The sequence below is a fragment of the Patiria miniata genome, unplaced genomic scaffold, assembly GCF_015706575.1.
Source record: "Patiria miniata isolate m_02_andy unplaced genomic scaffold, ASM1570657v1 HiC_scaffold_29, whole genome shotgun sequence".
NCBI classification, from domain to species: domain Eukaryota; kingdom Metazoa; phylum Echinodermata; class Asteroidea; order Valvatida; family Asterinidae; genus Patiria; species Patiria miniata.
Window position 1 is genome coordinate 23,550,676 of NW_024037068.1, and position 144,179 is coordinate 23,694,854.

General features: G+C 40.1%; 7 protein-coding genes, 1 long non-coding RNA gene and 1 pseudogene across 8 annotated transcripts; 2 read left to right on the top strand and 7 right to left on the bottom strand.

The window, feature by feature from the left end:
* Window positions 1-1,202: 1,202 nt before the first annotated feature.
* On the bottom strand, window positions 1,203-7,766 carry LOC119735977 (2-hydroxyacylsphingosine 1-beta-galactosyltransferase-like). Its single transcript, XM_038209954.1, has 5 exons — window positions 6,642-7,766; window positions 6,212-6,527; window positions 5,505-5,733; window positions 4,346-4,565; window positions 1,203-2,290 (listed from the first exon to the last, which is right to left on the bottom strand). Exons 1-5 carry the CDS (start codon window positions 7,235-7,237, stop codon window positions 2,008-2,010), a joined length of 1,644 nt encoding a protein of 547 aa, XP_038065882.1. The 5' UTR covers window positions 7,238-7,766; the 3' UTR covers window positions 1,203-2,007.
* A 5,938-nt stretch (window positions 7,767-13,704) lies between these two features.
* LOC119736300 lies at window positions 13,705-20,271 on the bottom strand (annotated as a pseudogene).
* A 5,116-nt stretch (window positions 20,272-25,387) lies between these two features.
* LOC119735452 (2-hydroxyacylsphingosine 1-beta-galactosyltransferase-like) lies at window positions 25,388-37,028 on the bottom strand. The gene is made up of 6 exons (XM_038209151.1): window positions 36,918-37,028; window positions 32,992-33,628; window positions 32,560-32,875; window positions 29,504-29,732; window positions 27,832-28,051; window positions 25,388-26,314 (listed from the first exon to the last, which is right to left on the bottom strand). The coding sequence occupies exons 2-6, from the start codon at window positions 33,603-33,605 to the stop codon at window positions 26,032-26,034; spliced, it is 1,662 nt and encodes a 553-aa protein (XP_038065079.1). The 5' UTR covers window positions 33,606-33,628; window positions 36,918-37,028; the 3' UTR covers window positions 25,388-26,031.
* Window positions 37,029-39,188: 2,160 nt separating this feature from the next.
* LOC119735453 lies at window positions 39,189-40,659 on the top strand. Its single transcript, XR_005272175.1, has 2 exons — window positions 39,189-39,377; window positions 40,599-40,659. It is a non-coding gene; the product is annotated as an uncharacterized LOC119735453 (long non-coding RNA).
* A 4,486-nt stretch (window positions 40,660-45,145) lies between these two features.
* LOC119735280 (UDP-glucuronosyltransferase 1-6-like) lies at window positions 45,146-45,706 on the bottom strand. The gene has a single exon (XM_038208979.1). It carries the CDS (start codon window positions 45,704-45,706, stop codon window positions 45,146-45,148), a length of 561 nt encoding a protein of 186 aa, XP_038064907.1.
* A 2,824-nt stretch (window positions 45,707-48,530) lies between these two features.
* On the bottom strand, window positions 48,531-55,066 carry LOC119735455 (2-hydroxyacylsphingosine 1-beta-galactosyltransferase-like). Its single transcript, XM_038209154.1, has 5 exons — window positions 53,846-55,066; window positions 52,901-53,216; window positions 51,690-51,918; window positions 50,595-50,814; window positions 48,531-49,400 (listed from the first exon to the last, which is right to left on the bottom strand). Exons 1-5 carry the CDS (start codon window positions 54,436-54,438, stop codon window positions 49,118-49,120), a joined length of 1,641 nt encoding a protein of 546 aa, XP_038065082.1. The 5' UTR covers window positions 54,439-55,066; the 3' UTR covers window positions 48,531-49,117.
* A 333-nt stretch (window positions 55,067-55,399) lies between these two features.
* LOC119735454 (2-hydroxyacylsphingosine 1-beta-galactosyltransferase-like) lies at window positions 55,400-66,285 on the bottom strand. The gene is made up of 6 exons (XM_038209153.1): window positions 66,175-66,285; window positions 61,694-62,327; window positions 60,367-60,682; window positions 59,649-59,877; window positions 57,194-57,413; window positions 55,400-56,554 (listed from the first exon to the last, which is right to left on the bottom strand). Exons 2-6 carry the CDS (start codon window positions 62,302-62,304, stop codon window positions 56,272-56,274), a joined length of 1,659 nt encoding a protein of 552 aa, XP_038065081.1. The 5' UTR covers window positions 62,305-62,327; window positions 66,175-66,285; the 3' UTR covers window positions 55,400-56,271.
* Window positions 66,286-73,724: 7,439 nt separating this feature from the next.
* On the top strand, window positions 73,725-85,412 carry LOC119735779 (2-hydroxyacylsphingosine 1-beta-galactosyltransferase-like). The gene is made up of 6 exons (XM_038209707.1): window positions 73,725-73,944; window positions 79,239-79,870; window positions 81,034-81,349; window positions 82,117-82,345; window positions 83,120-83,339; window positions 84,186-85,412. Exons 2-6 carry the CDS (start codon window positions 79,257-79,259, stop codon window positions 84,469-84,471), a joined length of 1,665 nt encoding a protein of 554 aa, XP_038065635.1. The 5' UTR covers window positions 73,725-73,944; window positions 79,239-79,256; the 3' UTR covers window positions 84,472-85,412.
* Window positions 85,413-89,199: 3,787 nt separating this feature from the next.
* Window positions 89,200-93,579, bottom strand: LOC119735281 (tereporin-Ca1-like). Its single transcript, XM_038208980.1, has 3 exons — window positions 93,540-93,579; window positions 91,933-92,078; window positions 89,200-90,622 (listed from the first exon to the last, which is right to left on the bottom strand). Exons 1-3 carry the CDS (start codon window positions 93,577-93,579, stop codon window positions 90,191-90,193), a joined length of 618 nt encoding a protein of 205 aa, XP_038064908.1. The 3' UTR covers window positions 89,200-90,190.
* Window positions 93,580-144,179: the final 50,600 nt, after the last annotated feature.

The window sequence follows — 144,179 nt, forward strand, 5'->3', positions numbered from 1 at the left end:
AAATACAATGTAGTTGAATTTTGGTTTAAATAAATACCTACCTGGCATTGTGTTTGCTCGAAATGAACTGCTTAGATGTGTTGGTTAGTATATCGAATTACATGTAGTGTGCTAAATTGGTAACCAAAATGTGACAAGTGAAATGAATGATTTTCACAGCTGTGTGTGTTTTATTTATCGTTTGAAATGGTTAATTTTTGTCAGTACATGTATCTAACTAATTTGTAGGTATCTATTTTATGAGGGTAAGTGGTAGATACAAGATTTGGCAATGAAGGCGATACTTGTACAGAAAATACAAATAGCACAGTTAAAATGTGAAGGTTGGCACGGTAAGGATAGCAATAAGATAAATTCACCTTATTAAATACAACAGTATTGTTTCAAAAAATCGCAAAGGTACAAGTGCAACCATGGCTGTGCATATATTTGAATTTATATTTTTTATGAATTTATTTCCAGAGCATGCTACAATGTATCACTGCACATTCACAGGCCCCCTCCCATGGCGGAAGCGTATTGTCCCAGCTATTGTACAAAGCAACTGCCCCAAGAGGGATCACACAAGTACCTAAACACTAGCGGGCACAAATGCTTACACAATTGAAGGGGCTACATAGGCCTACAGTGATATCACGTTCAGACCTACACAAAAGTAAATAATTGCCATTGAAACTATTACTTGCACTATATGCACTTTTATGGTTTGGGAGTTCATACATGAACATGTGTAATACATTATGCTACCAAACGTATAGTCTTTGAAAGATAAATATGATAGTGAAATATTCATTTTTTGCGGAAACAAGGTACGCGTACGTTTTTCATGTAAGTATTGCAATTATTATTATTATAAATTTTTGACAGTCATGGGTTGTGGAAAGACTGAACAGCCCATCTTAAACCAATTCCCGTATAAAATACTATAAAAAATTAAAGTAATCATGTAAACTGTAAAACAAAAAGGATAATATTTGAAATTTAACGTATAAGAAGAAAAGAAAAAGTAAAATTAACATATTCAAATCTATGACCAACCAAAAAAAAACAAGGTCAAGATTAAATAGACGCGCGGACAAACGTTACACACAATAATAAAACGTTAAACAAAAGTACATATGAATTTAAAAGTGGGGAAAAAAACACCCACCCTCAAACCAACTGGCCAACAATGTCATTTAATGCTGGTTTTAAACACTTATGTGTATTGGTATAAAAGGTTGTCGGTATACCAAAACAAATTGTTGTAACCGAGTTCGTAATAACCGGAGTCTACTGTATTTTATAACCGTTTAATGTATGTAAACAAAATGCCATTCGTTCATCAATATTGGGTTTTACCCTTCAACGACGTAGAAACACCGTATACTCATTGTTACCTCCCGAGTAAAAGTTGGAAAAAATCACTCGGTGGGACTCGAACCCACGACCTCATGCTTTCTAATGCAGATGTCTTAAGACTCGGCCACCGAGCTTGTGGGATCGGTTGGCTGGTTCGAATCTGATGTACATGTAGCAGCGGGTACCGCAATGAAACTATAAGATGGAGTAAACATAAGATGGAGTTTATTCGTTGCAGTTAGTGAAAGTCATGCACTTGAACATGTTGAATGTGCTAGGTTAAATTTATTGGCTAGGGTGTAAAGCAACAACACAACTGAGTGTTACTACTTTTGTGATTTTGTTGAAATAAAATATTATTTATGAACTGTGAACAAAGCTATTGGTACAGTGTGGTGCAGGTTCGTCGTTTTCAAATTGCGTTTGAGTCGAAGGGTTGAGTCAGGGGTGTATTTGTGTATTAACATTAGAAAATTTGATTATTTCTTGACCAATTGGTTAAGGAAACTGAGAATTAAACAATACTTGACTGCCACCAATGATGTTTCAGGCCAACTAACAGATCAGCTAATTCTAGTTCACTTGTAACTATTTCTTGTTGCTGCAATTCTATCCTAATGTGCGTTAATTTAATAGCGTTGAATCGTTCTAGATTCATTCATTCCTCTAGTTAACTTTTATCTTCCGTTGCCTGCGGTTGCGACACGCCATCCACAGAATACCCTTGCAGCCTAGTAGCAACACACCAAGCACACCGAACAAAATGGCAGCCAGGAAGGCGTACACGTCCAGCAGGTGGTACTGGATCCAGCTGAGGTCGGCCGCACGAGGTCGCAAGTACTCCCCGCCGTACTTGCCCACGTGGGCGATCCAGTGAGCTGCCTTCTCGGACGGAATGACTGGATCGTCGCGGAGCAGGCGTGAGATGTGTTGCGCCCTCTCGCCATATCTACAGTCATAAGTCAAAAAGCGGTAATCTTTAGGAACTGTGAATTCCGTTTGCAACAACGCCATTATACTCTGAAAGACTTAGCATATATAAAGAACGTGTGAATGTCACTGCCAACGTGTGTTCTCACGCTCGGGCGCGTCCCTTACATGCAAATCAAGACGATATTAATTGTACACAGTATAAGTTGAAAAATTGCAATGAGCAATTTCACGCAAGTTAGCGCTCGCGATTACTTTCGCGTGCGTAACGTGTCCTAAACATGCAGGCCATCGTACATCTCATTTTCAATATAGCCAACGGGACCTACAACTCGTGCAGCCATATATGGTTGCGAACACAAAGCGTCATGCCGTTGTTAGGCAAAGCTAATCCGATTACATACTTAAACGCTATAACAGAGCAGTGAAATTCATGCACCCCCAAATACATGGCATTTGGAACGTTGTGTTTCTCAAAAAATATGCTCAGTATGATTGAAATGTTAAAATATAACGGAATTGAGAAGGAATTGTAAACTTCATGTCAGTGAAAAAAATCGCCGTCATCGATGCCGGAACGTCAATACTGGTTACTGGTAAAGCCGACCTTCAAATCTTAAAGAAATCGTTCGAAAACGTCCCCAAATCTATGTGTTTATATCAGTTTCTAGGAATTTACGGAAGTTGTTATTTCACGAATAGTTGAACACGCATGCCATCTAACTATATTCCGAATTTCAGCTTATCTGTTTTTGCTAACGCTTGTGTTACATATTGAATCATCTCTATGGAAAATTTCGGCGACGAATTTTAGCGACCAAACCCACGTGTATGGTTTTCCTTAGTAGGCGCTACGGTTGACCGATAAATATTTCGGCCCGGCCACACATGACAATGGACAATCGCATATTAGCATATTCATTAGCGTCATTCGGCGTGACTTGGCGTGGGTCTCGGTATCGACCAATGGAAGCCGGCAAAAAGGGTGATATTTATCAATTAATAACTCGTGAAAGAGGCTTTTACGCAAATGTTTACTGCACACCACAATGGATAGGAACCTCATTAATATGTGTGCGGCTTGAAAAGATTGACAGACATTGCTAACGTCAGTGTTACAGCTTTCAAATATGCACGTAGCCAGGCCTATTTTTCCAATTTCAACGGAAAAAAAGAACACATCACAACGATTTTTAGCACATAATTCGATCATTATAAGGGAAATAAACCCTGAAAGTATCATGAAGATACGGTCTTCCAAACGGGAGAAATTAATTTTCAAAGATTTCGACCGCCAACGTGAACACGTGCGTCACTGTACATGTAGTTTCATTCAAAATAAAGTGTTACGTAACCTTTACAAATCGCCCTTCGCAACCACATGGCTGCGTGGTTGAAAATTATTGCCAACCACGGGTCCGCAAACTATGGAAGGCCAAAGTCGCAAAAAAAGTTATTAATGTTTGAAGACATATAATTGAATTGTTTAAAATAGAAAACACCCATTAAATGATACCAAATACTTAATAAAACTGCCTCTTTCTTACATGGGCGTGTTAATATGCATTTTGGAGGAAAAAAAATCTGTTGCCAACCACGGCTAAAATTGATGCTCTTGTGACAGCCCATACAACATGGCGCCAAATGATTACAAACAAAAGAAAGGTTCAGATAGTATCTGTTGCAATGGAAACGAGGCGAAAACTGTCGCTTCGTGGAAGTCGTTGCTCACAAGTTATCTACTTGAGGGCGCTTTAAGGTATCCTTTTTAATTGTTTGGTTGTAATCTCTGACCGCCCCTATTTTGGGCTCCTGACCCCCCCCCCCCAAAAAAAAATATACCGTGAACCCGTCTGAAAATAAAATTTAAAAAAATACATTGAACGAAGGGGAGACAAAAAACAAAATTGTTGCAATACTGCAGGCTTTGTGTAATTTAAAAGCCATTGAAAATAATATCGCGAAGTACGGCGTATCGTATATCAACCATACAAAAAGGGACGCCCTTGAAACCGACGTGTTCCATAACCATGGCAGCTCACAGGAAATGATGAGTTTAAAGTTACACGCATACCTTGGATCTTCAATGACGCGGGTGACTGCGTCGCAAAGGGCGTCCTCTGTCAACGTGGCTATGTCCAACTGCAGAGCCATCCCCTTAGCGACTGCTCGCTCCATGTTGTCGAAGTGGTCACCGAAGAGGGGTATACCGACCATGGGGAGGCCGTACCAAGCCGCCTCGTACATGCCGTTCAGCCCGCCGTGACTCAACAGCGCCTTGGTGTTCCTATGAGCTGACAGTCCGAAAATAAAACGTTCTTAAGTCGGGTCCCAAGGTCTACATCTAAATCTACACCTACATCTATATCTACACATATATCTGCATCTACACCTATATCTACATCTACATCTTCATCCACGCCTACATCTACACCTACATATACTACTTCACCTACACCTAAGACTACATCTACACCTACACCTACATACACATACATCTACATCTATAGCTACATCTGGATCTACATCTGCATCCAATAACACCATTTTTTAACCTTGTCCACGGATAACATTGAAGGTACGTGATATTTCAGTAAAAATGAAACCATGTCGTATCCTGAAAATGATATCAGAATAATCCCATAAGTCTCTTGGGTAGCCAAGTAGAAGGCAGGGCACAACTACTCTTTACATTATAAAACATGTTATTTTAACATTGGAAGCAGCATCTAGGTTTTTACATAAATGTTACGATAGGTGCCCGTTATCATGGTTATGAGTCTGATCTGATGTGTTTTTTGATATGTGAATAGCTTTTGTTATGCTGAAATATCCCTAACCTTTATTGTGATCCGTGGACAAGCTTATATAAACAGTGTTAATGAACAAAATTCCATAACTGGAAAAGTACATGAGCGATTTCAATAATTTTTTCATTAAAAGAAACTCATTTGGCTTTTACATCCTAAATCTGCAAAAAAGCCCTACATGCAGAAATTCTTTTTAAAATAGGAGGCGCCGTTTGGGTTTCCTGGTTTTTTTTTACTCACCCTGGTGACAAAATTTCGTGACGTACAAATTTTAATTAATTGCATGCGCAACAGATACATACTTTTGTTACTTTTCGCTTACAAAGTGGCAACTCACAAAAGTCACCTAAAAACAGAGTTGGCCTCCTGAGTCCATCCATATACCTTCGGTTAAAGCTAAAGAGTGTGTTTTATCGAACTCACCCATTATCTCCTGCTGTGGCATCCATTGTACAACCTTCGTGTTGTTCCCGATATGCAAATGCGTAACACTGCCAGGGAAATGCCAGATGACGCGCTGCTTCAGCTTGGCCAATCCGTTGGCGAACATCTGAGCCTGCGCAGTTTCCACCTCCTTCACGTGACTACCCAGCGTGAACAGAACGACGCCTTCGTTGGCATCGTCCAGAAATTTCTGCTGTTCCACTGAAATCTGAGGAACAAAATGACCGGACGTTATAAGGCCAACAATCATGCATGTGTATACATACGTTTTCAACATGCGTATTACTTTTGCGCGTATTCTGAAAATCCACGTGCACGAATTTCTTTTCTTTGTACACTTGACCTAGTCTGAGTACAACCCATTGTAACCAACGACTGATATTATGTGAGCAATGCAAATTGTATGCCACTCTGCGCGCCAGCCAATCGCAGTCGACTTAAGAAATTTGTACGTCATATCGATCACAAATGTGGAAAAATTAAGCTGTTGATTGGTCAATTTAGCTGCCATGTTTTTTGTAATACAACAACGGGTTACCGAAGAACCGATAGATTTTGCGCCCGCAGAATCTCCAGGTCAAGACGCAGTCTTGTTTTACAACATTAAAAGCCGAATATGCTCGCAAATCACATATATATTTGCCAAGGGGATATTCCTTAGACCACACTTGACCGACGGGTCTCGCCTTTTCGTTGGAGGGAAGACCCAGCATGGGTGAGGCAAGCATCACAGTGTTGGGCTGCAAGGGTCGGGCGAACTCCAGCCCAAAGTCCCCGTAGAACAGCCAAAGCTGAGCCTGGGCCAGCATCTCCGGCATCCGCTTCTCCGGGCTCAGGTTGTACTTTCTCTGGAGATCCTCAAACCTCCAAAGCGCAGCTCGTCTGGCCAGACCGGTGACGAAATAGCGACAGGTGTTTAGGATGCGCTGTGGCAGGCTCATCATGTCGGTTAGACCAGCCTGGCGCTCGGGAATGTAGGCCGAGTGGTTTGGAATGCCATACCTGCAAAGAGGAATCGTAAAGTGACATACAGCATGGCAACACCTGCAGAAGAAGAAAAGTGCGGGCCCTTAATCAATTACATGTATGTCAAATATTAGAAGTCTGTGTACCAACCAGCTTCCCTTGGAAGGAAGGATACCCGTGCCGCTGACCAGGACAAATTTGATTCCCAGAATCTCTGCTAGCAGCGGCTGGCAATCAGACAAATCGTCCCCGATCAGCAGGTCGAAGCTCTCCTCTCTCAGCGCCCGGATCGTCGCGTTGTCCCCCAGCAAGGTGTCGCACTCGCTCCACAGGAAGTTGAACCACGCGCGGCGACCGTGACTATCCGCGGAGTACATCGACCTCAGGAGGAATTTCATCGCGTTTACCGCGCCTCTCAGCTCCCCACGCAGAGCAACACGAGACAGTCCTCGCTTATTCCGCTCCCGGTCCTCCGTCGTGTACAGCGATCGGTGCACGATGAACCTGAACTTGTCAGCCCCGCTGGCGTTCCGCCAATTTGTAAAGCTGTCGCTAAGGAGGAAGGTGACGTCTTGACCTTTCCTGACGAGAGCTTCGGCGATCTTGGTGTTGGTCAGGTGATGGCTGCCGTCGTCTGAGGCGGTGTAGTAGAGGAGCTTCAGTCGGTTCTGTTGGACCGTCGGTGTCGATTCGCTTTGCCAAGCGAAGAGAAACAGAACCAGCGGCATTGACATTCGAAGCAACATTTTGTCGTCAAAGCTTTGTGTAAAAAGCCGACGGCTTCGTTTTCGGTAACAATAATTTGCCTTAAGTTAGCCAAGTATAATAACAAAGCCTAATTTGGTTAGCTTGACCAGTTTTAGTTTTCCATTTTTCCAAATATGGAAATAATGAAAATATGAAATAAGTTCTTGTCCAAATATTTATGGACACGCGCTGGGTATTCGTGACGAAGACAAACTACGGATCCGATATAAAGAAGCTTTGCCAGACAATGTATTTCGTGGGCTAGATCTATCAGGATTGTCTTTCGGATATTGCAAGTTAGAGGCAGACTGCACTACATGTTCTTGTATGTGAACAAAAGTGAAGTAATTGCAATACAGTTAGCTTGTATACTATTTGACACGGATAGTTACAACGACAGTCCAAACAGAGAAAGTGGAAATGTTCATACCGTGTTGCAACCTCTATCGATCATTCCTAAGCCCACCGTAGTTTTTTTCTACTGAAAGACACGCCTTTATAATGCTTCAGGTGTCAACACAAATTGCGATCACTTCCTCTTGATGGCAGTATCAAATTGCGTGGCAAAAGAGTCGTAAACGCTAAGAAAACCAATGTCTTCCGCTCGTTCTGTTTGTCCACTCGTAAACTCTTTGGTGTATGATAACAAACCTCTCATTGAAACAAACAGAAATCAATACGGAAGGCAATGTTATAGCTACTATATAATTATAGTACCTCTACATTGACCTCCGTCATGATTTCTGTTTGTTTCAATATGGGTCTCGTAATTTGTGCTGGTCCCTGAAGGCCAACTTTAGGGCAGGGTTTGACCTTAATTTTTTTTTTGTTCACTAGCCAGCCGGGCTACTGAAACGGACTCTCAACTAGCCAGTGGGCATTTTCACTAGCCCGCATTTTTTTCTTATCTCAAATACAAAATGGCGTATTTTCAGGCTTAATTCTGAGGCAATTTTGTCAGGGTTTTTGATTAACAGATCTGATAATTTAACCCTTTAAAACAGTTGATAAAATTAGACACAAATTGATGGGGTTTTCTTTCTGAGTTTAATGATTTATTTCTTCCTGTACGTGCATCTTTGCCGCATCCCAATCATTTTTCACTCGCCAGCCGGGCTAATTAAGGAGTAGTTTGACTAGCCCGCCGCTGTTTTGACCAGCATTTGGCTAGCGGGCTACCGCTATTCCGAACCCTGTAAAAGTGTCGTCTTTATACCTTACTGACTGACTGTCTCATCACTGACTGGCTCACTAACTGTCGCTTGTGCACCTGAATAAACCTTAAAAAACAGCCATTCTTAATCAAATGAATAGATTACATCTAAAATATACTGACGTCATGCTTTGTTAACGCGTGCAATTTCTTATGGAAGGTAGATTGTTTTTATTCAGGAATACCTCAGACAGTTTACCCAATTCTATTGGTCGAGAGCCCGTCACGTGACCAGTCGTAAACGGTTGATAAAACAAACCGTTGGTTGGTATGAACTAAACACTTTTCTGGTGTCACATTTTGACTTCTATGATGTATGGTCCCTTTGACCCTTTTATTGGTAAAACATTCGCAATCTTCACCTATGTTATAGGCATACGTGCAATACTACAAATGAGTCCGCTAGACTGTGTCCTGCCCCCCCCCACCCCCACCCTACCCTAAATATATGGGGACGGGTAAATAGCGGTCATTGCCTTTGATTGGATCGCTTCTGCGCGCGCGCATTGCGACTGTTTATTTTTGAATCGCTGTTTCTCGCCCATGGACGACGGATATTGTACTCACGATCATCAAGAAACTCACGCTTGTCTCACCACAAAAAGATCACAAAATCACCAGTGTCTTAATGAAAGCAACTTTCAAGCATTTCAACTGCATAGGTTGTAAATATTGAACGGCAATATTTCTCTCGTTATTGACATTCGCGAGAGAAACTTTCAAATTCAGCAAAAATGGAAGCTCGTTACCTCCAAAAGTGCACATTCGTGGCCAGGCGTATTGCCATTTTTGCAACAGGCTTGCTCTGCGCGCGCAGACATTACCATTGTGATTCAGAATTCACGAGGCGAGGCGGGTTCCAGACCTACGTACCTTATTATGCATATAGTTAACATGCATATAGTTAACATACATTACCCGGAATTTCGGAATGTATGCCAGATTCAGCGCTAGTTACCGGACCAATTTTCGAAGCCCAAAGGACAATGGGGTCGGGGAACCAGACTATGAGTCCGTATTTCGAGAGTCCTAAATTTACACTACAGCCAACCTCGTCCCCAGGGTGTCGAGCAGTACGCGCCCACCACTACCTGCTCTCTCACCCTGGTATTGGATCATTTGTATGTGCAAGATTTTTTAACACGTATGAGGAATAGTTTAGTGCCTGCCTGTGCGTTACATTAGCGTTAGTTTTTGATTGCGGTGTCTGGGTAAAACAGCATCAATTCGTGGCGCCGTGAGTTATGAAAACACGATTTTTTTTTCGGAAGTTAAAATGTTACAATCTGGCCGGCCAATATGCAGTATCACATTTCATATTAATATAAGCAAACTGGAATAGAAATGAGTACACCGGAAGGCGTGGACGTTAAAATTACAATTAACGTGAAAACAAGTAATGCACGTTCGAAATAAAAACACCGACTACACGATATAAATCCCTTACTAGCAAATTGCGGTATCGAATCAGCATACAGGAAGAAAGTTTCCTATCCAGGGCTTACTATTGGAAACGAGGTTGGAAATAAAGCAAGCACTGGAGACGAGGTTCCACTGCACCGGCATCGATGCGTTCTGCGCCACATCTCGCAGTACGAGCCACGCGCATGCTAACCTCCTTATAAGGAGAAGTTTACGACTACTCGCGAGATGGATATACCATAACATAGCTTGAGGGGTGTTCGGAAAAAAAAAATAAAGTAAAACTGTTCAACAAAATCGTTGGAAAAATTTTAATTTTGGCATTGTTTTGACTTTTGGACCGAAATGTGTTGTCGCGGCGCGGGTCATTATCAGCTTCCAGACTCCAACCCGGCCCTCAAAATAAAAGTGTTTAAAACCGGCCAAGCACACATTTTATTCCCTTATTAATTGTACACCGTTTTTTTTCAAATCATCCTAAAATGTCAAGATCAAAATAGGGTGAACGATTGTACATGTGGCTAGAAGTGAAAGAGATTATGATTCTCAGATGAGCGAAGGGTGTTCAAGGAAGAGTATATCATTTGAAGCTATCCAAACAATAACTGACGGAAGTATTGTTGAAAAGCTTACTTGGTTTAAAACATAATAATGGCACTTTACTCCCGGTGAAATTATTCTTTCTTGCATGCTGTCACTTTGAAGTAAACAATAAAAGAAAGTCATTTCCAAATATGCGTCTAAAGATGCATTCGGGAAATTTCCCTTAGCAGTTCGTTCTAAATTCGGCGAAGCCGTGAATGGGCGCGCGCAAGCGTTGAGACGACGCACACGCGCGCGCGGTTGCTATAATTCGTTGTATCAGTGCGTGACATCGCAACCTCGTCCCCAGGGTGTCGAGCAGTACGCGTCCACCACTACCTGCTCTCTCACCCTGGTATTGGATCATTTGCATGTGCAAGATTTTTGAACACATATGCAAATGAGGAACAGTCTGGTGCCTGGATATGCGTTACACATTAGCGTTTGTTTTTGTATGCGGTGTCTGGGGTAAAAACAGAGTCAATTCGTAGCAGCACGAGCACAGCGTGAGTTACGAAAACACGATTTTTGAAATCAAACTGTTACGATCTTATCGAGACAACATGCAGTATCATATTTCATATTAATATGAGCAAATTGTAAAGGAAATTAGTATTTTGGAGAAGGCGTGGACGAATGATCGCGCAAAACTCATACTGCACGTTGTCAATAATAGCACCAAGTACACAGTAAAAATCCATTACTAGCCAATCTCGGTATCCAATCAGGATACAGGAAGAAAGTTTCCTATCCAGGGTTTACTATTGGAAACGCGGTTGGAAATAAAGTAAGCACTGGGGACGAGGTTGGTGACATCGCGTATATGCAATCGGCTGAATGGGAACGTGTCCCCGACGTTCATTTCGGGCGCGGTTCAAAACATGACTTGACAATTTTTGAATTGAAATCGAGATCCTAGAATATGCTTTTCTCGGCCAGAATATAAAACATTCCCAGAGCTAACTCTTCACCATATTAATTGTTAAGTACCCTTCGTTAAATGTTGAACACTTCTGTTGCTTCATTCCAAACGAGAAAAAAACCCACAAATTATATATTCTGCCTTTAACTCAACGTTTTTGGTTGCTGTGCTGTGGTCGCCATTAATAATTCCATTACATGATGATTTCGCAGCAACAAACAAAAGCACGAGAAAACGAAGTCCCGATATAAGCCCGCAGCTCCCACAACAACCGGAATGTTCAGAACGCCACAATGCGGAATTAATGACGACCGTTTATTTGTCGAGTTTCTAAGACTGTTGTTATTGTTCTTGTGTCAACTTAACCTTCCCCTTGACATTATTTATGTACCGACAAGCGCCATAAAGTAGGACTCTACAAAAAAAACCAACTTTTCATGGCAGTCATCCCATGGGGAGAAACATAGACTTGAAATCAAGTCGCCGGGTAATTGGCCACGGCGGCGTGGACAGATTCATCTTCCGTCTCAGGGTATACGAGTAGCGTGCGGTATATGGCACTTACGTGCGGGGAAGGTTCGTGCATCCTCGGCCTCAAAAGGCGTGTAGGCTGATTCCGTTTACCGACTTCAATCAGCTGTTCTGGGCTTTGTATAAAACGTATATGACTGTTGCTACCACAATTGTACTGCGCAGTCTGATTGATTAAGAATCAGGAGAATATGAATATTCATATTTATACATAAGTGGTTTTCCATGTGCACGGTACACAGTAAAATACTACGTGGAGTGAATCACATTCCTCGAGGGGTTAAATTCTAATGCTGGGCCGTTTTGTATTCCACCATTATTTTTTGTTACTCGGAAAACAATAATTTGATATTAGGCCATCAGCCTGGGGGTTTAGCCAGTATCAAATCAGGGCATAAATTATGATAGTGTGCATGCGTAAGGCAAACCGCCCTTAGAGTGGTCACAAGCATTTTGATGGACATTTTTTTTTTTTTAAAGGTGATAACACCCAAAATACTGCCACCGATGCAATACAATCACATATTTTCCAACTCTGGAGGTGTTTACCTACCCAAAAATCGCTATGACGATTATTCCCCTCATTTGATACCGGTGGCCAAAATTTTGGACAGAGGCTAATGGCCTATATATATATGTGCCTATTATATTTTCGACTTTCTTTGGTTATTCCACTGAGTGTAATGTTCTAATGAAAATGTTACGAAAAGAAAGAGAATTGTTATACCTCTGTCTTGAATACAGTTACTGTATTTTCATTGGCCTAGAACGATCACGTGTTTGTATAACGTCATGGCACACTCCTTGTAGGATATCACGTACGTACGGTACGTACGGTGTGAAACGCTTGTATCGTTGGTACCCACGCAATTTTCACCATGTTTTCACACTTGAGTGGGAGCAGCGAACTAGCAGACGATCTGCTGTTTCGAGCGCGCGACATGCTTGTGAGTTGACGTTCGATTGTCATGATTAATATTGTTGTGTTTACTGCTGTTTGTTTTCGAGATTTTTACATCAAAATCCGAAGAATCCAAGACAGAGGTATAACTTACAAAACAATTGTTGACTGCAGCTGCGTCCCTCTGGGCGCATAGCACCCCTCGGGTTTTCAAAACGTCATATCCCACATCACAGCAGTCAATAATTGTTAAACGTAAACCGATCAAGAAAACGACATCCCCCGAATGGAGGCTTCCTCAACGGTGCACATGCACAAGCAGCAGCTGAGCGCATAAATGAATATCCGTCCGAAATCATATTACTCAAGTCACTAGGCATGTCGAAGCCAGCAAATGATAATTTTAACATAATACACAGTGCCGTGCTTGTATAGTGCGGGCGACAATAGACAAATCACAACCGTCAGACTTGGCCTCAAGTCTAGGAGAAACATGTCACTCATACAGTAACATCAGTTATTTCAAGGCTTTTGTAGGGATCAATTCAATAACACAGGTTGTGTTTGTCTTTGAAGTTGTCGTGTTTTTAATTGCTCACTTACAATAACAGCGACGTATTCGTACAGACCCGCACTTTTGAAAGAAGGCCGTCCATAGTATACAGAATGCGAGACTAGTGTTAGGGAAAACTTTGTCAGATATCACTCACTTGATTCCGACGACCAGTTTAACCAGAAGTACGTGCCAAGAAATGAGGCAACCACGAAATAATTGCATTGAGATTTAGCACAATATCAGATTTTCCTCCCAACAGTAAATGGAAACAATTTTAATAGTTATAGGTATACACGATTTTTTCAAATTGAAACAATTAAGGATTTCACAATTATTTTCTTCCACAATTTAATAATGCAAGCAAGACTTTGCTTATTATAACATTTGATATTAAATAGCGTTTTACACACAAAGGAAAGAGTCAAAAAGGCATGCAGTTAGAACACAAAAAGACTTTTTATAACTAGAAAAAAAGACAAGGAAACTTTGTTTCTACGGTAAGGGATGTGAACCCCACTCACGGACTACCCATTACGGACCTCTACCGTTAAGATGTGGGAGATTCATTTAGTTTCGTAACATATAAAATATTCTCAATACATTCTAAAAACTTAATTACAGCTAAGAAAACTATCTGCACAGTTGGATTCATGATAACTATAATTTTTACATGAATCATAAATATTTGTTTTTTTAAACACTCAACGTTGCCAAACAAAACATATAACAAAAACGAAAACCACACTCAACAGCTAATTCCTCCGTACTTCATTTTAATTAGAATTACAAACTGTCATTATCTCCCAATCGCCATATAAGACAATTCTATCCCCATGTGCGTCAATTTAGTAGCTGTGAATTGTTCTACATGCATTAATTCCTCTAATTAATTTTGTTTTCTGTTGCCTATGGTTGTGGCACGCCAGCCATAGAATACCCTTGCAGCCTAGTAGCAACACACCAAGCACGCCGAACAAAATGGCGGCCAGGAAGGCGTACACATCCAGCAGGTGGTACTGGATCCAGCTAAGGTCGGCCGCGCGAGGGCGCAAGTACTCCCCGCCGTACTTGTCAACGTGGGCGATCCAGTGGGCTGCCTTCTCGGACGGGATGAGTGGATCGTCGCGGAGCAGGCGCGAGATGTGCTGCGCCCTCTCGCGATATCTATAGTCATAAGTCAAAAAGCGCTAATCTTTAGGAACTGTGAACTCCGTTTACAACTATACCATCATAATTTGAAAGACATAGCATATAGTACAGAACATGTGAATGTCACTGCCAACGTGCGCTCACACGCTCGGGCGCGTCCCTCACATGCGAATCAAGACAATAGTAATTGTACACAGTGTAAGTTGAAAAATTGCAATGAGCAAATTTCACGCACTAGCGCTCGCGATTACTTGGGCTTTTTCAATACAGCCAATGGACCTTTCGTTGCCAACCCGTTGCCAACTACGGGTTGGCAAACTATGGAAGGCCAGCGTCGCAAAAAGAGTTATTCATGACATATATTTGGATTGTTTAAAATACAAAATGTCCAAATGATGCCAAATACTTAATAAAACTGCCTCTTTTTTACATGAGCTGTTAATATGCATTTTTTGGGGGGGGGGAAATCTGTTGCTCTTGTGACAACCTATACAACATGGCGCCAAATGTTTACAAAAAAAACACGATTTCGGTAATATCTGATGGGATGGGGACGAGGCGAAAACAGTTTCTTCGTGGAAGTTGCTCAAAAATATCCATTTGAGGGCGCTTTAGGGTATCCTTTCTAATTGTTAGGTTGTAATTTCCGACCGCCCCTATTTTAGGCTCCTGACCCACTCCACCCCGCCCCCCCAAAAAAAAAAAATTACCGTGAACAAGTCTGAAAACATAATTTAAAAAATACATTGGACGAAGGGGAGACACAAACAAAATTGTTGCAAAACTGCAGGCTGTGTGTAATTTGAAAGCTAATGAAAATAATATCGCGAAGCACGGCGTATCGTATATCAATAGCAATGGAGTATAGCAATTCTATGGTTTACTTTTTATTTTATCAATATTAGGTTTTGCCCTTCACCGACGTATAAACACTGTATACTCAGTGTGTTACCTCCCGAGTGAAAGATGGAAAAAAAATCACTTGGGTGGGACTCAAACCCACGACCTCCTGCTTTCTAGTGCAGACGTCTTACCACTCGACCACTGAGATAATGGGATCGGTTGGCTGGTTCGAATCTGATGTACATAGCAGCGGGTACCGCATTTAACTATTCGTAAGGGATGTAACACACTGAGTATACATGCTAAATAACGCAACGTCCAAACCTTATGTTTGAAATGATTGATTCTTCAAAATCAAAACTTTATGCATTTTAAAGACCGGCAGGTAAAACAGATAAACTGCAGCCTAATTATAATGTGCCATATTTTGACACATTTAAATCACACAATTCCAGGGGTTGAGATCGCGCAAGGCATGATGGGAAACAACATGGCGCAGCAAGATCTCGTACCCGTGGGAACGAGGTTGACTTCAAGGCAAAAGAATATAAATACAATATATAGAAAGGGTCGACCTTATTACCAACCTGCTCCATAACCCGCTGTTTATTTTGCGGGTGTCTCTGGACCAGGTAGCTCACAGGAAATGATAAATTTAAAGTTACACGCATACCTTGGATCATCAATAATGCGGTTGACTGTGTCGCAAAGGGCGTCCTCTGTCAACGTGGCTATGTCCAACTGCAGAGCCATCCCCTTAGCGACTGCTCGCTCCATGTTGTCGAAGTGGTCACCGAAGAGGGGTATACCGACCATGGGTAGGCCGTACCAAGCCGCCTCGTACATGCCGTTCAGCCCACCGTGACTCAAGTCAACAGCGCCCTGGTGTTCCTATGAGCTGAGAGTCCAAGAATAAAACGTTCTTAAGTCTGGTCCCGCGTTCTACATCTAAATCTACACCTACATCTATATCAATATCTGCATCTATACACCTACATCAACATTTGCATCTGCATCCACACCTACATCTACACCTACACATACAACTACATCACACTAAAACTACATCTACACCTACATCCACATACACCTACATCTATATCTACACATATATCTGCCTCTACACCTACATCTACATCTACATCTACATCTTCACCCACACCTACATCTAAACCTACACATACAACTACACCTACACCTAAGACTTCATGTACACCTATATCCACATACATCTACATCTACATCTACATCTATATCTATATCTACATCTTCATACACACCTACATCCACATACACCTACATCTACATCTACATCTACATCTACATCTATATCTACATCTGCATTCAATAAGAAGAGTCTCATAAACCTGTTCAGCATCTAGATGCTGGACTGGAGTGCGGTGCTTCCAACAGTGGACACTTAATGGTTCTACATGTGCTTTATTTATACACGTGCAATTTTGATTATGGTGCGAATACAAATTGGCAATTAAAAAAAAATGCGGTTTAGGAACCATAAACAAATCATTCACGCCCTTTCTAAAAACTTTTTGAAGCTGCAGAACCCTTACAACAAGTTTCATAATATAAAAGTAAATCATTAAGTTCCATATTAATAACTATACAGGGTGAGTAAAAAATAAAATTAAAAGGAAGCCCAACTGGTACCCCTATTTTCAAAAGCAGTTCTGCGTGTAGCACTTTCCAGATCTAGGATATGAAAACCCAATTAATAAGCTGTCTGTTAGGTAAAGAATCATTCATATCGCTCTTGTACTATTCCAGCTAAGGAATTTTGAAGACGAACACCTTTTTTTAACCTTGTCCACGGATAAAATTGAAGGTACGTGATATTTCGGTAAAAATGAAACCATGTCGTATCCTAAAAATGATATCAGAATAATCCCATAAGTCTCTTGGGTAGCCAAGTAGAAGGCAGGGCACAACTACTCTTTACATTATAAAACATGTTATTTTAACATTGGAAGCAGCATCTAGGTTTTTACATAAATGTTACGATAGGTGCCCGTTATCATGGTTATGAGTCTGTTCTGATGTGTTTTTTGATATGTGAATAGTTTTTGTTGTGCTGAAATATCCCTAACCTTTATTGTGATCCGTGGACAAGCTTATATAAACGGTGTTAATGAACAAAATTCCATAACTGGAAAACTACATGAGCGATTTCAATATTATTTTTTCATTAAAAGAAACTCATTGGGCTTTCACATCCTAAATCTGCAAAAAAGCCCTACATGCAGATTTTTTTTAAAAATAGGAGGCGCCATTTGGGTTTCCTTGTTTTTTTTTTTCTCACCCTGTAGACAAAATTTCGTGACGTACAAATTTTAATAAATTGCATGCGCAACAGATACATACTTTTGTTCCTTTTCGCTTACAAAGTGGCAACTCACAAAAGTCACCTAAAAACAGAGTTGGCCTCCTGAGTACATCCATATACCTTCGGTTAAAGCTAAAGCGTGTGTTTCATCGAACTTACCCATTATCTCCTGCTGTGGCATCCATTGTACAACCTTCGTGTTGTTCCCGGTATGCAAATGCATAACGCTGCCAGGGAAATGCCAGATTACGCGCTGCTTCAGCTTGGCCAATCCGTTGGCGAACATCTGAGCCTGCGCAGTTTCCATCTCGTTCACGTGACTACCCAGCGTGAACAGAACGACGCCTTCCTTGGCATCGTCCAGAAATTTCTGCTGTTCCACTGAAATCTGAGGGGCAAAATGACCAGACGTTATAAGGCCAACAATCATGCATGTGTATACATACGTTTTCAACATGCGTATTACTTTTGCGCGTATTCTGAAAATCCACGTGCACGAATTTCTTTTCTTTGTACACTTGACCTAGTCTGAGTACAACCCATTGTAACCAACGACTGATATTATGTGATCAATGCAAATTGTATGCCACTCTGCGCGCCAGCCAATCGCAGTCGACTTAAGAAATTTGTACGTCATATCGATCACAAATGTGGACAAATATTAAGCCGTTGATTGGTCAATTTAGCTGCCATGTTTTTGTAATACAACAACGGGTTACCGAAGAACCGATAGACTTTGCGCCCGCAGAACCTGCAGGTCAAGTCGCCGTCTTGTTTTACAACATTAATAGCCGAATCTGCTCGCAAATCACATATATATTTGCCAAGGGGATATTCCATAGACCACACTTGACCGACGGGTCTCACCTTTTCGTTGGAGGGAAGACCCAGCATGGGTGAGGCAAGCATCACGGTGTTGGGCTGCAAGGGTCGGGCGAACTCCAGCCCAAAGTCACCGTAGAACAGCCAGAGCTGAGCCTGGGCCAGCATCTCCGGCATCCGCTTCTCCGGGCTCAAGTTGTACTTTCTCTGGAGATCCTCAAACCTCCAAAGCGCAGCTCGTCTGGCCAGACCGGTGACGAAATAGCGACAGGTGTTTAGGATGCGCTGTGGCAGGCTCATCGTGTCGGTTAGACCCGCCTGGCGCTCGGGAATGTAGGCCGAGTGGTTTGGAATGCCATACCTGCAAAGAGGAATCGTAAAGTGACATACAGCATGGAAACACCTGCAGAAGAAGAAAAGTGCGGGCCCTTAATCAATTACATGTATGTCAAATATTAGAAGTCTGTGTACCCACCAGCTTCCCTTGGAAGGAAGGATACCCGTGCCGCTGACCAGGACAAATTTGATTCCCAGAATCTCTGCCAGCAGCGGCTGGCAATTAGACAAATCGTCCCCGATCAGCAGGTCGAAGCTCTCCTCTCTCAGCGCCCGGATCGTCGCGTTGTCCCCCAGCAAGGTGTCGCACTCGCTCCACAGGAAGTTGAACCACGCGCGGCGACCGTGACTATCCGCGGAGTACATCGACCTCAGTAGGAATTTCATCGCGTTTACCGCGCCTCTCAGCTCCCCACGCAGAGCAACTCGAGACAGTCCTCGCTTATTCCGCTCCCGGTCCTCCGTCGTGTACAGCGATCGGTGCACGATGAACCTGAACTTGTCAGCCCCGCTGGCGTTCCGCCACTTTGTAAAGCTGTCGCTAAGGAGGAAGGTGACGTCTTGACCTTTCCTGACGAGAGCTTCGGCGATCTTGGTGTTGGTCAGGTGATGGCTGCCGTCGTCTGAGGCGGTGTAGTAGAGAAGCTTCAGTCGGTTCTGTTGGACCGTCGGTGTCGATTCGCTTTGCCAAGCGAAGAGAAACAGAACCAGCGGCATTGACATTCGAAGCAACATTTTGTCGTCAAAGCTTTGTGTAAAAAGCCGACGGCTTCGTTTTCGGTAACAATAATTTGCCTTAAGTTAGCCAAGTATAATAACAAAGCCTAATTTGGTTAGCTTGACCAGTTTTAGTTTTCCATTTTTCCAAATATGGAAATAATGAAAATATGAAATAAGTTCTTGTCCAAATATTTATGGACACGCGCTGGGTATTCGTGACGAAGACAAACTACGGATCCGATATAAAGAAGCTTTGCCAGACAATGTATTTCGTGGGCTAGATCTCTCAGGATTGTCTTTCGGATATTGCAAGTTAGAGGCAGACTGCATGACATGTTCTTGTATGTGAACAAAAGTGAAGTAATTGCAATACAGTTAGCTGGTACTATTTGACACGGATAGTTACAACGACAGTCCAAACAGAGAAAGTGGAAATGTTCATACCGTGTTTGCAACCGCTATCGATCATCCTGGGCCCACCGTAATTTTTTTCTACTGAAAGACACGCCTTTATAATGCTTCAGGTGTCAACACAAATTGCGATCACTTCCTCTTGATGGCAGTATCAAATTGCGTGGCCAAAGAGTCGTAAACGCTAAGAAAACCAATGTCTTCCGCTCGTTCTGTTTGTCCACTCGTAAACTCTTTGATGTATGATAACAAACCTCTCATCGAAACAAACAGAAATCAATACGGAAGGCAATGTTATAGCTACTATATAATTATAGTACCTCTACATTGACCTCCGTCATGATTTATGTTTGTTTCAATATGGGTCTCGTAATTTGTGCTGGTCCCTGAAGGCCAACTTTAGGGCAGGGTTTGACCTTAATTTCTTTTTGTTCACTAGCCAGCCGGGCTACTGAAACGGACTCTCAACTAGCCCGTGGGCATTTTCACTAGCCCGTATTTTTTTCTTATCTCAAATACAAAATGGCGTATTTTCAGGCTTAATTCTGAGGCAATTTTGTCAGGGTTTTTGATTAACAGATCTGATAATTTAACCCTTTAAAACAGTTGATAAAATTAGACACAAATTGATGGGGTTTTCTTTCTGAGTTTAATGATTTATTTCTTCCTGTACGTGCATCTTTGCCTCATCCCAATCATTTTTCACTCGCCAGCCGGTCTAAGTAAGGAGTAGTTTGACTAGCCCGCCGCTGTTTTGACGAGCATTTGGCTAGCGGGCTACCGCTAATTCCGAACCTTGTAAAAGTGTCGTCTTTATACCTGACCGACTGACTGACTGTCTCATCACTGACTGACGCACTAACTGTCGCTTGTGTACCTGAATAAACCTTAAAAAACAGCCATTCTTCATCAAATGAATAGATTACATCTCAAATATATTGACGTCATGCTTTGTTAACGTGTGCACTTTCTTATGGAAGCTAGATTCTTTTTTCATTCAGGAATACCTCAGACAGTTTACCCAATTCTATTGGTCGAGAGCCCGTCACGTGACCAGTCGTAAACGGTTGATAAAACAAACCGTTGGTTGGTGTGATCTAAACACTTTTCTGGTGTCACATTTTGACTTCTATGATGTATGGTCCCTTTGACCTTTTTATTGGTAAAACATTCGCAATCTTCAGCTATGTTACAGGCATATGTGCAATACTACAAATGAGTCCGTTAGACTGTGTCCCCCCCCACCCCACCCTACCCTACCCTAAATATATGGGGACGGGTAAATAGCGGTAATTTAAAGCCTTTGATTGGATCGCTTCTGCGCGCGCGCATTGCGACTGTTCATTTTTGAATCACTGTTTTTCGCCCATGGACGCCGGATATTGTACTCACGATCATCAAGAAACTCCCGCTTGTCTCATCACAAGAAGATCACAAAATCACCAGTGTCTCAATGAAAGCAACTTACAAGCATTTCAACTGCATAGGTTGTAAATATTGAACAGCAATATTTCTCTCGTTATTGACATTCGCGAGAGAAACGTTCAAATTCAGCCAAAATGGAAGCTCATTACCTCCAAAAGTGCACATTCGTGGCCAGGCGTATTGCCAATTTTGCAACAGGCTTGCTCTGCGCGCGCAGACATTACCATTGTGATTCAGAATTCACGAGGCAAGGCGGGTTCCAGACCTACGTACGTACCTTATTATGCATATAGTTAACATACATTACCCGAATGTTTGCCAGATTCACCGCTAGTTACCGGACCAATTTTCGAAGTGCAAAGGACAATGGGGTCGGGGAACCAGACTATGAGTCCGTATTTCGAGAGTCCTAAATTTACACTACAATCAACCTCGTCCCCAGGGTGTCGAGCAGTACGCGCCCACCACTACCTGCTCTCTCACCCTGGTATTGGATCATTTGTAAGTGCAAGATTTTTAAACACGTGTGCAAATGGATAGTCTGGTGCCTGCCTGTGCGTTACCTGAGCGTTTGTTTTTGTAAGCGGTGTCTGGGTAAAACAGCATCAATTCGTGGCGCCGTGAGTTATGAAAACACGATTTTTTTTCGGAAGTTAAAATGTTACAATCTGTAAAAAATGTTACAAGAAATGACTAAAACTGAAGGCCTGGACGTTAAAATTACAACGTGAAAACACGTAATGCACGTTCGAAATAAAAACACTAACTACACGATATAAATCCTTTACTAGCAAATTGCGGTATCGAATCAGGATACAGGAAGAAAGTTTCCTATCCAGGGCTAACTATTGGAAACGAAGTTGGAAATAAAATAAGTACTGGGGACGAGGTTGCACTACACCGGCAACGATGCGTTCTGCGCCACATCACGCAGTACGCGCCACGCGCATTCTAGCCTCCTTATAAGGAGAAGTTTACGACTACTCGCGAGAGGGATATACCATAACATAGCTAGAGGGGTGTTTGGAAAAAAAAAACATGAAGTAAAACTGTTCAACAAAATCGTTGGAAAATTTTAATTTTGGCATTGTTTTGACTTTTGGACCGAAATGTGTTGTCGCGGCGCGGGTCATTATCAGCTTCCAGACTCCAAACCGGTCCTAAAAATAAAAGTGTTTAAAACCGGACAAGCACACATTTAATTCCCTTATTAATTGTACACTGTTTTTTTGGTATCAAATCATCCTAACATTTCAAGATCAAAAAGGGTGAAGGATTGTACATGTGGCTAGAAGTGAAAGAGATTATGATTCTCAGATGAGCGAAGGGTGTTCCAGGAAGGGTATCATTTGAAGCTATCCAAACAATAACTGACGGAAGTATTGTTAAAAAGCTTACTTGGTTTAAAAAATAATAATGGCACTTTACTCCCGGTGCGATTATTCTTTCTTGCATGCTGTCACTTTGAAGTAAACAATAAAAGAAGGTCATTTCCAAATATGCGTCTAAAGATGCATTTTTGGAAATTTCCTTTAGCAGTTCGTTTTAAATTCGGCGAAGCCGTGAATGGGCGCCGCAAGCGTTGAGAAGACGCACACGCGCGCGCGGTTGCTATAATTCGTCGTATCAGCGCGTGACATCGCGTATATGCAATCAGCTGAATGAGAACGTGTCCCCGACGTTCATTTCGGGCGCAGTTCAAAACATGACTTGACAATTTTTGAATTGAAATCGAGATCCTAGAATATGGTTTTCTCGGCCAGAATATAAAACATTCACAGAGCTAACTCTTCACCATGTTAATTGTTAAGTACCCTTCGTTAAATGTTGAACACTTCTGTTGCATCATTTCAAACGAAAAAAAACCCACAAATTATATACTCTGCCTTTAACCCAACGTTTTGGTCGCTGTGCTCTGGTCACCATTGATAATTCCATTTCATGATGATTTTGCAACAACAAACAAAAGCACGAGAAAACGAAGTCCCGATATAAGCCCGCAGCTCCCACAACAACCGGAATGTTCAGAACGACACGATGTGGAATTAATGATGACCGTTTATTTGTCGAGTTTCTTAGATTGTTGTTATTGTTCTTGTTTCAACTTAACCTTTCCCTTGACATTATTTATGTACCACAACGCGCCATAAAGTAGGACTCTTAAAAAAACACTCAACTTTTCATGGCAGTCATCCCATGAGGAGAAACATAGGCTAGAAAATCAAGTCGCCGGGTAATTGGCCGCACCGGCGTGGACAGATTCGCCTTCCGTCTCAGGGTATACGAGTAGCGTGCGGTATGGCACTTACGTGCGGGGAAGGTTCGTGCATCCTCGGCCTCAATAGGCGTGTAGGCTGATTCCGTTTACCGACTTCAATCAGCTGTTCTGGGCTTTGTATAAAACGTATATGACTGTTGCTACCACAATTGTACTGCGCAGTCTGATTGATTAAGAATCAGGAGAATATGAATATTCATATTTATACATAAGCGGTTTTCCATGTGCACGGTACACAGTAAAATACTACGTGGAGCGAATCACATTCCTCGAGGGGTTAAATTCTAATGCTGGGCCGTTTTGTATTCCACCATTATTTTTTGTTACTCGGAAAACAATAATTTGATATTAGGCCATCAGCCTGGGGGTTTGGCTAGTATCAAATCAGGGCATAACTGATTATAGTGCGCATGCGTAAGACATACCGCCCTTAGAGTGGTCACAAACATTTTGATGGACATTTTGAAAAAAAAGGTGATAACACCCAAAAAGCTGCCACCGCTGCAATACTATCACATATTTTCCAACTCTGGAGGTGTTTACCTACCCTAAAATCGCTATGACGATTATTCCCCTCATTTGATACCGGTGGCCAAAAATTTGGACAGAGGCTGATGGCCTATATATGCCTATTATATTTTCGAATTTCTTTGGTTATTCCACTTAGTGTAATGTTCTAATGAAAATGTTACGAAAAGAAAGAGAATTGTTATACCTCTGTCTTGAATACAATTACTGTATTTTCATTGGCATAGAACGATCACGTGTTAAGTTTGTATAACGTCATGGCACACTCCCTGTGGGATATCACGTACGTTCGGTACGTACGGTGTGAAACGCTTGTGTCGTTGGTACCGACGCTATTTTCACCATGTTTTCACACATGAGTCGGAGCAGCGAACTAGCAGACGATCAGCTGTTTCGAGCGCGCGACATATGCTTGTGAGTTGACGTTCGATTGTCATGATTAATATTGTTGTGTTAACTGCTGTTTGTTTTCCAGATTTTTTCATCAAAATCCAAAGAATCCAAGACAGAGGTATAACTTACAAAACAATTGTGGACTGCAGCTGCGTCCCTAGGAGCGCATAGCACCCCTCGGGTGTTCAAAACGTCATATCCCACATCACAGCAGTCAACAATTGTTAAACGTAAACCGATCAAGAAAACGACATCCCCCGAATGGAGGCTTCCTAAACGGTGCACATGCACACGCAGCGGCCGGGCGCATAAACGAATATCCGTCCGAAATCATATTACTCAAGTCACTAGGCATGTCGAAGCCAACAAATGATAATTTTAACACGATACACTGTGCCGTGCTCGTATTGATATTGCGGGCGGCAATAGACAAATCACAACCGTCAGACTTGGCCTCAAGTCTAGGAGAAACATGTCACTCATACAGTAACATCAGTTATTTCAAGGCTTTTGTAGGGATCAATTCAATAACACAGGTTGTGTTTGTCTTTGAAGTTGTAGTGTTTTTAATTGCTCACTTACAATAACAGCGACGTATTCGTACAGACCCGCACTTTTGAAAGAAGGCCATCCATAGTATAAAGAATGCGAGACTAGTGTTAGGGAAAACTTTGTCAGATATCACTCACTTGATTCCGACGACCAGATAAACCAGAAGTATACGTGCCAAGAAATGAGGCATCCACGAAATAATTGCATTGAGATTTAGCACAATATCAGATTTTCTTCCCAACAGTAAATGTAAACAATTTTAATAGTTATAGGTATACACGATTTCTTCAAATTGAAACAATTAAGGATTTCACAATTATTTTTTTTCTCACAATTTAGTAATGCAAACAAGACTTTGGTTATTATAGCATTTGATATTAAATAGCGTTTTACACACAAAGGAAAGAGTCAAAAGGCATGCAGTTAGAACACAAAAAGACTTTTTATAACAAGAAAAAAGACAGGGAAACTTTGTTTCTACGGTAAGGGATGTGAACCCCACTCGCGGACTACCCATTACGGACCTCTACCGTTAAGATGTGGGAGATTCATTTAGTTTCGTTAAATATAAAGTATTCTCAATACATTCTAAAAACTTAATTACAACTAAGAAAACTATCTGCACAGTTGGATTCATGATAACTATAATTTTTACATGAATCATAAATATTTGTTTTTTTTAAACACTCAGCGTTGCCAAACAAAACATATAACAAAAACGAAAACCACACACAACAGCTAATTCCTCCGTACTTCATTTTAATTAGAATTACAAACTGTCATTATCTCCCAATCGCCATATAAGACAATTCTATTCCGATGTGCGTCAATTTAGTAGCTGTGAATCGTTCTAGATGCATTAATTCCTCTAGTTAATTTTTGTCTTCTGTTGCCTACGGTTGTGGCACGCCAGCCATAGAATACCCTTGCAGCCTAGTAGCAACACACCAAGCACGCCGAACAAAATGGCGGCCAGGGAGACGTACACGTCCAGCAGATGGTACTGGATCCAGCTGAGGTCGGCCGCACGAGGGCGCAAGTGCTCCCCGCCGTACTTGCCCACGTGGGCGATCCAGTGGGCTGCCTTCTCGGACGGGATGACTGGATCGTCGCGGAGCAGACGTGAGATGTGTTGCGCCCTCTCGCGATATCTATAGTCATAAGTCAAAAAGCGGTAATCTTTAGGAACTGTGAACTCCGTTTGCAACAAAGCCATTACATTTTGAAAGACATAGCATATAGTAAGGAACATGTGAATGTCACTGCCAACGTGCGCTCACCGCTCGGGCGCGTCCCTCACATGCGAATCAAGACAATAGTAATTGTACACAGTGTAAGTTGAAAAATTGCAATGAGCAAAATTTCACGCATTAGCGCTCGCGATTACTTGCGCTTTTTCAATACAGCCAATGGACCTTTCGTTGCCAACCCGTTGCCAACTACGGGTTGGAAAACTATGGAAGGCCAACGTCGCATAAAACGTTATTCATGAGACATATTTCGATTGTTTAAAATATAGAATGTCCAAATGATACCAAATACTTAATAAAACTGCCTCTTTTTTTTAAATAAGCGTGTTAATATGCATTTTTTTATTATTATTATTATTTTTTTTTTTTTGGGGGGGGAATCTGTTGCTCTTGTGACAACCCATACGACATGGCGCCAAATGTTTACAAAAAAACAACGATTTCGGTAATATCTGATGGGATTGGGACGAGGCGAAAACAGTCTCTTCGTGGAAGTCGTTGCTCACAAGTTATCCATTTGAGGGCGCTTTAGGGCATCCCTTTCTAATTGTTTGATTGTAATTTCTGACCGCCCCTATTTTGGGCTCCAGCCCCCCTCAAGCCCCCCCCCCCCCCCCCCCCAAAAAATACCGTGAACTCGTCTGAAAAGAAAATTAAAAATTACATTGAACGAAGGGGAGACAAAAACACAATTATTGCAATACTGCAGGCTCTGTGTAATTTGAAAGCTGTAATTCGCGAAGCACGGCGTATCGTATCAATAGCAACGGAGTATAGCAATTCTATAGTTTACTTTTAATTTTATCAATATAGGTTTTGCCCTTCACCGACGTATAAACACTGTGTACTCAGTGTGTTACCTCCCGAGTGAAAGATGGAGAAAAAAAAATCACTCGGGTGGGACTCGAACCCACGACCTCCTGCTTTCTAGTGCAGACGTCTTACCACTCGACCACCGAGCTTCTAATCTGATGTACATGTACATAGCAGCGGGTACCGCATTTAACTATTCGTAAGGGATGTAACACACTCAGTATACATTGCTAAATAACGCAACGTCAAGACCTTAAGTTTGAAATGATTGATTCTTCAAAATCACAACTTTAAAAATTTGAAGATGGCGTCGACAGGTAAAACGGATAAACTGCAGCCTAATTATAATGTGCCATATTTTGATACATTTCAATCACACAATTCCAGGGGTTGAGACCGCGCAAGGCAAGATGGGAAACAACATGGTGCAGCAAGATCTCTTACCCATGGGAACGAGGTTGACCTTAAGGCAAAAGAATATAAAAACAATATATAAAAAGGGACGCCCTTAACACCAACCTGCTCCATAACCCGCGGTTTATTTTTCGGGTGTCTCTGGACCAGGTAGCTCACAGGAAATGATACATTTAGAGTTACACGCATACCTTGGATCTTCAATGACGCGGGTGACCGTGTCGTAGAGGGCGTCCTCTGTCAACGTGGCTATGTCCAACTGCAGAGCCATCCCCTTAGCGACTGCTTGCTCCATGTTGTCGAAGTGGTCACCGAAGAGGGGTATACCGACCATGGGGAGGCCGTACCAAGCCGCCTCATACATGCCGTTCAGCCCGCCGTGGCTCAACAGCGCCTTGGTGTTCCTATGAGCTGAGAGTCCAAGAATAAAACGTTCTTAAGTCTGGTCCCGAGGTCTACATCTAAATCTACACCTACATCTATATCTACACATATATCCTCATCCACACCTATACATCTACACCTACACATACATCTACACCTACACCTAAGACAACATCTACACCTACATCCACATACATCAACACCTACATCTACATCTATATCTGCATCTACACCAGTCCTACATCTACATCTACATCTTCATCCACACCTACATCTACACCTACACCTAAAACTACATCTACACGTACATCCACATACATCTACATCTGCATCTGCATTCAATAAGAAGAGTCTCATAAGCCTGTTCAGCGTCTAGATGAGGGACTGGAGTGCGGTGCTTCCAACAGTGGACGCTTAATGGTTCTACATGTGCTTTCTTTATACACGTGCAATTTTGATGATGGTGCGAATACAAATTGGCGATTAAAACAAATCTGCGGTTTAGGAACCATAAACAAATCATTCACGCCCTTTCTAAAAACCCTTTGAAGCTGCAGAACCCTTACAACAAGTTTCATCATATAAAAGGAAATCATCAAGTTCCATATTAATAACTACACAGGGTGAGTAAAACAAATATTAAAAGGAAGCCCAACTAGTGCCCCTTTTTTAAAAAGCAGTTCTGCATGTAGCACTTTCCAGATCTAGGATATTAACAAGCTTTCTGTTAGTAAAAGAATCATTTATATCGCTCATGTACTATTCCAGTTATGGAATTTTGAAGACAAACACCATTTTGTTTAACCTTTTCCACGGATCACATTTAAGGTACGTGATATTTCAGTAAAAATTAAACCATGTCGTATCCTGAAAATGATATCAGAATAATCTCATAAGTCTCTTGTGTAGCCAAGTACAAGGCAGGGCACAATTACTCTTTAGATTATAGGACATGTTATTTTAACATTGGAAGCAGCATCTAGTTTTTTAAATAAATGTCACGATAGGTGCCCGTTATCATGGTTATGAGTCCGCACTGATGTGTTTTTTGATATTTTTTTTTTTATATATATGTTGTTGTGCTGAAATATCACTAACCTTTATTGTGATCCGTGGACAAGCTTATATAAACGGTGTTAATGAACACAATTCCATAACTGGAAAAGTACATGAGCGATTTCAATAATTGTTTCATTAAAAGAAACTCATTGGGCTTTCATATCCTGGATCTGGAAAAAGCGCTATATGCAGACATTCTTTTTAAAATAGGGGCGCCCCTTGGGTTCTTGTACTCACCCCGTAGACAAAAATTCGTGACGTACATATTTCAATTAATTGCCTGCACAGCAAATACATACTTTTGTTACTCTTCGCTCACAAAGCTGCAACTCACAAAAGTCACCTAAAAACAAATTTGGCCTCCTGACTCCATCCATATACCTTCGGTTCAAGCTATAGAGTGTGTTTCATCGAACTTACCCATTATCTCCTGCTGTGGCATCCATTGTACAACCTTCGTGTTGTTCCCGATATGCAAATGCGTAACGCTGCCAGGGAAATGCCAGATGACGCGCTGCTTCAGCTTGGCCAATCCGTTGGCGAACATCTGAGCCTGCGCAGATTCCACCTCCTTCACGTGACTACCCAGCGTGAACAGAACGACGCCTTCGTTGGCGTCGTCCAGAAATGTGTGCTGTTCCACTGAAATCTGAGTGACAAAAAGGCCAAACGTTTTAAGACCAAAAAAAATCCATGTGTACGTTTTCAAAATGCGTTTTACTTTGCGCGTTTGATACCCAGAGCTACAAAACAAGAAAAAGCTGCTGGGCAAACCAAAGACTCTGACACTCGATCAGACAATTGATCAAGGCCGCACACATGAAGCCGCTATCACTCAAATGAAAGAAGTGGCTGGTGTACTGAACTCAGATATTCCTGACATGAGTAATGTTGCCCACGTCAAATAAATGTCACAACGTACTGTGGAGGATTCCACTCATTCTAACTAATGATGTGCATCGGGTCGAGTTGACCAGGCCAAACCGACCCAAAACATTAGAGATATAAACCGAATCCGAACCGAAACCGATCTTAACTCCCTCAAACCGACCCGACCCGACCCGACAAAAAAATAAGGTAAAACCGACCCGAACCGACCCGACCCGACCCGATCCGAAAAAACCCCCGAATACCTTGCTTGGACAAAATGATCACTTTTTTTGTGCCTGCCCTTACCCACGTGGCATGAATTCTTTTGCAAAACCATCGTCTCTCTCTCTGTCATACTCAGTTGGTTGATCGAGAGTAACTCCGCTTATTTAACAAACGCATGGTATCATCACGCGGTATCATGAAAACTGTTACAATGTATCTATTTCACTGTCAGTCCCATCCGACTGGAAAAATAAATACCGTGGGAACTTGATAGTGCACTCGGTGGCCACACCACACAATGGACTGCGGTCACAGTGACTGTCAATAATATTGCATCACCTCAATTTCGGTTTCTTTCGGTTTATTTCAGGTTTTTTTTCAAGATATGGCTAAACCGACCCGACCCGAAAATGAAATTGCAAAACCGAAACCGACCAGACCCGACTGAAAAGATGGACAAACCGACCCGACTCGACCCGAAGTTGGATTCGGGTCGGTTTCGGTTTCGGTTTCGGGTCGGGTTTGCACATCATTAATTCAAACGATGTGAGAACTGTCCGGCACACCGAACAGCGTGCCGGAAGAGTGACAAACCCAATTACTGGGAGATGTGCCAATCAGATCACCGGAAGGACAACCCCCACCCATGTAGCCAGACCATCGCGTTCACGTTCTTGCAATGAGGAGGGACCAGCAGGGAAACTTAAGGTCACGCTCACGCACACCAAAGCCTCTACAAAACAAAATGTGCACGCCATTCAGCAGCATGTTGACAGTGACCAACTTGAGGAGCAGTTTGAAAACTTAACTCTCCATTCTATTTTTGTATCAAACATCAGCGTGACAGAAGATCCTGACTCACGCAATGAAGTCATAACTTAAGTACAGGTGACACGGGACAACACTCTCGTGAACATACGCGCCAAGATAGACATTACAGCGCTGGGAAATATCCTTTCAGTCCGTATGTTCAGACGCATGTATGCTGGCAAACTGGATGCCAGTGGATTTCAAAGAAAAGACTGCGTCCGAAACACATACAACCTTCATGGCGTATATCAATGGGACCAAAATTCCGCAATATGGGTCGTTGCAGCTGCCGTGCAGATATGATGGAGGCAAATGGGTGAACACTGAGTTCTACATCGTTGAGTCAGAGGGTCCTTCCATAATCGGACTTCCAAGCTCGCGTGACCTCACACTTATCACACCTCACTGCGTGATAAACCGATAATTTGCATATGGGACTTCGTCACCACACTACCCGCAGTCGAACGGGGTGATTGAGTGTACAATCCAGACAGTGAAAAACGAGCTCAAGAAGGTTGAAGCATTCGCAGACACCGGTAGATAGTGTCATCCCAAGCCCTGCTGAGCAACTGGAAGGAAAATCCAAGCAAGCCTACCACTTTGCATCCGTAACACGTCCGCTCTATGGGATATTCATGATCGCCTACAGCAACGGCAAGATACACAAAAAACATACTACAGCAGACACAAGCATGACCTACCAACACGCACTGACACCTAAACAATCTGTCCGAGTGCAACATCATGTCACAGGACACCCGCAACAGTTGAGCAGCAATATCAATAGATACCATCTTACCTGATCAGCACACCAAGTGGCGGGATGCTTCGCAGAAACCGCCGTCAAACTCCACGATCGCCCCGGCCACCCCAGCCAACCCAACCACCCCCACAGGAAAGCTAGCCTGCATCACGAAGTGTAGACAACAAACATTCACAAGGCAAACCGCATCAGCATAACCCCGACAAGGAACAACCGTATGTCAAGCGGTCTGGACGCGTCGTGACAAAACCGAACAGTCTATCATTGTAATCGGTCACACACTATCTCACATGTCTGAACTATATAATAACAATCTCTGAAACAAAGGTTCTTAATTTGGAATTTTCAAAAAATTATGAAGAAAGGAAATCCTAAATTGACAGTTTTGGTCAAAGTGTCAAGGAACATTTCACTCCTAGGCCCCCCATGAAATTGTTTTTTTTTTTAGCCAACCCAGAGTTAAAATTTCAAATTTGATATGTTTGGTACAGTTAGAAGTTAAGACATCGGACCTCTTTATGATGGACTATATACAACAGATGATCCTACTAGAGGGGTGATGTAACATATCCGCATTGAACATGTACACATGTTAATGTTCCGCCAACAGATGGCGCTCTCCATAACAACCTACCATTCCACGCTTCTCGAAAAGAGACTAGGTATGTTGTGTCTAAATAAAACACAGGAGTCGAGTCCGAAATAATTCTCCTCTGTTCAACCATTTTTTTCTAAGACATTCAGTCCCGCACTCTTTATACATGCGAACGGGATATTCCATAGACCACACTTGACTGACGGGTCTCACCTTTTCGTTGGAGGGAAGACCCAGCATGGGTGAGGCAAGCATCACAGTGTTGGGCTGCAAGGGTCGGGCGAACTCCAGCCCAAAGTCCCCGTAGAACAGCAAGAGCTGAGCCTGGGCCAGCATCTCCGCCATCCGCTTCTCCGGGCTCAGGTTGTACTTCCTCTGCAGATCCTCAAACCGCCAAAGCGCGACTCGCCTTGCCAGACCGATGACGACGTAGCGACAGGTGTTTAGGATGCGCTGTGGCAGGCTCATCGTGTCGGTTAGACCGGCCTGGCGCTCGGGAATGTAGGCTGGGTGGTTTGGAATGCCATGCCTGCAAAAAAGAATGGTAAAGTGACATACAGCATGGCAAAAACTGCAGGAGAAGAAAGGTGCGGTCCCACTCAAGTAGGTCAGACAGGAAATTATGTAAGAAGTTTGTGTACCCACCAGCTTGCCTTGGAAGGGGTGATGCCTGTTCCGCTGACCAGGACAAATTTGATTCCCAACATTTCAGCTAGCAGCGGCTGGCAATCAGACAAATCGTCCCCGATCAGCAGGTCAAAGCTCTCCTCCCTCAGCGAGTGGATTGTCGCGTTGTCCCCCAGCAGGCTATCGCACTCGCTCCATAGAAAGTTGAACAACTCGCGATGACCCTGATATTCCGCGGAGTACCTTAGCCTCAGGAGGAATTTCATCGCGTTCACCGCGCCCCTCAGCTCCCCACGCAGAGCATGTCGAGACATTCCTCGTAAGTTCCGTTCTCGCTCCTCCGCCGTGTACAGCGAACGATGCACGGCGAACCTAAACATGTCAGCCCCGCTGGCGTTCCGCCATTTTGTGCAGCTGTCGCTAAGGAGGAAGGTGACGTCATGTCTGTTCCTGACGAGAGCTGCGGCGATCTTGGTGCTGGTCAGGTGATGGCTGCCGCCGTCTGAGGCGGTGTAGTAGAGAAGCTTCAGTTGCGTCTGTTGGACCGTCAGTGTGGACTCGCATTGTCCACCGAGTAAAAATATAACTAGCAGAATAACTAGCTGGTGAATCCTTATGTCGGGACTCGTCATTGCGTCATGCAGATGATATTATTCTGTAACGAAAAAGGGACATTTTGGGAATTGATATGAGATCTGGCCACCTGAAAGGATTATGGCAATGTTCTACAAACGGTTGGATGAGGAACGTAGGACAACCACGCTGGACTTACTCTTCTGGTCGGTTGGCTAACGGACAAGTAACCTCATTCTGAGCATTTACGGCGACGTTTACCAAATTACCCATAAAGAATTTGCTGATGTTTTTAGTCTCACTAGTTTCACAAGTTGGACTTGTCTAACTGTCTAAGGGTTCACCGTGAAGAGGATGGTTGCATGAATGTTTACATTGAAGCACTTTCCTATAATGAAACCTTACAAGTTGTTTCCGGAACCGTGATCTTTTCGTCATTTAAATGTTATTGTGTTGGTTTGATGAAGACATCATAGTCAACCGCTAAGTGACCATTTGCTCAATATCGAACTTTTTGGGGGCTACAGCGTATAGTACATAGGGGAAGTTTCCTCATAAAGAATTTAAAAATCTGGAGCAACAGAGACTAACGAAGCGTCCTTCGTAAAATTAGTCACAAACAGTTACCGGTACTGAAGCGCAGATGGGTATTAAACGTCTATTTTAAATTTCCATTATTATATTTAATATCCTATGCCTGGTTTGTGGAGGCGTTTTATTTTGTACGATTACGCAACGTTCTGTATATTAACGACCAAATGACAATGGTTTTATTTTAGGTAAATTTTAGCTACCCGTACAATTGATAGGAACGGGTAGGATACTCTGGATTCAAAATATTTTTATTGGTGTTGATTGCATCAGGTGCAATAGCCTGTAGCATTCTGCGTGAAAAAAATGCTGGTCCTTATCGCTGGTCGCGTTTCAAGTTACTGGTCACTGTAATAATACACGTTCAAATGCTTCAGCTTGAAACTTTCTTTGTTGTTATACAAGGTGAGTAAAAAAAAAACGAAACCCAAATGTCGGGACCATAGTCTTAGTGAAGTTCTACATGTAGCAGTTTCAAAATCTAGGATATGAAAGCCCAATTCATAAGCGATTTTTTTAGTATTAGAATCATTTAAATCATCCATGTACTTTTCAAGTTACGAAATGCTAAACACAACTACCGCTTTAAAGTTCTGTCGACGGACCACAAAAAGGTACGTGCAATTTCAACAAAACAAAAACAAGTGACACACATCCCTATGTGATTCGTTTTCGTTTTGCTGAAAGAACGCACACCTTTTTGGTGATCTGTGGACAAAACTTTAAAACGGTGGTTGTGTTTACAATTCAGTAATTTAAAAAGTACATATATGATTTAAATTATTCTAATACTAAAAGTAAGCTTATGAAATGGGCTTTTATATCCTAGATTTTGAAAGTGTTAAATGCAGAACTTTACTAAGAAAATGGTCCCGACATTTGGATTTCGTTTTTTTTTACTCACCCGGTAGTACGTACATTCTTATGCATTTCACATAATTATATCTAACCAACAGAATATTGTTTCTAACATTTAATGTCAACATTTGACATTTTGATCTTCTTTTTCAAGAATTAACAGAAACTGTGCTTTGTAAACGATCACTGCGCTGGTATGAACAAGAAGAAAGTTTGTAATTGTTTGTAAACTAAAAGGTAAGTTTATGTATGTATTTAGTTAAAGCCCAAACGTCTTGAATCGAGAGAGAAGTAGTAATCTGGTGTTATTTTGTTATGGCTTTACTTTGAAAAATGTCATATCGCCATGGAAACAAATCAAATCTTTCAAATGACCATTTTCCTGCGATGTATCTATTAATCTGCATAAAACTGCAAATATTAAATTAAATTTAATATATAAATTATTTAAAATGTTGAACTTTAAATGAGACATTAAAACTCCTGAACCCCAAATAGAGATTGGTTGTTTCAGATAGATGAGAATTTAGTTTGAGTTCGAGTAACGCAAGTCCATGAATAAAACAAAATCCAATACGCCCAATTCACTATAAATTGTTATATTGTGTGGTTAGATACTGTAATTTCATTGCCCTAGAACAGCCACATGTCCAGTTTATAAAAAAAATGTATATTGCATTGCGTTCATTGCGCGCGTTTTGCGTGTAGAACTTGCCTGGGCGCTCGAGACTGACAACTGCAACCGCTCAGCCTCATGCCCGGTGTCATATGAAAATCCAACTCCTATGAAAATCGGACTCCTTTTCCCTTTTATTGGCTAATCCCTCTCACGTGACAAGTCACTCTCCTATATATGCCTATAAATAGGCCTATTATTAACTCACGCAAGCGCAGTACTACGAGTCCGTATTTCATGGAGTCGGATATTCACGCTACACCGGCAGGAAAGCCTGCAGTTATTACTACCTAGATCGCAGTGATTTAATTTATTTCTCGCACAGTAAGTTACAGCCATTGATCTGTTTTGAGTCATTGGCACGATGTAACAAAACGAGTGTTGACTGATGTTACGTGTGATATACCGTTGTTAACACCCGAGGGAGCATACTAGCACCCGAGATGAACGGCTTTGTAATAACAGTGGCAGTGGCAGAGGGTCAGTTATGATCAGAGGGTCAGGGGTTCGAATCCAGCTGCTAGCTATACGTCGCAAGCCACTCCATCCTCAATTGCCTCTCTCCACCCAGGAGTACAAATGGGTACCGGCATTAGCATCCAGTCCAGGGGGAATAAAAATATTCTCAGTCGTTTCATGCCAATGAAACCGGAGATAAACGCTGGCCTGATAATGGGCCATATTGGCTCGGGACAGACTTTACTTAGTATAAGTATGAGATGTTTCTATGGGTATGGATGAGACGTTGCAATCAACGCATAAAAAGAGCAAAGGCCTATCGTTGAATGAACATTTCCAATATTGAATGATGACGTTAATTGTTCGGTGAAATTCAGAAAATGTGTAATTGTGTCCCTTTTTTAATACATGTAATAGTTTTCCCATACTATTTCTCAAGTTGTCCATTCTAACAGATTTAATTCCATTCATAAGCGTGCGATTAAAACATTTCGTGTAAGCAAATCCCGTTTTGTTTGTTGGTTTTCAGTTCAGCCCCCAACATGCAAATTTGACAGAAGTATTCATTTTCAACAGCATTTGCATATTGCTAATCGCCACTTGTATTTGTGACGTGAAAATCAGTTTCGTTTAAAACAACCCCTACATTTTCGTTGGCTCTTTATAGGTTAATGTTCACAAACTGCGTTGTCACTTGTCTTTTTTATACAATATCAAAGTATTCAATACAAATTACTGCGATGATAATGTACACGAATCATGAATACACGGATGGAGGTCTTCTTACCGTTTTGTAGCTAAATTCCTAACGTCCGCAGCTAGCTTGGCGTGGTTCAGCTCATCCGTACACCAACTGGACGAAAGCCGAAGGAAGTGCAGGCTCATTACACTTGTAGGCCTTTATGTAGCAATCACTTTGGCATAAATTAAGGCGTTGTAAATGTTATGTAGTACTAGGTAATAAAGAGCGGGAACCAGCCGATAATAGCTCGTAAAATAGGTCCCCCGAATAACTGTAATACAATGCCTCTACCTCTTACTACCAGCACAAGTAATTACGATTTTTGGTTAACAAGCAAGCAAATCTGTACAATACAAATGAGTCCAATATTTACAAGAATCGCAAAACAAGTTGATTATTGTTTACCGGGTCTCTACAAATATGATAAGGAAATCAAATTGGCATTTATACATTTCTAATTACTAATCGGGAAAAACAAACATCAATGAACTACATAAACAAACAACAGACAGGATTATATACATAAGAGTGGACTGACACAAGAACTTCACTAACAAGGGAGGATGACAGATACACAGAACGGACACCATATCAATCATGCTCCGTATGGTTATAGTATTAAAAGATTAGACTTTACACCAAGTGAATACAGTTGTGTCCATGTCAATCAGGGTGCAACCTTGTATTAAAATTTCCATAGACACTAGTGCTGCTAAATGCCCATACTTCAAAATTCTTTTTTAAATACTCAGAACTCTCACAGGTATTTAAGCTGTACGTAAAAATGATGATCAACATGTCATCTTTCATTTTCTTTTCATTTTTTTGGTGGGTTGACTATTGTCTTTTCGAGATATTCTCACACAAACAAGACGACTCCTTTTTTCTTCAAAGCGGAAAAGTAGCTATCTTGAAAAACGATCCCTCCACAAAATGGCAAAATAGTGCCACTTTCGAGCCCAGTTGCATCCAAAATGCTCAGAGTTGGAAGCCCCAAGTCCGGGCCAGAGGTTTGTTGCCATATCACTAAATTCCCTCATTTTATGGCCATCGGAACTCATTAATATAGAATAGTTTGAGGGTATAACTTTTATTCATTAGCTCGGTGGATGAGTTTTGGCCTATTTACCGGTGTGCACCCATCAGTCCAGGAGGCGAGGAGGGCTGGTGAGTTTATCTGTGACCAGCAATGTACAGTTGCCCATTTCGGAACGATGGTGTCTTTCCAGCCACGTATGCGTAGTGCATCACCTCCTTTAAGCCCGCCGCTGCACACGAGTGCTACGTGCTGAGCAAAAAGTAATTCGAGGCCGTTTGCTCAGCACGTAACTCACCGTTTACAGTGAGTTTTTGCTGAGTTGTGTTACCTCGCGAGGCCGTGAGGCAAATATCTATCCTGTTTGATTTCTTTGGCTTCGCTAGGCGAAAAACTCAACCGTGTGCGGTCAACCTGAGCTACGTGCTTACCTAAACAGATTTACGTACCAATGTAATGTAATGTGGTCGCGTGATTTAAAAAAAACATAGGGACAAGGCCAGCAGGCTTTAGAAGATTTGCACTAACATTTCCTAGAATCAAGTGTACAGAGTCTGTGATTTCATTGGCTAGTTAATCTTTTTAGTTCAGCACGTAGCTCAGGTTGACCTCACACAGTGGGTTTCTCGCCTCGCGGGGCGAAATAAATCAAACAGGGTAGATATTTGCATACGCATCCGTACGCGTACTATTGCAAATGTTCCCTATTCATAACATGCGGTGACGCGGGCCCGTTTGAGCATCTTCTGCGGAAGTTGATATTGGCAGCGCCGACGAAAAAAAACCCAACTAAGACGACGTCGAGGACATAAACGATAATGGAATTTGATTGAATGCAGTTTTCAATGCTTTTGTCAATGCACTGTCATTTATTAACAATAAAGAACAGATAATGCATGGATGGATTGTAGAAATAGAACTTCGCTTGTGTCCACCGATCTGAGCCTAACAGCCGTTTTGCAGGCTGATTCATGCTCCACAACAAAGCGTGTTGTTGAAATATTCTACCAAGGTCTGTGACTATTTCTGATATAAATAATAATAAAACAGCCCTCGGAATTGTAAACATTATTGCACAATGTGTACATGAGCAACATGCGTTCCAACAGAATTATGAGAAATATTTCAGATTCTAAATATTTCAGATTCCAATAGTAAAATGCTGATGATTCATCCACACTACTACCCTTTAAGAAACTCTTTTACTATTTTCAGAGATGCCCAAGAATCCGGACGTGTTTCAATGAATTCCCATGGATTTCGAGCAATAGCAAATGTGACAGCTCATTTACATATTTCTCCTGCACAGCGCCCTCGCTTGACCCTTAAGGTAAAGCTCACACTTATCCTTTGTCTTGAGTGAGTCATTCCACCACTAGCACTGGTACTGTAAACACCACACAGTGTCCTGCCACTTCTACACATGTACTTAGTTAATGCCTCAAGATTTTGTGGATGACTCGACTGGGGTAAGAATTCATTTATATTGTTTTAATAGTTGTTCTTATTGCTGAAGTTCCTAAGTTTCTTTTTATTTAGACTTTGTGAACACTTTTTGATTAATTCTGAAGTTAGCTGGAGTATTCTTAAACTTTACTCTGATTACTGAATTTAAAGTGGATTCATTCTTTGATGGCCTTTAGGAAGCCCAGATGCACTGTGTTGTTGTATTTATTATTGCATATTTAGGAAAGATCATCCTTTTGATGACCTTCTGTGTTTAGAGATATAATCTATTTCCATGGATTTGAAGGATTTAGATTTCCCTAACTTTGATTATGTGTACATGTATATCCACTTTATTTCTTGTTCACATTTAGTTAACTTCTTGAGTACACAAAGTTCAAGAATAGATTTCCTTATTTTACAATATATTCCTCATCATCTATTTTCCACTTTTTTATGAACATATTCTTAGATTTATACTTTTAGTGTATAAATTCATAGTTCCTTTGTCCTGTGTAGATGTCCATAGTGCAGTGTAGTATAGCCACTGTTTAGACCCTTAATCCCCTAAGTTGCTGCATATATAATGAGGTGCACACAGTTTCTTGGAAGACACCATACCTTAGTACAGGGAGGCAGGAAGTCTGCCAAGTATGTTTATTACCCTGCAGAGATTTCTTTTGTTCAGTGTTTATTGGAGCGTGTGACCTAAGATACCAGTAGTGTCTTATTAGACTGGCACACTAGTCCTTACGTTTATGTGATGCAGCATATATTACTCATATTTCTCTTTTTACACTTAATTAAGCATGCCATCTGCATATTTGTTTAGCATTTATTTAGTTATGTTATTTCTCCATAGTCCTTTTTTGTGATATTAATTCATTTTTCCTAAGTTAGTTTCTTTATGGATCCTTAGGTTATAATGATGAGTGGACTGATTTAAGTCTATGGTTTGCTGAGTCCATAGTCATATATATTTAGAGGTCACTGCACATGTGCTTTAGTTATTTCCTATTTTGTCTTTGCAAGTTAAAGCATTCACATGCCTTGTATTAATTCATTTTGGAATTTAACTTGACTTTACGGTTAGAAGCAAATTGTGTTATCGAGTTCGATTTATCTCTTTTGATTGCATTAGATTCTCTGAGGATTATTATTGTTCTTTTTATAATTTACTTTGCTGGATTGGTATTTCCTAAAGCATTGTATTTATATGGAATTTCTATTTTGTATCTTTTCAGGGTTTGTTTTGTTTGTGTAAGATGCAGTTCACCATTAAATGAACCAGACACAGTAAATGTACACCATCCTTGTCGTGTCACATTTTCCAGTGTCACATTTGGCGTCGTAGACAGGATGGTGTACTAATACTGCATCTACCCCCAGTCGAGGATGAGGCGAAACTAACGGCAGACAACTGACCCCGAGACGAGCTGCTACAGTTATCAAGAATGGAGGGAATGGAGCAACTGCGGGCCGAGCTTGAGGCGATGAAGGTAGCTCTTCAGGCAGAGAAGGAGGAGCGCGAGAAGGCCACAGCAGGCGTCAGCTCCACTACCCCACCAGTGAAGCAGATCTATGTAGCAGCAGGGAGACGGCTGGACCGCTTCAGAGGGAAGCCTGAGAAACCGAGCGATCCATGTACATATATGGAGTAAGCCATAAAAAGGTACTGGAGACCGAAGGTGAGACTCCGGCGATGCCAACAGGTCAACCAGAGCCAGAGGGTGCACCTGCTGCTTTTCACAAAGCAGGGGAGCACCACCCCAGGAACCAAACCCCTCAATCTTCAGATGTGCGAGATCCAGAGAGAGCACCCGCTGCTTTACACAAAGCAGGGGAGCACCACCCTGACGATCTAGCCCCTCAACCCTCATCAGAAGTGGAAGATTCTTCACCGGAGCCCACTACAGAGGAGGAGGTCCCACTTGCCAAAGCGGAGCAGTTGCGCCACACCAGCCGTGCTGGAGCGGGACAACACTCCAATCCCCATCACCTCCCGAAGTCTGTCATCCAGTCGGAGACTCCAGCAATGCCTGTCCCAGCACCTGCGATAGACCCACGTGTACTGGCGGACATCAGCTGAACGCAGCTGCTGTTGGTGCAGATGTTGGCCGGAGTCCAGCCAAAATGATTTTTTTGTAAATAGTTAATTGTACTTTGTTTTGTGTATTAATCTTTTTATCAGTTTAGGTTGTCGGGACGCCAACCTTAGAGCAGGGGAGTATGTGACAGCTCATTTACATATTTCTCCTGCACAGCGCCCTCGCTTGACCCTTAAGGTAAAGCTCACACTTATCCTTTGTCTTGAGTGAGTCATTCCACCACTAGCACTGGTACTGTAAACACCACACAGTGTCCTGCCACTTCTACACATGTACTTAGTTAATGCCTCAAGATTTTGTGGATGACTCGACTGGGGTAAGAATTCATTTATATTGTTTTAATAGTTGTTCTTATTGCTGAAGTTCCTAAGTTTCTTTTTATTTAGACTTTGTGAACACTTTTTGATTAATTCTGAAGTTAGCTGGAGTATTCTTAAACTTTACTCTGATTACTGAATTTAAAGTGGATTCATTCTTTGATGGCCTTTAGGAAGCCCAGATGCACTGTGTTGTTGTATTTATTATTGCATATTTAGGAAAGATCATCCTTTTGATGACCTTCTGTGTTTAGAGATATAATCTATTTCCATGGATTTGAAGGATTTAGATTTCCCTAACTTTGATTATGTGTACATGTATATCCACTTTATTTCTTGTTCACATTATTTTAGTTAACTTCTTGAGTACACAAAGTTCAAGAATAGATTTCCTTATTTTACAATATATTCCTCATCATCTATTTTCCACTTTTTTATGAACATATTCTTAGATTTATACTTTTAGTGTATAAATTCATAGTTCCTTTGTCCTGTGTAGATGTCCATAGTGCAGTGTAGTATAGCCACTGTTTAGACCCTTAATCCCCTAAGTTGCTGCATATATAATGAGGTGCACACAGTTTCTTGGAAGACACCATACCTTAGTACAGGGAGGCAGGAAGTCTGCCAAGTATGTTTATTACCCTGCAGAGATTTCTTTTGTTCAGTGTTTATTGGAGCGTGTGACCTAAGATACCAGTAGTGTCTTATTAGACTGGCACACTAGTCCTTACGTTTATGTGATGCAGCATATATTACTCATATTTCTCTTTTTACACTTAATTAAGCATGCCATCTGCATATTTGTTTAGCATTTATTTAGTTATGTTATTTCTCCATAGTCCTTTTTTGTGATATTAATTCATTTTTCACATTTAATGTGACACTGGGAAATGTGACACGACAAGGATGGTGTACATTTACTGTGACTGGTTCATTTAATGGTGAACTGCATCTTACACAAACAAAACAAACCCCCAGTCGAGTCATCCACAAAATCTTGAGGCATTAACTAAGTACATGTGTAGAAGTGGCAGGACACTGTGTGGTGTTTACAGTACCAGTGCTAGTGGTGGAATGACTCACTCAAGACAAAGGATAAGTGTGAGCTTTACCTTAAGGGTCAAGCGAGGGCGCTGTGCAGGAGAAATATGTAAATGAGCTGTCACACAAATAACTGTTTATCTTAAAAGTTACTTTCAAAGGTCATATCCTCAATGATTGATGGCTCTGAAAGCCTTTATTTCTTATTACAACCAGGGCCCAAATTCATAGTGCTACTTAACAATAAGCAGAAACGTTGTTCTAACTACAGGGTGAGTATAAAAAAAAAGAAACCCAAATGTCGGGATTGCTTTAATGAAGTTCTGCATGTAGCACTTTCAGAATCTAGGATATGAAAGCCCAATTAATAAGCTTTCTTTTAGTACAAGAATCATTCAAATCACTCTTGTACTTTTCAAGTACATCACATACATGAGAATTGGTTTCGTTTGCTGAACGACCACATGTCTTTTGTATGTGATCCGTGGACAGAACTTTAAAACGGTGTTTGTGTTCAAAATTCCGTAACTTGAAAAGTACATGAGTGATTTTAATGATCCTTGTACTTAACAAAAGCTTATGAATTGGGCTTTCATATCCTATATTGTAAAAGTGCTGCATGCAGAACTTCACTACAAAAGTGGTCCCGACATTTGGGTTTCATTTATTTTTACTCAACCTGTATAGCGGAAAGTTTAGCCAACCTTATTTCATGGCGTGAAAGTGGTAACGGTTGCGCGTGCATACGTGAGGGATTAAAACATCTTCTTTTTTTCTCTGAAGTGAGCGAACTTTGTTTGGTGTGCCTGTTGCTTAAAGCCTCCATAAAAAAGACCGGGGTTCTGTTAGCAGAAAATCATGTGCTTAGCAGCCACGAAATTGGGCCCTGTAGAGTTAATGTGGTTAAACTGGGTCGTAACCGGATGATATGATTATATAATCTTGCAATATATAATTACGTCTACTTTCATTTAAGACCATATTAAAATCTTACTGCAGAAATAGTACATGTATTTGGCATACCGGCCTACGTGGTATACACTTGCGTGTTTAGCTCTACATTTTCAGTAAATAACACCCTGTTGTTTATAAGCGCACTTTGACTTCGATTAAACAGTGTTACACTCTGGTTAATCATGTTGTTCCCTTGAGATTCAAGATGTTATGAAAACTGGTAATATCTACTTGTGATGCTCAGACACTATTTTCACTGCAAAAATCGAATCGATTTTAAACTTTGGAAGGGATTTGTTTTCAATCTGCAACTTACATTGATTGATTGGTGACGAATTGATAAAAATCAAAACTAGTTCTGCTGGTACCTGTCCTATGAATGGCATTGGACCGTTAGTGTTTCATGATTTATGACTCTTTAAAACCAGAGTGTGATGTTTGAGCCAATTCGGTAGTACTATTGGGTCGTGTTCGAATCACGTACGACCGACCGATTATAACAGTAACACACGAGTCTATGGGAATGGACCGATCCAGTAAGCCCCGCCCACTGCGCACGTGGGCAAATTACCACGTGCTCCTCTCCAATGCCACTCTGCATTTTCCTGCCGCGCGCATCATACGCGCGTGCACGCATGTCGGACTTCTGTGGACGCACGTCGGACATAAATCACGGCTGTGATTGGTCAGTACACCATGGGGCAGTGCCATGGATCGGTCCATTGGCGGCAGCCGCAGGCTAGTGGCTTCCAAAGGGGTGGTGCGCGTGTTATTTTCAGCCGTAGCTAAGTGATTCGTGCACAGCCTTACTTTTCGTGTGACTTGTCTTGTTACATAATTACATGTAATAAACTTTGTTCTTTTTTTCCAATGACCAATACCTCAATACAAAATTAGGGGTGGGAGGATGCAATATCCTCCGTATCAAATGCAAGCCAAGTGCAACTGTTGATGAAGAACCACATGTTTACCCAGCCACGCAGGATCGGTCTTTAGCTTGACCTCATTTAACGCAGGGTGGCGCTCTTTTCCCCTTTTCTGGTATTTCAGTGAAAGTGGACCAGTAGGCCACAGTATCAATTGAACAGCAGTCGTCTTTTCCCTTCCCTGCTTTAATTTTAAAATGGGGTACGGTTGCCGTTGTAGCCCCCCCCCCCCCCTCCGCCAGAAGCTGAGTGCACAAAGGCCGATACGTCATGAGCACGGGAAGGCTATCTCTTCTAGCACGGAGGCCACATTCATAGCGAAAGCGTTCTTCAGGATAACATTCATGGAACAATTGTCATAATTTTGTCGCCGTTGAAGGGAGTGTACAGTGATCATGTGCCCGGACACGTCTATAATTCCCACTTTATACTGGTAGTTACTTTACTTGGAAGGGGTGATGCCTGTTCCGCTGACCAGGACAAATTTGATTCCCAACATTTCAGCTAGCAGCCGCTGGCAATCAGACAAATCGTCCCCGATCAGCAGGTCGAAGCTCTCCTCCCTCAGCGAGTGGATTGTCGCGTTGTCCCCCAGCAGGCTATCGCACTCGCTCCATAGAAAGTTGAACAACTCGCGATGACCCTGATATTCCGCGGAGTACCTTAGCCTCAGGAGGAATTTCATCGCGTTCACCGCGCCCCTCAGCTTCCCACGCAGAGCATGTCGAGACATTCCTCGCGCGTTCCGTTCTCGCTCCTCCGCCGTGTACAGCGAACGATGCACGGCGAACCTAAACATGTCAGCCCCGCTGGCGTTCCGCCATTTTGTGCAGCTGTCGCTAAGGAGGAAGGTGACGTCATGTCTTTTTTTGACGAGAGCTGCGGCGATCTTGGTGTTGGTCAGGTGATGGCTGCCGTCGTCTGAGTCGGTGTAGTAGAGAAGCTTCAGTCGCTTCTGTTGGACCGTCGGTGTCGGCTCACATTGCCCAGCGAGGAGAAACATAACTAGCGGCATGTAAAATCGAAAAAACATCTTGTCGTACCGTCACAATAACGCTATTGTGACAATAACGCTATGCGTAACGAAGACAAACTACGGATATAAAGAATCTCTGCCAGACAATGTATTTCGCAGGCTAGGTCTATCAGGATTGTCTTTCGAATATTGCAAGTTAGAGGCAGAGTGCATTACATGTTCCTGTACGAGAGCAAAGGTTAAGGAATTGCAGTACAGTTAGTACGTGTACATGCTGTACGTGGTCATCAGCGATAATTCTGTCACATGATTATTTTTGGGGAAAAAAACAATGTCACGAGTAGAAGAAATCGGGATTTCAGTCCGCAGTTTCCACAATCACTGGAATTTACAGAAAAAGGTGATGCAGAATTAACGACGACCCGTTTATTTGTCGAGTTTCTAAGACAGTGGTTGATCTTGTTTCATTTTAACAATCCACTTGGCCGTCACAGTTAATGTACCGTAAAGTGCCAGAAGCAGAATTATGCAAAACCAGACACTATGACTGACGCTTCTCGCATGGGTAGAAACATGGACTTGAAACCAAGTCGGTAATTGGCTGGGTTTAGTTAGCCCGCCGCGAACCGGCGTGGACAGATACTGCATACCCTCCTAGGGTATAAATACGATTAGCAAGTAGTATGGCACTTACGTGCGGGGACGGTTCGTGCATCCTCGGTTCCAATATCCGTGTAGGTCGATTCCATTGACCGACTTTAATAATCTGTTCTCGGCTTTGCACAAAACGTATGGCGGTTGCTACTACATTTGGACTGAGCAGTCTAGTTGGTTAAGAATTAATCGGGAGCATATGAATATTCACTACACCTTATAGTTTACGCAGTTTTGCACGTGCACGGTACACGGTGAATGCAAGACATCCCGGAGCGAACCCATTCCTTGAGGGGTAACATTCTCATTCCTGGGCCGTTTTGTATTCCATCATATTTGTGTATTATTCGGAAAACAATAATTTGACATAATTTCGAATATATTTCGTCAGCGACACCACGAAGTAACACCCATGTACAGTAAAAACTAGCAATCGGAGAAAACGGCGTCGAAAGTTGAACGCCTTCTAAAACAACACTTTGCGTCGAAACTTCAGAGTATTTTAAGTTGGGTTTCTCGTTGTGGACACTTGATGTATTGAAATTAATAAATCTGCTGTTTTTCACCCGTTTGTATATTAAATCAACAAGAAATAACAGAACAAATGTGAGTGCTAGTTCGTGAAACCGAAAAAGCTGCGAAACTTTTTTTTTTTTTTAACGAAGTAGTACACTTCAACGTTTTACAACACTAGGTGAGTGTGACTTCGGGTCAGCGCGCGCGCGCTCAAACAAGGAGAGTGTTACTTCGTGAAAACGTTTTGCTCGCATTTGAGCAGAGGGCGCGCCATGCACTACAATGGCAAATGGAACTTGAGGGTTACTTCGTGAAAACGAAAATTGTCACTTTTGCGGAAAAGTTGTCATGGATAACTAGCGCAATTATTAAAGTGAAGCTCTTGAAGCTTTGAAACTTCGTGCAATGGTAGGCCTTGATGAATAATGTTTTAAAATGTAAAAAACTAAAAATAGAAGAAAAAAATATGGTTTAACACGTGGAGTGTTACTTCGTAGTGTCGGTGACGATTTGTTTATACCACTGAGTTTAATATTCTAATGAAATCTTCCGGTATAAAAGGAGAGAAACGTACACTGATATGATCAAGAGAAAGATATCCCAACTCTAATAATTGATGCATCCTAACCGATTCAGGTGAGCTATCATTGGCCCTGTCTATGGAATCGTATTGCACATGCATTTCGCGGGGGAGCATAAATAAATATCTGTCTGAACTCATACTAGCCAAGTCAAGTCGCTATAGACATGTCGAAGCCAGCAAATGATAATTAGCATGATACACCGTGCCGTGCTCGTATAGATATTAGGGGCGCCAATAGACAAAACACAATTGTCTACTGACTTGCGTTCAAGTCTAGGAGAAACATGTTACTCAAACTATAGCATCCGTTATTCCAAAGCATTTGTAGGAATCAAATCAATAAAACAAGGCATGTTTGTCTTTGAAGGACATGTTTTCGTGATTTAACCCAGTCACTTATGATGACATTGTTATATTTGTACAGTCCCGCATTTTTGTAAGAAGGCCAAGCTTACTATTGAGACTAGAAAATACAACATATGTGCCTGACTAGTGTTGGAGCAAACTTTGTCTGATATCAGTAAGCTTGATTCCGAAAACCTCTTGAACGAGAAGAACGTGCCGAGAAATGAGGCATCCACATAATAATTGCATTGAGATTGAGCACAAAATATCACAATTATTATTTTGTCACAATTTATTAATGCAAACAAGACCTTGCTTATTATAACATTTGATATAGCGTTTTACACACACACGCACCTGTTTGTTTTACAAACCCAGTGTGGACATTCCTTTGTTTTCGTGTAGCTAACAAAAAACAGTAAAAAAAACCTAATTTTTCTCAAACTGTGAAAACTCTTTCAACCCCCCTTTTTTCAATGATTTTCTTAAGCTTTCTTTTCATTTTGCAACAGATAAACCTAACCCCAAAATGCCTCAAATCTGTTTTCCAAAGACGGGAAAACCTTTTGTGGACGTGGGCAAGTCCACACAACGTCGCTGCTACATGGTTTATGTGGACATCTTTTGTTCGGAAGTCCACACACAGTGAATGTAATGCTTGTCCACATACACACACACCCATGGTCACACCGTCGATCGTGGACGTCCTATTGTTCCTCTTTTGTTTGTACTAACTTGTTAGGAAGACTCCTATATGTTTTGTACACGACCCCAATCGTGGACGTATGCTGGGAATCGTGGACGATGTTGTTCTCTTTTGTTCACTGGTATTTTTCGTCCACGGTTTGAATAGATGGACACGCCCACACAGACAAATATCCAAAAGCCAGGTAAAACACAATAAAACTTTCATCACAAGAAATCAAAAGACAGGAGAACGTTGTTTCTACGGTAAGGGATGTGAATGACTCACGGACCATCCCTGATCTACCATTAAGATGTGGGAGGTTCATTTAGTTTCGTGAAATATTAAATATTCCTAATACCTTCTAAAAACTTAATTACAACTATTAAGAAAATAATATCTGCACGGTTGGATTCTTGATTACTATAATATTTACTTTAACCATAACTATTTTTGTTTAAACACTCAACGTTGCCAAACAAAACATATACATGTAATTACAAATACGAAAACCACACACAACAGCTAATTCCTCCGTACTTAATTTTAATTAAAATTACAAACTGTCATTATCTCCCAATCGTCATAAAAGGCAATTCTATCCCTATGTGCGTTACTTTAAAAGCTGTGAATAGTTCTAGATTCATTAATTCCTTTAGTTGATTTTTATCTTCTGTTGCCTGCGGTTGTGGGACGCCAGCCAAAGAATACCCTTGCAGCCTAGTAGCAACACACCAAGCACACCGAACAAAATGGCGAACAGGGAAACGTACACGTCCAGCAGGTGGTACTGGATCCAGCTGAGGTCGGCCGCACGAGGGCGCAAGTACTCCCCGCCGTACTTGCCCACTTGGGCGATCCAGTGAGCTGCCTTCTCGGACGGAATGACTGGATCGTCGCGGAGCAGGCGTGAGATGTGCTGCGCCCTCTCGCGATATCTGTAGAGGAATACATATGGTAGAACGTAAATGCCAAAAAAAAAAAATAATGCACAAACTGGTGGTCCGGCAGATAAAGATCTATCCCAATGTGTATCAGTTTTTTTCTACGCAATTTTCCTTTTGTGTGTGTGCAGGAGCCGTTGACAAACGACGCCGCTGTCGGCCCAATTATCGGGACTCAATTTGGGACACCATTTACGTATGCTTATTGGGCCCTTGTCCTCCAAGTACGCGTACGATACCTGCTCCGGGTTAGCTTGATGAATTTCTCATGGTGTTTTTTCCTCATTATGTGTTGAAATGGCCAACACAAAGTCATTTCACTCTATCAGAGAGACATCATACTCTGCTTTCAACAGATAAAAACCTATTGTTTGGTGAGACCGTCATGTTACGGAACAGCCTTGGTACTTCCAAATGCACAACCAGGGTGACCGTAAGGTCGTGGCCAAATTCTGCTAAACGCAATTCAAAAATCTGTCAGATTCATCAAAAATCTGCCTAATTCCCCAGAATCACTCGAAATACAATATAAACACTTAAAATCACTTTCAGATGTTGAAGTATTGCCTTATTTAAGGTTCAAGTAACATTATAATCAACCTATAGTCACATAAAGATGTTATGGAAATGCGTACATTTCAGGTAAATGCCGGATTGCTTCACGATGGACAAAGTCCGGCTCCCAGTGAACCTCAGCACCTATGCCAGCCAACCTGTTCCATTATGCAAGGGTTTGTTGAAAAGATTGACAGAAGCGTTTTTAAACAAATGTACCATTTTTTTTCAAATTTGAAATGTTTTCCTGTCAAATATTCATTTTTGCAGAATTCTGCCAGAAATCTGCCAAATTCCAATTATTCAAATTTTCTGTCAAAGTCGTTTTTTAAACACAAAATGTGTCAAAGTTAGCCGAAAATCGGCTAAAACGGTCACCGTGTGCACAACATATGCTACAGTGGGGTCTACACGTTTCCCTTGCTTGACTGCTTCTTATGACAGTAGTGTGCCAGGCATGGGAAAATTGCAACGCGGCAATTAAAAAAACACAGCAGGGGTCATTCGACTTAAACAAACTCTACAACAGATGAAGTTGGAAGAGAGACTATAGTATTTTCATTTATATTTGCAACGAAAACTAAGGAACGGCACTAACTGCGGCACACTTGATAACACACACATTTTACGAACCTTGGATCGGTGATGACGCTGGTGACCGTGTCGTAGAGGGCGTCCTCTGTCAACGTGGTGATGTCCAACTGCAGAGCCATCCCCTTAGCGACTGCTCGCTCCATGTTGTCGAAGTGGTCACCGAAGAGGGGTATACCGACCATGGGTAGGCCGTACCAAGCCGCCTCGTACATGCCGTTCCGACCACCGTGGCTCAACAGCGCCTTGGTGTTCCTATGAGCTGAGAATGTTAAGGGCAAAAACATGTAAAGATACTACATGTATAATGGTATAAATGCGGAGTAGGGTGTTTTTAAGGTCTTCCTCCATTCTAATTGTATGTTAATCCATGACAAGGAAGCTTCAAATTGCATCGAACGATCCTATATCGTTTGTTCTCGATACTTTATGTGGTGGTTCAAAAGCCCGGAAGAGGGTGCTATTAATGCAAATGACAATGGGTTTCCTTCGAAGTGGCCGAGTGAAACAAATCAGTACCACACCTTTGGCTAAATCGTTCGGGTTCCAGGAGTGTTATATTAGCATATGAAATGATTCTACTTTAAATCTAGAGATGTTGCTGGTACCAGGACTTTGCCTTAGAAACCATGACGCTGGCACAGATAGAATTGATAGCTCTTTTTTAACATTATGATAATTGTCATGACGACCGCGACAAACCAGTTTTGATAGGTAATATTCGGGGAAAAAACTGTAGAGTTTAGGCACTCTCCTGAAGACGGTCAGAGCATACTGACTCCTAGGAACGTCGAGTTTATACCTCTGGTTCTTTTCAGAACCATTCTATTCGTTGAGAGATCATTCCCACGATCACGTACATTTCTTCCTCTTTTTGTGGATGACAGAAGTGATGGTCCTGAATAATTTTATTAAACGTGAGCGAAATTAATTGCTGAATTATACCAAAATGTGACCGAGTGTAGTACGCATAGATTTAAGGATTTGGGTCTTCGGATGAACAAGGCCGGCAGCGCAGTGATGGTTGAACGCGCCCGTAGGTGCTCCTTCTCACTTTGTGATAAGTGCGGTGTAAACGGAGACTACATGGCCTTTTAATTGTATCACGTGAATATGGCACTTTCAGCAGAAACCCACCCATTATCTTCTGCTGGGCCATCCATTGTACAACCTTTGTGTTGTTCCCGATATGCAAATGCGTAACGCTGCCAGGGAACTGCCAGATGACGCGCTGCTTCAGCTTGGCCAATCCGTTGGCAAACTTTTGGGCCTGCGCAGTTTCCATCTCGTTCACGTGACTGCCAAGCGTAAACAGGACGACGCCCTCGTCAGCGGCATCAAGGAATTCCTGCTGGTCCTTCGGTATCTAAGTGACAGAAGAAATACACCTGTGTGTGGTGGTTATCATTTAAGGACTAATCGGGTGATAGTAAGGTACTGAAGAAAAAAAAAAAAAAAAAAAAAAAAAAGAGAGATGAAAAGAACCATCTTAAGGCTTTAATGACCTGTCCATAGGCGCAGCTTTTATTAATGCAATTCATACCAATCGATACACACAATGTTCAGAGACCAGATAGGAAAAGCAGTGTCAGTTAAATAACGTAAACTGTTGCTTTGAAAATTAATATGTTGGGCATACATTAAAGGGAATGTACAACATTTGCTTTTGCTGGAATTTTCAGAAACAAATGGATTTGGAGGATTAGTATGTTAAAGAAAATATTGTTAAACTGACTTGTTTCACGTTTTGGACTAAAAACCAAGAAAACCTATCATGTTCTTGTAGTCTGGTTCCCTTACCCCACTTAAGATGAAACGGAGCAAATAATTCACTTTGGGGAATTGTAAGGTCAGAGAATCAGCCTAGCAGGCTTGTACCCCCTCATAGGTGTGTAATCAATTGCAAAGAAAAGTCAGAAAAACTAAATATGAAAAATTAGGAACAGTTGTTGGGAAAAAAGCCAGTTTTCTCTAACACTGGTCGGCCGACCAGCGTTGGAAAAATACAGATTTTGTTCAAAATGTCAGCACACCAGGAGCCACGATTTTAAAGGATGCTTTAGAATGACAGTCCCTAACAATTCAGTAAGGTATTTCCTGATAATTTGATCATTTCGTTTTTTGATGTTTGCAAATGTTGTATCTTCCCTTTAAGAGCTGAAAATTAGGCTTGTGCAGTTAGCTGCTAACCTAGGTTTAAATTTATAATTGGGTATTTCTACGCAAAGCATGGACCACCTGCTTTTAGCCCATTGGTGCCGTACAACCTAAAGTCGTCCGAATGACAACTTCAAAGTCTCTGTTAATCGACCACATCTTTTTTTGCGGGATGGGGTGGTTGCTCTTACCATTTCGTCGGTAGAGAGACCCAGCATGGGCGAGGCAAGCATCACAGTGTTGGGCTGCAAGGGTCGGGAGAACTCCAGCCCAAATTTCCCGTAGAACAGCCAGAGCTGAGCCTGGGCCAACATCTCCGGCATCCGCTTCTCCGGGCTCAGGTTGTACTTTCGCTGGAGATCCTCAAACTTCCAAAGCGCGACTCGCCTGGCCAGACCGTTGACGACGTAGCGACAGGTGTTTATGATGCGCTGCGGCAGGTTCATCGTGTCGGTTAGACCTGCCTGGCGCTCGGGTATGTAGGCTGGATGGTTTGGAATGCCATACCTACCAGGAAAAGAAGACTGAAACTATTTACTAAAGACGTACAATATTATTTTGCAATGCCGTATCGAGATCTTTTCTGGTGGTATTACCGTACTGATGGAAACATACGCATGTCGGGCGTCTGCACAGAGCGCGTTCAGCGCGCCCATCATTATACCCGTCCGCGGCTACCCCCTCCCTTCTTTGCCTCTCCCTTCTCCGTTTTCCGTCTTTGTCCGGGTCTCGTTCTTTAAATCTTCTGGTTTCGGTTGGTCTCTGTTCCAAGTCTCTACTACCTCACTTTTAAAGGCAAGACTCGGAATCTGCGTGATTACATGCGAAGTAAATATTTCTGTAGAAATTAAGTCTGCTTGCCAAATTCAAAGGGGTCACGTTTTGTTGAGTATCCGCGCCAGTGTACATTAGATATTATGTGGGATATTAATTTCTCCAGTATGAAGGGACAACTTTAAATGGTAAGGCTAGCGATCTTGACTACCCGATCACTGACACTTCATTGATCTTACAACAAAATCATTACATCGTGTGGTGTGTTGGGTAGGCAGGGCATCGACGTGTTTGGTGGGAAGAAATATGACCAATTATATATTCCGATCTAATACACTAAAAGAAGGTTTGCTTGAACATACCAACTTCCTTTTGTCGGGATGAGGTTTTCACTGACCAAGACAAATTTGATTCCCAGAGTCTCTGCTAGCAGCGGCTGGCAATCAGACAAATCGTCCCCGATCAGCAGATCGAAGCTCTCTTCTCTCAGCGCCTGGATCGTCGCGTTGTCCCCCAGCAGGCTATCGCACTCGCTCCATAGAAAGTTGAACCACGCGCGGCGACCCTGACTATCCGCGGAGTACCTCAGCCTCAGGAAGAATTTCGTCGCGTTCACCACGCCTCTCAGCTCCCCACGCAGAGCATGTCGAGACAGCCCTCGCGCGTTCCGTTTGTGGTCCTCCGCCGTGTACAGTGACCGGTGCACGGCAAACTTGAACATGTCAGCCCCGCTGGCGTTCCGCCATTTTGTGCAGCTGTCGCTAAGGAGGAAGGTGACGTCATGTCCTTTCCTGACGAGAGCTTCGGCAATCTTGGTGTTGGTCAGGTGATGGCTGCCGTCGTCTGAGGCGGTGTAGTAGAGAAGCTTCAGTCGGTTCTGCTGGACCGTCGGTGTCGACTCGCTTTGCCAAGCGAAGAGAAACAGAACCAGCGGCATGGACAATCGAAGAAACATCTTGTCGTCAAAATAAAGCTTTGTGTAAAAAGCCGAAGGCTTGTTTTTCAATAACAATAATTTCCCTCAATTTGCCAGCATTGTCTTCCGAATATTGCAAGTTAGAGGCAGAGTGCGTTACACGTTCTTGTATGTGAACAAAAGTGAAGTAATTGCAATACAGATAGTTTTTACGATTTTTACAGATAGCATTTCACAACGACAGTCCAAACAGAGAAAGTGGAAATGTTTCCTTTCGTGTTGCAACCGCTATCGATCATTACTCAGCCCAGTACACATCTTTCCACTCACCCAAACACGCATTTTTAAAACATCAGCGTCAACATAAGTTTCCACTTGATGGTTTTATTGAAAGTCGTAAACGCAAAGAAAACACTTTTTTTCCGTACGTGTTTATACTCTACTCGTAAACTCTTTGATGCGTGATGAAAAACCTCTCACTGAAACGAACAGAAATCATGACGGACAGCAATGTATCAGGTTGTCAACATAAAAAATCACAGCGGCGACGCCCGTGAGCCGTCTGATGTTTAAGCCAATAAAATAGATGAGATTTTTTTTTTCTATGTAACGGCTGGAGCGAAGTGGGGATAGGGCGAAGTGGGGAGGGGGCGAAGGGGGGGATGGGGCGAAGGGGGGATGGGGCGAAGTGGAAATGGGGCGAAGTGGAAATGGGGCGAAGTGTCCGACATCCATGTGCTGGTCGCTGCGGGTCAGCTAGTGTCGTCTTTACACCTGCCAAAGAGCGCTGATGACCGTTTATCAATTTTACGAAAATGCAGAATTCTCCAAGCATTTTGGATAGTCCCCCCTCCCTGGCCACTTGCAATACACCTACGTCATGCGCACATTGAAGTGTTTACGTTATGTTCATGGTTACAGAAAGCTTGCCCATTAGAACCCAAGGGAAAAAAAGAGAACACAATAAGCGTCCATGGATGTGGCGATAGAGGCGATGAAGTCAATGATTCCCACAACCTCGGGAAATGAGGCATCCACACAATCACGGCATTGAGAATTATCAAGATATCAAATTTTCTTTCCAATATCCCTTTTTTTCAACGACATTAATAAAGCAAAATTATAGTCTATGGATTATTCAAATCCAAAAAAAAAATGTTTTAACAGTGAATTTTTTTTTTACAATGATAATTTAGTGCCTAAACCAGTAATACACTAACTAGCAGTTAAAATACAATAATTGCTTTTTTTAATATCAATTACTGGCTTTCTATCATTAAGAGTTGGGAGGTTCGTTTAGTTTCGTGCAATCGCAGGCTATGTGTTGTTATTCATTTAAAAGCTATAATTAAGAAAAGAATAGCTTCACTGTTGGATTTTTGATTACCATCATTTTTACATGAATCAATATTTTTGTAAAATACTAAACTTTGCTAAAACAAAACGATAAATAATACAATTTAAAAAAAAAACCCAGATATTACCCATACTTCACTTCAAATAGAATTTAAAAGTGTGCTGATCTCCAAATCGGCTTATCAGACAATTGTGATGCGATCCAGCCAAATTTGTCGTTTGTCGCCCTGGTCAATTTTGTTTTACAGCTTTGAAAAGAGCACAATCTCATCATAACTACGGTGAAAACCGCATGCTGGTACCATATGTAGTTCAAAAATTATGGAAGTCGGAACAACAAAAGATTCGATGAACTGATGTGATGAAGTGGCCCTATTTTGGCCTGAATCTCTAAATGAAAATCCCAACGAATGAATAGCTTGATCGCATCACAATTATTATATCCTTCTGGGAATTAGTATATCCTTTTGTGCATTAGTATAGGCGCTCTGTATCGTTTTACCTTAAATACTTCCTCTAGTTAACTTTTATCTTCTGTTGCCTGCAGTTGCAACACGCCAACCACATAAACCCCTTGCAGCCTAGTAGCAATACACCAAGCACGCCGAACAAAATGGCGGCCAGGGAGACGTACACGTCCAGCAGGTGGTACTGGATCCAGCTGAGGTCGGCCGCACGAGGGCGCAAGTGTTCCCCGCCGTACTTGCCCACGTGGGCGATCCAGTGGGCTGCCTTCTCGGACGGGATGACTGGATCGTCGCGGAGCAGGCGCGAGATGTGTTGCGTCCTCTCGCGATATCTATACAAGTAGAGGAAAACGTGTGAAGAAGACGAATGAAACAAACATTAAATATGGACAGAGTGCGCTGGACATGTAGGTAGATCTCTATTTTTATGACTGATTTTGATACCTTGATCCCTCTCTGTATGGCGATTGTCCTCTGTGATAAGTCAATGCCATGATGATCGACAGAGGGCGTTATACAGCCCAGCTGTCATGTGGATGGAGCAGCCAGAGGCTTTCGTGCTCTCGAAATCAGCAATGAAAGGAATCTTCCAGTTTCAAAGCTTGTCAGAAATTCACCACCAATGTGTATCTACTAGCTTTTGGCAAACGAGAATACGCCCTCAATACCGTTAGATAATAGGCCTACATAAACCTACTTCTGATTTCTCGTGATGTTCGTTTTCTCACCAAGTTATACGTATTGAAATGAGCAATACGAAGTCGTAGCACTTCTTATGGGTGCCAGGGATGAGGCAATAAGGGCATGATAGGAAAGGAGACGACACATTACATAGGGTCATTAAACTTGTAGAAAATTTACAAGATCTGAAGTTGGAAGAGTTGTATTATCATGTTGTTTATAATTGCAAGTAAATTCCGGCACCGGACTAAAATGGCGGCGCACTTTGACGAGGCGCTGATGTTACGAACCTTGGGTCTTCAATAACGCGGGTAACCGTGTCGTAGAGGGCGTCTTCTGTCAACGTGGTGATGTCCAACTGCAGAGCCATCCCCTTAGCGACTGCCCGCTCCATGTTGTCGAAGTGGTCACCGAAGAGGGGTATACCGACCATGGGTAGGCCGTACCAAGCCGCCTCGTACATGCCGCACCGGCCACCGTGATTCAACAGCGCCTTGGTGTTCCGATGATCTGAGGGGAAATAAATGATAATGGTATAATTGTGCAGCAGGTTGTTTTTTATTGAGGTCTTTTTCCTAGCTAATCGTATGTTAATCCAAGACAAGGAAGTTTCAATGTACACATAGATTCCTCGAACGATCCATATAATTATTCTCAATTCATGATGCAGTGATTCAAGGCCCGGTAGAGGGCACTATTAACGTGAATATCATTGTCCTTCCTAAGAATATGCACATACCCTGACATTCCTTGAAATACTTTTAGCCCACTGATTCTGGTGCCCCGGGTATATTATATGCGCATATGAAAGGATTTTAGCTATTTAACTCTGGTGAGTTTGTAGGTACCAGACCACAATGGAAAGCGCCCTCTGACATCAGGATAATGGAGACCATTGGAAGTGGTACGGGTAACCTCTGAATAATTAGCTGGTTATATCATTACTTTTTTGCGGTAGGTTCACCTAACCCAAATGATATATACATCATATTTTTGTGTAAAATGTACATTGCCCGCAGTGTGCCCGATAAAATATCCAAGCAAAACGATGAATTGTTTTCCCGAACTGAATCAGTGTGAGAGGATATACAATTCTCAGTATACATGTAAATTATTAAAGTTCCTTTATTGGGAGTTCACTAAAGCTGATGTCATTTCACTTTCAGGGTTGGTTTTCATTTCGCCGACTCATTTTAGCATCCGATGAACACGGCAGCGCGGTGGTGATTAAACGCGCCAATAGGGTGTTTTTTTTTTTATCATGTTCTGAAAAGTGCGGTCTAAACCTAGACAGCATTTCATTTCATTTCATTTCATTTATTTTTTATCGAACTCTCGCGGTCAAAATACCGAATTGCGGTTCAATGTACAAAGATTAAAAGTTATCACTTATATAAAAACACCATTAAAACATTATTAATTAAAATTACACACACACAAATTTTGACCAAAAAGATGAACAATACATTTAAAAGCATACTTAACATTAAAATCACATTAACATTTTCAGATTGTGAAAACAAGAAAAAGAAAGAAAAAAAAACAAACGGCACTATACAATAATAAAAAAAAAATGGTCCAGCCTTTTTCAAAATCCAACCGGCAGTTGAAATTTAGGGGTGGTATATATCCTAGAGAGTTTTTTTTTTATATAATTTGTTAATTTTTGGAATTTTTTTTTTTTTTTTCCGTGTTTGTTTAGGTAATGTGATTATTATAAAACTGTTGACAATCAAGTGCGCATACATGCGTTTAGTTGTTTTGTAAGGTACGGGACAGTACTTTTGGAGTACCTTTCCACCTTTATTTTAGGTTCAATGAACTGTCGTCTTTGTCTTAGTTCCATGGCATGAACTCTACTGTTTAGGGGGAACCAACTCTTAAAACGATCAGAAGCAACACAAGATTTGGCAAATTGTAAACAAAGATCTTCCCTCCTGTTAGCCAAGGTTTTCATACTAAATCTAGACAATGCATGATCATAAGTGGAGTGATCCTGATCTAAGATTATCTTAAATGCCCGTTTTTGGATTGCTTCAATATATGATGTTTGATTTGATGTAAGACCAGAGTGCCACACAGGGGCAGCGTATTCTAAGACAGGACGAACATAAGTAGTAAATATTGTTACAAGATCGTTTCTGGGAACACCAAACCTTTTTAAACGGCTAAGGATGTGGAGGCGTCTACTACTTTTAGAGATCATTTCTTGGACCTGGGTGCTCCATTTAAGGTCACTCTGAATCCAAACTCCTAACAACTTTGTTTGTGCTACAACATCAACTATGTTATCACCAATCTTTAAAGAAGGTGGGTCGGGGGGATTTTTCCCAAAGTGAAATTGCATAGTTTTACACTTAGATGGATTAAGCGTAAGTTTGTTAGCCTGAGACCAGTGAAACAAATCATCCATGTTATTTTGCATAAAAGAATGGCTATTGACTGATCTGATCTCACCTAAGCTGAGGTCATCGACATATTTCCATTTGTGACCAACGGAGTCAGCGCAGGCGTCTTCAATGGTGGCCAAAAAAATAATTGGACCAAGTTTTATCCCTTGAGGAACTCCACATGTAAGGTGTTCCCAATCAGAAATGGCTGATTGATAACGAACCCTCTGACGCCTGCACGAAAGAAAGCTAATGATCCATGGAACAATTTCAGATCTAACTCCAAGGGAGATCAGTTTAGTCACAGCATGGTCTTAAATATCAGCTTTATATAGCACGTTCAGCAGAAACCCACCCAGTATCTTCTGTTGAAGCATCCACTGCACAACCTTCGTGTTGTTCCCGATATGCAAATGCGCCAGACTGCCAGGGAACTGCCACATGACGCGCTGCTTCAGCTTGGCCAATCCGTTGGCAAACATCTGGGCCTGCGCAGTTTCCATCTCGTTCACGTGACTGCCGAGCGTAAACAGGACGACGCCCTCATCAGCGGCATCGAGGAATTCCTGCTGGTCTTTCGGTATCTAAGTCACCAAGAAATAGACGTGGTAGTGATCATTCAAGGAGTAACATCTAAAATGCTCCATTGAGTGTTCTGAAGGCACTGGAAAATGAAATAAATGAATGAAATAAGAACGTCCGTACCTCTTGACCCCTCTGCATCCGCAACTTCCAATCAATGGTAGACAATGTATATCATCTACTCTTGCTTTGCAATTATGCTGCGCATCATATAGAGCTGAATATTGGACCGGTACCTTCAGCTTACAACCCTTTGCTGAGTGACAATAAAAATATACTGAGCAGCACGATGGCAGAGTTTCATTCAAAACACTTGCATTGTTCAAATTTGTTAGGTGCTTCTATGTCTCGCTTGGTCCACCTACTGTTTTTAGCAGATCGGTGCTGTACAAGCAACCCAAAGTATTCCAGACATCAACGACAAAGGTTTTTGTCAATGTCTGTCTAAACCGAGTATTTTTTTAGGAGGAGGGGTGGCGGGAGGCTCTCACCTTTTTGTCGGAAGAGAGACCAAGCATAGGTGAGGCAAGCATCACAGTGTTGGGCTGCAAGGGTCGGGCGAACTCCAGCCCAAAGTCCCCATAGAACAGCCAGAGCTGAGCCTGGGCCAGCATCTCCGGCATCCGCTTCTCCGGGCTCAGGTTGTACTTCCTCTGCAGATCCTCATACTTCCAAAGCACGGCTCGCCTTGCCAGACCGTTGATGACGTAACGACAGGTGTTTAGGATGCGCTGCGGCAGGTTCATCGTGTCTGTTAGACCGGCCTGGCGCTCGGGAATGTAGGCTGGGTGGTTTGGAATGCCGTACCTATCAAGGAAAGGATGAGGAATCTTCAGAAACAACAAGAAGGCATATACATAATAGTTTGAGGGGGTCCTGCGCTGGAGTTGTCATGGGAGTTTTACGGGACTGATCAATAAAAGCACAAGCGCGCAAGTGTGTAGGTCCTATTATTGCCTGCAATCGGGACCCTCTATTTTCCCTCTTTTGTTTGTACTTTAACTTTTTATGAAGACCTCCCATATGTTTTTGCACGATTTTAAATTGGGGACTTTCGGGAATTTGGGACCCTTATGTCCTCTATTGTTCAATGTCCCCTATTGAGTGCAGAAACAAACTTGCGCGGGCAGGGCGAGGCGCGTTTAGAGTGTTGACTGGATACACCGCTACCGCAATTCATTCTTTGCCTCTCCATTGCCCCCTTGTTGAGGTCGCAATGCCATCGAATATTTTCCTCCTGAACACGTCATAACGACACATTCACTTGAGGCAGTTCATTAGATTTGACAAAAAAAGGTTTCTGGAAATGAAGCCTTATGTGAACAACCATTGTAGGTCCAAGCTCAAAACCAGGTTATTACCGTGCCCGATGCATGATTTCGGTCTAAAACCAATGGTTTGTCTCAGTCTAAGACATCAGGGTCTCCTTGTCTCAGTCCCGGTCTTGGTCTCAATCTGAGACCATTGGGTCTTGGTGTTGACCTCAGTCTCGGATCTGCAGGCCTCAGTCTCAGTCTTGTACCACAACGTCTCGGTCTTGATTTGAGGCCAGTCTAAGACATCCTAGTCACGGCCCTGGTCTCTTTCTTCGTCTCAAGCTTCCACGTTTCTCGTTCTCGGTCTCTACCTCAAAGTTTTCGGTCTTGGTTTCAAACCTATAAGACTCTTTGTCTCAGTCCAAGTCTGGACCTCAAAGGCTCGGTCTTTGTTTGGACCTCAAAGTCTCAATGTTTGACCAGAAGATTTCAGTCAAGGTCTTAGACCAATTATCTATTCAATGCAAGGACATTATTTTAAAACAAGTTAGCCTTTACATACCAGCTTCCTTTTGTAGGAATGATGGACTGGCCGACTAGGACAAACTTGATTCCCAGAATCTCCGCTAGCATCGGCTGGCAATCGGACAATTCGTCCCCGATCAGCAGGTCGAAGCTCTCCTTTCTCAGTGCACGGATCGTCGCGTTGTCCCCAAGAAGGCTGTCGCATTCGTTCGTGTGGAAATCGAACAACCACTTGTTAGTCTTTGCGTTTGAAAAAAACCTCTGCCGTATAGAGTACATAAAAGTTTTGACAAATCCCCGCAGCTCTCCGGTAAGACCAAGACGGGAGATCTCTCGGATATTCTGCTCCCGTTCCTCAACCGTGTACCGCGACCGGTGCACGGCGAACTTGAACATTTCAGCCCCACTGACGTTTCGCCATTTTGTGCAGCTGTCGCTAAGGAGGAAGGTGACGTCATGTCCTTTCCTGACGAGAGCCTCTGCGACCTTGGTGTTGAGCAGGTGATGGCTGCCGTCGTCTGAGGCGGTGTAGTAGAGAAGCTTCAGTTGCGTCTGTTGGACCGTCAGTGTGGACTCGCATTGTCCACCGAGTAAAAATATAACTAGCAGAATAACTAGCTGGTGAATCGTTATGCCGGGACTCGTCATTGCGTCATGCAGATGATATTATTCTGTAACGAAAAAGGGACATTTTGGGAATTGATATGAGATCTGGCCGCCTGAAAGGATTATGGCAATGTTCTACAGACGGTTGTATGAGGAACGTAGGACAACCACGCTGGACTTACTCTTCTGGTCGGTTGGCTAACGGACAAGTAACCTCATTCTGAGCATTTACGGCGACGTTTACCAAATTACCCATAAAGAATGTGCTGATGTTTTTAGTCTAAACTAGTTTCACTAGTTTCACAAGTTGGACTTGTCTAACTGTCTAACTGTCTAAGGGTTCACCGTGAAGAGGATGGTTGAATGAATGTTTACATTGAAGCACTTTCCTATAATGAAACCTTACAAGGGGTTTCCGGAACCGTGATCTTTTCGTCATTTAAATGTACTGTGTTGGTTTGATGAAGTCATCACAGTTAACCGCAAAGTGACCATTTGTTCAATATCGAACTTTTTTGGGGCTACAGCGTATATTACATAGGGGAAGCTTCCTCATAAAGAATTTAAAAATCTGGAGCAAACAGAGACTAACGAAGCGCCCTTCGCAAAATTAGTCACAAACAGTTACCGGTACTGAAACGCAGATGGGTATTAAAAGTCTATTTTAAATTTCCATTATTATATTTAATATCCTATGCCTGGTTTGTGGAGGCGTGTTATTTTGTACGATTACGCACCGTTCTGTATATTTACGACCAAATGACAATGGTTTTATTTTAGGCAAACTTTAGCTACCCGCACAATTGATAGGAACGGGTAGGATACATTGGATTCAACATATTCTTATTTGTGTTGATTGCATCAGGTGCAATAACCTGTCGCATTCTGCGTGAAAAAAATGCCGGTCCTTATCGCTGGTTGCGTTTCAAGTTACTGGTCACCGTAATTATACATGTTCAAATGCTTCAGCTTGAAACTTTGTTTGTTGTTATACAAGGTGAGTAAAAAAAAAAACGAAACCCAAATGTCGGGACCATAGTCTTAGTGAAGTTCTACATGTAGCAGTTTCAAAATCTAGGAAAAGAAAGCCCAATTCATAACCGTTCTTTTTTTAGTATAAGAATCATTCAAATCATCCATGTACTTTTCAAGTTACGAAATGTTAAACACAACTACCGCTTTAAAGTTCTGTCCACGGACCACAAAAAGGTACGTGTAATTTTAGAAAAAAATAATTGCCACACATCCCTATGTGATTCGTTTTCGTTTTGCTGAAAGAACGCACACCTTTTTGGTGATCTGTGGACAGAACTTTAAAACGGTGGTTGTGTTTAAAATTCCGTAATTTAAAAAGTACATGAATGATTTGAATTATTCTAATACTAAAAGTAAGCTTATGCAATGGGCTTTTATATCCTAGATTTTGAAAGTGCTAAATGCAGAACTTTACTAAGAAAATGGTCCCGACATTTGGGTTTCGTTTTTTTGTACTCACTCTGTAGTACGTACATTCTTATGCATTTCACATAACCATACTGATCATTTATATATCTAACCAACAGAATATTGTCTTTAAAATTTAATGTCAGCATTTGACGTTTTGATGTTCTTTTTTAAGAATTAACATAAACTGTGCTTTGCAAACGATCACTGCGCTGGTAAGAACAAAAAGGAAGTTTGTAATTGTTTGTAAACTAAAAGGTAATTTTCTGTATGTATTTAGTTAAAGCCCAAACGTCTTGAATCGAGAGGGAAGTAGTAATCTGGATCTGGTGTTATTTTTTGTATGGCTTTACTTTGAAAAATGTCATATCGCCATGGAAACAAATCAAATCTTTCAAATGAACATTTTCCTGCGATGTATCTATTAATCTGCATAAAACTGCAAAAATTAAATTAAATTTAATATATAAATTATTTGAAATGTTTAATTGTAAATAAGACACATTAAAACTCCTGAACCCCAAATGGAGATTGGTTGTTCCAGAAAGATGAGTATTTAGCTTGAGTTCGAGTAACGCAAGTCCATGAATAAAACAAAAGCCACTACGCCCAATTCACTATAAATTGTTATATTGTGTGGTTATATACTGTAATTTCATTGGCCTAGAACAGCCACATGTCAAGTTTATATAAAAAACAAAATGCATATCGCATTGCGTTCATTGCGCGCGTTTTGCGTGTACAACTTGCCTGGGCGCTCGAGACTGAGAACTGCAACCGCTAAGCCTCATGCCTAGTCTGAACATCACCCGTTATCCAGGGAGCCATCTTCTGTCTAACGTCTGATATGTCAAAGCATGCAGATTTATGCAAGCCGCGCGCCAGCCAATCGGAGTCGACTTTACTATATCGTGACGTCATTTCATCCCAAAATCAGCACTAACGCTGTAATTGGTCAATTCGAATGCAGCGTTTTGTAATACAACAACAGCCGGGACCGCATTCGCGTAACATGATACCGAGCGCCGCGATTGGTCAATTCGAATGCAGCGTTATGTAATACAACAACAGCCGGGAGCGCATTCGCGTAACATGATACCGAGCGCCTCGCGGTGACATTTTTTATTTAAATCCTTGTCTATGACGCGCAACGGGTGAATGACCGAAGACCCGATAGACCTATAGAAAGCGCCTGCTGATTGGTCAAAATCTAGGAAGTCTAGAGGCGGGGTCTTGCCTAATTAATCAGCAAATCTGTTCGCGCATAATAGACCACGGCATTCGCCCTGGTCTATTACATAGACTACCTCATGCCCGGTGTCATATGAAAATCCGACTCCTTTTCCCTTTTATTGGCTAATCCTTCTCAAGTCACTCTCCTATATATGCCTATAAATAGGCATATTATTATTTACGCATGCGCAGTACTACGAGTTCGTATTTCATGGAGTCGGATATTCACGCTACACCGGCAGGAAAGCCTGCAGTTATTACAGATTAGATCGCAGTGATTTAATTTTATTTCTCGCACAGTAAGTTACAACCATTGATTTTTTTTAGTTATTGGCAAGATGTAACAAAACGAGTGTTGACTGATGTTATGTGTGATATTCCGTTGTTAACACCCAAGGGGAGCATACTAGCACCCGAGATGAACTACAAGGGCTTTGTAATAACAGTGGCAGTGGCAGAGGGTCAGTTATGATCAGAGGGTCAGGGGTTCGAATCCAGCTGCTAGCTATACGTCGCAAGCCACTCCATCCTCAATTGCCTCACTCCACCCAGGAGTACAAATGGGTACCGGCATTAGCATCCAGTCCAGGGGTAATAGAAATATTCTCAGTCGTTTCATGCCAATGAAACCGGAGATAAACGCTGGCCTGATGATGGGCCATATTGGCTCGGGACAGACTTTACTTAGTATAAGTATGAGATGTTTCCATGGGTATGGATGAGACGTTGCAATCAACGCATTAAAAGAGCAAAGGCCTATCGATGAATGAGCATTTCCAATAATGAATGATGACGTTAGTTATTCGGTGAAATTCAGAAAATTTATTATTGTGTCCCTTTTTTTAATACATGTAATAGTTTCCCCATCCTATTTCTCAAGTTGTCTATTCTAACAGATTTAATTCCATTCATAAGCGTGCGATTAAAACATTTCGTGCAAACAAATCCCGTTTAGTTTGTTGGTTTTCAGTTTAGCCCCCAACATGCAAATTTGACAGAAGTATTCATTTTCAACAGCATTTGCATATTGCTAATCGCCGCTTGTATTTGTGACATGAAAATCAGTTTCGTTTCAAACAACCCCTACATTTTCGTTGTCTCTTTGTAGGTTAATGTTCACAAACTGCGTTGTCACTTGTCTTTTTTTTTTTTAAATATAATATCAAACTATTCATTATAAATTACTGCGATGATAATGTACACGAATCATGAATACACAAATGGAGGTCTTCTTACCGTTTTGTAGCTAAATTCCTAACGTCCGCAGCTAGCTTGGCGTGGTTCAGCTCATCCGTACACCAACTGGACGAAAGCCGAAGGAAGTGCAGGCTCCTTACACTTGTAAAGGCCTATGTAGCAATCACTTTGGCATAAATTAAGGCGTTGTTAATGTTATGTAAGTAATAAAGAACAGGAACCAGCCGATAACAGCTCGTAAAATAGGTCCCCCAAATAACTGTAATACAATGCCTGTACCTCCTACTACCAGCACAAGTAATTACGATTCTTGGTTGACAAGCAAGCAAATCTGTACAATACGAATGAGTCCAATATTTACAAGAATCGCAAAAAAAGTTGATTATTGTTTACCGGGTTACTACAAATATGATATGGAAATCAAATTGGCATTTATAAATTTCTGATTACTAATCGGGAACAACAAACATCAATGAACTTCATAAACAAACAACAGACAGGATTATATACATGAGAGTGGACTGACACAAGAACTTCACTAACAAGGGAGGATGACAGATACACAGAACGGACACGCTATCAATCATGCTCCGTATGGTTATAGTGCTAAAAGATTAGACTTTACACCAAGTGAATACAGTTGTCTCCATGTCAATCAGGGTGCAACCTTGTATTAACATTTCCATAGACACTAGTGCTAAATGCCCATACTTCAAAATTCTTTTTAAAATACTCAGAACTCTCACATGTATTTAAGCTGCACATAAAATTGATGATCAACATGTCATCTTTCATTTTCTTTTCATTTTTTTGGTGGGTTGACTATTGTCTTTTCAAGATATTCTCACACAAACAAGACGACCCCTATTTTCCTCAAAGCGGAAAAGTAGCTATCTTGAAAAACGATCCCTCCACAACCTGGCAAAAAAGAGCCATTTTCGAGCCCAATTGCATCCAAAATGCTCAGAGTTGGAAGCCCCAAGTCCGGGCCAGAGGTTCGTTGCCATATCACTTAATTCCCTCATTTTATGGCTATCGGAACTCTCTAATATAGAATATTTTGAGGGTATAACTTTTATTCATGAGCTCGGTGGATGAGTTTTGGCCTATTTACCGGTGTGCACCCATCAGTCCAGGAGGCGAAGGGGGCTGGTGAGTTTATCTGTGACCAGCAATGTACAGTTGCCCATTTCGGAACGATGGTGTCTTTCCAGCCACGTATGCGTTGTGCATCACCTCCTTTAAGCCCGCCGCTGCACACGAGTGCTACGTGCTGAGCAAAAAGTAATTCGAGGCCGTTTGCTCAGCACGTAACTCACCGTTTACAGTGAGTTTTTGCTGAGTTTTGTTACCTCGCAAGGCCGTGAGGCAAATATCTATCCTGTTTGATTTCTTTGGCTTCGCTAGGCGAAAAACTCAACCGTGTGCGGTCAACCTGAGCTACGTGCTAACCTAATGTAATGTAGTCGCGTAATTTAAAAAAACATAGGGACAAGGCCAGCAGGTTTTAGAAGATTTGCACTAACATTTCCTAGAATCAAGTGTACAGAGTGCGTGATTTCATTGGCTAGTTAATCTTTTTAGTTCAGCACGTACCTCAGGTTGACCGCACACAGTGGGTTTCTCGCCTCGCGGGGCGAAATAAATCAAACAGGGTAGATATTTGCCTCACGGCCACGCGACGCAAAAACAGCAAAAATTCGCTGCTCACGAGGATATTTTGTGAGCTACATGCTGAACGGCTTCGAATGACTTTTTGCTCAGCACTTAGCTCTCGTGTGCGGCGGGATAACAGTTTTTTTTGTTTTGGCGAGGTCAACCACTCTTTGTGTAGAGCGCCCTCTTTCGAAAGAAAAACACATTTGGCTTCAATTCGGCTTATATTTTTCGTGCTAGAAACATACTACGTTGTTTTGGTTATAGTATTACTATTATTATTATCACTGTTTGAGGATTTTTCTCGATCTTCAACAGATTTGTGCTATATATCACGACCAATCCCTAGACGAAATTTCAATTCAATACAACAGGTGTATCAAGTTGAATTATCGTCCGGCCAGCAAGTGCGGTGTTTTTGTTTGGATTGTAATTTGCGCTCTTCACACACAACCAGTGCTAATTTGTCTACCTAGTCCCGGCCAAATCTAGCAATCCACGATCTTTAACTATAATTTTTTCCCCTATAAAAATTGCGGACAGCTCTATAAATCCACGAAAGTGCCAATTCAAGTTTTCCCCAATTCGCGGACAACTTCTGAAAAACCCACGTTCTTGAATTCAAAACCCTGCCAGCGAGTAGCAATTTGTCCTCCTAATCGCAGACAAGTCTAGAAATCCACGTTCTTGAACTCAAATTGTATTTTCCGCGCTGAACGTACTACATAAATTTGCAAAATATTAGAAACAGTGCGTATATACAGAAATATTTTTGTGTGCTTATTTCACCAAATTCACATGTGAATTATCTGCAACTCAGTTATGTTGATGTGAAATGCGTGATTAATGAGCCGAGTTTCCTGAGCCGCTTACGTACGTCCCCGTACCCGCACTATTTCTAATGGGCCGTAATATAGAGATATATTAGAGTGCGAGTACGACATACGTAGGCGGCTCGCAAGAACCATGGCTGGTTTTTTACAACGCCCGAATAAATCCCGGTCATCTGATTGATGGGTCGTTGATCAAATGCCATTGAGTTATCCGTCCCAACACAGATTCTGTTCTACGGTAAATTAAGTTCCATTGCACAGTCACGCGATTGGTGGCTCTGACCAATAGATGACGAGGATTTATTAACTGTGTTTGTATAAAACAAAACAAAAAATAATTTGTTCACATTTCGTGTTATGCATAGAATACACGTGCAATCTCATGAAATTATTTTTACCATTTATACACTCGTAAACATTCAATATTTGTATACTATCGCCATGTGAAGTTATTGCACCAAGTTTATGGATGTACATTTTAAACTTTGGATGTAAAATGAAAATTGCCCATGGTATTTCACATAATGTCAAAGGATGATTTAACAAGCAGGTTTTTTTTCTGAGCCGCTTACGCATTCGTACGCGTACTATTGCAAATGTTCCTTATTAATAACCGCGGTGACGCGGGCCCGTTTGAGCATCTTCTGCGGAAAATGATATTGGCAGCGCCGACGAAAAACCCCCAAAACACCACGACTGTCTAGCGAATTGTCCTCAGGTCTAGACTAAGACGACGTCGAGGACATAAACGATAATGGAATTTGATTGAATGCAGTTTTCAATGCTTTTGTCAATGCACTGTCATTTATTTTCTCTAGACAAAACATGAATAGTTATAGACTTTTGAAAGTCATGTGCCGAACGATTTTAGCTATTTTTGCACTATTTCTCTAATATGCATAGAGCCCAGTTTGGATCTTATATAACGCTGTTTTGAGCTATAAAAAGTTACATTAGAGGCAACATTACAAATTATATCGCAGAAAGGTACTACATTTTCTTCATAAAATACTCCATGTATTATTATTAAAATAAAATAATATCAATTTTTAAATAAGTGGACTAAGCCATATACGCCAATGGAAATTATTAATTACAAAACAACGTTTTGTTTAAGAGAATCTTAACTGATCAAAAATGGAAGTTTTTTTGGGAATACTGCTCTACAAAATATTTACATTATTTGCAGGACAAATCGGCCTCGAAGATTCTTCAAAGTGTGAAGTAAAATAAATTTACTCCTTTGGATCATTCTCTCTTGCATAGCGACGTTGAAAACATTCAGCAGCCAGAACACAGCAGTCCGTAAGAAAATAATCTACCAAGTCAAAACCTCAGTATCAATATTCACCCTTGAAAATGAGCTTATCCCTTCGCACGTTACTCAGAGATGCCACCATCAATAAAAATCCTGAAACACCACTGAAACTACCTTTGCCCCTTTTCAAAAATGTGGTTTTTAGATGTTTACGACCAAATCCAGCACTTTTAATTTGTCACATTTGTTTAATAAAACAACAACGAATTCAGGTTAAAATGTAAAAATTTGCATCTGTGGCTTATACTCAAAAGTATGGTACAAAATTCGTGACGCTGGAGCAAACAGGTGTGTGAAAGCACTGGCTGTAAAAAAAAACCCCAGACTTTTACCAACATGACTAAAGCCCTTGAGATTGCGTTAGTAGTAGCATATATCATAAAAAAACACTAATGGATATAAACATATGGCTGTTAGGGACACTGCAATTCGTGTTTCAAACTTCACATTTCAAGCCCATATCAAACTCAGCAAATATACACGACATAAGAATGACAATTATACTAAATGAACAATAAAGAAAAGATAATGCATGGATGGATTGTAGAAATAGAACTTCGCTCGTGTCCACCGATCTGAGCCTAACAGCCGTTTTGCAGGCTGATTCATGCTCCACAACAAAGCGTGTTGTTGAAATATTCTACCAAGTTCTGTGACTATTTCTGATATAAATAATAATAAAACAGCCCTCGGAATTGTAGGGCCTACATGAGCATCATGCGCTCCAACAGAATTATGAGAAATATTTCAGATTCTAAATATTTCAGATTCCAATAGTAAAATGCTGATGATTCATCCACACTACTACCCTTTAAGAAACTCTTTTACTATTTTCAGAGATGCCCAAGAATCTGGACGTGTTTCAATGAATTCCCATGGATTTCGAGCAGTTGCAAATAACTGTTAATCTTAAAAGTTACTTTCAAAGGTCATGTCCTCAATGATTGATGGCTCTGAAAGCCTTTATTTCTTATTACAACCAGGGCCCAAATTCATAGTGCTACTTAACAATAAGCAGAAACGTTGTTCTAACTACAGGGTGAGTATAAAAAACAACGAAACCCAAATGTCGGGATTGCTTTAATGAAGTTCTGCATGTAGCACTTTCAGAATCTAGGAATGAAAGCCCATTTCATAAGCTTTCTTTTAGTACAAGAATCATTCAAATCACTCGTGTACTTTTCAAGTACATCACATACATGAGAATTGGTTTCGTTTGCTGAACGACCACCTGTCTTTTGTATGTAAAGTTAATGTGGTTAAACTTGGTCGTAACCAGATGATATGATTATATAATCTTGCAATAAATAATTACGTCTACTTTCATTTAAGACCATATTAAAATCTTACTGCAGAAATAGCACATGTATTTGGCAAAATACCGGCCTACGTGGTATACACTTGCGTGTTTAGCCCTACATTTTCAGTAAATAACACCCTGTTGTTTATAATCACACTTTGACTTCGATTAAACAGTGTTACTCTCTGGTTAATCATGTTGTTCCCTTGAGATTCAAGATGTAATGAAAACTGGTAATATCTACTTGTGATGCTCAGACACTATTTTCACTGCAAAAATCGAATCGATTTTAAAGGGATTTGTTTTCAATCTGCAACTTACATTGATTGATTGGTGACGGGTTGATAAAATAAAAACTAGTTTTGCTGGCACCTGCACTATAACTGGTATTGGATCGGTAGTGTTTTATAATTTAAGACTCTTTAAAACCAGAGTGTGATATTTGAGCCAATTCGGTAGTACTATTAGGTCGTGTTCGAATCACGTACGACCGACCGATTATAACGCACGAGTCTATGGGAATTGGCGGCAGCCGCAGGCTAGTGGCTTCCAAAGGGGTGGTGCGCGTGTTATTTTCAGCCGTAGGCAAGTGATTCATGCACAGCCTTACTTTTCGTGTGACTTGTCTTGTTACATAATTACATGTAATAAACTTTGTTCTTTTTTTCCAATGACCAATACCTCAATAAAAAGTAGGGATGGGAGGATGTAATATCCTCCGTATCAAATGCAAGCCAAGTGCAACTGTTGATGAAGAACCACATTATTACCCAGCCACGCAGGATCGGTCTTTAGCTTGACCTCATTTAACGCAGGGTGGCGCTCTTTTCCCCTTTTCTGGTATTTCAGTGAAAGTGGACCAGTAGGCCACAGTATCAATTGAACAGCAGTCGTCTTTTCCCTTCCCTGCTTTAATTTTAAAATGGGGTACGGTTGCCGTTGTAGCCCCCCCCCCCTCCGCCAGAAGCTGAGTGCACAAAGGCCGATACGTCATGAGCACGGGAAGGCTATCTCTTCTAGCACGGAGGCCACATTCATAGCGAAAGCGTTCTTCAGGATAACCTTCATGGAACAATTGTCATAATTTTGTCGCCGTTGAAGGGAGTGTACAGTGATCATGTGCCCGGACACGGCTATAATTCCCACTTTATACTGGTAGTTACTTTAGTACAGGCATAGGGCTAGCTCTATGGTATAGGCCTACGTGTTTCCGGCTCATTTTATTTCAACAATGGCTAAAAAAAGCTAAACATGCAGGGCATGGAATCGTAACAATTCAATCTGATAACAATTAGGAAGGTTGCCAAGACTGTATTGGAGGCTTTATTGGGGAACTTTATAAGTTTGACGAAAAATTATTTTAGTTTAAAAGATGACACTTAACTTTCAGTAATGTATTATCTTAAGTTGATATCTTCTTGACAGCGTACTTTAAATTCCTTTACCATCGAACTGCTTTGGTAGCGGCTACCTATTTCTGGGCATGTACACATGGGCTAGAATTTTTCTAACTGTTGCCCGGGCAGCGTTAGGGTTCCATAAACTTGCGCAAGGAATAGACCTTTATCATACTGCCACCATTTCAGTCATGTTCCCTGCATCCAATACCAGTAGTGAATGATAATGTTTTGTGTGCATAAAGGCACCAGACTATTTTCCCTTCCAGTCTCGCTTTTGCTACGTTGATTTGAATGGGAACAAATTCAAGATGGCGGCAACATGATAATGGTCTATACGTATCGTGGCAGTAAGCAACCCACGCTGCGTTGCAGTTTCATCAATATTTTATTGCGCTCTTCGAAGAGGTGAAAGTTACACGCAGAAAATAATCCGGAAAGACATGGTAGGCGGATTGGTCCACCTTATTCCTCATTTCAAGACCCGTATTTATACATTTGCCTTCGATTTGGCTTTAGGCCAAAAAAAAAGTCTCCGGTTTCTGGTTTGTGCGCGCGTCGCCGTAGCCATGCGCGTCGGCAAAATGAAAACGTTTTTTTTTCAATACAAGATGATGTTTCAAAACCGCCAAACTCACTGGTTTGACTGGAATTCTGCTGCTGCACAATTTTGACGTGTTTTTAGATGGGGTTATGATCGAGAATAAGATTTATGTGGCCTCTCTGGACCATATATTTGCACTAAGTTTAGTCGGGCACCATTTGCAATCATCAGCCGACAATTGAAGCCAAAAAAAAAAAAAAAAACAGGTAAAAAAAAAAAAAAAGCCGCGTCGCCGCACCACTTTTGGGCAAGCTCCATACCAGAAACCGGAGACTTTTTTTGTGGGCCTTACTGACCTACCCACAATAACGATTTCATGTCAAGTGAGGGCCTTGGACGCATGGTTGATTGAGTAAATTCGTACATTGTACTGGTCTACAGGCCTTAGTCGTAAATGCTTGTGCTGGTAGGAAATACAGGGCTTTGCATTGAGGTCGACTTCGGCCTATTTTATACGAGGTGTCATTGGCTGGTTCTCGTTCTGCCATCACTTACGCCACAAGATTGTGTAGGATAACAACTTTAGGTTAAAGCAATGAATGTTAAGAAGGCATTGGTTTATGCAAAATTGGTCATGGGTGATTGCTTCATATAAGGCTGAATTCAAAGACTCTGTACTTTCGTCAGCTGTAGGCCAGTTGGTGTGCGGATGAGCCGAGCAACGCAGAGCTGCGGACATCAGGAATTTAGCTACAAAATCGGTAAGAAGATCTCAATCCAGGAGACTTGAAATCACAATTGATGTACTCGTCGTGTTGGTTTGTTATCCTCACAATATATTGGGAAATGAGAAGTTTATTTATGAGGTACAGGTATTTATTTTATTCTGTCTTCAAACAGATTTAACACGTGCCAGATTCTCATTATGTGAAGGTACTGTTGATGTAAATTGTGATTTTACTGAATTTTTGCTGACACCGTATTCAAAGGGGGATCCGAGGAGAGTGATTGCAATGGCTTACAACCCCTTCCCAGACTGACCAATGTACATTATTGTTTTTATGATCAAAATCAAAATTTGCTTATGTTGCCTAAAACTCTATGTCTTGACTTAACACTGCATATATTTTAATTAAGACATTTGGCCTGTTTTGCTTTGACCTCAACGCCCCATCCATACCCCTACTAAATCTTAGACTTAATACCCCATCCATACCCATACCAAATCTTAGACTTATACAACACCTCAGCAACCCACTTTGAATATCCGCCTCTGCTAGTTTAAAGCTCACTTAGGCTACTCGTTAAGTTGAAGAACAAACGGTGATTTTTTTTTATGAACTGTGATGAGAGACCTTTTCGCATGAAGATCAATACGAGATCCAGCGTAAAAAGTCACCGAGTTAAATCAAAACAAACTGTTGTATACGTCTCAGTCACGATAACAATTAGATGTAAAATGTCACGCTATGGTTACATTATTAGTGTATACTATGTTAGGCTGTTGCACGATATGGCATTGTTACTTCAACGACATTTCTGTCGCGTGCTAAATGAACAACGGATTCCGCCTCCTCCCCTAAGACCTCCGCCATCGAGTGAAAAAAAAATTGAAACTCGGTACATGCATAGAGCAACTAATCATAAACATACCCAAGAAATTTCATGACTATAGGTCAAAGGGTTTCGGAATTATGGCCAACTAATTGTTTATATGTACGAATGGTTATTTTGCTCTGCGCACACGTCGTATATGGGAAAGTTCAGTTTTCACGCCGGAATTTTTTAATGTTTTTGGTATCAAACATGCGCAAGGCTCAAGGCTAAAAAGTCATAACAGCTCGGGTCGCGGAAAGAAATCAAGGCTATCGTGGAAAACGTTGGGGCGGATTCCACCCCGGCCCTTTTAGGGTTAAAGTGAGCAATGAAGGATAATACCCAAAATGAAACATACTCATGCACAGAAAGCATGTATTAACACCACGATTGCTTAATTAATTGTGTTGAAAACGAATGCCAAGACTTTTGGTTTTGATATTATTGTTCTCGTTTATTTATAAACAACGAGATGATTTTTTGCAAAGCATGGTCTCTGTTAATTCTAGAAACAGCGGAATTTCAAATGCTGAAATTACTTTCTAGGGACAGTCATCATGCTACCAACAACGAAGGAATATTTTGATGTTTAGTCACACGAGTTTGCATGGTGACAAATAACTTGATACGTGACCAAAAACGAGAACCAGCATTTTTTTCAAGGAGAATGTGACAGGTCAGTGCGCCTGTAAATATCAAAAATTAGGATTTATGTATCTTGCCTGCTACCGGAATATTATCGAATGTGCGGGTAGTTGAAGGTTATAAATGACGCCATTGTCGTGCTCATGAATAAGTCATTTCGGAGTTACAAAAATGTACAACTGTACATGCGCACATCCCATGACAACGATTAGGGTCGGGGGATAAACAGTTCGCCACACGCGTGCAAAACCGTAGCGGGGTACCAACAAAATTATAGAACAGTTCTTATTTTGAAGTAGATGCAAAATGTTGATTGTTTTCAACGGCACCATGGTTTACGTTGCTTCGTGTGCTCCAACTTTTGTGCGAGCAAAAATTTCCATCTTCTGTTTTACTAGAACAAAATTGCAAAATGTGGATTTGGTTACCACGTCCCCCATGCATGGACTTGTGTACATTTATCTGCTTTGTTTATCTTCCGACACTAAATCGTTGAATCTGATGTGCGCACGTGCAGTAGTACATTTTTGTAACTCCGAAAATGGCTTATATGGAACGTGGCATTAGCGTACCCATGCAGAAATGGCCACTAATCACTCATACAATTATACAGGGTGCGTCAAAAAGGAAGTGCCCTGGATTGATTATTTTGTTTTTTGAAAAAAAAAATACAATTTAAGAATGAAGTATGCCTTAAAGGACCGTTGTCTTCCACTCATCTAAAAAAAAACTATCTTAGAATTGATCCATTCTTTTAGATGCTATGCATGTTTTACCAAAAGCAACTTTTTTTTTTTAGAGCTGTCCATAAAATGCCATTGTATGAAGCCCGGGAAGGGACAGGGTGGCATTTTTTTTTGGCATTCGCTAATTCGTTCGCACGAATTACTAATTCGTTCGCACGAATTGCTAATTCGTTCCCACGAATTACTATTTCGTTCCCACGAATTGCTATTTCGTTCGCACGAATTACTAATTCGTGCGAACGAATTACTAATTCGTGCGAACGAATTAACAAACTCCAGTAATTCGTTCGCACGAGTTACTAATTCGTTCGCACGAATTAGGATTTCGTTCGAACGAATTAGTAATTCGTGCGAACGAATTAGCAAACGCCAAAAAAAAATTCCACCCTGTCCCTTCCCGGGCTTCATACCATTGGAAGCTATTCAACTGAGTGAGAATTACAGGTTACAACCATGCATTCATATACAAATGGATTTAACCCTAAAAGGGCCGGGGCGAAATCCGCCCCCACCCCTCAACTTTTTCCGCGATAACCTTGAATTTTTGGGGGATTTTGCGACCTGAGCTGTTATGACTTTTTAGCCTCAAGCCTTGCGCATCTTTTGATACCAAAAACATAAAAAATTCCGGCGTGAAAACTGAAGTTTGCCATTTACGTCGTGTACACAGAGCACAATTACCATTCGTACATATGAATAATTAATTAGCCATAATTTCAAAACCCTTTAACCTATGCGTCACTCGATGGCCGAGATCATAGGAGGGGGCAAAATCACGGGGGGGGGGGCAAAATCCCCCCCCCCCCCCCGCCGGCTGTGAGATGGTCAAAATAACCCGGCCCTTTTAGGGTTAATCATTTGAGTCAGATTAAAACTTTATTTTTACTGTCAGCTTTTGTTTTGAATATGAGGAACAAGTCCATTTTGTCCCTGAAATATCAATGACAATGCATCTGCTTTCCTTTTGCAAGTTTCTGTTCATTCGTGGACGTTGAAAAAGCGCTTATTTTTCATTACATTTAATGGTAATTCCTCAGTTCGTAAAACGGTAAATGATTAGTTGTGGACAGCTGAATTTTATGATCTTTTTATTGAAATCATCATCAAATTATGAGAAATGTTCACAGTTACTAGTCAATAAACATGCACTTTTTGAGTATGTAGGCATGGTTCCCTCATGGTCTGGAGCGTTGAATTCGTGGTCTGGGGCTAATTCTGCAGGTTGTGGGTTCGAGCCCAGCCTGAGCTATGACACAGTACGCCTATGTGGGTAGAGGCATTTTTAATGCCTTGTAGTGCACTAGTTAATACCCATCCCAGCCCTATTCATACCGTGAAGAGATTATTATGATATGGTCTGTGAGGGCCTAGTTCTTTTACACTTTCCCCTAAAGCCCACACCTCAAGTGGCCTTTGGCCTTGTGATGGCCGAATTGCATTAACCCTAAAGGGGCCGGGTTATTTTGACCATCTCTCAGCCGGGGGGGGGGGGCGGATTCCGCCCCCCCCCCCCTAAGATCTCGGCCATCGAGTGACGAACATTTTTGAAACTCACTACATGCATAGAACAACTCTTCCTCAACATGCCCAAGAAATTTCATGACTATAGGTCAAAGGGTTTTGGAATTATGGCTAATTAATTATTCATATGTATGAATGCCAATTCTGCTCGGTTTACACGACGTATATGCGAAAATTCAGTTTTCACGGCGCGTAGCGCCGGAAAATTTTTCGCTACGTGCAAACCCGTGGTCCGATTTTTATGTTTTTGGTATCAAAAGATGCGCAAAGCTCGAGGCTAAAAAGTCATAATAGCTAGGGTCGCGAAAAAAATTTTTTTAGAAGCTATCGCGGAAAATGTTGAGGGGGGGGGCGGATTCCGCCCCCCCCCCGGCCCTTTTAGGGTTAAAAACAAAGAATTTTCTAATTCGGTCACTTTCTTTTTTAAGCACACTATTTTTTGATCGACTTAAAGTGGTTTTAAAATGAACTTTTAATTCCCCTTTCTGTGTTTCGGTATTTTTGTTTCATGCCAGTTTCATGCCCTTTTTTCGCCAGTTTCCAGATTCGAGGATCTCTATAATGCCAAACAAATTCGGTTTGTCGTCCAGGCCCGGTTCCTTTGTTCCCGGCCGTCTCATTTTTAAAAATATTTTGTCTTGTATGTGGGTTCTATTAAATTGTGGTATTGCTATAAATGCAAGTTTATAATTATGTTAGAAATGTCGGCGGCTCCTTTGACACAAATGAATCAGCAAAAGTGTCGAGAAAATGGAACAATGCATCCTGGAAAATCCACCATCTTGAAAAAGGGCCACCTGCTCCACTTTTCCCCCAAGAAGTCCAGACGAGAATCTTTTTGTTCACTTGACAGATGTCCTAAGGGAGATCCCTTAATGATGCGTTGCCCTAGCAAGTTCGATTAAGAACAACTGGTTAGTAAGTGGTAGATTAATTGGGGTGATTTCATAAAGCCTGCAAAGTAATACTCAAATGCCAAGGAGCTTGAGTCAATTTTGGGGGGTCAAATCAGGGACATCACAAAAAAAAATGGTCCTGGATTTCCCTGTAGGGTGTCATAAAATTGCTTTGTTATGCAACCATATCCTCTGCGATAAACCAATGATTACTAGCTAAGTTCAAATATCAAGGTGCTTTAGATTCCACTGTACGGCGATTGGAGTCGGTAAGCGAAACCACATTCAACCTAAATTCCTCCGTAATTTGTTTATGGGTTATGAGGTAAACAACGCCCTCAATAAGCGAAATTATATTAACCCCCAAAGAAATTGCTGAGGAATTTAGTCAAAATTTTAGCCTTAGTTCCTCAGCAATTTGTTTATGAGTCATGATGTTAACAACGCCCTCAATGCTCTGAATGCTTGCTGTTAAAAGTCCAAACATCATCAACCGGCGTGCGTTAGAGTTGAGTAGCCTATGATTAGCCTAGGTTCCTTATCAAAATGCCGTTGGAATTTGGGTAAATACCATCACCAGTCACTTAGAGACAGTCAAATCTCATAACAATTCCTCTTTACATCTTTCCCCTTCACCCGTTTACTCCTTAGTATCGTCTGCTTGGCACTATGGCGAGTACCAGCATAAGAATTCACCAGTTAGTCATTCCGCTGGTTATATTCCTCCTCGCTGGGCAATGCGAGTCCACACCGACGGTCGAACAGAAGCGATTGAAGCTTCTTTATTACACCGCCTCAGACGACGGCAGTCATCACCTGACCAACATTAAGATCGCCGAAGCTCTTGTCCGGAAAGGGCATGACGTCACCTTCCTCCTTAGCGACAGCTGCACAAAATGGCGGAATGCCGACGGGGCTGACATGTTCAGGTTTGCCGTGCACCGGTCGCTGTACACGGCGGAGGACCGGGAGCGGAACCTCCGGGCGATCTCTCGTCTGGGCTTGACCGGAGAGCTTCGTGGACTGGCCAATGCTGCTAGGTTCTACATCGGGCAAAAGTTTTTCTCCAACGCAAAGACTCCGCAGCTGTTGTTCGATTTCCACACGAACGAATGCGACAGCCTTCTGGGGGACAACGCGACGATTAGTGCAATGAGAGAGGAGAGCTTCGACCTGCTGATCGGGGAGGATCTGTCTGATTGCCACCCGCTGCTAGCAGAGATTTTGGGAATCAAGTTTGTCCTGGTCAGTGGAACGGGCATTATCCCTTCCAAAGGAAGCTGGTAGGTACACACAAATATAATGTATTTTCATGTGAAGGATTATACAATATGAGGTTTATCCTTGGCAGGTGTTGCCAGCGTTCTGTCACTTTGCAATTCCTCTTTGAAGACGACCAAGACCAAGTGTACAACTTGCGAGAGCAAGAGTAAAACCTGGAAGTCAGGGACCAAGTGCGAGACATGGATTCGATAGTCAATATCCAAAACAGACCGAGAACGAGATCACACATGGACTCGACGGTCAAGAGCCAAAACAGGCCGAGAACGAGATTACGGAGGGTCTATTAATTTTGTTTGGAGGTCTTGACAAAATGTTGTGACGTAGCGATTGGGGGTGTAATCCCTCCCCAATGACCAAAAAGGGGAGGGGAGAAGGGGGAAAATGCGCGCGCCTGATCAACACGCTGAACGCGCTCGATGCACACGGCCCGCCTGTGTGTGAAGTGTGGTCCGATCCGATGTGTGCGTTGTACCTCAGGTCGAACTTGCGAAGACAAAGAACAGTCGCCGACTGACTTTTCAGGAATCAAGCGGCGTCTGAGCTACGACCGTCGGGAACAACTAAGTCGCCGATTTTGTGCGACCTGAGTGTAACTGCGACAATATTAAAACGATCAACATCAGTTGGCGCTCAAAAAAAAATAACCAGTCGCAAGAGTAGAAGAAATTCAACTTCTGCGACGTGTTCCGCGACAATCACAGGATTACTCAGTTTTGTGACCTGAGCAGAAGGTGGTCATGCCGGGAATTAGGAGCATAATTTGTGTGCTTGATGCCGACGGTTCCACCGTGGCGCAAGCAAATCGTGATTTATCAAGCTGCGCCTTAGCAAAGACCGTCGGGAACAAATTTAGTCGCCGATTTGTTTGCGACTTTAGTGTAACTGCGACGATATTAAGGCGATCGGCATCAGAAGGCGTGAATCGGCGTCGATTTGTGAGTGACATGAGCATGGTTGCGATTATATTGCGTCGTATGTCGCTTGTTTCACGAGAACACACGATTTCTCAGTTTTCTGACCTATATACGCTTTACCTTTCTGCTTGATGCCGATGGCTTTGTCATGGCTCAAGGAAATCGCACGTAAACCTAAGGGCAGCCTAAGAACCCAAATTAAAATATTTCGCTACGCCACTGCGTTTCTTGTCTCCTTTTCTTGATAGGTACGGCATTCCAAACCACCCAGCCTACATACCTGAACGCCAGGCAGGCCTGACTGACCAGATGAACCTCCTTCAGCGTGTGAAGAACACGTATTTATACTTTATCAACAACCAGGCCAGGCGATCCATGCTTTGGAAGTACGAGGACCTGCAAAGGAAGTACAAACTAATGCCGGAGAAGCGGATGCCGGAGATGTTGGCCCAGGCTCAGCTCTGGCTGTTCTACGGGGACTTTGGGCTGGAGTTCGCCCGACCCTTGCAGCCCAACACTGTGGTGCTCGCCTCGCCCATGCTGGGTCTCCCTTCCGACGAAAAGGTGAGGGACGAACAAAATCTGGTCGGTATAGGAGAGACGTTGACAAAAAGGTTTGTCGGTGTCGTTTTGACGAGTTTGGGTTGAACGATACTGGTTTGGTTTTTGAGCAGGTGATGCTGGATTGCAAAGTACACACACGTTTTGCCCAAAGCAAACTAGAATTTAGAATTTAATTAGCTTACCAGCTAAAATAGGTCCGAGCCTTATTGTCGGCTCTTAATACATTCGCATCAAAACACCAGTTAATGCTATGTCCCTCAAGCGGACCGTGTTTTTTTTCTCTGCACATTGTACACCAATTTGTCTGTTTTTCTTTCAAACTTGCCGCATGCAGAGAGGCCTAAGGATGCTTCTCGTTTGTTTTTTCTTCATTGATGTTTCGTTAAAAGACTATAAGTGTTCCTTGTCTTCCAACTTCCAAGCGATTAGTGCCTATTAAAAACATGGAGCTGGATCCCACAAACCTCTACAAAATAAAAATAATAAGAATAATAATTTAAATAAAATGCTTATATATCTTATATATCTCGTTATTGCCCTGTTCATTAGGCCACGAGACAATGCGGCAGCACAGCCGATATCAGTGCATATTCGGTCCTCTACCCTCACATGCACCCGTTCATACTCCTGGGTACTACCCATTCATACTCTATGCCAGACCGAGTGCTGACGCCTATCCACTGGATCGCAAGCCTCATGCTGTTTATAGAAGCTTGTTTGAAGAACGCCACATTTTAGCACAAAACTGTCTTTGTCACTGCACTTAGATACCGAGGGATCAGCAGGAATTCCTCGATGCCGCCGACGAGGGCGTCGTCCTGTTTACGCTTGGCGGTCACGTGAACGACATGGAAACTGCGCAGGCTCAGATGTTTGCCAACGGATTGGCCAAGCTGAAGCAGCGCGTCATCTGGCAGTTCCCTGGCAGCCTGTCGCATTTGCAAATCGGGAACAACACAAAGGTTGTACAATGGATGCCACAGCAGAAGATACTGGGTGGGTTTGTGCTGATTTTTTCCACACAAGTGGTTCGGCCAATTTCAGTTTGGAGCTGGTTTTCAAGCATGCGATGGGGCAGCTATATGATGCGATGCAGTGCAGTTTATCCAAACATTAATTATAGTTGCCGGATTTGAATAAAACCCTAAAATCCGGTCACATTTATTTCAATCAGTAACTTTGAGGAATCCAGTACACAGTTAAAGTGTCAGGAAATACAGGCAGATGCGTTATCTGCACACAATTGTGTCAAATAAAATCTTTGTCCCGCCTTCAGGCAACTGTATCTGTACCTTAAATTCTACATTAACATAACAATACATGTAATTATTCTGATAATGCAAAAAGGCGCTATGAACGCTAACTGCACCACGGGTCATTTGTCTCTTTATATCGTGCGTGGCACCAGCAAATGTATCTACATGTGTATATGTTAACGACCGAGATTACTTCACATATCCCGGGCACCAAATGAGTGAGCTGAAAGTAAAGTCAGAAGTTAAAGGCAAGGTGCCAATTCGTAGGATGGGCCATTTTCATTCACGTTATTAACGCCATCTACCGGACTTTTAACCACTGCATCATAAATCAAGAATAAACGATATCGATTGTTCGATTAATCCTTATGTAGGCCTACACTGAAGCTTCCATGTCGTGTACTAAAATGCAGTTAACTGCGCAGAAGAATTTAATAAAATCCTGCGTCTCTAACATCCTTCAGTTTATATATTCATAACTTCTTAACGAGCATTTCCCCCTTCACACTCTCAGCTCATCGGAACACCAAGGCGCTGTTGAGTCACGGCGGGTTGAACGGCATGTACGAGGCGGCTTGGTACGGCCTACCCATGGTCGGTATACCCCTCTTCGGTGACCACTTCGACAACATGGAGCGAGCAGTCGCTAAGGGGATGGCTTTGCAGTTGGACATCGCCACGTTGACAGAGGACGCCCTCTACGACACGGTCGCTCGCGTTATTGATGACCCAAGGTTTGTAACATCAGCGCCTCGTCAAAGTGCGCCGCTATTTTAGTCCGATGACTGAATTGAAATATGCATATGATAATACGAGACTACTATACAAGTTACATGACCCTCTGCCGTGTTTTATCAACTCGTATGTACCCATTGTCTCATCCCTGGTACCTGATTGCAACAAGGCAGCTATTAAAGAAAAAGTATACTGTACTTTAAGCGTAGTATTTGTCCATTTTGAAGCACCAAGGGTCATATGGCCAGATGAGGGTCAAACCACAAATTATGTCTATCCCATGAGGCGATACAACTTTGTATGGGCCATTTTAGCACATAATTTAGTGAGACTAAAACATCACGAGAAGTCATAAAGCGAGAGCAGGATTGGGATGTACATGGTGCTGACGGGAACTGTGTATCTCCTCAATAACGGTCCTGAGACCGTAAGTGGTCGTCGTTCCGCTAGACCTACTAAACAAATAAAGAGGTTCTTTAGGAAGATCGTAGACACATTGGTGGTATTTCCCCTCTGATAATTGGAGCAGTTCCCGCGCATAATATTTTCTTTAGACTCCTTTTTTGCTGCCATGGTTAAAGTCTGAAAGTGATGATTATGAGAAACCCTTCTATAAGTGATTTTTATGAGAAACCCTTCTCGCATCTCGACGTGAGAGCTAGTTGCATAAGGCCCTCTGTCAATCATCCTGGTAGTGTATATATCAGAAAGGGCAATTGCCATTTCAGAGAGCATTCAAGGTATCCAAGTCTGTCAAATAATTAACATTTACCTACCTGGTCACCGATGTGTTCATCGTTTCCTGTGTTTCATTAGTTTTCTTCAAATTATGTTTTCCGATATAGATATCGCAAGAGGGCGCAAAACATCTCGCGCCTACTGCGCGACGATCCTGTCATCCCGTCCGAGAAGGCAGCCCACTGGATCGCCCACGTGGGCAGGTACGGTGGGGAGTACTTGCGCCCTCGCGCGGCCGACCTCAGCTGGATCCAGTACCACCTGCTGGACGTGTACGCCTTCCTGGCCGCCATTTTGTTCGGTGTGCTCGGTGTGTTGCTTCTAGGCTGCAAGGGGTTTATTTGGATTGTGTGTCGCAACCGCAAGCAGCAGCAGAAGATAAAAGTGAACTAACGAAGTTCAGATCATTTTTTCCCTTTCAAATAAACCAGAAAGTTGCGGCCCAATCGTGTTTCAAAGGTTTCTATTCTGAGCCATATAGAATTATACACAAATGCAAATCACTACTTCGTTTTCCAATTTTATATAATTTCAGAAAAGGGCTTGGAGTGTTAGTGTAATATTTGGGATTTATGTAAATAAAGACGCAATACAAAGTCCAAGAGCACAGTATCCATACAAAGATCAAGGCAGCTATGCTTTAGTTAGTGTTGCCAACTCAATGGTGACAAGAAGGAGAACTGCGATCTCCTATTGGCAGAGCACCAGTAATTGGTCTTCAATTGGTTGAGAGTTCAGACCCCCGTCGTTGAAAAATAAAAATTTGTAAATGAATCGTTTCTTCCCATTGTATTTACATGACTTTTTGTTTTAATGAAACGCTCAAGTTGTAAATAATTGTAAACCCACGCATATGGTTTATAATGTCAGATATAATTGTAGTATATTGTGTTACACGGCGATTTTTCCCCTTTTTTTCAACTGGATTAAATGATTGGTAGATAATTAATGCAGTGGTTTTTTTTTACTATCGTTGATATTGTATGCCATAGCAAAGAGAAAACATAATATTTTGGAAATCTCATGGCATAACTGTGGCTTACTCATTTCATGACGCAGCGTACTTCGCGCGTGCCTGAGAGCGTCGGAATCAGACGAATAATTAATGCACTCGCACCGTTAGTAGCCTCGTATTTCTGTGATTTCTAGCAGGTTAGAGTCCAGCCTTTATTCTGGTTACAAGAGTTGCGTTCATGCAATTTCCTTTCTTTTTGTGAGTTGACACAGTCGATAGTTATTTATTTGTACCTTGGTTGCAGTCGTGAACATCACGATAACCCAATGACCCCAACCAGTGTAGAATAAACATTCATGTGTTTTCATTCTCTGTTCAATTTTCGGGTGGTAATTCGATGACTTTTGGGAGAAAATTCGATCCGAAGATAATCACTCCTAAAAGTAGTCACCCTTTTAAAAAATTATGTCTGCGCTCCATTACCAAACAGAGTAATTTTGGTGCCCAATTTCGTCCGAATTACACAATAGTACGAGCTTGCGCTCCCGTGCACGGCTTCCACCCATCTTAGTTTACAAAGTTCAAGTCCATGGTCCACAAAATGCTCTAATAGCAAAATTATATAGGTCTGCACCTATGTTGGAGGGCATGGGTTTAAATCAATGCACTCCGCGTGAGTGCAACACACGAATGAAATAACAAGGAAATAGGGTATTCTAGTTCCCAGACCAAACGATTCTTACTATAGGTTTTCTCGGCTATTTGAAAGATTGTTCATTCAAATTCACAAACTCTATCATTCAATTTCATCCACGAAAAGACTAAGACGCTTTTAACAAAACCAATTAAATTAGTTAATTACTATTCATTTAAAATTTTGGTCACCCTCTTTAGTCACCGGGTCGAGAATGGCAGCATTTAGAGATCGAATTTGATGTCTGAATACCAAGGTTTTGCGTAGACGAGACAAAATACTGAATACTCTGGGTCGAAATCGTGTGCTCATTGTTTGAAATTGTTTGAACTGATTTTGAAATTGTCTGACAAAAGGCGAAAATAATAATTTGAAGTACACTAAATCGATGTTGCCGGACAAATTTGAATTAGAAACGGTGAATTCGAATGATAAACGTTTTAAAATAGCCGGGAAAACCTATATTTATGATGAATCTTATATAGGTCAGGTTAATCTGGTTCCTGGTTCCTTGACCTGACAATTCCCCGACGCCCTGACGTCTACACTGTAGGGCAGGCAACCGCCACAGGGCTTAACATAAACAAGATGTCCCTTTTTCAAAGCTTGGCCTTTTTTTTGAAAATACCCGGGCGCTATTCGAGATTGTCGAAGAAATGCATCCGCCAAACTTCGGACACTTCGCAGAAACGGAAATTATGCATTCCTACTGTTCTTTGGTCACGAGCCGTGGCGGTTACCTTATCTAAGCTTATTCGTAACTAGTCGGAATCTTTGTTCTTGAAGTCAGACTAAGGTCAGGTAACCGCCATGCGCGGCACGTGACCAAAACGGGAGGAATGCCTCCCGTTTCCAAAAATGTCCGAAGCTTGCTGAATACATTTCGTCGACAATATCGGATAGTGCCCGGGTAAAAAAATATATATTTTCTGGTCAGGCTTATTAAAAATGTGAAAAATACATTGATGATTAATATTCGTTGCTTACGTAAAAAGATGGCATTCACTTACGACTTCATGCATCACGTATGCACTTGGATCGTACGAGGAGCAATCTTTGCTGGGTAATGTACTTTAGGTTTTCCCGGCTATTTTTCACTCAAATTCACCAACTCTATTATTTAATTTCGTCCACAAAAAAAACAATCACACGCTTTGAACAAAACCAATTTAGTCATTAACCATTCAATTTCAAAGTTTGGTCAACCGCTTTAGTCACCGGGTCGAGAATATTCGTTATTGCTGATCAAATTCGTCTAAGCTGTTGCCAAATGGGCAGCATTCAGAGATCAAATTCGTCATATATAAATCATTTAGACGAATTTGACTTCTGAATAACACGATTCGGCGCAAACGAGACGAGATCGAATACTCAGGGTGGAATACTCAATGTGCTCATTGTTTAAATTTGATGGACTAAATTTGAAATAGTCCGACAAAAGACGAAATTAAACATTTGAAGTGCACTACATGTAAATCGATGTTCCTGGAAGAATTTGACTGTACGAATCGGTGAAATCGAACGAAAAATGTTTTAAATTGCAGGGAAAAACCTATGTTTTTAATCTGACTACGGTTACAAAGCTCGGCACCGCTTCCAGTTCGGCTTCGCCTGCTTTTTGGGTCTCTATAACTCTGAAGACTCTAGCTCAACAATCAACATGAGTCAATATGTTACTAAAATATCAAGTTAGTAATCAAGTAAAATATCAAGTAGTAAGTGACACATATTGATCGGAACGTTAAATGTTTTCAATGATAAGCCAAACCGGAAACGGAGCCGAGCTTTGAAAAAAAGGCCATCGTGTTTATTTATAGGTTTCCCCGGCTATTTTAAAACGTTTATCATTGGAATTCACCGTTTCTAATATTTAAATTCGTCCATCAACATCGATTTAGTGCACTTCCAATGTTAAATTAGGTCTTTTATCAGACTATTTCAAATTCAGTTCAAGCGAATTCACGCTTTCGTCCTGGAGTATTCGATTTCGTCTCGTCAAACCTAGTTTTTCAGAAATCAAATTCGTCTAATTGATTTATATGAGACTAATTCGATCCCTGAATTCTGCAACTCGGCAACAGCTTAGACGATTTGTAATGACGAATATTAAATTTTATGGAGCCGGTGACTAAAGATTGTGGCCAAACTATGAAATTGAATACTAAATGACTAAATCGGTTTTGTTAAAAGCGTGTGAATTTTTTTTTCGCACGAAATTGAATGTTTGGATGAAAAGTGTTTTAAAATAGCCGGGAAAACCTAAATTAATAATAACAATAGCGGGTTCTCATATAGGACCTAATGCTTTTAGCTCAATTAAATTCGTCTTAAGCCACACAATGTTATCATAATTTTTGTGTTCCATTTCGTTATACATCCCCTTAATATCTTCAGTAGAAGGTATGTAGTTCGCTATTAATAACTATTCTTCACTTTTTTTCTTATCTTGTTTTTTATTCATTAACTTATCGCTTGTTTCTTTTGATTTAATCTGGGTAAGACTCAATATTCTAGGCACATTGCACGGGGATTTCGGTGTTGTCGATCCTTCTTTAATGCTAACACTAATTCTTTCGTTTGTTTATTTTAATAAAGACATTTTATAAAGAGTAAGCTCAATTTGAGAATCGAACATTTATTATTTTTGTTCTCGTGAATATAGTTTTTCCACTAAAGGTAAATAAAGCTTGTTAATAAAACAAAAACCCACAGCAAAACTAGGCGGATACATCATATCTCAGGTCAACAAATGGGTGCAAGATTCAGTAAAGTATGGGTCTGCGCAGGATATGTCTGCATATCGCATCGTTCCTTCATCTAATGATAATCTCAATTAAGATACGTTTACATATTTCGTCGTTATAATAACTGATCTACTGGACAACTAGCTACAACATCATTTCCCACTCTTTGCAAATGTATTGATGTAATCGTGGAATTACATTGAAATATGCTACTAATAGTATGAATCTTACTGAATTATAATAAAACATTTAACAATATATAAAATATTACGTTAAACATAGAAATTGTATTTGCATCGATATATTCCGAATTGAATCATAATGTTCTTCAGTGTCAACAATCAATACACATGCATTACCAAAATGTACATTATAATTTTACTACTGGGCAAAACCCAATCATTGATCAAAGGCAATTATCAGAAAACTGTTGATGTATAATATTCAAAATATAATTTCTGATTTCCTTGCTTGACCAGTTTCGATTGTGAAAGGTATTTACAAAATGAAAAAAAAAAACATGAAATAATTAATTATCCTTAGGTTTGCCAAATGACATCCATGAACCTGTTTAACAATAATTCCAGTTTCACCTTAAAGAAATGTAGTTACATCTTAATCCACTTCCAAAACCTGTTAAATTGTATTATTGCGCATAATACGACAGGGAAGTTAGTCGGGGGTTTTTGGTTGTTTTTTTCCAAGCTTTTTGGTTAAGCGCAATTTAATGTGAGCTTTCTGTATTGTGTGAGCATTGGGAGTTCCATGACAGTTTCTCTGTCTTTTAAACAACAGATAAATTATGAAATTATTTAAATGGATCTGATATTGTTAAAGATTCATTCCTGGGTACTATTTCACATCGAAGTTTCACCCGTCAAAAATATATATCTTTTTGTGTCATGTTATTTTAAAAGTTACCGAACGAAAAAAAAAAATCCACCCACGTTTACTTATTTGCGACCCAACGATTAATCGGCTGTCGCAGGGCGGGTTCATTTGTGCGGGTTCAAAGAGCATAGAGTACACATCTTTCAGGATTTAAACTTTCATCTATCAAGAAAATATGTTGGGTGTAACTGATTTCATTTTTTTTCATGTAACAGCATATACAGGCTTGACTAGGCCTACTCGTGAGGTCCGTAGCCAGCCTGGTGTTCCACCGGATGGAAAAACAATGGAACAATTGCCCCATAAGAGAATCTCTATGGAGTTTCAGATTTCAATAGGAACAAAGGAAACCAAAAGAAGGGAAACAAGGGTCTACCCCATAGGTATATTTGTGTGAGGTTTGCTGGAGTTCTGCTTTCAATAGGGGACGTTGAACAATAGAGGACAATAGGGTCCCTAATTCCCAAGAGGTCCCCAATTTGGATTCTTGTACAAACATATGGGAGGTCTTCCTAGAAAGTTAGTACAAACAAAAAAAGGGACAATAGGGGGTCCCCGATTGCAGGCAAATACACGCTTGGGTGTCTGGGTGCGCGTTTTTATGGTGTAAATCGAGGACACACACGTGCAACAACATCGGTAAATCGAGGACAGAAACCGAATCGCGGACTCCTCGGTTGGAAAACGTGTACAAAACCAATGAGAGCTGCTGTAAAAAGGCAAAAGTGAAAGGAAAGAGGAACAAAAAAACCCCACTCGATTTACACCCATAAACGTGTGTGTCTGAGTATTGGCAAACATTTGCACAATTAGCCAGATGACGTTAGCTCAACCCTCATCAATTGCCACTGCCTGAGCCTCCGACACGTCAATACAGACTTCACATTTCGCACCGTCCCCCATGGTACCAGTGATAATCAATTCGTTGGTCTGCACGGTCAATGGATGCAACTGACCCCTAAATTCACGGGTGGCCGAATGCATCTGGCTGTTTGGCTTATAATACATACGGTTAAAATCCTCTTTCCCGTACTGTTGAGAGACTTCAACACCGAGCCAGTTCGAGTTAATGAAACGACGAAATGGGACCGACCACATAATATTAATGTACTGAGGTCGGGCTAGCCCTTCCACCTGAAAGGACACAGTCCCGTAAGTGCTGGTCGCTGTTCCCTCGGTCTTTTCAGCTACAAAGGCTTCAGCCGTCCCTGGATACACATCGTGCTGAGCCGTAACCGAATGTCCACCTTTGATGAAGATCTATTTTGGGGGAAAAGAAAGTATTTTAAAAGAGCAACTTTAACTTAGTTCACCGAAAATGTTGTGTCGAGTTCTAGAATTTTGTAAAGGACGAATAGACCATTATCGTGTTCAGCCATTTGATTTGTTCCCATTCAAATCACTGTAACCAACACGAGGCTGGAGGGGGAAATGTTGCATGTTCACCCAATGAAGTGCATGGTAATTAAGCATTGGTGAAGTAATTTCGCCACATTTTTCATCATTAATGTTATTTTAAAGTTGGAAAAATCACTCGGGTGGGACTCGAACCCACGACCTCCTGCTTTCTAGTGCAGATGTGTTACCAACTTTCTCTCGGGAGGTAAAACACTGAGTATACAGTGTTTAAACGTCGGTGAAGGGCAAAACCTGATTTGATTTATATCACCCCGACGCAAAAATTCCATCTTATAATAAGGGAATAAATGTGTGCTCCGGAGGTTTTTATCACTCTGTTTAATACCACTTAGAGTCTGGCTGCTGATAATTACCCGAGCCGGAGGCGAGGGTAATTATCAGCACCCAGACTCTAAGTGGTATTAAACAGAGTGATAAATACCGACGGAGTACATATTTATTCCCATTCATAAATACCTTTTCGGTAAAAAAAAATCATATACTTCGTTCAAAACATCCCGATTTTGTTCAACAAATTCACTTTATGCTTTTTGAAACATCCCTCCTGCAAAATAATGGAGTGTTCAGCTGGCGAGTAAGATGAAAACAACCCTTTTATGGAGATTGACGCGCGCGTATCATGTTCTACGCGATGTCGCGCAGAACGCACCTGGCGCGTTGTGTTTTGAATTTAGAACTATAAAATTCTAACTCCCTGGTAGTGTTGCGCATGCCTACGTGAGGATTGTGAACGTTCAACCAATGAAACGATAAGAGGCACTGGATTTTTAGGAGTCTATATTTTATTGTGACACTGGAAAAGTGTTTAAGACCAGCTAGCCATGTCTTTATCATCCGTTTAATACCGGCCACGTGACGGGCTCTCGACCAATAGGAATGGCTAAACTGTCTGAGGTATTTATGAATAGTTTATTGCGGTACTCGTGGCTATGTACATCAGATTCGAACCGGCCAATCGATCCCGTTAGCTCGGTTTACTTCATTTTAATTAGGAAACAAGTTGGCAAATCCTATGACAGGTAAATAAAAGCTAAAATCGCGATATCAACGTTGATTGTTTTATTATATGAATCAAAATAAACAGCGGTTAGCAGTATTAAGGCATAGAGCCATTTAATATTCCATTGACCTTTTATGAGTGTGTTCCTTACCGCAGCACTTTTTAGTTTCCACTGTGTACGGTTCACCACCTTCACAGCACAGGCCCGGACTGTGTAGGCGTTCGCAAGCATTTGCTCTGCAGACGTGGTTAGCAGGCTAACACCTGCTCGAACACCTCCGTCCATGCGTTGCTCATCTGAAAGGAAAGAATTTGCAGTTAAAGAGGAAAACAACTTGGGATAAAGGGCAGCTGCATGCAATGGTTGCAATCATTTTACCAGCTGTTTGGGCAAAGATCTTAAAAGCGCCTGTTTTCGATAACAAAATCCTTGATACTGTGGCGAAAAATGCGAGGGGTGGAGAAAAAAGGACCGCCGAACTACTGCGATGAGTAGACGCGCACTTGTCGCCGTGCTGTTTATTAAACATTAAAGTATGTTAGGAAAAAGGGGAAAATCATTCTAGTATACCCCAAGTTCGGCCATGTATCTGGAATATGTGTATCCATGAAAACTTACCTGGAGGTAAGCTCACCCTGGCTATCGGAGTTGTAGCCTGTATGCACCCCCCCCTCCGACTAGGCATGCTTAGATACGCCTCCTAATTGTTTCTTTCATTAAACCTTTCCCTATTATTCAATGCTATTATTCTAACTGTTTTGTCCATATACGTTTGCTTTGGCATACAAAACTATAATTGTACCCATGAATATCAATTTACAGGTATAATCCTAAATGTAAGTACCTATTAAACAGGTGTTTGTTTGTTGACGTCATGCCGGGTGCACTGAACTTATTCTTGTTTTTATGTTAAATTTAATTTCTGTGTTGCATTTCATTGTGTTTATATGTGTATCTTAGTGTTTAAACTTGTTCTTATATTTGTATTCTCACCCCTATATTTTACATATTTGCATTTTTGTTTCTTCATTCTAGTTTTTACTTAATGTTCTTAGTGATTTTAGGCCAAAAAAAAAAGGTCTCCGGTTTCTGGTATGCGCGCGCGTCGCCGTAGCCATGCGCGTCGGCAAAATGAAAAAGTTTTTTTTTTCAATACAAGAGGATGTTTCAAAACCGCCAAACTCACTGGTTTGACTGGAATTCTGCTGCTGCACAATTTTAACATGTTTTTAGATGGGGTTATGATCGAGAATAAGATTTATGTGGCCTCTCTGGACTCCCATATATTTGCACTAAGTTTAGTCGGGCACCATTTGCAGTCATCAGCCGACATTTGAAGCCAAAAAAAAAAAAAAAAAACAGGTAAAAAAAAAAAAAGCCGCGTCGCCGCACCACTTTTGGGGCAAGCTCCATACCAGAAACCGGAGACTTTTTTTTTTGGCCTTACATAATGTTTTTCTTTTTATTTCATTTTATTCTTATCATTTTATAATGGGCCCTCAGTAATAGCAGTTTTTAACTAATGAGGCTACCCTGTCTAAATAAAACTATAAATAAATAAATAAAATAAATTCAAGTCCATTGAAAATAGTGTAAAATCAACAAAGTTTAGGGCCAAATAACATGCAAGCCGACATCACTAGGGTTCCTCAAACAAAAATTAAATTATTGTCTTATTCTTCATCTGTCTATTCCTTTTCAATTGTAGGGGGATTAGCCAATTACATTTTGAAATATTCACACGAAAACAAACTCACCTTCCGAAAAGTGATACTTCCCAAGGGTGCTTGTAACCATTTTACAAATGGCATCTATGGACTTTCTCAGGCAAATAGGACCCATTTCTTTTCTTTCCACCATGATTTTATCAATTGAAATCTGCTCTCAAATGGAAGCCCAAAAAACCAGAAAGTTGATTTTCGACTGTGTTTATACAGTCCCACCCTTTTCTTTTCTTTTTTCAGAAAAGTTGTCATGCTAATGAGCTCGCGTAGAATTTCTCGCTTCAATTAGTGCGCTAAACCTTTTATGACTCACTTTAATTTTCAAGATGGCAGAAAGGAACAAAAGCCCGTTGGTGCCAACATTTTTTTTTTTTTTATTTTTTTTTTTTGGAAAGGTTTTTTTTGGGGGGAAATTTTTGTATGGGAAGTTTTTTGGGGGAGGGGGATTTTATTTTGTTTGGGGGAGGAAAGTTTTTTTGTTAGGATTTTTTTTTTGACACAACAAAGATTTGTTACGCGGGCATTGCCGTACTTCATGTCCATAATGTACAAGAACGATTTCAGGCCATAGCGAAGTGCCGTTTCTTGGTCAATGGTTACATAAAGGCGGCGCTGCGCAATCTATTTTTAGGACCTTTTGAAAATAATTTTTTTGAGGGGGGGGGGAAACGTCTTCTTCTTTTTTAGGAATATCTTGGGGTTTTGGGGTTTTTTTGTTTTTTGATTTGTTTTTTTTTTATTTTTGACTATTCCTGATGGATCTGGAACCAGACTACTCAGGGGAAGGGCGCTGATGACGCAGGTAGGTAAAAAAAAAAATCCCCCCCCAAAAAAAATCAAAAAAAAAAAATCTGGTCGTGGAGTACTGAAAACAAACAAGGACATGTATTTCAACAACTCATTACTGTAGTTATACGATTAAACTAATTAGAAAAAAAAGGACAGATGGAAAAAGTATATATTTTAGCTGTCATTGACTCAATAATCGTTACCATGCAGATGTAATATGCATTAATGGTACGTACGTGAAATAGTGCAAAAGTTATCTAAACAACAGCGTCCTATGTGACGTGTTAGTAATGATTTAGGTTCATACTATAATGTGCAATTACTGCGTTTGTCGGCCTTTTGGTCTTATCATCGCACCAATACAAAGTACGTGTTTGTTTATCGTCTGAAAACAGTTCCATATTGAAACATATCCATTAATAACTATGGGATTTCCAATTATCCCAAAAATAGAACTCCAAATATCCCGATTAAAAATTTAAAAATAAATTTAGAGGGTCGATGGATATTGATTGTTTTGCCAGAAATATACTCCCTACCATTAGTTGATTTTCCTACCACTAGTAATCTCTGGTATTTATTATTGAAGAGTAAGCGAAATGGGACATTCGTGAGAACGAGGATGAGCAGGAAAGAGTATTTTGGTTTCGGGTTTCAAAAGCCAATCTGTCAAGGAGTATATTGTTTATTCGGGTGATTTATTTCCTATCCGTAAAGCATTGGTTCCTCTTGCCCTCTTACAGCACATTGCTTTACTCCGTTGAACGCCTCAATCGCCTGCTCAATGTTTAAACATGATATTCCCTTAGAAAATTATGAATAAAGGTATAAGGAAACAACTAAATATCGGCGAGATTGGGGAAATGTGACAACTTCAGCCCTCTAAATATAATTCGTTTCGTACATTTCATCCCTCACCTGTGGTCCCAGCAGGGAGTGGTTGTGTGGCCAAACTCCGTCACATTTTCATGCTAATGTATTTTTCCCGCATAAAAGTCAATTGTTCGGTAAAGATTTAATCCAACTCGCCCAATACAAAAAGATGGTACTTACGAAATGCTTTTCTCTGATACCTTGTCCGACTAGAACCCTCACAGTCGCAGTCTCAGACACTTAAGTACCTCAGTTCCAGGCGCAGCCGCCAGCGTTCAAGTCACTCATTTCTAACTGCGTCACAGAAATGCTTTTCAAGCGCACCAAGAACTGTTACAGAGAGCTGAATTTTGAACCTGACGTCATATGAGAGGGCTGCAAATTAGACGGCAAAAAGGTCTACGCCGGCCAAATAACGATTCGCATAATTAGTATCAATTGTTTTCCTTAGTAATGAGTTTTGTGGCTCCTTTCTCTTGAGAGTTGGAAGAATGAATGATACCAGCTCTGTACCGGTTTTTGTACTTGCATTTATGTAATAAATTGGATAAAACTGGACCCAAAAGTCGCTCTATTTTGCAATGGCGTGGAAAGTCTGGTTCCCGGACCTAACAATTATTCCCGACGCTCACGTCCAAATTGCAGGTCAGCCAGCCTCCGTGGCTTTTTTTCAAAGCTCGGCTTTATTTCCGAATTCGTTTATCACTTATGGCTTTTAATGCTCCGATCAAATTATTAAATATCACTTGCTTAATAATATCCTACAGTTATGAAAATACAGTTTGATATTTCTGTAAGAAAACATTGACTTATGTTGACCTGGAATCTTCCAAATTTATATGCACCCAAATATCACTGTTAGCAGTCAGAGCTGAATATTATGGAGACCACGCCGAGTTTTGAAAAATCCCGGCAACGGTCGTCAAATTCAAAATAGTACATGACGCAGCAAAAAGTTCGCCCCTCATATACAATCCGAATATTGATGATACAAAATCGTCGTTGAAGTTCAAGTTTTCTAAATAAAAGCAATGAATATTAATTATCAATTCACTTCTTTTAGTTTTAAAAGAGCAATTAGCAGTTAATACAACCTGCATAATACTCGGAAATACTCGGGAGCTGTCCGATTGTCGACAAAACGAATTCGGCAACTTTGGACATATTCGGAAAAAGGAGGAATTCCTCCCGTTTTAGTCACGTGACGTAAATTTTAATACAATGTATGAATGGAAGCTACCTGACCTAAGATTCATCAGGAATAGTCAGAATCTTTTGGTCTGGGAACCAGACTATGGGGTGGAGGAATAAAGATTCAAAAGGACTGCTTATAGGGGTGGTCCACTTTGGATGAAACATTTCAAATATCATGGGTCAACACCGTTCCAAAAAAATACAGAAAAAAAGGGGAGGCCCTAAATCAAGCTTTAATTTGAAGTGTGTTTTAATCACAGTGAGAGTTGATCCTGCCGAGTAGTTTGCCGATTTCTTTTAAATCGAGATATTGCGACAAGATGGAGTAGCGACTGGGTGAATGTCTACTTCCTTGCTTGACAAGTCCAGGGATGACGTAATTGTTATGTTGTTCTTTAATATGAAGTAACGAGTATAGTAGCCTGCAATGTATTGAACGGGCTAATGTAGATTCTTTGTTTTATGGTATGAACTATGGACCGTGTAGACTGGGAGCAAGTCTACATGGGAGCGACCAATCTACATTGCGATCATTGCTTCTCAGAATAGCGCTGGGCTGCAGGACTTCTTTTAGGGGTGATCATTTGTTTGAATTGGCATTACTCCCAAAAGTCATTAAATTACCCCTTAAAATTTGAATAAAAAAAATTGATAACATAAGCTTTATTTTGGATGAATCTATAAAAAAAAAACACCTCGGAGAGTTGTCAGCATTTTATCCTTATTTTTTTAATGGGAGTATTTGTCATTGAGGTCTTTGTTTATTTATTGGTCTGCAACCATAAAGAGTTGTCACGTCTATGCGTGGGTGCCATTTAGTTTGTGCAAATGCGCAAAATATCATCCCTACCAAACGGTGATTTTTTTTTCGTGCCTCTGAGAGTGAAGATGGGACAGATATTTTCGTTTGCAAATTGTAGATTTTAATATATTAATGCTTAAAATGAAATTTGCTATTTTTTTCTTCTTCTGAGCATCCATGGATGCAATTAGGTCCGAAGGTGGCGCAATTTAGCCATGTTTTGGAGGGATCCCCTTTCAAAATGGTTATTAATTCGAATCTTATCTCACTCTTGATGGGCATCGCCAGGATAGTTTTCATGAGGGGGCAAAGCACATTATTTCCACAAATCCTTGTACTTTCTCTAGCATATTCTCAATTTATCAGTTTTTCCAGGGTGGGCGGGGAGGGGGGACATTTGACCAGCCCACCCCACCCCCACTGAAACTGCAACACCTTTGATCCATCCTGGCAACGCCCATGCACTCTTGTCCTGAAATATTTGCTATCAAATGCGTGACTCCAGTCATACTTATCTTAAAGTAAAACATATCAAAGTGCTCCATGGCTCTCACTTAAAAAGTTTTACTTCGTGGTTTAATTAAATCGAATTAAGTTGTCCAATTTGGTAAATTTAGTTGGGTTTGATAAAAAGGTTCACCTTTGTTACATTCATGAACTATCTGGTTTTTCTTTAATGTGTGAAAAGTACTGAGGAATATGTGTACCCATGGAAATTTACTGGTACTCGTACTCGTACTAATGGCAAAGTTTTCGTACTCGTGGAAAAGTACTCGACTACTACACTGAGTGTCAACTAGCTACAATATAATTTGTTTGTTCTTTGCAAACATATAAATCTGATCATGAATTTAAATGCAATATGAAATAAACTAAAATACCCAGATCCAATACTTGAAGAAAATTAAACAATAAATAAATCATTAAATATACGTATGCTATGGAAACAGTATTAAAATCGATTATTCTAACTACATAACACCACACAATGCAATATAGAAATACATATTATAATACTCAATCATAAAACAAAAGCAATTCTTAGAAAACTTGCGATTTATAATATTGAAGATATTATCTCTGATTACATTGCTTGATTAAATCCTCCCTGTTTTATTAAGATTATAGAGGCTAGTTTGAAAAATGAAAAATTAATATTAAAATTGCCTCGCTAGTTTTAAATGTACATGTGCAACAAAACATGCAATAAATTATCATCCTTTGGCTAAACCATCCATAGACTTGATCAGTAAACCATCTCCTTTCCCCTTAAAATCGTTTGAATTTCACGTTCATCCACTTTCAATAACGTATAAATGTATCATTGTGCTTAATGGCTCAGGGACGTTTATCTTGTTTTTCTTTATTTTTTTTAATTTTTTATTTTTTTTCAAGATTTATTATTTTAGAACACCTTTTGTGATTGTTCTTTTACAAAAGAAATTAATAAAAAGACTGTCCCTTAATTCTTGCAAATTTTTTAACGATGCATTCCCGGGTAGTAATTTTAGTTTCACCCCGAAAACAATGTTTGTAAATGTTATTTTCATAGCAATGGGGAAATTCGTTTACAGGAAATGAAGAGCATAGGGCACGCATTTATGAGAATTTAAACTTTCAGAAATAAAAAAGCAAATATGCTTAGGCCTTTTAAAACTGAATATTTAACCGAATGAAAAAAATATGTAACAGCTTAGATATCCCTAACTTACTCATGTTTTACCATGCATGAGGCCCGTTGTCAGCCTGGTGTGTATTTTTAGCCAAAAACTAGACTTTGCACAGTTAGGGTGGCCACCTTTTATTCAAAGAAAAAAAATTAGGCCTGCAGAAACAATATCGCCAATGCTAATCGTATTTGCGAAGTGATACGGATTTTGAAATGTGGGATGGTCAAAGTACATGAAATGTATTTTTGTTTCGATAGCTATGATAAGAAAATGGGCAGCTTCGTGGACCAATGTAATATGTGTATTTTTTTTTGGTTTTTTAATTGTTTTTGTTTTAATTTGGTCACTTCTTTTTGAATGTCCCTGCACAAGTCCAGTCGCAAGTATCAGGGGACGAACATTGTCAGCGGAATGCTGTGCACCGGCAGTTTGAATGGTTCATCGATCACAACACTTGTCACCATGCAGTACGTTCGCTAATCACATCTCGCCTTGACTACTGCAATTCTCTTTTATACGGCATAAGTCAAGGAGACAGAAACAGGTTACAAAAACTTCAGAACCGTGCAGCCAGACTCATTCTCTGTGTTAGCCGCTCTACTGAGGCCTCACCGCTCCTGTATCAATTACATTGGCTGCCGATTGAATCACGTATTCTTTTCAAATTAATTCTATACGTTTACAAAACACAACACTGTCTGGCTCCTTCCTACCTGACCGATTTACTCTCTTTGTATCAATCAGGTAGGGCGGGGCTTAGGTCTTCAACAGACACTTCCCGATAACATGTTCCTATTAACACTTAAACCACAGGTGAAAAGCATTCTCGATTGCTGGCCCCAGGGAGTGGAACAAGATTCCTCAACACATTCGACTTGCATCGTCAATCATAACCTTCAAGAAATCTCTCAAAACACATCTGTTTCTTTAATCAATTCACCTTCATCTTTACCTCTCATTATCTCCTGGTTCCCTTGAGTTATTCTTAAATTAATTTTGTTTGTTTTGTTTTTGTTTTTGCCTTGTGTATTTGTAGATTTGTAGTTGTATAGTTTTGTACAGCGCTTTGATCTTTGTTAAAAGCGCTTTATAAATGCTCCATTTATTTATATTATTATTATTTATTTGACTTTGACTATACTTGAGACTGGATGATTGACTTGTGGTTGACTTGTGATGGACTATTATAACTAAGATAATATTCCCGAAACTAGCAGAAACGTGTTTGGTGTGTGTGTGTGCATGTTTATGGTGTACATCGTGGACAAAAACACGAGATGTAAAGCATCATCGAGTAATTAAGGACAGAAGTCAAATCAAGGACGACCTCGATTAGAAAACATGACTGTACGAAACCAAAGGGAGCTGTTGCAAAAAGAGTATAAACAAAAGAATGTTGATGAGGACTGAGAAACAATAGAAAATGGAAACATGTGTGTGAGTTTGTTTTTGCATTGTATTGAGGACGTTGAACAATAGATAAAAATAGGGTCCCCAATAATATTTCCCGAAGGTCCCCTATGTACGATCGTGTAAAAAAACGTATGGAAGGTCTTCCTAAAAAGTTAGTGAATAAACAGAAGAGGGAAAATAGAGGGTCCCCGATTGCAGGCAAATACACACTTAAGACTAATTTCGTGTAAATATTTCATATAAGTCTATTTTTTTTTTAAACTTTGTGGGATGAAAGGATTTTGGGAGTAAGTAATCAAAATAGACTTTTAAACTTTTATCTTGCCCGTTGCCATGGTTACGGGCCATTATGTGTTTTGGCAATTTTTCGGCAATATTGAGGCTGCAAAAATTCATTTTTCGCATTATTTTTAAAGGTCATCCAGCCAAAGTGCAAAGTAATGTCACAAAAGTAACCATATCACGACAAAGTATCATCCTTACCCTTACAAAAAAAAAACACTTCTGAAAACTCTCTTTTATATATACTATTTTTAGACCCTATAATACAGCATGTTTTTATAACTAGCAAAACTGCATTTTTTACCCCATTTTTATCCCTCCCAAATGGCACTTGCCAGGGCATAAGGGAATAATTTCCCTTCGGCTATGGTTAGTTCAGACATTGGTCTTTTCATATCTGGTGAGAAAACAAACAGAATTAGACTGTGTATCATGTTTAGACCATTGGATGGATAGTAGGTCGTGTACTCCACCCCCCCCCCCCACACCTGGCTAAGCCCAGCCCACTCCCCTGTGCCACCGAATTTTGAACTTGTATGTTGCATAACGAAACAAATGTAAATAAATAATATGCAAGTGAACACTTTAGAAATAACATAGAGTTCCTTTTCACAGCCTCCCCTTCCCCCACCCCAGGGGCATTGCTTTGGGTTGAGGGTGGGATGTGACCACCCACCAATAACTTAGCATTGTCGGTACAATCATTGTCACATGGGCAAAACTCATGTGTTTGCAAGCCGCAATGAATAATAATGGCCATATACATTGTCCTCTGATTGAAGTGCACCATTATTCAAATGATGTCCAGTCCTCCCCTCCCAGCTAGGCCCCGCCCCTTCCCTTGCCACCAAATTCAGATTTTGATTTCTGCATGTATTCGCCTAAATTAATATTGTAAATAGATATCAATTTACAAGTGAAGCTTTCATAATCTACACCAACAGGGGTACCCGTCTCACAGCCCACCCCCTGCCATCCCTAGGCCTCTCCTTCTCCAGTGCTCATTATGAGCAACTACACCTCCCCTTCCAAAGAATTGTACTGATATGTATTATTGTTAAGGTTACATATTGCCTTGCGGAAATTCCACATATTTACATGCACTATGTAGGTTTCGCTATTTTTTTGTCAACGTGGGAGTGGTTTGGAATATCTGGAAAGCGCAGGGGGGGGGGGTGTAATATGGATACATGTACATGGTACATGTACATAATGCCGATTTTTTTTATCAAAATGGCATTTATTTTATTATTTTCAATACAGAGAAGTGATATGGCGACTACGAGATCATATAACTCATATTTTTATATTAAAATACATGTACTTTAAAACAACTATCACTCTAGTGAAAACTCAAAATGGCCTCTATTCTGATTGATTGAATTGAACGTGTAAATATGGTCAGATCAAGCACATATAAAGTCAAATATAGTACCGTTATGGGTGCTGCTATGCCCTCCAAAATCGTAATTTCGTAATCAGCATGACATTTTGAGTCTCTTCCAAACTGTCATCAGCAGTCAACATGGCCACACTTCTGTGGTGCATCCATTGTTACATGGCAAGCAATCTAAATGTATTGGTGCTTATAAATTACAGGGTTTTTTTGTATACAAGCATGGAATGTTTGTTAATTTGTTAATTAAAAAAAAATCAACTTCCCCACCGAACCATAAGTGCTTACAGATTTTAACTCTTTCTGGCGGCTATTTGGTTTTTTTCTGAAAGGGAGGGGTACAGCACACTGTGATCCCATGTTGATTTGCATATACTTTGACCGATTTCCCTACAACCGATTTGGCAGGAAAATATTGGTTGACCATTACTCTAAAATAATGACATTTGGGCCCTATCGTGTTTCAAAGGTTTCTTTTCCGAGCTGTTAAATTATACACAAATGCAAATCATTACCTCATTTTCCAATTTCATATTTTTCATTTAAGAAAAACGCTTAGAGTGTTAGCTTAATATATGTCATTTATGTAAATAAAGAAGCAATAAAACTCCAAGAGCGGAGTGTCCATACGTAGACCAACGACAGCTGTGCTGTAGTTAGTTGTGCCAACTCAGACATGTTACGAGAATAAAATGAGAACTGTCATCCCCTGTTGGCAGAGCACTAGTATTTGGTGTTCAATTGATGGAGGATACAAAACCCCCATCGTTGAATTAAATTAACGTATCCTGTCTTGTTTCTTGCGGTTGTATTTAACTGCATTTCCTTTTCTTTAATAAACTGCGTAGGCTGTGCATTGTAAAATCCCGAACAGTGTGTATTATGTCAGATGTAATTATAGTACATGTGTTACACGTCGAAAAGTATTGCACTTTTTTTTTATAAACGGTAGACTTGCTATGTTCTATTAATCATTGACACTATATACCATTGCAAATAAACTTGAATATTGCGCTAAATCTCAAGGCAAAATTGTGGATGTCTCATTCCATGGCGCTGCGTACTTCTCACGTACACCTGAGAGCATCGAATCAAACGAATCCACCCGCAATCATCGACCTAGCCGTTGGCCTGGCAGGGCTAACGGCCTTTTCTTTCTGTGATTCTCATTGGAAACCTCTATTATCGACGAATCCGGGCACGTGATCACTGTACACCCACGAGACCCCTTCAAGGCTGGAAACCATTGTGCACGCTGTTGGACAAAAGCAATTGCTCCTTTACAAATTCTCTAAGCAATAGCCAACACAATACTTTCGCCATTAAAGGAGGCCATGTGATAGAATTGATACGCCCCTTGGAAAAAAATACTGGCGACGCCCATGGGGAGATGTTGAGAAATAGTACAAACAATAAGAACAAGAGATGGGAGGATTAAAAGGTCGTAATAGGATTAGTACATCTAAACACAACTGTGTGTGCCTTGCTTGTGATTGTGATGGCCTGCCTTCGAGGAACGCAAGATAAATTAGGATTCTTTCATCCCATTGAAAATAAAGACATTCGAAGTCACCGGTCAGTGAACTGTTTCGTAGGTGTACCTGAGATTGTTTATGCACCCAGTATTGAACAACAGAGGAAAAAAAGGGTCCCCCATAATGTTCAAAACATATGGGAGTACAAACAACAGTGGAACACTAGATGGTCCCCGATTACACGGGCACATACACACTTGACAGTGTGGGCGCGCGTTATGGGGACGTTTTTATTGTTAGGGTATATAAGGACCGAGATGTGGGGACTTTCTGCTGCCCCCATACCACAGCATGTCTTTGGTCCATGGGGGAACTCGTGTGTTATCCCCACTACTACGGAACAAGAATGAAAATGAAGATCACTATGTGTGTGTCAGAGAAATTGATTGAATATGTGGTCTTTGAGATGGCGTGTGAAGATAAACAGGTTCCTTATTACCCTTAAGTCGTCTGGTAAGGAGTAACGGAGACTTGCTGCAATTTTTAATTCACAAATGAGAGAGATTAACTCAGTGAGTCATGTAAAAGGTGGATAATTTTAGGCCGGTCCTCAGTCAAAAACAGGCTCAAGAAATGTGTTAGTCGTGTTCTTTTCTCCATGGTCTGATCAACGTCTCAAGTGATTGGCTTTGAAAATTAAACACATTTCAAGTTGCTCTTTAGCCCCAAAGTGCTCAAATATAATGTGGAGGACATGGAATGCAACATCGATCCTTCATCGACCGTTCTTGACGGCATTCAGGTTGAAAGGTAAACATCAATCCCAGGATACGTAACTTTACACCACCTGGGATGAAACACGTTCTATTCAAATAAATTGTCCCCATTGACGCCATCAGATCAATCATTTGCTCTTCATTTTAATCGATCAATAATTTGCCCTTCATTTTGATTTGATCAATAATTTGCTCTTCATTTCGATCAATCAATTATTTGCTTTTCATTTTGATTTATCGGTGATGTTGACATCTTGGTATTAACGGATATTATTTGGGCGGAAATGGTGGCTACTCCTATGGATTTCCATTGTGTGAGACTTGTTTAAAAGGCAAATTATACAAAACTACTTGCATCTTGTGCCATAATTTTGTTGAGATTGATTATCATGCATTAGCCTAAGTAACGAATCTGTATTGGCAGAGTGACTCTATTACAATCGAGTTTTCTTTGTCATGCACCAATGACCAACTGTGCCAAGTTTTATGACTGTATATCAATGTACACATCAGGAATCCATATTCTACAAGAGGAAGGGGGCTCTTGCTGTGAATTAATAGGTACCGCAACAAGGAATGTAGTTTAAAACATACAGGTCTTATGCGTAAAGGCTTAGTCAGAGGGCAATGGTTTTGTATCGTCTTGATCGGCATGAGTGAAACTTTTGTGCATTGTTTGTTACTGAATTAAAATATCAAAGAGCCGTCTCTGAGATACCCTCAACGCGTAAGGTATTTTTTTTTACTACTAATGTTAAAGTCAACGGAGGGCGCTAATCTCATACATGCCGATGTCAGTGTGCAAATATTTTAGTCAGAGACGATGAGGGCGTGAGCCCGAAAGATTGTGAGACTTACAGCACAGAAGGAGCCACATTACATTAATTTTACTCTACGCATATGCTGAAACCCCGGGGGATGTGGAGCATACCCCCCCCCCCCGCAATTTTTGAACGAATGATGGGCAATTGCATCATCCCCCTCCCCACATTTTTGTTGTTGTGAGAAACACAAACATTGCCGATATTTTGATTATCTTGAAACTTTCTAACTGTCAAAATGTTTTAGTTTCGTAAAAACTGAGTGAGAAAAAAAACAGTGCGAAAGCTTTCAGTGCACTGAAGTTTCAAAATATTCTCAAATTGCTTTAGAATTCAGGAGAAAATGTCAAAATACCCTGGTGGAATGCCATCCATAACAGGGCATGCCTTCACTCACCTACCCTGCCTTCCAATTTAGATTTAGAAAAGATAGATCCAGCCCACTTTCAATCAATCACTCATCATAAACTCTTAAAATATCGATAAGTAGGCCAGTAATCTTAAAGGGATATTATTAGAATTGTAATGTTGCTTTAAGTGGGTCGCTCGATTCAACGATTTGTTTCTTGGCACAGTTCAGTGATGAGCTCCAATGACATTCATGAACCCGGGTATTAAGGTCAATAATGAATAGAATATTCGTTCTAAATGCTTAACGTCATTTATTTTCAAATCACCAATCACCAAAAACGTTATAAAAACAATTTTGGTATTCACTTAAGACATTACAAAAAAACTACTTGTGGTTATAAAGTATGTCCAATAATGTTTGTTTTCAACAGTAATTATTATAATATATAGGGTTGGCACCAGTGTTGGAGCAAAGGCTTTGACCCTCAAGGCCAAGGCCAAGGCCAAGGCTTTGACCCTCAAGGCCAAGGCCAAGGCCAAGGCTTTGACCCTCAAGCCTCGAGGCCAAGGCCAAGGCTTAACACTCAAGGCCAAGGCCAAGGCCAAGGCCCTGTTTTATGAAATGACCACTGATATAGAACTAATTACATGTAGAGTCATATGAGTGACACATCATCACGCAAGGGCGGATCCAGAACACAATTTGGGGGGGGGGGAGGGGCAAAGAAATTTTGGTCCCCCCCAAAAAAAAAGTGGGTCAAAAAATTACGGCTTGGGCTTCGGGGCCCGCTTAAGGGCCCCGAAAAAAAAAAATTGGATTCGAGATGCTCTGTGGTGCGATTTGAGGCAATTTCTGACCATTTTAACCGATGTTTTTTTTAGGAAAAGATGGTGGTGTACTCATTGCCTGCCTTTATTACGACGTCACATAAAAAAAAAAAATGGTTTCGGGGTTTTTTTAGGGGGGGGGGGCATGGCCCCTTTTGGCCCCCCTGGATCCACCCTTATCATCACGAATTGCTCGTTACGAAGAACAACATTTCTTTAATTGCAATCAACATGCTCGCATAGGCCTACACCGTTTTACGACTGCACTGTATCTATTAAAGTATAAGTTCAGGTCTTCAATATGGTTTAACTAAACAAAATAATGATTTACCTATATATTGACACACAATTCTCCCAAGTGTAACAAAAGGGGGATCCAAGAAACTATTTTGGGTAATTTTTATTTGCTGGCCCAACATGGTCAGAAATATCAGCATTATCTAAAACAGATACATGCAAATCTTTAGCACTTATCAGGGAGACATATACAACCAATCAGATCTATTCCATAGTTATATGCAATTAAAGTGATCATCTCATTAGCCCCACAAGTGTACGGAATATTTTTGCAGCAAATCTACTACAATGGTAACAAAATGTGATGCTACAAAAGTAAAAGTGTGCCCAACACACAATCTATAGGGTGCTTCCCTCCTCCATGGTAATACGATTAAAATGGTAACAGCAAAATTTCGAACAGATTTATCTGGAAAATGCAAAAATCTATGGGCCTTGAAGAGCCTTGACTCAAAATTGCAAGGCCCTGAACTCTCAAGGCCAAGGCCAAGGCCAAGGCTTTTGCCCTCAAGCCTCGAGGCCAAGGCCAAGGCCCTAAAATCCAGCCTTAAGGCAGCCTTAAGGCCAAGGCCCAGCATCAAGGCACTTCATCACTGGTTGGCACAATATTCTTATAATATACAAAGAAAGATCAAATCACCTACCACTGATGAGTCTGTTTCTAAAGACACATTGCATTAAGGAACAGAATGATATACGACATTGTATCTCAAAACCAGGCACATCTTGGCATAGCTACGAATAGAGAAACGTATGCAAAATGGCATGGGGTGATTTTCAGCTAATTTTAGAATGTTTTTGATTTGTGATGCTACAAATATTGTTCTGTGAAATGTTCAAACTGAAATTACATCGACAAAGTATTTTTAAAAACACTTTAAGAGAGGCATGTCATTTCACAAAATGACATGCCTCAAGATTTTGTTCTGAAATGACACAAAATTAGCAAAGACGGTCAGATTTCAAAATCTAAAAACTTTCAAAAATAACTTTCAAATAACCAAGCGACGTTTCAATGAGCAACTCAAAATTGGCTTCTTTCCCAATAGTGCAGAATTTGACATACCACATCACATACTTTATTTACATACAATTAACTGCAAAATACTGAACATTCCATGAATTGAACAAAAAAATGCAACACAAAAAATCGCTTTCAAAACAATCGAGACATTTTCCTCCCAACTTCAATAGTCACTAGCAAGCTTAAAAAGTAATGATGACAGCATTACATTTTTAAAAGATAAGCAAGAGTTACAGTTATTAAGTAGTACGATTTTTTTAAACTTAAATGTATTAATTAAGTACATGTACATAATAAACAAGGTTTTTTACTGGTTCAACGGATCTTATAAACTATAAGCGTTTGAAATTTCAAACTTTATTTTCAAGACAATGCATAATAGCCCTAAGCGTTTAAACATGCCACTCTCGTTATTTCCAAACAATAAACGTTCACTCGATTCTCTTCAAGTAATTCCTTTCCAAAGCATTTTAGTCTGTTTTCAATCCTTGGAAATTAGCGAGCACATTTAGCTTTCTTAAAACGGGAGCCAGGTGTTGAAAAGGGGACGTCACTACCTATGACTGGCTCCAAAAAGAAAGCAAACATCTAAGAATTAACGTCATTAAGTCTCGGGTGTTTGGGATCCATCGATGGCAAGTTTGCACAACTATTTGTCTGTGGATTTTGAGTTGTTGTAATTATCGGAAACGAACTAAATGCATAGAAAGTAATACTATTTGCCTATTACATCGTATATTGTTATATAAGGGCGGAGATAGAAACCACCTTCCAACGCTATACATATTTGGGTTTTTTTTTTACCAATATAATTAAACATCTTGTTTATACCGAGCCTTTACGATTTCAAATACTAGCTTTTTATTCAGTCTTGTTTTTTTTTATGAAAAGTGCAAAGTTAATGTAATAAGTAAATAAACAATTAACATGTATCAGCAAAATACATATTTCAACAAAGTTAAGTAAATGGTAAAGCAAATAACTTTTGTCCAAACATTTTTATGCAAATCGCTCATCACAAGGCCAAAGGCCACTCTAGGTGTGGGCTACATGTACTGAAACAGGACGAGATAATTCTGATCTCTTCACATGAATAGGGTCGGGATGGCTAACTAGTCACAAGGCATTAATAATGTCTCTACCCATATTAGGCGTAAAAGCGTCATGGCCCAGGCTTGAACCCACACCCATGGCACGTCCGCAGACAATTAAGGACAATAGATGTGACAAAAAGGGACAAAACACAAGGACAAACAAGAATGTTTAAGCAGGAGTAACATTAAAATGTTTGAAAATGTCAAATCTTTGACAAAGTTGGGTTTTCAATTGGCCACTTACAGAGAAAAACACTTCGTCAGGTACAGAAGATTAAGAATGTAAGATAACTTACAACAAACTTTTAAAATTCCTTCCTTATTATTTCCAGTTCGACGGTAGCGTTTCTGAAGGTGGAATGGTACATGAACACCGACATTTCTAAAGTAAATCGGAACTTTCGAGGGAGGAAGATCCCCTTAAAACACTGCCGCCTATGAATCAGTTTATTACATTTTTTTTCTTTTTACTTTACATGAATGACTGACTAACTTGTAGGGTAAAGTTAAGACAAGCTGTAAAATAAAAACAATTAAAAAACATCATTCTCTAAAACGTGGCTGCCTAATTCATGTAAAAATCGATAGTCCCAATGTATATAATATACGGTAATAATTTTCAATGAATTTCAGATAAAGCTACAGTTAATCTATGTCATATGATTGATAAAGAAATCATGACGTCACTGAACTTGTGGCCGTTACACGTGATGTGACAGAATACATCGAGCAGATTAAACTACAATTATAAATTATGGACCTGTCGAAGGCTATCATGATTACCTGTTGTGCTTTAATAATTTTTTCGCACATTAAGTAGTCGGTGACTCTTTTTACCTGTCTCTATCTGCCATACAAAATGACAGTTGTTTTGGTGAATGTAACATGTGATCTCTGGCACTTAGCCCAATCCGAGAATCTCAGTCATTGTTATCTCGTTTGGAACTACACTAAAACGAAATAAATTCTGAGAAAATAGGATATCCTTTAATATCGAACTGCAGGCAAAGCGTTACACTCGATAGTTCTTAAAGTGTCCATGGAATTTTTTTTTTTTAGAATCATTTGAGTAATGTTCTATTTCTTTTAAATGTATAGAAATTATCTGGCATCCCTTTTTTGGTTCCTTTGTGAAAAATATACTTCTGTAACCATTTGTGATGCGATTAAGCTACATGAGTCGTTTGTGGACCCTGGTCAAAAGTACAAATATTACAGATTTGAAAAGAGCACAATCTCAGCATTACTGCTGTAAAAATTGCATGCTGATACCATTTTTAGTTCAAAAATATGGAAGTTGGAACACCAAGAGATGTGATGAAGTGATGTGATGAAGTGATGTGATGAAGTGGCCCAATATTTTGGCCTGTACCTCCAAATAAAAATTCCCGACAAACGACTCATTTAGCTTGATCGCATCACATTTACAATGTTTAATGCTTTAAGGGACAACTGAGGGCGCTGTTGCTGTGATGTCATTTTAGGAAGATACTGTTCAGTTTAAGGGTGTGGGATTTAAAGAGTGAACCCAAAAAAACGTGCTCACTGAAAACATTTGTGAGAAAGGTTTGTTCATTGGCTTACTACCATCTACTGACACAACAACAAATCACCCCCAGAAAAGAACATTTACAACTGCAAAAGCTTCAAAACACTGCCAACTTTTGATACCAAAATAACTGCAAAAGTTAGGTTTATGCCGGAAATCACACCACACTTTTGCTAATGTAATGCAAATTCGTATTAGCATAAAAACGAAGTCACCGGAGCCACCAAAATAAAAACAAACATTGAACATCGGGTCAAATGGGACACAATGGGCATTGTGAAGGATTGTTTTACAAAAATGTACATGGCATGAATCCTTATACTGGGAAATTAATTGTCGTTAAGTTGTACCACATTAAAAAAAAATTTGGATGAGTTAACGCCAGTGTTGAAGGACTCGAGTCCAGGACTCGGACTCGAGTCGGACTCAGTCACATTTTGCGTGACTCGGACTCGACTCGAGTCACGTTGGAAAATGACTCGGACTCGGACTCGAGTCACATTGGAAAATGACTCGGACTCGGACTCGACCATGATGACTCAGACTCGAGCTTGGTGACTCGTGAATACACTAAAACGAAATAAATTCTGAGGAAATAGGATGTACTTGTATTATTAAGCAAAGCGTTACACTTGATAGTTCTTAAATTGTCCATGAAATTATTTTTCGTAGAAACATTTGAGCAACTTTGCACTCCTTTTAATCATACAGAAATTATTTGACAATCCTTTTTTGGTTCCTTTTATTGAAAATATACCTCTTTAAACATTTACAATTTGCAATGCTTTTTGGACAACTTAGGGTGCTGTTGCTGTGATGTCATTTCAGGGAGACACTGTTCAGTTTAGGGGTGTGTGATTCAAATAGTGAACCGTTCCCGAAATCTTGCTCATTGAAAACATTTGTGAGAAAAGTTTGTTCATTGGCTTACTGCCATCTACTGACACAACAACGAATCACCCCTAGAAAAGAACATTTCCAACAGCAAAATGTTTCAAAAACTGCCAACTTTTGGTGCTGAAATAACTGTTAATTTTTTTTTCTGTCAAAAATCACACCACAATTTTGCTAATGAAATGCAAAATTGTATTAGCATAAAAATGGAAAAGCCACCAAATTAAAAAAACCGGCATGGGAAACGAAAAATAAGTGTCACCCATCCGAATGTTTACTTCAATGCTCCAGCCCCCACTAAAGCCCCCACTAAAATGAGTCAAAACTATAACCTTGTGTTCAGAATATTGGCACAACCTTTCAATTTAAAACTTTGTTATCAGGAAATATTCATGCAGTATGGGGAAGAAAGTAAAGGCATGTAGGGTTTTCTGTACGATCATTCTTGGCACTGTATACTGGGAATTAAAAGGAAAACACATTTTGGGTTTAAAAGTACACACACAAGGTAAACTATACACTGGGATTTACTTAAAAGACAGAATGGATGATTAAGAAAAAAAATGATTAGTTTGGTGAACTACTAAAACAAGTGACTCGTGACTCGGACTCGAGACCTTTGTCTCGAGTCGAGGTTTGTGACTTTGAGACTTGGACTTGGACTCAAGGCTTGTGACTCGAGACTCGGACTCGGACTCGACGTTGGTGACTTGACTACCCTACTGGATAACGCGTCCTTTGTCATATTTACAAAATATACTGTTGAGTTTTGTCAAGAATATATCCAAAGCTCAACATTGGAGGAAAATGTTCTGACTAGTTTTTTCTTTCACCTAAACTTTGTAAACCGATATGATTGCCTGTGTCTTTGAACCAATCCCCATAGCACAAGTGACATGCAATCCGTGAGCATGTACTTCTCCTGGATACGAACAATATTTATATGCCACACACTCTTTGTTTTCAATGGGAGGAATACGCTTGTTAAAATAATCGAATTCCTTCTCAGCACGAGTTTTATCAGGAGTCACTTTGATTCCCTGGCGACTACGGGAGAAGGTGGAAACCGACCAGAAAATATGGAGGTACACACCCAGTTCTTCAACGAAATACGTCGCTATCCCTTCCGTGCGGAATGAAAAACCCGCAGAATTCATGGCGATGAATGTTGCTGCAGTCCATGGTTCGATGCTCGGTCGCGCCCTTCGAACTGCTCCATGTTTGGGGTAGATCTTTTCATTGGTACCAAAAAAAGAAAACAGTTGTCTTAGGGCACCAAGAGTAGAACACATTCTTTTTTTTTGGGGGGGGGGGAATGTTGGTCCCCAAAAAGTGGGTCCCAAAAAGTACGGCGGGGGGTTAGGGCTCCAATATGTATATGTATTTATTTTTTTGGCTATGTGGTGCGGTCTGAGGCAGTTCTGACAACCTTAACCAACTATTTTTGAGGAAAAGATGGTGGTGTACGCAGTGCCTGCCTTTATTGCGACATCGCTTGTAAAAAAAGAATGGGTTTGTGTTGGGGAGGGGCATCCCCCCCCGGGTTAGAGTGACGTATACTTGAAAATATTGGCGTTATGGTCCGTGGATGTCTTGTATATTCTTCTTGTCCTCACATTTTTAAAACAAAATGCAATACTTTTAAAGAAGACATGAGTATGTTACTTTTTTATTAAACATGAATTGTATAATCAAATTTTATTTTGAGTGCTTTATGTGTCTAGAACCTTTTTTCTATGATTTGAAATACATGTAATTAAATAATGTGTTGTCTGAACTTCAAATCAACTGCAGTCATCTCAAAAACTTTAATGGAAAAGAAATACAATATTGGATTATCTTGAACTTAATCCCAACAAAACAAAAGAATTGGGATTCGACTTTAGCCGCAAGAAGACAAATAATCCTTTAACCGATTCAGTTTGTATCGCAGGGGTAGGCACTGAGATTACATATACGTTGGTACAACCATTAACAGTATAAAGCTGAATGGGAGTGCACACTCAAGAGCTCACAGAGCAAAAGGTAAACAGTGGCTTTATTACTTCCTGCGTAAATTACGTTCATTTCGGGTCGATAAGGTCATACTGAGTCGTTTTACACCTCAGTCACACAAATACACCTCAGTCATCAGTCACGACTGTGTAGTTTGGTACGAAGGAGCCAGGAAAAAGGACAAAGACAAACTCGGCAGGGTTGTGAAACAAGCATCCTGGACCTTGGGAGTGAAAGTAAATTTGGATGAAGTCTGCAGGGAGAAGGTTCTTTCTAAGGCTCTGGGATGGTGGAAAATGATGAGCATCCCTCGAACACATATTTCAAAATGCTTAGTAGTGGTAGAAATTTTCAGTCGGTAAGAGCCAGAACAAACAGGTACCTCAATTCATTTGTTCTCATTTCCATACACCTTCTCAACGATCTGCATCGGAGCTTACATCTCTGCTTTCATCAACATTTGCTAAGCTAGAACAGTCCCTTTTTTGGTAATCCTAAATAAGACAAGTCTTCTTTTTCCCACCCACATTCATCAAAACACCTCTGTCTAGGTTTAGTTTTGGTGAAGAACTGCTGAATTGAAGGGCGCACAAATTCAAGAAGTTAAATATTTTCACTATTGCTTGGTTTAAAGCCAAATTTGTTGAACTTGTTTGTAAGATAGGCGTCCACCTCTGTTTTGAAGCTGTTGTTGGTGGGGCATCAGTGGTGTATCAAGTGGGGGGGGGGGCACTTTGCCCGCCCCTCCCCCCCCCCCGGCGGATTTTTTTGGATTTTTTTTTTGTCAGCAATGATTTGAAGTGTTTATAAAGTTCTTCTGACATCAATCCCACCAAATAAAACCCGCTCAACAACCATTACAATGCGCCGTGAAATTGCCCATATAATAATATAGTTTACATAATAATGGTAAGTTTTGAAGAGCACCCCCATTTGGAAGCTGGGTACCAGCCCCCCCCCCCCCCCCCTTACATTTCGGCGCGGATGTGCGGTTGGTAACCTTTTGCAAGTACAAGTACCACTCGATTAGTGAAGCTGTATTTATGGCTATTAAGGCGAGCATGTTTCTTCAGGATCATGAGGCTGTGTCCACGTAAGTCTTTGTCTACCTCTTTCGTGGTGAAGAGTGTACTTTCACTCATTTTGTTGAGGCCATGCATAATTTTGAAAACTTGTATCATGACAATTCGCAGGCGTCTGAATGTTAGGGTTGGTAAATTGAGTCTCCGAAGGGGACCTTCTAATGGAAACTCACGAATGGATGGAATCATTTTGGTAGCACGCCTCTGCACTTTTTTGATTGATGTCTTGTTGTAAAAATGGACTATGTGGCCTAAGCAGTGTTTAGTAGAGTGGCCTGAACATCCCTTCATAATCAAAGGTACGCTTGTTACGGTCCCGTTTGATTATTAGCTATTACTCCAAAGTGTTTTCTAAACTTCAGTGTGGGATCGAAAATGACCCAAGGTCCTTTCTTCATCTCTAACATTCAGATCTCGTCTGGTTGTGCCAATTTATGTTAGACAAGAGGAAACTTGGAGTTACCAGTCATAAAACCTCAATGAACCAGTGTCACGAAATTGTAAATTTCATTACAATTAGAATGGTCTTAGAACATCAGCGGTGCACGATGAAACCCAGGGCCTATCGCTACAAGTACATGTAGGGAACCGCGCTTATCAGGTCAACACTTGCCTGTTCTTCTCGAGCCATTTTTAGCTAACTGGCCCTAAAGATGTACCCGTCTATATGCACACAGCGTCTAACCTTTCCATGATTCATCTCAAAAGGGATTTAGTTTTCCAGCAGCTGATTTGACCTGTGTCTAAATCGAAACTTCCCCTTTCTCCCTCGTGTCCGTCCCAGAACGTCGCCATTTTCGATTCTGATTAAACGTGATTCCCAAACCTTGCATTATTTGATACTTGTTGGTAGGAAGAGGACCAGACGACCTCATTCCTAACCATGTTCTAAATCGCGAAAACGTTTGTTTTACTAACCTTTATTTTTAAAAGTTTTTTGTATGACTTTTAATGTAATTTTCAGTTACCCTAGACAGGATTATGCAGTTATCATTTATTTAGTTTTCTTTTAACCAAGGTATGCCCAAACATTTCAAAGAGCCCTGCATACATTACACATTACAAAATAATGTTATATATACAAAGTAAACATGTTCCGCCTGATTTCCATGGAAATATGCATATAGATTAATTAGACTCACAAAAAAGAAAAAGAATATTCAAACTGGTTTTTTTTTTTTTTTTTTTTGGGGGGGGTAATGAACAAATAGAATAGAAGTCGACAAGATTGACAACTTATTCTACCTTGACGTTTCATCTTGCCATTAACGAAATGAAACAGCCGGAGCATTTTGTATCAATGATAAACAAATTTGCTTTGCTAACTCAACACCAAACTCCACATTAGATGAATTTCCCGAAATGTGGACGAATCAGAATACTACTGTTGGGAATTATACTGAACCAAATATGACATCAAGTGCTGTACGTCTGAAATTGGAATGACCAACGAAGCCCAACGGCGTTCTGAAATGATATTGAAGTATCTTTCCACGGAATTGATACAAGTGACCCATTACGTAAGAAATAAACTTACATGTTTCGTTTTCAAACTCCACGGGCTGTGGTTCACAATCTTCAGAGCTAAAACCTTGCGTCTTTTGGCATTTATTACCATATTCAAGATCCCTCCTTCGTCTACGTTGCTGATTATATTTCGCATTTCTTGCTCTAACAAAAGTACAAATAATGATTCCAAATTTCCCATTGTTATTTTTTTTTTGTTAAGTCTAATTTAGGGGTCTACGACTGACCAAAACTTTTCCTAGCCGATTGCGGTAGATTATGGGGTACATGCATTACCGTACACATGTGCAAGAACTAAGCATTCAAATGCAAAGACATTTTAACTTGACCAATGACTGAAAGAACCAAAATCATACAAGAGCCACAATGGTTCTTCGTTGTAAAGGCTTGTCGAAAGATTTTTTTAGTGAAAATGCTTTCACCCCTTTTAGGGACGTTTTCTTTTTCTCTTTTATTTGTTTCAATTTTGTCAGAAGTGAAAACTCCCACATATGACTATGATTAGGCCCAAACGGTATTATGTGTTCAGTAAAGCAACATCTTTTGGAACACTTTAGAGAATCTGCCAAAACCTGCTCCATTGTCAGTTAGCAAAAGTAACAAGTTAAAGCAAAGCGTTTAAATTTAGTTTTAACTAGTAAAGCACATGCAACTAAAAATGTGTCATGCGTGTGAAAAATGTCTTCTTTTTCACTCATAAAAGGACGTCATGGCCCTCATTTTCTGCTTTAGCACAACTCTCTATGCCCATTGATAATTTAGTCCGTTTAGAATACTGCCATTGCAAAAAGACTGTCACTGTTCACGAATTTTGTGAAATATAGCAGGCTCTTTGCCTTCGAACATTGAGAAATGTCTTCACAGATACTAATTCCCAATGTCCCATTTAACAAACCACAAAACACAAGTTACAAGATCACTAGTTTAATATAATATAGCGGTGTACGATCGAGCGAATGAAACCTACCAGCTGCTTGTTGATTTGAGGGTTCCGTTTGAGTTGCATTATAGGTAGCTGTAAGATAAGAGATCAAACGTATTTAGACATTTGAAATGAACAATAAGTATATACATGTACATGTATAACAAAAGTGGAGATCCTGCGTAGCACTGTGGGGCATATATGCCAAGAAGTAAAACATATTTACAGTGCTCACCGGAAAATTACTCACGAGCTGAAAAGGTGCACCACACGGAAAGCTCGGAATAAATTTTCCGGTGAGCACTGTAAATATTTTACTTCTTGTCATGTATATACATGTATATGTATAACATGTGCATATACATGCATATGTATTCAAACCGAAATAGCAGAGAAACGCAATTTGCTTTGTGGAAAAAGCTTGGTCGAAATATTTTTAGTGAGAACATCTACACCTCTGTCTTTTGAATGTTTTTTTTGGTTACTTTTGTCGGAAGAGAATTGCATTACTTTAATTAGCCTATAAGGGGTATAATTATGATGTATTCGAATAATTATATTCATTTCTTACGGAATACATTCACTTCTTACAACCCTCTATGTTGAATATCATACCGGATAATCTTTACAACATGAAAGCTTTTACATCTTACTATCCCAGCCCCACCCCACATATGTAATAACATCTTAACAGTTAGATAAATAGCTCTATGAATGGTTCAACGTCAATTTGGTTTGAAAATGATTCATAATCATCAGAGTAAAAGACAGGTTGATCTTTATTGTCACTTTGCGAGATCCCTGCTTTGTAAACGATTGCTTCTGTTACACATTCCTTGGTCATCAAAAAAACCGATAGTTTTAGTGATAATTTGCTTCAAAGAGAGCGCGCTGCAGAGTTGGGTTCAAACATTTCGTAAAGATGGTAATTTGGAAGAGAAAAACACATTTTCCACCAATTTTGTATTGAAATTTACGTTTATTTAAATTGCGTTCAGATTTAAATAATTTAAAATATTAAAACCAAGCAGAGTCTGTGGGTGAAGTGTTATAAAACACATATTGAATGCTTTATCTCGTGGTGTAGTAAAACTAGCCTCCCTAGTGGTGTACGATTGAGTGAATGAAACCTACCAGCCGTACATGGATTTGACGGAATCGATGGAGTTGTCCATTCGAACAGGTTATAATTGTAAGTGCCTGTAAAGACAAGTAAGAGATAAAATGTATTAATGGATCGATAACTATAAAACCAAAACTACAGAGAAACGCAAATGACCCTTTGTGGAAAAAAAAAAGTTGGTAGAAAAATATTTTAGTGATAACGTTTTTATCACTTGCGTTTCCTGTTTGCATTTCCTGTTTCAATTCTGGCGTAAGTGAAAACTCCCATAATGACTGAGAAGACAAGAAAAACGTCAATATCTCAAGGAAATCTATACAGAATCTGCCAAAAGAATGATCCCTTGTTAGCTACCAAAAGCTACCAGTGCTCCAGTGATGTATGTTAAAACTAGTAAAGAACTCCCGACTAAAAAAAATGTCATACAGCTTTTCCATGCCTTATATTTCCATTCATATTGATTTTGGGATGTAGGACGTCGATTTTTTTGTTTCTGCTTTAGTTCAACCATATGATATATTCATCACAACAACAAAAACGTTGACATAGTATCCCTCATCTAGCTTCTGCCCAGCATCAATAACATCTGTGGCATAACATTATGCCACTTGAGCTGCCACATGAGTATAGTTCCTAGTCGAGTTGGACCGGAAAGTCTAAGTATCCCATTCAGTTGTCCATGACCAAGTAAGACTAAGAGGATCTGAGGTTGTACTTTTGCTAACATTTGCTAACATCTGAATTTTTTTACTGTTGTTTAACAGCATGGGCTAGACTATAAACGTTAACTTCGTTTTTTATGAATATAAAAGATTATATCCTTCATATTGCAGGTATGTACTGATGATTTTCTAGGCTGGATTGGGACTACCTTGAAAATATATAGCAAATACTCCTGCGCGTAAATTATTCCATCTATCTATGTTAACCGCGCAAAAGTAATTTAAAAAGCTCATAAAGTACAAATTATACCATACATTAGATCTCCAATCACATTTATGCGAAATTATAATTACTAGAAGAAACGCTCATTTTTGTAATATTTTTTTATTTATATTTCGATATACATACAAATTGTGCTTTAAATGTTGGTATGAATTTACCCGCTTCAATATGTACCTATATTTTTTTATGCAACAGTGACTTTGTTTAAAGAACACTGTGGAGCTTTATTATTTTCATGGAACTATACTCTCTGTATTGTGCAACCGGCGAAAATATATTTTGGCTGGGTTTGAGGATCAAATTGAATGCTGTACTATACGCATCACCGTGATTTGGACTGTTACCCTACGTAAAACTCTCTGTAAGTGTGAGTTGTACACACAATTGAGACACGCATGTTGTTATTTCAACCATTCTTCCGTGCAATCAATCCAAAAGTACGACGCATAAGCTACCTAATTACCGTCTATAGTGAATGCTGAACAGTAAAAAGAAAAACGTTTATCCATACAGATTCAAACATTTGCTTTTCCTTAACGTTTTTACTTCAAAGTAAATGCTTTTACTTTTTACTTGCTATGGTATTTGCTAGTTTTTATTCATACAACCTATTGTGTCATCCATAACTATGTTACTCCCATTTCAACATTTGCGTGAAATCATGGCTTGGTGTTTGAATTAAGGCAAGATTCGTCATGCTTTAGCCCATGCTTTAGCCCAATCTATTTTACACAACAGGTTTGCATTTAAATGGGAATGATGACTAACCTTCGCCATCCTGTACCTGAATTGGATATTTCACTACGGTCCCTGCAAATAAAAGAAAAGGTTGAACATGACTGTTGTGAATCTGTTGAATCTGCCACATAATACCCCTGTTAAAAATGTATAATAACCTGTGACAGCCGTGTGGTTGCGTAGGGCGATTTCTAAAGGCTACGTAACACCTTATTTTGAATGAAACTGCATGCACACGGACATGTTCGCACAGGCGTTCAAACTCTTCAAAACATAATTTCTCCCGTTTGGAAGACCGTATCGTCATGCACTTTTCAGGATTTTTTTTCCCTTATAATGATCCATGTGTGTGCTCACGGCAGTTTCACGCATAAAAAAGTACGCCCTCTGTTGGCGAGATGGAGTTAGTGGTAATACCACGTGACAACCTAGCGCGAGTAAATAAACATTACGCGCAGCGGTCCCTTTGTTTCGTTGGTGGATTTAAATACCCGGCGAAAGATATAAAAATTGATTGTTTATTAAAATGAATATGCAACAGATTACCAAATAAGGCTCTACAAACATCAATGAAGCTATGTACGGTCGACAGTTGCCATCTAGCGTGCACAAATTATGATAATGTGTGTTTTTTATGCAGCGTACGACTTGCGACCTGTTACGATTTAGCGTTTTAGTGCCGTCATTTCCACTTCGAGAAAACATCATTTTTAAAGTAAAATGCAGTTTTGTGACGCATACTTGGTCAATCTATCAATCTATCATCATGACAGGAAGTCATTACAGTAATGTCGTACATGAAACAGTCGTAGCGTAGGCGCCTTGAGCTATCCCACAGCACGCACTTTTGGACGACGCAACTACTCGTGTATGTAGAAGACTTTCATCTAAGAAATATTTTTGCCCAGTGTGCCTTGCAAGTTGCAATAATCCAGAAAATCGTATTCGTAATAAATAATCACAATGCATTCCTCAATCCTAACACTACAGTCCTGAATCCTCCAATTTCAATATGATTTTTTTAATTTTATGTAAATTATATTATAATTAATAGTCAGCGTGTTCAGGATTTGCTGGCATCATGCAGGAACATGATGATGGAGGAATGGAGGTCATTCATTGCAGGCAGGAGCCTGACATTGCTCATTTAATTAATGTTCTTGAAAACTTCTCAAGGAAACTGTACTGTATGTTCTAAATGCGTAAACAAAGGATTTGACATGTACATGATGTAGGCCCTACACATTGCCAGGGCCGTCATTAGGCTATTTCTTTTTTCGCCCTCAGTCATATAATTGTACTGTTGAGTATTTTTTCCATTAATTTCAAATTTGACCTGGGACTAAAATGACTTGAGACTTAGTTGACATTGGACCGACTGTATACATTTGTACCTGGGACCAAGTTGACCTGGAAGTGAGTTGGCCATGCTGTCTCAGACGGTCAGACCCGTCTGTTTGGGACCGAGTCGGTAACAGTCTTGTGGTGGTTGGGTACGGAGTTTACTCGGAACCCATGTAATGCATGCTCTTGTTCTTGTTGTGTACAAACACAAACGTCACGTAACTGTACATGAACTTGAATGTGTACTTTAATTTGCCATCTAGACCTATTGGTTGTCTCTCGGACGCTGTGGAGGAGGTTGGCCTACATTTCTTCTTATGCGGAGTGTACGGCATTCCACCATGACACGCAGATGACGTACCCTGCCCTGACGAAGGATACCTTCAGAAAGTTTGACAACTTTCATCAGTGAGCATCTTGATATTATTTTACTTAGAAATTGATCATGGCATGTACATTGTATGTACATGCATGTACATCATGCACATGTACATGTATGTACAAGTACATGTTTACATGTATGTCTGTGCCTATAGAAAAAGATAAAATATGACACTTTCTTATCTTCTATAGTTTTTAACACTCATATTCAATGCAAGAAAAATCCTAGCAAAGTTGTTTAAGATAAGGCACAGACAACAATCTTAAAAATAACCTGGCAATAATTTTCAACAGAGACTTTTGAGACGCTTCCTTTTACCTGTCCTTTTCATTTTTTATGTCACATTTAACCTAATGTGCACATGTTCAAATTGACGTCAACACCTACCAGAAAAGGACTGGTGTATTTGCTGCCACCATGCATCTCAAAGTATCCCATTAACTTTGTTCCATTTGTTATATTCTTGTTGTGCTTTCAGGTTTTGAAGAGTTTCTTCCTATTTCTGGATTGAAGATGGCAACGACATGCATAGCCGGGTATAATGGACGAGCTTTGGATTCCTCCGCATCTGATCTGTACTACCCACCCATTGCGATTGAACTCCGTATCAGTTCCTGACCATGCCATGAGATGGCTATGTTCATTCACACAGCCCAACCCCACTCTGAACCTTTCTAAATAGTCCATAGTGCATGGTGTGGAGTACATGTATTTTTAGTGTGATCTGAATTTGGAGTGGTAGGTGTAGTCTGTTCGCTGCCTCCCTGTCCGAGATGCTTGAATAACATAGTTGACGTAAACATTTCATAATGAATATCTTACAGCCGGGGGGGGGGGGGAATTGAGATAGTTTGGGAATTTAGGAGATAAATGGAGGTAATCTTTGATCAGGAGAGTTTCTGTTTTGTTCTTAATGCCATTTCAGATGGTATATATCTTGTCAATGTCCCCACAAACTGACACTTGCGCACACATGTGTATTTACAGATTCGGGATATTTGGGGTTTCACAAACTGACATCCCCCACAGTGCGACACTTTTAGAGCGCAACCATGTATTTTCGGTTTCACGAACTGACACTGATCTTAATTTTACCAATTAAATCGCCTTTAATGAAAAATGTGTACATGTATAATCGCACGAGTACATGGATATTGCCGCATCATGCTTGGGTGTCAGTTCGTGAAAACAAAAATGTACGGGGTGCGCTCTAAAAGTGCCGCACTGTGGCGGATATCAGTTCGTAAAACCCAGAATATCCCGGTTCTGTAAACACGCGCGCGTACAGCGCACACATGGGTGCGAGACTGTCGTTCGTAGTGACGATAACAATCTGTACCTGATTTCACGAAACTTATTGTAACCTACGATGCATTGTTGTATCCCTAGGATGACGCATCCTGTGATTTATTTCACAAAATATGCTGTAAGTGTGACACGTCGTAGTGTATTCAAAGGACAAAAGGTGACTACATGTACATGTACATGTATTTTCATGTTATGTATTTATTCAAAGAACAGTAAATAGTCGTCGAAAAGTCAACGAAGAGTCGTCGATTGTACTTGTGAAAACTTTTCTAAAATATTTAACAAAATTGACGATGTATGATGCATTCACACTGGAAAAGAACTTCACAGTGGACTGTTGCATCAAATTGTGAAGCGATGTAGTGCTTTGTAAATCTGCGGGTGCAGGTCATCCAGGTACGTGTACACGTACGTATGTGAAATTTTAATGAAGCGAAAATTTGAAACCTGAAATTGCCATCACCACCACTCATAAAATAGTGCAGTTGAACTGCAAGCTCCTTTTTCCAACAAAATATTAATAATAAATAATTAAAAAAAAATCCTTTACTGTCTTCAGGTGTGATGGTATGCTTAAATCCATTTGCCCTTTCATAAAGTTGAATTTTTGAATCACTTTCTTGAATCAACTGCAACTACCCTACTTAATTTTTCAGACTTTTCATAGTTTTATCACTTGCCGAACCTGATTTCACTAGTTGAGTTCATGCCTGTATTACACGTTGTGAAGTTTCACTTCTGTAAATGAAACTTTTTTTTTTTAATGATTTATTGCCCAACAAAAACCTATTTGTTAATGTTTTGTTTAAGCTATAGATCCAGTTAATTGTCAGCAACTTCCCCCAGAAAATTAAGAGGATAGAGTGTCTCATACTGATGGCAAATTCATGCTTGGTTTTGGATTGTGCTGCTTTAATCTGCTGTACAACAGTCACTCACTCACTGTACAACACTAAACATTTGTGAATTTCGGACTGTGTGTTTATTTTGTCCACAGTGCGTGTTTTCATCTAAAGAAAGATGTTTTGTTTTTCTATGTAATCTGTTTTGCATTTTATGCATTTTTTATTCAATGTCTTGCGATTGTCCGTAAAATGTGATGGTTTTACGTAAAGAGTAATCCTATACAGGCTTAACTTTACAGACGGACACGAAACTGCTCCTTCGTTAAGCTAGCAAATGTGACCAGCATTCCAGTTATGTCTATCAAAACTAGTAAAGCACATCCGACTTGTTTTTATTCATATCGATTTAGGGATGAATGACGTCATGGCCATCATTTTTCTGCCTAAGCACAACCATAAATGATGAATATCGTACTGGATATTAGAATAACCAAAAGCTTTGACGTTGTCCCAAATTACTAACCGAAGAAGCACATGTAAGAAGATCGCTGCTTTAATCTAATAACTACAGTGGTGTGAGATTGAGAGAATAAAACCTACCAGTTGAATGTGGTTTTGAAGTACCCGCTAGAGTTCCCTGCTGGTAAGATCTATTACAGTAACCGTCTGGAAGAAAGGAAAAAACTAAGGAATCAAATTTTGTTAGATATTTCAACTGGATTAATGCCTAAAAAAATCAAAATCCCAGAGAAATGCAAATAGTTTTACATGGAAAAAGTTGGCAGAAAGATCTTTAGTGAGAACGTTTGCACCCGTTTTCTTTTTGTTTGTGTCGAAATGAAAAGTCCGTATATGACTTGAATAGGCCTCAGTGGTTTTGCGTTTTCGAAGAAATCGAAATCATACAAAAAAGTTCACAGAACCTGCCAAAAAAATGTCCCAATATTGTTTGCTGGCAAAGGTAATCAGCCTTCCAGTAATGTCATTGAAAAAGAAAAGCAAAGCGCAAATATATTTTCCCCTATTCTATTGATTTAGGAAAAGAGGACGCCATGGCGATCACTCTCTTCTGCTTTAGCTCAACTGTGTATATTTAATGTCATGCAGGATTAACCTCACGACAAAAAAAAACATGATTAGTATTTGGTTTCACCTTCATAACCAAATAGTTCCTCACCCTCTTCGATATCTGCACGTAAACACATTTTATAAATTATTTTAGTCCGTTTTTAATGACGCCACTTCAAACACAAATTTGGAGGTTGACCGTGCGTTAGGATCCGCCCAACATATTTTGATATATTCCTGTCAATTCAACATTGCAGATCATTATTCCGGCGGCTGCCACCCTGGCAACCTTAAACATTTGTCTAAAATCAATGATTATGCAAAATAGCAAACACCGTTAGGTGAAATATTTGTTTTCTTTTATATTTGCTGAAACTTCTTCAAATTTATCAGTCGAGGTGTCTGAACTATGTTTTAGGAATCGACGAATTTGTCATCACAGCCATTTCTCAAAATATATGATAATGTATACTCGAATGCTTAATATGCAAATGGGCATGCGCGATTATCAGAAATAATTATCCATCTATATTCTCCGCAGGAATTTGTTCATTCCTATCTAGAACCAGATGATGTTATCCTCAATGATCCCATTGAAGCCATTTTTGAAATGTTAATATATTTTTATGCATAATATGATAGTTATCTACAGCCCTTCCCAAATACTTTTTTTGTCAGTCTAACCTCATCTTTTAAAGTCAACGATACTATTTGCTTCACCATTTGGTTTTGGGATTTTTTTCCAGGGCAAAATGAAACACGATTCCAATCAATTCATCCTTGCCTAATCCCCGTTTCCCCAGAAAGCACGTCTTTTTGATAGAAAAATGACAACGCACATAATTGGGTTTTTAAACAAATGTTAATACATTTTTGTCAGTTTAATTAACACTCGATAATAGCAGGTTTTTTCCAAAGTCAGATCGAAAATAGGGTTTGGAGAGTAGAGTGATTGTTGATGTAAGCGATTCCAATTGAACTTGACAGGTTTTGACGAAATCGATGGAGTTGTCCATTCGATCAGGTTATTATTGTAAGTGCCTGTATATTTGCTTCATCATTTGGTTTTGGGATTTTTTTCCAGGGCAACATGAAACACGATTCCAATCAATTCATCCTTGCCTAATCCCCGTTTCCCCAGAAAGCACGTCTTTTTGATAGAAAAATGACAACGCACATAATTGGGTTTTTAAACAAATGTTAATACATTTTTGTCAGTTTAATTAACACTCGATAATAGCAGGGTTTTTCCAAAGTCAGATCAAAAATAGGGTTAAGAGAGTAGAGTGATTGTTGATGTAAGCGATTCCAATTGAATTTGACAGGTTTTGACGAAATCGATGGAGTTGTCCATTCGATCAGGTTATTATTGTAAGTGCCTGTATAGACAAGTAAGAGATAAAATGTATTCATTGACCGATGACTATAAAACCAAAACTACAGAGAGACGCAAATGACCCTTTGTGAAAAAAAAAGTTGGTAGAAAAATATTTTAGTGATAACGTTTTCATCACTGTTAATCTGCCAAAAGAATGATCCCTTGTTAGCTACCAAAAGCTACCAGTGCTCCAGTGATGTATGTAAAACTAGTAAAGAACACCCGACTAAAAAAAATGTCATACAGCTTTTCCATGCCTTATATTTCCACTCATATTGATTTTGGGATGTAGGACGTCGTTCTTTTGGCTGTTTCGGCACTTTTGCCGAAACAGCCTTTGTTTTCGTTAAGATTTTTTTTTCTTTCTTTTTTTGGCTGTTTCGGCAACCAGCCGAAACAGCCTTTGTTTTCGTTAAGATTTTTATCGGATTTTCTGCAAAGTGCGGAAAAGCCTTTGTTTTTGTTCTCATTGTTTGGCTTTTCCGCAAAGTGCGGAAAAGCCTTTCTGTTTGTTCTCATTTTTTTTTCCCTTCTTCTTTTTGTCGCCTAAACCCCATAGACTTTCTGGCCTCCACTTTTGGCATTAATCTTTGTCATACATCATTCAAAGTTTGCATAAGCATAGTCCTTATAGCAAAGATGTGTCCCGAAGATTGACGTCATGGTGACGTCATCGATAAATTTTTTTATAGATTTTTGAAAAAAATCCATAATAAATTAGCCAAGACTATGACGTGGCGATAACGTCATCACCTAATTTTTTTATTGATTTTTGAAATTTTACGTACATATTGTGAAGTCTTATATCTACAGAAATGTAAGTCCGATTGGGTTAAAACTTGGTATGTGGCTATACCAGGATGTGTTATACATTAAAAATGAGGTGATGTCATGATGACGTCATCCTGAGATTTTATATAAATATTTATTTTTTGGACCTTTTAGCCATATCTCCCGAACGCAACATGCAAAATGCAAAATTCTTTTTTGCATTTGGTCTGTTATGTAATAGCTATTGGCACAAAACTTGAAAAAATGTTTGACGTCATCATGACATCATCAAAATGTGATTTTTTTTTCAAAACTCATATAATGAAAGGTCAAATTGTCATAAAACTTGGTGGGTAGGTAGTTAATCATACTAGTATGCAAAAATCGAAATGACGTCACGATGACGTCATCAAAAATTTAAAAATAATTGTCGATTTTCAAAGTGCGTTTTTGACTCTTTGCCAGTAATTTATTTAGATCACCCTTTGTCCAAGCAAAGACCTTGTACACACGCACATACATCGTATTGCCGAGGTCAAATCCTGTCCACAGTGACCGTTTTAGCCGATTTTTTTGGGCAGATTTTATGTTCATGCATATTCAGGGCATATTATTGTTTAAAAAAAAATCATAATGCGGTAAAGCCCTATGTTCTGTTGCAAACAGACATAGACCTATGACGTCATGATGACGTCATCACCTAATTTTTTTTATTGATTTTTGAACATTTACGTGCATATCATGAAGTCCTATATCTACAGAACTGTAAGTCTGATTGGGTTGAAACTTGGTATGTGGCTAGACCGGGATGTGTTATAGGTAGAAAAAAAATTAGGTGGTCGAGACCTGAACATGATTTTTGTGGGAATTGATAGAATTAGCGAGGGTCTTCATTTTTTACATATGTGCAAATAAATCACGTGACCCTTTCTTCTGGTTGAAACCGGAAGTGCTTTGTAATTTAAAATTGGTGAAAGACGCGAACTTGCTTTCAACGATGTTTGCTCTGGCTAAGTTGTTCTTTACCATAATATTATAGTAATAGATGAAACTTTATGTGACGTCATCATGACGTCATCACGTGACATGTGACGTCATAATTCAAAGCCCTATGCGAATGGAATCACATATTACATTTATATGCCACCATTTATTATAAACAGAACTACACATCCTTCGTTGATGGAACACATGTCACATGTCACAAAAAGCTACCGAAACAGCCCTATGTTTGTCCACAAACATATGTCTAGTTTTACTTTATTTTTTTTCTTTTTCAGTCATTTTGCCCATAGCATTTGTGCACGTTTTTTTGTCCCCGGCACTTTGGGCACTAAAATCAATCCGATTGACTTTATACTTGGCACACACTTAGACCAGCATCTGAAGTTGTGTGCCGATCATTGACGTCATCGTGACGTCATCGACTAATTTATTATAGAATTTTGAATATTTAATTTTTCCCATAGACTTTGTACACAGAAATCGAAAAAAAATTGTCGATTTTCAAAGGGCATTTTTGACTCTTTGCTAGTAATTCATTTGCACCAATCTTTGTCCAAGCAAAGACCCTAATTCAAACAACATTGTGTAATGATGACGTCATGATGACGTCATCCGGTGTGTATTTATAGGCAATTAAATTGTGACACTTTTAATATTTCAAAATGCATAAGAATTCAACCGTACGCGTCCGCAGCATTCTGTTACCAGCAAGTGGTAGAGTAGGTTGAGGTCTTTATTTCATTCAGTGTGCGTGAAATCACGTGACCCTTGCTTCCGGTCGAAAAAGGCCAAAACCGGAAGTGGCTTATTATTTGAAAATGGTAATATATATGAACTTGCTTTTAACGGTGTTAGTCTCTTGGCTAAAAGTATTCTTTAAATCATCTACCAATGACGTCATGCAATCTTCGAGCGCCCTCTAGCGACAGGTTGAAAATTAGCAAAAATGTATTTTGAATAGATGTCTGTGGCGAAGTTTGTCGGAATCGCCTAAATATTGGTGTATATGATGACCTTGACCCACTTAAGACGTGTGCGAAGTTTTAGGCGAATGACGTCATCAGACCGGAAGTTATAATAAAAAGACCCTTTTTCATTTGAAAATTCCTGAAAAATCAACCATGGCAGTTTTTATGTTAGTTTTTACTTTAATTGTCGATTTAAGGGTAGGTCCAACACATTTCAAAGCTTCAAGGCAATAAGCGAACTCAGACATGCCCTGCGCACACTTAAAACTTTAGGTTGACAATACATCTGCTCTAAAACATGCACAGAACGTCTATATGCACATACACGTACGTTACGCACATACTGTACATGTACATCGTATGTAATGTCAGTCAGCCTCCAGAGCACGTGTTGCCGAGGTCAAATCCTGTCCACATCATATCACAGTGACCGTTTTAGCCGATTTTCGGCTAACTTTGACAGATTTTATGTTCGTGCATGCGCATAGTCAGGGACGTATAATAAACTAGACATATGTTTGTGGACAAACATAGGGCTGTTTCGGTAGCTTTTTGTGATATGTGACATGTGTTCCATCAACGAAGGATGTGTAGTTCTGTTTATAATAAATGGTGGCATATAATATGTGATTTCATTCTCATAGGGCTTTGAAATATGACGGCACATGTCACGTGATGACGTCATGATGACGTCACATAAAGTGTCATCTATTACTATAATATTATGGTAAAGAACAACTTAGCCAGAGCAAACATCGTTGAAAGCAAGTTCACATCTTTCATCAATTTTAAATTACAACGCACTTCCGGTTTCAACCAGAAGAAAGGGTCACGTGACTTATTTGCACATATTTAAAAAAAGCAGACCCTCGATAATTCTATCAATTCCCGCAAAAATCATGTTCAGGTCTCTCACAGTTGATTTTATACTGATTTTTAAAGATTAAATCTATTAATCTTAAACGAGACGTCACGTTCCCCATGATGACGTCATCATGACGTCACTTCAATTTTCATCTATAACACATCCCGGTCTAGGTACATACCAATTTTCAATCAAATCGGACCAGTGGTTCTGTAGATATTGGTCTTCGAAATATGCACGTTTAGTATGACGTCACATGTCACGTGATGATGTCATCATGACGTCACTTCAATTTCCATCTATAACACATTCCGGTTTAAGTACATACCAAGTTTTAATCCAATCAGACATGTAGTTCTGTAGATATTGGCCTTGAAAATATGCACATTTGATATGACGTCACATGTCACGTAACGACGTCACATCACGTGATGACGTCATCGTAACGTCACTTAAATTTTCATCTATAACACATCCCGGTTTATAGGTACATACCAAGTTTCAACCCAATCGGACCTGTAGTCATGGAGATATAGGCCTTCAAAATATGCACATATATTGTGACGTCACATGTCACGTGATGACGTCATCGTGACGTCACTTAAATTTTCATCTATAACACATCCCGGTTTAGGTACATACTAAGTTTCAACCCAATCGGACCTGTAGTCATGGAGATATAGGCCTTCAAATTATGCACCTATATTTGTGACGTCAAATGTCACGTAATGACATCATCGTGACGTCACTTAAATTTTCATCTATAACACATTCCGGTTTAGGTAGGTACCAATTTTCAATCCAATCGGACCTGTAGTTCTGGAGATATAGCCCAATCTGTCAGATCTAGCCGAATTCTGCTAGAAAACGGTCACAATAGAAAAATCGCATATAATGTGACGTCACGTGACTCATGATGACGTCACGATGATGTCAATGTTCGGCACACAACTTCAGGTGCTGGTCTAAGTGTGTGCCAAGTATAAAGTCAATCGGATTGATTTTAGTGCCCAAAGTGCCGGTAACAAAAAAACGTGTACAAATGCTATGGGGAAATGACTGACAAAGAAAAAAAAAGAAGAAGAAGAAACTAGAGATCTATGTCTGTTTGCAACAGAACATAGGGCTTTTCCGCATTATGATTTTTTTTAATCAATAATATTCCCTGAATATGCATGAACATAAAATCTGTCAAAGTTAGCCGAAAAATCGGCTAAAACGGTCACTGTGGACAGGATTTGACCTCGGCAATACGATGTATGTGCGTGTGCATGAGGTCTTTGCTTGGACAAAGAGTGATCTAAATAAATTACTGGCAAAGAGTCGAAAACGCACTTTGAAAATCGACAAATATTTTTAAATTTGTTGATGACGTCATCGTGACGTCACTTCGAACTTTGCATACTAGTATGATTAACTACCTACCCACCAAGTTTCATGACAATTGGACCTTTCCTTATATGAGTTTTGCAAAATCGCATTTTGATGACGTCATGATGACGTCACACATTTTTTTTCAAGTTTTGTGCAAATAGCTATTACATAACAGACCAAATGCAAAAAAGAATTTTGCATTTTGCATGTTGCGTTCGGGAGATATGGCTAAAAGTCCAAACAAATAAATATTCATATAAAATCTCAGGATGACGTCATCATGACATCACCTCATTTTTAATCTTTAACACATCCTGGTATAGCCACATACCAAGTTTCAACCCAATCGGACTTACATTTCTGTAGATATAAGACTTCACAATATGTACGTAAATTTTCAAAAATCAATAAAGAATTAGGTGATGACGTCATCGTGAGTCATAGTCTTGGCATAATTTTTGTATGAGGGTCTTTCTTTGCTGTAACTTTGATGACGATTCCAGATCGCCAAAATACGAAAATGGTGGCTTGAAAACGTGTACAAAGTCAATAGGTTAAAAATCCCACAGCAGAAAAACTGCACCTTTAAATGCGTGATTTTCCTTTAAACTGAAACATTTTTATAAAATATTACTTGCTATATTAACTCTTGGGAATATTTTCAATCAAATGAAAGGCGTAAAAAAATACGATTTCTTTTTCCTTCTCATAGTAATTCTCAGCCGAAGTTCAGAACTACTCAGTAAGATATATCAGTGTTGTATAGGGAAAGACTTGTGGAGAAAGCTGTGTACAAAGTCTATGAGAAAAAATAATTATTCATAAATCCATAATAAATCACTTGATGACGTCACCATGACGTCACTCTTCGGGACACGTCTTGGCTATAGGGACTATGCTTATGGCAACTTTCAATGATATCTGAAAAAGATTAATGCCAAGAGTGCTATAATACGTCCATGTCTATGCGCATGCATGAACATAAAATCTGTCAAAGTTAGCCGAAAATCGGCTAAAACGGTCACTGTGGACAGGATTTGACCTCAGCAACACGTGCGCTGCAGGCTGACTGACATACGATGTATTTTCAGGAATTTTCAAATAAAAAAGGGTCTTTTTATTGTAACTTCCGGTCTGATGACGTCATTTGCCTAAAACTTCGCACACGTCTTAAGTGGGTCAAGGTCATCATATACACCAATATTTAGGCGATTACGACAAACTTCGCCACAGACATCTATTCAAAATACATTTTTGCTAATTTTCAACCCGTCGCTAGAGGGCGCTCGAAGATTGCATGACGTCATCGGTAGATGATTTGAAGAATACTATTGGCCAAGAGACTAACACCGTTTAAAGCAAGTTTATATCTATTACCACTTTCAAATGATAAGCCACGTCCGGTTTGGGCCTTTTTCGACCGGAAGCAAGGGTCACGTGATTTCACGCACACTGAATAAAATAAAGACCTCAACCTATTCTACCACTTGCCGGCAACAAAATGCTGCGGACGCGTACGGTTGATTTCTTATGCATTTTTGAATATTAAAAGTGTCACAATTTAATTGCCTATAAATACACACCTGATGACGTCATCATGACGTCATCATTACACAATGTTGTTTAAATTAGGGTCTTTGCTTAGACAAAGATTGGTGTAAATGAATTACTGGCAAAGAGTCAAAAATGCCCTTTGCAAATCGACAATTTTTTTTAATCTTCTGTGTACAAAGTCTATGGGAAAAATTAAATATTCAAAAATCTGTAATAAATTAGTCGATGACGTCACCATGACGTCAATCTTCGGGACACATCTTTGCTATAGGGACTATGCTTGTGCTAACTTTGAATGATGTAGGACAAAGATTAATGCCAAAAGTGGCGTTGAGAAAAAACGTGCACAAAGTCTATGGGATTTAGGCGACAAAAAGAAGAAGCCAAAAAAAAAAAAAAAAATGAGAACAAAAACAAAGGCTTTTCCGCAACTTTGCGGAAAAGCCAAAAAGAAAAAAACTAGACATATGTTTGTGGACAAACATAGGGCTGTTTCCGTAGCTTTTTGTGACATGTGGCATGTGTTCCATCTACGAAAGATGTGTAGTTCTGTTTATAATAAATGGTGGCATATAATATGTGATTCCATTCTCATAGGGCTTTGAATTATGACGTCACATGTCACGTGATGACGTCATGATGACGTCACATAAAGTTTCATCTATTACTATAATATTATGGTAAAGAACAACTTAGCCAGAGCAAACATCGTTGAAAGCAAGTTCACATCTTTCACCAATTTTAAATAACAAAGCACTTTCGGTTTCAATCTGAAGAAAGGGTCACGTGATTTATTTGCACATATTTAAAAAATGCAGACCCTCAATAATTCTATCAATTCCCGCAAAAATCATGTTCAGGTCTCTCACAGTTGATTTTATACTGATTTTTAAAGATTAAATCTATTAATCTTAAACGAGACGTCACGTAACCCATGATGACGTCATCATGACTTCACTTCGATTTTCATCTATAACACATCCCGGTCTAGGTACAGACCAACTTTCAATCAAATCGGACCAGTGGTTCTGTAGATATTGGCCTACGAAGTATGCACGTTTAGTATGACGTCACGTCACGTGATGATGTCATCGTGACGTCACTTTAATTTTCATCTATAACACATTCTGGTTTAAGCACATACCAAGTTTTAACCCAATCAGACCTGCAGTTCTGTAGATATTGGCCTTGAAAATATGCACATTTGATATGACGTCACATGTCACGTGATGACTAAATCATGACGTCACTTAAACTTTCATCTAAAACACATCCCAGTTTAGGTGCATACCAAGTTTCAACCCAATCAGACCTGTAGTTCTGTAGATATTGGCCTTCAAAATATGCAATTTCTAATATGACGTCACATGTCATGTGACGACGTCACATCACGTGATGACGTTATTGTAACGTCACTTAAATTTTAATCTATAACACATCCCGGTTTATAGGTACATACCAAGTTTCAACCCTATCAGACCTGTAGTCATGGAGATATAGGCCTTCAAAATATGCACCTATATTGTGACGTCACATGTCACGTGATGACGTCATCGTGACGTCACTTAAATTTTCATCTATAACACATTCCGGTTTAGGTACGTACCAACTTTTAATCCAATCGGACCTATAGTTCTGGAGTTATAGCCCAATCTGTCAGATCTAGCCGAATTCTGCTAGAAAACGGTCACAATAGAAAAATCACATATAATGTGACGTCACGTGACTCATGATGACGTCACGATGACGTCAATGTTCGGCAAACAACTTCAGATGCTGGTCTAAGTGTGTGCCAAGTATAAAGTCAATCGGATTGATTTTAGTGCCCAAAGTGCCGGTAACAAAAAAATGTGTACAAATGCTATGGGCAAAATGGCTGAAAAAGAAAAAAAAAAAAAGAAAAAAAAAGAAGGAAAAAAAAAACAAAATCTTAACAAAAACAAAGGCTGTTTCGGCAAAAGTGCCGAAACAGCCAATTATAATAAATGGTGGCATATAAATGTAATATGTGATTCCATTTGCATAGGGCTTTGAATTATGACTTCACATGTCACGTGATGACGTCATGATGACGTCACATAAAGTTTCATCTATTACTATAATATTATGGTAAAGAACAACTTAGCCAGAGCAAACATCGTTGAAAGCAAGTTCGCGTCTTTCACCAATTTTAAATTACAAAGCACTTCCGGTATCAACCAGAAGAAAGGGTCACGTGATTTATTTGCACATATTTAAAAAATGAAGACCCTCGATAATTCTATCAATTCCCGCAAAAATCATGTTCAGGTCTCGACCACCTAATTTTTTTCTGCCTATAACTCATCCCGGTCTAGCTACATACCAAGTTTCAACCCAATCAGACTTACAGTTCTGTAGATATAGGACTTCATGATATGCACGTAAATTTTCAAAAATCAATTAAAAAAAATAGGTGATGACGTCATCATGACGTCATAGTCTTGGCATAATTTTTGTATGAGGGTCTTCCTTGGCTGTAACATTGATGACGATCCTAGATCGCCAAGTTATAGAAATGGTGGCTTGAAAACGTGTACAAAGTCAATGGGCTAACACGTGTACTAAATTAACGGGCTAAAAACAAAATCCCACTGCAGAAAAATTGCGCGAAAAAAATACGATTTCTCTTTCCTTCCGACTTGGTTGAAAGTTGGTATGTACCTAGACCAGGATGTCTTATAGATGAAAATTAACTTGACGTCATGATGACGTCATCACGTAGCATTTGACGTCATATAAAATAAACATATTTTGAAGGCCTATATCTCCTGAACTACAGGTCTGATTGGGTTAAAAATTGGAATGTACCTAGACCTGAATGTTTTAGATAAAAATTGGAAGTGACGTCACGATTACGTCATCATGGCTCACGTGACGTCACGTTAAAGATTACACGTTTTTTTGTTACCGGCACTTTGGGCACTAAAATCAATCCGATTGACTTTATACTTGGCACACACTTAGACCAGCATCTGAAGTTGTTTGCCGAACATTGACAACATCGTGACGTCATCGACTAATTTATTATAGAATTTTGAATATTTATTTTTTCCCATAGATTTTGTAAACAGACATTTAAAAATTAATTGTCGCTATTCAAAGGGCACTTTCGACTCTTTGCCAGTTATTCATTTACACCACTCTTTGTCCAAGCAAAGACCCTAATTCAAACAACATTGTGGAATGATGACGTCATGATGACGTCATCCTGTGTTTATTCATAGGCAATTAAATTGTGACACTTTTAATATTTAAAAATGCATAAGAAATCAACCGTACGCGTCCGCAGCATTCTGTTGCCGGCAAATGGTAGAGTAGGTTGAGGTCTTCATTTCATTCAGTGTGCGTGCAATCACGTGACCCTTGCTTCCGGTCGAAAAAGGCCCAAACCGGAAGTGGCTTTTTATTTGAAAATGGTAATAGATATGAACTTGCTTTTAACGTGTTAGTCTTTTGGCTAAAAGTATTCCTCAAATCATCTACCAATGACGTCATCTAATCTTCGAGCGCCCTCTAGCGACAGGTTGAAAATTAGCAAAAATGTATTTTGAATAGATGTCTGTGGCGAAGTTTGTCGGAATCGCCTAAATATTGGTGTATATGATGACCTTGACCCACTTAAAACGTGTGAGAAGTTTTAGGCGAATGACGTCATCAGACCGGAAGTCATAATAAAAAGACCCTTTTTCATTTGAAAATTCCTGAAAATCAACCATGGCAGTTTTTATGCTAGTTTTTACTTTAATTGTCGATTTAAGGGTAGGTCTAAAACATTTCAAAGCTTCGAGGCAATAAGCGAGCTCGGACATGCCCTGCGCACGCTTAAAATTTCAAGCTGACAATACCTCTGCTCTAAAACATGCACAGAACGTCTATATGTACATACACGTACGTTACGCACTAACATGTACATCGTATGTCAGCCTGCAGAGCACGTGTTGCCTAGGTCAAATCCTGTCTACGTCACGGTGACCGTTTTAGCCGATTTTCGGCTAACAGATTTTATGTTCATGCATGCGCATAGTCAGGGACATATAATAAAAAATCATAATGCCGAAAAGTCCTATGTTACGTATTTAAAGGTGCAGTTTTTCTGCAGTGGGATTTTCCACAAGTCTTTTCCTATACAACACTGATATCTTACTAAGTAGTTCTGAACTTCAGCCGAGAATTGCTATGAGAAGGAAAGAGAAATCGTATTTTTTTTCGCGCTTTCATTCGATTGAACATATTCCTAAGGGTCAGAATAATAAGTAATATTTCATTAAAAATGTTTCAGTTCAAAGGCAAGGTACAAATTTAAAGGTGCAATGTTTCTGCAGTGGGTTTTTTTTTTTAGCCTGGAATCGTCATCAATGCTACAGCCAAGGAAGACCCTCATGCAAAAATTATGCCAAGACTATAACGTCATGATGACGTCATCACCTAATTGTTTTTATTAATTTTTGACAATTTACGTGCATATTATGAAGTCCTATATCTACAGAACTGTAAGTCTGATTGGGTTGAAAACTTGGTATGTGGCTAGACCGGGATGTGTTATAGGTAAAAAAAAAATTAGGTGGTCGAGACCTGAACATGATTTTTGCGGGAATTGATAGAATTATCGGGGGTCTTCATTTTTTAAATATGTGCAAATAAATCACGTGACCCTTTCTTCTGGTTTAAACCGGAAGTGCTTTGTAATTTAAAATTGATGAAAGATGTGAACTTGCTTTCAACGATGTTTGCTCTGGCTAAGTTGTTCTTTACCAAAATATTATAGTAATAGATGAAACTTTATGTGACGTCATCATGACGTCATCACGTGACATGTGACGTCATAATTCAAAGCCCTATGCGAATGGAATCACATATTACATTTATATGCCACCATTTATTATAAACAGAACTACACATCCTTCGTTGATGGAACACATGTCACATGTCACAAAAATCTACCGAAACAGCCCTATGTTTGTCCACAAACATATGTCTAGTTATTCAAAGCCTTATATTTCCATTCATATTGATTTTGGGATGTAGGACGTCGATTTTTTAGTTTCTGCTTTAGTTCAACCATATGATATATTCATCACAACAACAAAAACGTTGACATAGTATCCCTCATCTAGCTTCTGCCCAGCATCAATAACATCTGTGGCATAACATTATGCCACTTGAGCTGCCACATGAGTATAGTTCCTAGTCGAGTTGGACCGGAAAGTCTAAGTATCCCATTCAGTTGTCCATGACCAAGTAAGACTAAGAGGATCTGAGGTTGTACTTTTGCTAACATTTGCTAACATCTGAATTTTTTTACTGTTGTTTTACAGCATGGGCTAGACTATAAACGTTAACTTCGTTTTTATGAATATAAAAGATTATATCCTTCAAATTTCAGGTATGTACTGATGATTTTCTAGGCTGGATTGGGACTACCTTGAAAATATATAGCAAATACTTCTGCGCGTAAATTGTTCCATTTATTCATGTTAACCGCGCAACAGTAATTTAAAAAGCTCAAAGAGTACAAATTATACCATACATTAGATTTTCAATCACATTTATGCGAAATTATAATTACTAGAAGAAACGCTCATTTTTGTAATATTTTTTATTTATATTTCGATATACATACAAATTGTGCTTTAAATGTTGGTATGAATTTACCCGCTTCAATATGTACCTATTTTCTTTTATGCAACAGTGACTTTGTTTAAAGAACACTGTGGAGCTTTATTCTTTTCATAGAACTATACTCTCTGTATTGTGCAACCGGCGAAAATATATTTTGGCTGGGTTTGAGGATCAAATTAAATGCTGTACTATACGCATCACCGTGATTTGGACTGTTACCCTACGTAAAACTCTCTGTAAGTGTGAGTTGTACACACAATCGAGACACGCATGATGTTATTTCAACCATTCTTCCGTGCAATCAATCCAAAAGTACGAAGCATTAGCTACCTAATTACCGTCTATAGTGAATGCTTAACGGTAAAATAAAACGTTTATCCATACAGATTCAAGCATTTGCTTTTCCTTAACGTTTTTACTCCAAAGTAAATGCTTTTACTTCCTGCTTACTATGGGATTTGCTAGTTTTTATTCGTACAACCTATTGTGTCATCGATAACTATGTTACTCCCATTTCAACATTTGTGCGAAATCATGGCTTGGTGTTTTAATTAGGGCAAGATTCGTCATGCGTTAGCCGAATCTATTTACATAACAGGTTTGCATTCAAATGAGAATGATGACTAACCTTCGCCATCCTGTACCTGAATTGGATATTTCATTACGGTCCCTGCAAATAAAAGAAAAGGTTGAACATGACTGTTGTGAATCTGTTGAATCTGCCACATAATACCCCTGTTAAAAATGTATAATAACCTGTGACAGCCGTGTGGTTGCGTAGGGCGATTTCTAAAGGTTACGTAACACCTTATTTTGAATGAAACTGCATGCACACGGACATGTTCGCACCGGCGTGCAAACTCTTCAAAACATAATTTCTCCCGTTTGGAAGACCGTATGGTCAAGCACTTTTCAGGATTTTTTCCCTTATTATGATCCATGTGTGTGCTACAAATCGTTGTGATATGTTTATTTTTGGGGGTTGAAATAGGCAAAATTGGCTTCGCTTCGTGCATTTTTAAAAGTTGTCCGTCAATCTTATCAAGCCTCGTAAATATTAATAAGGTTCATATCCTTTATGGCGTGCAGTGTGAATTTGCAAAAAAAAAACCTTCACGAGTTATTAATTTATAAATATCACCTTTATTGTCGGCTTCCATTGGTATACCGAGACCCACGCCAAGACACACCGAGTGACGCTAATGAATATGCCAATATGACCTTCGTCATTGTGTTGCCGGGCCAAAATCGGTCAACCGTAGCGCCTACGGCGCTATGAATACCATGCGCGTGGGTTGGTATAATCAAAATTGTCCCAGGCGATAGTTTAAGGTCTAACACTAGCGTTTGCAAAAACAGATGAAAAAGCTGAAATTCAGAATATACTCAGATGATATGAGTGTCCAACTACTCTTGAAATAACAACTTTTGAAAATTCCTAGAAATTGATATAATATATAGATTTGGGGATGTTTTCGAATGATTTTCTTCTCCACTTTTAGGTCAGCTTTACCAGTAACTAGTATTGACGTTTTGGCATCGATGACTGCGATTTTGTCTCTGACAAAATTAAACATTTCAATCAATCATACTGAGCATATTTTTGAGAAACACTACGTTCACAAGGCCACGTTTTTTGGGGTCCATTAATTTCACTGCTCTGTTATAGCGTCTAACATACGTAATCGGACAAGCTTTGCCTATCAACGGCAGACGCCTTGCCTTGGCGACCATATGGCTGGTAGAGTGCAACATAAGTCAGGTACCTTACGTCTATCATCGCGATGTAATTCAGGCTTGAATTTAACGTCGTGTCCAAAGTGCAACAAGTGCAATACCACAGTCACGATTCAGTCTTTGTATTGTCAAAGCACACAGTATATATGTATATTTATGTATATTCATACCGTGGTTCCCACCCCCCCAAAAAGAATCCGAAGAATAAAAAAATAAAAATCTTAAACAAATAAAGAACCCCTCCGGCCCCGCCGATAAAAAATATCCCAATGAAAACAGGTTTCCGAGATCTTCAAACGCCCCACCACATATACATTGTACAAAATTAAATCCAAAATTATTACTTTTGTTTATTTTTTATTATTATCTTAAAAGAATCCCTCCCGACAAACAATAATCACCAATTGCTGCGAAATTACACATGGAGACACTTAAACCCGGAAGTAATATTAGCGCCCTCTCTTGCCCGATTCCAGCAAATGCAAAACGAAAGCAAAATGTCACTTGGTACGTATGTGCGCTATAGTTAACCGAAATAATTACAATTTCAAAGAATCCCTTCAGAAACAATAATACCCAACTGTTCTAAGAAGTCAACAACCAAAAGGCATCTAAGGATCAGGAGTCATTAAAACCCGGAAGTAATGCATGTATTGGCGCCCTCTCTTGCCCGATTCCAGCAAATGCAAAATGAAAGCAAAATGTCACTCCGTACGATTTGTGCGAGTGACTTACTTGCCTGATTCTTCTCAGCGATGATGCCTTTTCCTCCAGATTCAGGTCCTCAAATATTGAACAATGTTCCCTTAAAGGTATTTTATTTATTTCATTTATTCATCACCATCAATTAAATATTTAATATACATTATTAACAGACGTACATACCATCAAATGACCGTCTTTTCATGTCTTCGGACGTGCGTTACACGATTAAAACACGCACGCACATGTACCGTACCTTGTGCACAACGAATGAGGAAAACTGCGCTCCGGTTTTAGCGAGGTTCCGGCTATAACGACAGTATTGTGAAAGTCCATCGGACCTCGTTATAACGGGAGCCGACTGTATATATAAAAAGAGTAAGCCTATACAGGGCTAACTTTACAGACGGACACGAAACTGCTCCTTCGTTAAGCTAGCAAATGTTACCAGCATTCCAGTTATGTCTATTAAAACTAGTAAAGCACATCCGACTTGTTTTTATTCATATCGATTTAGGGATGAATGACGTCATGGCCATCATTCTTCTGCCTAAGCACAACCATAAATGATGAATATCGTACTGGATATTAGAATAACAAAAAGCTTTGACGTAGTCCCAAATTACTAACCGAAGAAGCACATGTAAGAAGATCGCTGCTTTAATCTAATAACTACAGTGGTGTGAGATTGAGAGAATACAACCTACCAGTTGAATGTAGTGTTAAAGGACCCGCTAGAGTTCCCTGCTGGTAAGATCTATTACAGTAACCGTCTGGAAGAAAGGAAAAAACTAAGGAATCAAATTTTGTTAGATATTTCAACTGGATTAATGCCTAAAAGAATCAAAATCCCAGAGAAATGCAGACAGTTTTACACGGAAAAAGGTTGGCCGAAAGATCTTTAGTGAGAACGTTTGCACCCGTTTTCTTTTTGTTTGTGTCGAAATGAAAAGTCCGTATATGACTTGAATAGGCCTCAGTGGTTTTGCGTATTCAAAGAAATCGAAATCATACAAAAAACTTCACAGAACCTGCCAAAAAATGTCCCAATATTGTTTGCTGGCAAAGGTAATCAGCATTCCAGTAATGTCATTGAAAAAGAAAAGCAAAGCGCAAATATATTTTCCCCTATTCTATTGATTTAGGAAAAGAGGACGCCATGGCGATCATTCTCTTCTGCTTTAGCTCAACTGTGTATATTTAATGTCATGCAGGATTAACCTTACGACAAAAACAAATGAATAGTATGTGGTTTCACCTTCATAACCAAATAGTTCCTCACCCTCTTCGATATCTGCATGTAAAAACATTTTATAAATTATGTTAGTCCTTTTTTAATAACGCCACTTCAAACAAAACTTTGAAGGTTGACCGTGCGTTAGGATCCGCCCAACATATTTTGATATATTCCTGTCAATTCAACCTTGCAGATCAATATTCCGGCGGCTGCCACTCTGGCAACCTTAAACATTTGTCTAAAATCAATGATTATGCAAAATAGCCAACACCGTAAGGTGAAATATTTGTTTTCTTTTATATCTGCTGAACCTTCTTCAAATTTATCAGTCGAGGTGTCTGAACCATGTTTTAGGAATCGACGAATTTGTCATCAAAGCCATTTCTCAAAATATATGATAATGTATACTCAAATGCTTAGGCCAAAAAAAAAGTCTCCGGTTTCTGGTATGGAGCTTGCCCCAAAAGTGGTGCGGCGACGCGGCTTTTTTTTTTTACCTGTTTTTTTTTTTTTTTTTTTGCTTCAAATGTCGGCTGATGACTGCAAATGGTGCCCGACTAAACTTAGTGCAAATATATGGGAGTCCAGAGAGGCCACATAAAGCTTATTCTCGATCATAACCCCATCTAAAAACACGTTGAAATTGTGCAGCAGCAGGATTCCAGTCAAACCAGTGAGTTTGGCGGTTTTGAGACATCATCTTGTATTGAAAAAAAAACTTTTTCATTTTGCCGACGTGCATGGCTGCGGCGACGCGCGCGCATACCAGAAACCGGAGACTTTTTATTTTTGGCCTTAATATGCAAATTGGCATGCGCGATTATCAGAAATATTTATCCATCTATATTCTCCGCAGGAATTTGTTCATTCCTATCTAGAACCAGATGATGTTATCCTCAACGATCCCATTGAAGCCATTTTCGAAATGTTTATATATTTTTATGCATAATATGATAGTTATCTACAGCCCTTGCCAAATACTTTTTTGTCTGTCTAACCTCATCTGCATATTTTCTTTACCATTTGATTTTGGGGTTTTTTTTCCAGGGCAACATGAAACACGATTCCAATCAATTCATCCTTGCCTAATCCCCGTTTCCCAGAAAGCACGTCTTTTTGATAGAAAAATGACAACGCACATTATTGGGTTTTTAAACAAATGTTAATACATTTTTGTCAGTTCAATTAACACTCGATTATAGCAGGTTTTTTTCCAAAGTCAGATCAAAAAAGGGGTTTGAGAGTAGAGTGATTGTTGATTGGGATTCCAATTGAATTTGACATAGCCTTGGTCAATGCTCCCGTCGTTATTCGTCCCGTACGCGGTAATCAATCAGCGGCATATCCTCGCGCGTTATGCAGTGCATGTCAAAATACAGTGCGAACAGCGACCTCATGCGGCCACTATTTTTTATGCAAATCAGTTGGAGACAATCGAGAGCCTTGGTTCAATCGTGTGGGGTTTTGGGGGTGGTGCTCATTATGCTAATAACCTTAAATGTCGTTTTCTTATTGGTCAATCTTTGCGAGGAAACTTGCAAAGCGGAGAAACGTGGCACCGTACATAATGCATACACGCACGTTGTGTGTCTCTGCACACAGCACCAATGTGGACGATTGAACCAAGGCTCTCGATCGTCTCCAACTGATTTGCATAAAAATAGTGGCCGCATGAGGTCGCTGTTCGCACTGTATTTTTACATGCATTGCATAACGCGCGAGGATATGCCGCTAATTGATTACCGCGTACGGGACGAATAACGACGAGAGCATTGACCAAGGCTTAATTTGACAGGGAAATGGTAATATCATTTATAGTGGTGTATACATGGCGGGGAAACTTTCTAATCAAAACCATGTCAAAATAACCTACGCATGCATGTCATCGGGCTTTCCTATACGTATAGCTTAATTTTGTGTGTTAAACAAAATGTTATTTTGCGATGTATAGGCTAATATTGAGTGTCTCATAATAATAGATCAAGATATTTGGAAAACCCGTTTTTATTTTTTAAATAACGATTACATCTAATCTGTGATTGTTGCTTTTACATTGTTCTTAAAGTTCCTTGCACTTGTTAGTTTTTTTTTCATACGACTCACAAGAGGTCACAAGAGGGCACCCTTCACCATGGCTGCAAATGGGAATTTTACTCCGTATTTTTTATGTTTTATCCGTCAAATTGTGCTATTTTTATCCGCCATCATCTTGTGATGTCTTATTGTTTGATTAATTTTGACGCAACTTTTCAAATTAGGTAACTGCCCTTCACCGACGTTTTAGAATTCCATGTTTTGACGCAACTTTTCTTGTCTGGCAATCGTCAGGACTCACACCGAAGGTTCATTTGTTCAAAGGTTCATACATCCGATTAGAGCATCGAACCATGTCAATGATACATGTCAAAATGTAACCTACACTTCGGACAGGATGAGTTTCTATTTACGGCTCTGTGCAATAGATGCAGGGAATTGTTCCTAGACGCACGTAAGCAGCTTGGGACAGATAATCCAAAGAAATATGGACTCCATAGCATGAGATTCGGAGGGGCAAATATGAATTTGTATTTTTCACTCCTGTAGAAGATTGGCACCATGATACTGTGTTAATTTCGTAATGTATAAATAATATTAA

Excerpts from the sequence above, each read along its gene's own strand:
- LOC119735977 (XM_038209954.1), bottom strand. The coding sequence starts at position 7,237 with ATGTTGCTTCGAATGTCAATGCCGCTGGTTCTGTTTCTCTTCGCTTGG. Across the intron at positions 6,528-6,641 it reads CTTCCTTCCAAGGGAAGCTG|GTATGGCATTCCAAACCACT; the intron begins GTTGGTACACAG and ends TCCTCTTTGCAG. Across the intron at positions 5,734-6,211 it reads GTCTTCCCTCCAACGAAAAG|ATTTCAGTGGAACAGCAGAA; the intron begins GCGAGACCCGTC and ends TTTGTTCCTCAG.
- LOC119735452 (XM_038209151.1), bottom strand. The coding sequence starts at position 33,605 with ATGACGAGTCCCGACATAAGGATTCACCAGCTAGTTATTCTGCTAGTT. Across the intron at positions 29,733-32,559 it reads GTCTTCCCTCCAACGAAAAG|ATTTCAGTGGAACAGCACAC; the intron begins GTGAGACCCGTC and ends TTTGTCACTCAG. Across the intron at positions 28,052-29,503 it reads GCCACAGCAGGAGATAATGG|CTCATAGGAACACCAAGGCG; the intron begins GTAAGTTCGATG and ends TTGGACTCTCAG.
- LOC119735280 (XM_038208979.1), bottom strand. The coding sequence starts at position 45,706 with ATGTTTCTCCTCGCTGGGCAATGTGAGCCGACACCGACGGTCCAACAG.
- LOC119735455 (XM_038209154.1), bottom strand. The coding sequence starts at position 54,438 with ATGTTTCTTCGATTGTCCATGCCGCTGGTTCTGTTTCTCTTCGCTTGG. Across the intron at positions 53,217-53,845 it reads ATCCCGACAAAAGGAAGTTG|GTATGGCATTCCAAACCATC; the intron begins GTATGTTCAAGC and ends TTTTCCTGGTAG. Across the intron at positions 50,815-51,689 it reads GGCCCAGCAGAAGATAATGG|CTCATAGGAACACCAAGGCG; the intron begins GTGGGTTTCTGC and ends TAACATTCTCAG.
- LOC119735454 (XM_038209153.1), bottom strand. The coding sequence starts at position 62,304 with ATGACGAGTCCCGGCATAACGATTCACCAGCTAGTTATTCTGCTAGTT. Across the intron at positions 60,683-61,693 it reads ATTCCTACAAAAGGAAGCTG|GTACGGCATTCCAAACCACC; the intron begins GTATGTAAAGGC and ends TTTCCTTGATAG. Across the intron at positions 56,555-57,193 it reads CGCGTTATTGAAGACCCAAG|ATATCGCGAGAGGACGCAAC; the intron begins GTTCGTAACATC and ends CTACTTGTATAG.
- LOC119735779 (XM_038209707.1), top strand. The coding sequence starts at position 79,257 with ATGGCGAGTACCAGCATAAGAATTCACCAGTTAGTCATTCCGCTGGTT. Across the intron at positions 81,350-82,116 it reads GTCTCCCTTCCGACGAAAAG|ATACCGAGGGATCAGCAGGA; the intron begins GTGAGGGACGAA and ends CACTGCACTTAG. Across the intron at positions 83,340-84,185 it reads CGCGTTATTGATGACCCAAG|ATATCGCAAGAGGGCGCAAA; the intron begins GTTTGTAACATC and ends TTTCCGATATAG.
- LOC119735281 (XM_038208980.1), bottom strand. The coding sequence starts at position 93,579 with ATGGTTACAAGCACCCTTGGGAAGTATCACTTTTCGGAAG. Across the intron at positions 92,079-93,539 it reads GAAGTATCACTTTTCGGAAG|ATGAGCAACGCATGGACGGA; the intron begins GTGAGTTTGTTT and ends CTTTCCTTTCAG. Across the intron at positions 90,623-91,932 it reads GGAAACTAAAAAGTGCTGCG|ATCTTCATCAAAGGTGGACA; the intron begins GTAAGGAACACA and ends CCCCCAAAATAG.